Here is a 144179-nt window from a genome sequence, read left to right on the forward strand (position 1 = left end):
ATCTAGTCACATGGGGAGTTAAAGTCCCCACCAAGATTTCTTTCTTTGCTTGGACAACCTCCTTAGAGCGTATTTTTACCATTGATATAATATTCGGAAGCGTAAAAAAATTATTGTTAACTATTGTCAATTGTGTAGGAAAGATGGTGAATCCATGAATCTGTAAATCATGTTTTGTTGGGGTGTCCTTTTTCTTGGAACATTTGGTCTTCTTTCCATTTAGAGTCTTGTTTTTATTGGGTGAGTCTTGGGCGAGTAGTGGATTTGTTGAAGGGTTGGGGTCATGGTCCTTTTACCTCATCAGGCAATCGGCTTTGGAGCTTATTACCATTTGCTATTATGTGGGGTATTTGGATTAAGCGAAATCGTCGACACTTTGAAGGCGTTTTCGCATCTAAGCAAGAGCTTATCATATCTATTAAGGCTTTATTATTTCAGTGGTCTAAGATTTTTAAAGAGTTTAGGAGTATCCCTTTTGAGTATTTTGTGGTGAGATGGGATAGACTTTTGTATTTAGAAGTAGAATAATTTGTAGATCTCGGGTTAGCTTCCTGTGGCTATGTTTTTAGTTTTATTTTGTTTATTTGTAATAGTAGGCTTTCTCGGTTCCTTTAATTATATATATATTCTTCCTTATTTATTTATTTCCTTAATTCCTTTAATTAATGTACTAACTGATGTTTTATCCTATTAGCACGTTGTATACTAGGTATTGCCCGTAGCCACTTATTATGCTATTTGTGATTAATACATCTAACTGATATAAGTATTTTCAAATGTGTGGGAATTTGTAGACATTTTCTTTAAAATTGATACTACATGTTGGTTGACATACTTCCTTGCTAGTGTTTATGGATGCCCAGTGATGCATAATAGTATGGGGGAATAAATGCAATTATTGAAATAGTTTAGATCTTGTTGTATTTTTGACACCTAATTTGAAGTCATGAATTGATGCCAATTATTTATTTTTTGTATAACGGATTAACCTAATATTCAATCCTAGAAAACAATTGAAATGATAAAATTATATTCATCAAAATTTGATCACTTTTAACTCGTATCATTTTCTTTGTTGAGCGTCCAAGTATTCATAAACCGAAACAAATATATACTCCTCTCCCAATATTTTCAACCAACATTAAATCCATTTCAATTTCAATGAAACTATAAATTGTAGTAATTCAATTCTCCTATATTAAAATCCATGAAGGTGTGTTTTATGTAGTCGAGATCCCATTTAAGATGTCGGATATGCGTAAAACTTGGCCTCTTTGTACCGCAGTAATTTTCTAGACATTGGTTTACCACCCTTGATTGTGCAAGGTAAGTGTCCCATATAAGCTTCCACTGCATCTGAGGAATCAAATAACCACAACGCTAAATAAAACAGAAGACTTCAGACTACCAATATCAATATTATTGGAGGTGGCTTTAAGTTTACACCAGATCTCGCACTAATAGTAAAAGAACATCTCCAACGCAAAAAACTTAAAGTGTGTTCTTTCTTCAACAATTTACAACATCCAGCACCTTTCAGATTCAAAAGTGTCAACATACTTGCTGATTAGCCCCCAAGAGATCATAGTGATCGAGTTCCTCATTTCAATAAAAGTCGGCAAAATCAGTTGGTCGTCTTATGAGGTTTCCAAATTGTTGAATGCCAATGCCATTGGCGCTTCCAATTGTCATAAAGTTTTGACACCCACGCAGTGGATTTTTCATTTGATTTTGCACAAATATGACATTGTTGGCTATATTAAATGATTGACATAGCATATGCTAGATATTGTGCCTTTGTGCATGATATAACGAAAAAAAAATATGAATATATATATTATAGCAAAAGTAGAAGTGAAACATGTTTAAAACAACATATGACTAAGAGCTTACTTAACCAAATTGCGATAAACATAAACATGTCAGACTTGTTTAATTAGGTGTAACCAATTCAAGCTGGATCAAGGTATTTATAGTGTTATACATATAGGTTATATGCACCCAAAATAAAAATAAACAGGGAATATGTTGGAGGTTCTAGAGTTCAGTCTAGGGACTTAAGCATGCTACAATCATGTATTTACTGTCATGTTTCAAGGAAAAGAAAAAAGCTACACTGGAAAGTATGTTACAACACACCTAACCACTGAAATACACGTAACATGCAATGCCTTTTGCTCCTGGTAATCATAGGTTGCTCAATCACATCCAAAGAAAAGATCTAATCATTCAATAAGACAAAAGCAAAAATATATGTATATATCGGGATTGTAATAAAAACACCACCAAATCCAAATTTAAACATTAGATCACTTAAGTGTCTGATATATAGTGATAGTTCTTACTATGACTGAGATATTGCTAAATTGATTTAGGTGCTCTTTGAGTTTGTAACCAATGCCTCCTGTCTTAAAATGCTTTGTGAATGCGTTCGAGCTAATAATTGTCAAAACTATGAACATTTACTATATGATTTAAGTGGTAGATTCAAAATTGCTAAAAGGTTAGCTTAACGTGAAAATACAGGATTTAAATAAAACTACGCCAAAGAAAACTATGCCAAAGAATTATAGTCGCTATGCCAATTGCCTTTGAGATCATTCATAATTTTCTAAAACTTCCAATAACGCAACATCTCGACTTCGAATTACCTTCTTGTTAATCGGATCATAAAGTTTGTAGCCAAACTTCTTATCCCCATAACCCAGAAAAATGCACTGCTTAGCTTTTTCATCAAGATTAGATCTCTCATTCTTTGGAATATGAACAAATGCCCTGCACCCAAATACCCTCAAGTATCCATAATCAACATCTTTGCCTCACCATACTCTCTATGGATAATCACTATTCAGAGGCTTCGAAGGCGATAAGTTGATCACATGTACGGCTGTGCGCATTGCTTCTACCCAGTAACTTCTAGGTAACTTAGAGTGATACAACATGCATCTCATCCTCTCTACAATGGTCTGGTTTATCCTCTCAGCTATACCATTATGTTGCGGAGTCTTGGGAATGGTCTACTCATGATGAATCCCATGACTCTTACAATACTCTTCAAATGGCCCAATGTACTCACCCACATTATTTGAGTGAATACACTTCAAAGGCTTCCCTGTCTCTCTTTCCACCATGCTATGGAAAGCCTTGAACACGCCAAGTACTTCATCCTTAGTCTTCAAACTATATGCCCATATCTTTCTTAACGCATCATCAATGAAAGTCAAGAAGTACAAAGCTCCCCCATGGGACTTCACTTTCATAGGACCACATAAATCTGTGTGTATAAGCTCAAGGACATTGTCCTTTCTGTGAGAGGGGAATCTTTGGAAATACACCCTGTGTTGCTTTCCTACCAAACAATGAGTACATCTATTTAAATGCGTACCTTTGATGTTTGGCAAGACCTTTTTCTTGGCAAGAACTTCTATGTTTTTTCTCCCATATGACACAGTCTCTTATGCCATAGTTCAGAGGAAGCTTCTTCTTGTGCCGCATTTAACTCTGTTTTACACAAACTAGCCTGTGTCTTGTAAAGCCAGCAAATTTTCTTCCCTTTGGCTACTACAATAGAACCTTTGCTTAGTTTTCATACTCCATTACCAAACAAGTTTTGAAAGTCATCATCATCTAACTTCCCAGCAGAAATTAGGTTTAGCCGAATGTCAGGGACATGTCATACATCCTTGAGTGTCAAGGTGTAGTCGACATTGGTTTCTACATGAACATCCCCAATGCCTATAATCTTTGAGACTCCACTGTTACCCATCTTTACCTCACCAAATTCACCACAGCTGTAGGTAGTGAATAATCTACCGTGCGGTGTGACGTGATAGGATGCTCTTATATCTATCACCCACTCTGTATCCTGGGATGAGGTACTAACACAACACTCACCATAATTTGACACAATTCCCACTAGTTCATCGTCTACTAGTGCGGTAGTATCTCGGCATGTGTTTCCGTTCTTCTTTACCATGTCTTCATGTACACAATTATTCTTCTCATCCCTCTTCAGTGTTCTGCACTCATACTTGAAGTGACCCTTGATGGCACAATAGTAACATTGTCTCTCTGTCTTAGGAGTTCTAGCTTCACCCCTAGATTTGTTTCTGCCATCACCTCTATAATGAGATGGTTTTCTGCTCTTACCTCTCCCCCGCTTCTCTGTGATAATGATCTCTGAGTGAGAGGAGCTGCTTCGTGAACCCCTTCTTGTCTCCTCATTCAACAATGCCCCTATAACACCCCGTTTATTTTCTTTATTTTCCCCTATTTATTAGGATTTAAAAAGTAATAATAATATTAAAAAGAAAAGAAAAGGATAAAGATAAAATAAGATAAGATAAAAACGTGGGAGAGTAAGAGGGGTTTGGTTACAACCGAACTCTCCCTTTTTGTTGGTATTTTTTCTAGTTTTTGAAATACAAGAGAAAAACAGAGAGAGATGTACAAGAAAAAAAAGAGAAGGAGTGTTTACTGCGGGAGAGTGCTTGAGTGAGAGAGACAGAGGTAAAAGTTGGAGGAAGAATGAATAAGCTAAGGAGTATTGGCGCGACGGTTTTTCCAGTTTTCTCTAGTAGATACAATCTCAAGTTTTGTGATATCGGTGAGTAGTCTAAACCTTTTATATATATATAATTGATTTATTAATTGTTTTCTTTAGTGCATTAAATATTTGCCTCTCAAACTTCTAGAGCCAAGTAAATTTGTCTCGTGTGTGTGGTTGTTTGCTTGGTCGCGGTTAGACAACTTTTGTTCTCAAAATCTTGGATTTTAAAATTTAGAAACAATCCCATTCTTGTTACACAATCTATAAATAGTTGCAGCATATGAATCAGAACATAATGAGTTGAAAGGGATATGAAATTTAAAGTATTATCGAAAGGAACAAAACACATAATCTAGTCATCCTTTTTCCTAGTGAATCTAGCTTTCACTACAGTAGGAGAAAATCATATTTTCTCGGCTATAAGTTCAAATGATTGGAAGCTAAATAGCATTAATTTTTATGCTTCGGTCTTATAAAACAAACAAACGTAGAGTCAAGGTGTAACTCTAAGGTCATTTCAATTTTTGTGTTGTGCCTCCCTTATTGTTTTATAATACTTACTTGTGCCCCAAAAAGTGACATGAAGATTTTGTTCAGCAAAACAATGCTACAGAGTATTATTTAAATTATTTGCTTATCTTAATGAGATGCAACAAGGTATTACCTGACACAAAGCTCCAGAAATAGACGGTGATATGCATCCTTCTTATTACCTTGAACTGTTATGCACTTAGATTAGATAATTGGGTTCTATTATTTTGAATGAGTTTAGCTACTGGTGCAAGTTATCTTTTTGATATATATATATATATATATGTGTGTGTGTGTGTGTGTGTGTGTGTGGATGGGTCGATCTAGATGGTACAGTCGGTATTAAACCCTTATACCAATTGACTTGCAGTACTTTAGATATTCTCTTTTAGATGTCAGAAAGTATAAGCTTAGCTCTGGTCTGATTTCGAGCTCAATTTTGGTTTAGTTAGAGTTTGAACTAGTTTTATTTTAAAACACAAAAAAGTAAGGTCTGGAAGTCTGCTTTCCAACCCAATCGACCTCGTTACATTCCGAGGTTTGTCGATATGGTTACGGTGTTCGGAAGTTGGCACGTCAGAATTTTCTGATTTCAGAAATCCGGTCTGTGCCTGGTTTGGAATCGAGTTTTCACATAGTTAGGGTCAGATTCAAACTCTCACCCAAACATGAAAAAATAATTTTTATGTGTCTGCTTTCCAACCCAATTGGCCTCGTCGCATTCCAAGGTCTGTGGTGATAGATATAAGGTCTGGAAGTTTGGTTGACATAAAATAGTGCGTCAGAAATCAGTTTCTGCGCACTGTGTTCAAGTCCAGTTTTAAAATAGTTAGGGTGAGAGTTAAATTTTTTATAAAACATAAAAAAGTAAGATTTGGAAGTCTGATTTCTATTCCAATTGGCCTTATCGTATTCCGAGATCCGTGGAATTAATTATGGTGTTTGGAAGTTTGACTGGCAGAAAACAGTGCGTCAGAAAATCAGTTTCTGCGCACTGTGTTTGAGCTTAGTTATCGAACATTTAGAATGAGATTAAGTATTGTTGTAAAACATGAGAAAGTAAGTTCTATGTGTCAGCTTTTCAACACAAAAAGCCTCGATGCATTTGGATACCTGTGAAAAGAGTTGTGTCATTCGGAAGATAGTCCGTCAGAAATCTAGTTTGCTGAAAATTAGTTTTTTTACCATTTTCGACCTAAGTTTTCTTCTAGATGGGCTAAGGTTGGGACTTCAAGTTCTACATGAAAAATTATATCTACATACCTTAGTTTCTAAATTTTTAAGTTACATGTCATTTGGATGAATGTAGGAAAAACTATAGCATTGACTATGTGACTGGTAAGAACTACGAAGGTTTGATTCCAATCTTGAAAGATTTGGATACGTAGGCAGCTTTGAGCAAAAGTGCAGCCACTACACTACACTACACTACACTATGTCTATAATATATATATTAGTTTGTGTGATAACTATGTGATTGTGTTAGAAATTACTGTTGTTTTGAGACTACATAAATATATATGTGTGAGATAGAAGTTGTATATGAATATAGACTTTAGTATATGTGAATCTGTTTTGGACATTAGTGTGTGTGGACTTGAATTTGGGCTAATGAACTATTTGTTTACGATATTGTGTATATGAGTGTGGTTATGTAAATTGTATTTGTTTGATTATAAGTCTGTTTACATTCAATGATATTTAAGTGCTTGATTTGCCTTGATGCGTGAAAATGACTCTCTGCATGTGTGGTCTGTTTTGACATGAGTAATGCTAGTATAATTATAAATGATAATAATGTTTTAATGTGTCGCCCACATCTTTAGAACTCTCCACGCCTCAGGATTTGGTAATGAGATATTATGACTTGTGATGTCATGTGATAGATGGGTATTCATTGAATGTGCCATGAATGACCCATGTATTCATTGAATGTGCCATGAATGACCCAATAGTTTGGACTGCCATAGAGAGGAACTAAGGTATTATTCGGTTGGTTGGTCGTATTCTTTGAATGTAAGGGGAATGTAGGTTTGGGTATTCCTTGGTCATATTCTTTGAATGTTATGATGGGTATTCCTTGAATGTGGCGGAATGACCCAAGATATTCATTGAATGAATAGGATTTTTTGGGCTGTGGATTATTCCTTGCGGATATAGTGATATGGGAGAGAGGACACGTGTATGTGTGATTTGGCAAATGTGTGGGTGCAAATCATTAGGAACATGGGTTGATCCGTTTATAAATGATTCAACAAGATGAAAATGACCCGTATTAGTTATTGTTATGATGGGTATTCCTTGAAATATAATGTGGTTTGTGTGAGGAATGAGTGTATTTGGGAATAATAAGATATTCATTGAATGTGCCATGAATGACCTGAGATTTTATGACTATAATGATGTCATGTGAATGACTACCTTTGATATAGGTGGTATGATAAGTAGTGTTCCCCGAATACCGAATATGCGGGACGAACTATGTTGTATTAATTAGACTTCAATGTCTTAAATGAGGTTTGATTATGAATGAAAATTTGACTGGCTGAGATAAATCCTTTTATAGTGCTGTCTAACTCTGTTTTTGCAGGAGGGTAGGATCTGTTAATCTTTTATCCAAGGGCGTAAATATCCTACCCTGAGACGTCGTGCTGGCTTAAAGGTAATGTGTATCAAACCAATATTTAATTAAGTTATCATATGTGTATGTAATAAGTCGTATTTCTATTGTGAGTTATCTTGGAAATGTATATTGGGATTGAAATCTTACTTGGGAAGAAACTACACGCTGTTTTGGAAAACGGAACTATATTGTCTTCCAAGTTGAAATGGTTGGTAATGTTATATTTATTAATTTGAAAGATTATTATATATATTTTGTTGTTAGTCTACTTATACCAGCAAATTCAATTTGATGACCCATGTTTGCTTTGTTTTGCAACGTGGGTGTGTTCTTGGGAACATAGATGGTGGAATGCAGTGGATGAAGACACTTGATTGGGATTCACTCTTGGAGTCTTACTGGTATAAGTTTTATGAAGTATAAAATCTTGATTTGAAACAGATGTAATAGAGTGGTTTAGTAAATTCTTGAATTTGTACATTAAGAGTTGTTCGTTTGGTTTTAATTTGATCTCATATTTTAATATCGTGGTTGTTAATGGGTTATTAGGGTTGTGTTTTATTTTGGATTTTCAGAAGATGGAATAGGGTGTGGATAATTTCCTATTTTAAATTTTCTGAAAATTTGGGGTGTGACAGCCCCGGTAGCCATCTCCATGGAAATGATTCCATTCTTAGCGGCTCCGTTAAGAGAAACTGCTAATGTCTCCCAATTGTCGGGTAAAGAGTTTAATAGGAATAAAGCCTCAACTTCTTCATCCATATTAATCGTCATCAAGTGTAACTGATTGATGGTATTCTGTACTTTATTAAGATGCCCAGACATTGAAGAACATTCTTTGTACTTCGTGTTAGCAAACTTCTTAATGAGTAACACTTTATTTCCGGCCGACTTCCTCTCATAGAGGTCTTCAAGTTTCTTCCACAAGCCAAAAGCGGTAGTCTCTTGGGATACATGGTGGAAGACACTATTGTCAATCCACTGTCGAATGTACCCAATTGTTTTTCTGTCAAGCTTGCTCTACTCAGCCACGACAGTCGCTTCCGATTTTACTCCTCTATTCTCAATGGGTTGTGCCAAGTCATTGAAATAGAGCAAGTCTTCCATCTTGGCTTTCCAAATAGTGTAGTTAGCTCTATTCAGACTAGTCATGCGAGTGTTTACAAAATGATCCATTTCTACAAGCTATTTCAACTCAAACTTTCTCTCAGGGATTTTGTCAAGCACCTTCCGAGCAAAATTTAGATAACAACCTAGATTAATCTAACCTAGCTCTGATACCACTTGTTGGAGAAAATGATACCAATCGATCCCCACTAAGATAACTTGCAATTGGGCAAACTACTACTCCAGACAAAAATCTAAACTTTCACTACAACCAACAACAAACCCAACCTTCCAAGCAATCAACAACTATCACAAACAAGTAATAATAATGCAAATAAAGTAAAGCATACCACAACACAAGATGCTGTTACTTTGAAGTATTCTGAAACGCGGATTTGAACCTGATGTTGTTACTTTGACCACCCTACTCAAAGGGCTGTGTAAAGGGGATAAAGTTGCCGACGCTATAGATCTTTTTACTCAAATGCTGAAAAACGGATATCCATGCAATGAAGTTAGTTATGGGACAGTAATGAATGGGATTTGCAAGTCTGTGAATTCTACTGCTGCTCTTCAATTCATGAGGGAAATGGAAAACAAACAGTTTCCTCCTACTGTTCATATATACACTAAGCTTATCGACACCCTTTGTAAGGAGAATTTGGGGAATGACTCTTTTGATTTGTTACAACTGATGTCTCAGAGAGGTTTAAAACCTGATGTTTTAAACCTTTCAAGAGTGGTAGAAGAACAAGGAGAGTGTAGCCTCATTACTACAGTCCAACCTCAATGGATGACAGAGGTTTCACTAAGCTATGCTCATGATCAAGCTCTACAACATATTATCTCTCAATTGTTGATATCACCAACTAGTATTATCCATTACTCTTATGATGCATGATTGCTTGGCAGCAATACGGACTTAAGGGCCAAGTTATTAGCTACAATTCATTCTTCTTCAGTTGGTGGACACTCAGGCATCTAAGGAACCCACCTCAGAGCAAATACATACTTCTACTGGCCAGGCCTTAAGAAAGATGTACTCAACTTTGTGGCTACCTGTGATGTGTGTCAGAGATGCAAAGGAGAACACACATATCCAACATGACTACTTCAGCCATTACCACTTCTAGACCAAGCTTGGCAACACATCAGCATGGACTTCATTGAAGGTTTGCCAAAATCTGAAGGAAAAGAAGTTATTTTGGTAGTTGTAGACATATTCACTAAATACAGCCATTTCATTGCTCTTAGTCACCCTTTTACTGCTGCCACAGTGGGCAAGGTGTTTATGGATCATATATAAAAACTACACGGGCTGCCTCAGAGTATAGTTTCAGATAGAGACAGGGTATTTATCAGTTCATTTTGGCAAAGTCTTTTCAAATCTTTAGGGACATGACTTCGTCTCAGCATGGCATATCACCCACAAACCGATGGTCAAACAGAACGCACCAATGCTTGTTTGGAATCTTATCTCAGATGCATGACTGGGAATAACCCTCAACAATGGGTGAAATGGCTCTCTCTGGCGGAATGGCGGTTCAACACTAACTTCCACACAAGCCTAAAAATGTCACCCTTCATAGCTCTTTATGGATACACTCCACCCCACTTGGTGATTCCACCTACAGTCAGCACATCCATTGCAGCAGTTGAGGATTATCTGAGACAAAGACAGAGCATGGTTGAGTTGATTAAGGATGGCTTATGCAAGGCTCAAGAGCGCATGAAATACTTTGCTGATAAAAAGACAACTGACAGATCCTTCTTGGTAGGTGACTGGGTATACTTAAAACTACAGCCTTACCGACAAACCACAGTCTCCATTCGCAGAAATCTGAAACTCTTAGCCAAGTTCTATGGCCCATTTCGAGTAGCTGACATAGTGGGTAAGGTGGCGTACAGACTCAACCTCCCAGCAACATCCAGAATACATCTTGTGTTTCATGTCTCTCAACTCAAAAAGAAGTTAGGCTCCACAGTAGTTCCAACGCCTACACTTCCTTTGGTGGCGTGACTCGTGCAACTCTTAATGGAAACATTCGTTTATAACAAATTCGCTCACGAATCATCCCAAGAAACAATCAAGCTGTTACCCAAGTACTCATTCAATGGTCTCACACCTCCCCAGAAGATGCCACTTGGGAAGATTGGTCGAACATTAGCACCCATTTTCCTCAATTCAATCCTTGAGGACAAGGGTTTTTTAAAAGGGGATGGTATTGTCATGACTTAAAACGGGACATACAACAATATTTAAATCAAGTAATTTCTTTTGTTAGTAAGGAGAGTTAAGTAATTGTAATAGCTTAAGTATAGTAGGATGGGAACACGTGTAGGGTTAAGAGTAGAGCAAATCTCTTGGATCCGGTCTTGTTAAAAAGAGAGAAAAGATTGTAAGAGGGCTATGAAGGAAGAACAAGAAAAAGGTGCTCTTGTTTTTTAAGAAAAACAGATTCATTCTCATTAGTTATAATCAATTTTGTGTATTAGTTTGTTAGTTTATAACAAATATCTCAATTCCTATACTAGTTTGTTAGTTTATAACAAATATCTCAATTCCTATACTAGATACGGTTGAGTATACTAATTCGATACAAAATATGGATGGACCTCAAAGACATGAATCAAAACCTTTGGCCCTTTCCCTGAATCTTTTCTCAGTGCATCCAAAGTTGCATTTTCATACTACTTATTGTCTAACTTTGCTAACCCCCTTCTCAACCCCAGATCTTGTTCGATTACGAAACACGCCTATATACATTGGTGTTAACTATCGGTTAACTTCAACTGCGTGAGACCAAGATTCCTTGACAAGTCAGCCCAAACAATGATCCTCGCGATTCATCAAATTCATCGGTTCGTTCAGACTCCACACGGTTCCCCGAAAACAAATAAAACCATCCATCTTTAGAAATAATTCCAACTATTATGATCCACGAAGCAACAACAAATCTAATAACACAAGCAACTAATACTTCCATGATGGTTCATGAAGACAAGTTGTGACATGGTTGTTGCTGCTGGAGGAGGAGATTTAGTGAAGTTACTTCATTTATTATTTTGTTTGGGCCCGGTTTTGTTTTAAGTTGTTGGGCCGAAATGTTTAATTGGGTCAAAGATATAACTCACCATTACTGATAGCAAACACCATCGTTACCCGAACCCAGACCGGTTTTCAACGGGTCGGGTTCAGAGTCGAGTATTTTGTTGAGAAGTGTGACCAAACCCTACTCTAACCCTATATTTCGGGTACTTATTAGGCTTGGGTTCGGGTTTCAGATAATATAAAACCTGATATAAATGAAGAAAGAAGACAATAAGAATTCTTATTTGAAATATATATCTATATTTTATTCCTTCTTCGGCTATCCACCAATCCTTCAAAACAAAATAAAACTTCTAACAAACTTGAAATTAATTATCACCTATACTCGGACATAATTCTTTCATGTAATTTAAAAATAGATGGACTCAGAAGGAACTATAGACATATGATCACGTGCAATTACTGTAAAAATTAGAAATCCCGACATAAATTTTTCCATAATCTAATATATTAAATAACTCATCATTGTAAACATGAATGAGATTATAATCCAAATATTTATCTAACTCATTTTTTTATATGAGATTAGTAATTAGTAGTATGTAATTAAAACCGGATTTGGGGTTCGATTTCGGTCTGGGTTCGGTTTCGGGTTTTTAGCCTTTTAACGGGTTTAGGGCTAAATTATCGGGTCGGGATCGGGTTTAGAGAGTGTGACCAAACCCTACCCTATGTATTTCAGTCTGAGTTCGGGTTCGGGTTTTGTCGGGTTCAGGGCGGGTTTTTTGTTCGGGTTTCGGGCAAGACAGACATCCCTAAAAAAAAACCCCACGAAAACATTTATATCAAAGACCATTAATACTGAGTAGTTGAGAATGCTCACAGTGACCCACCTCAGCCCCCCTTTTTTCTTTGAGACTGACACATCAGATTTTTTTATAAAAAAAGGAATTCTACGCCCTTTTTTGCCGATTTCAATTGTTCGTAACCCAAAATACATAAAAATCTGTTTCCATACTCTCTTTTCAATTCTACAAAACACTCTCGACTCTGCAAAAAAAAAAAAATCATCTCTTCAAACCCTTTCTCTTATTATTTTCTTTTTCCAAACCAAATCTCCAAACAAATCACAATCTCAAGATCATTAAATGCCTCTCGAAACTTAGAAACCCACCCAATACCATTCATGAATAATACACCTGATTCTAATTCTAAGCCTTATTCTTATTTTGTTTACACCCCGTGTCAAATACTTCAACTTTCTAACCCATCTCAACAATGGGGCTGTTTCAATTATTGAAGATGCTGCATTTGTTCATGGGGAACCATCTCAAGATGATAATAAAGGTCCTCCACGGGTTGATTCTGAAGCTATAATCCTTCATGAGAAAGTGACTAAGACAATTATCAAGGAACAGAGACCAATAGAGATGGTTCTTGGAAAAGGTAATTGTGGTTAAAGTAAGACCACTATCCCAGGACATTATGTCATCTACTGGGAGTTGATGATTAAGGATCCAGATAGTCCACCGACTGATGAAGTGCTCAATCAGTGTTGCCTCGCCATAGAAGAATCACTCAATTCCGTGTACAGGCAAGGCCGAGTTGCCGACAACTCAATCGGACCCTTAGAGATTAGGATAGTAAAAGGCGGCACATTTGAGGAGCTAATGGACTACGCAATCTCCAGAGGTGCGTCAATTAACCAATACAAAGTGCCAAGATGTGTTAACTTCACACCCATCATGGAGTTGCTCGACTCCATAGTCATATCCACACATTTTAGTCCAGTTTGTCCCCACTGGACTCCGAATCGTAAGCAGTAAAAACAATATTGTGATTAGTACAAGTCAACAACAACTTGGTTTCGTTTGTTGGTAACTTAGTTGTTTGATTTTGTTGTTATTCGTTTCTCTATCCGTATGTGGTTCATTTAGAATAATTGTATGCATGTTGGATATCAATGGACGTTTTTTTGATTGACTTTCCCTCTGATATATACAGACTACTTATCCTATGAATGTGAAACAACTTCTTCAACTCTAGCTGCAGCTTGATAAATTCTTTGGCGCTAAATGTGAGTATGTGACACAACCACTTCTGAGTCCTGACTCCTGACGTACTGCTCATTGGTCATTTTGTGGTTATTGTGTATACAGCTAACTATGTACACAAAGTCTTGGTCCTTACAGAGTTTTCTTGAAAATTTCTTTTAACATTCAGACAAGCACGCACCCAGTTAAAGCATCCAACCCCGCAATATTATAGTTTGCAGCTTAAAATGTTTAACAGGATAGCTACTATGAAAAATGATGGAACCGTAGAATTTGAAGTTCCTCCAATTCCTGCCCATATATTTGTCATCATGCATATAATTATCCCATCGACTTTTCCCTAACTATCCAAGTTTGAGTGTAATCTGTCTTCAAAATTGTATTCTCCTGAACTTTATTTCTTGCTATAGGTTGCCATTATCTGCATTGGAGGCTGATTTTAGTATTGATTATGTGTTTGTTATGTTTTTTCAGGGTGGGCTACAACAAATTTCTTGGTTTCAATTTCTTCAGTTTCAATCTGAATTAAACACTTTTCTGAAAAGAGGTAATAACGGAATCTTCATAAACTAATAACTGATTTGTTGTAGATAATGGTAAATGAGATTAGATTCTAGGGCATTTAGTTATTGTTACCCGAATGGGTATATGCATGGTACTGATTGAAAAATGTTTACCCTTTATTTATGATTCTTTATATATATTAAAGCTGTTATTATAGGAAGCTAGACCTTCAAAAACAAATATGCTCTTATGGGGATGATACATAGCGAGGCTTAAATTGCTTTTTTTTTTTAAAGAGTTACATTAGAATACCAAATCTGTTTCATAGAAGATATGCAATAGAATTAAGCTCACTAGATCTGAGCTTTCTCATGTGTTAATTCTGTGGAAACACTCAATGCCCATGTAGGATTACAACCTCAATTAGCTCAACACAAAAAGACATGTAGCACCTATATAAGTCGTATGAGGTACAAGAGTGATAGATGATTCATTTTGCGCTGAAACAACTACTCTCGGGGAAGCATAAATACCTGATGCTACTTACAGTATTAATTCAATCCTTTGGGTCTTCCAATCTTATGGTCAATTGGTGAGAATTATTCCTCCTCTCCATGCAGAATCAAACCGTAGTACCTACCTTTATCAGACAGCTTTAGGTAGCTTATCAAACCAATTTGGTTTTTTTAATGATAAGCTTATCAAACCTAAATCATTTTCTTTCGTGCAACAACTTTTTTTTAATGATAAGCTAGGGTTGAGCATCTTCTTTAACAGGTATGATAAGATAATTGCAGTTATCTTCTATCCTCTTTTCATTTTTGTTACATATGAATTGAATTGAATATTATAATATATGAATTTAATCAAGTTTGTGTTGATTGGCTAGACACTTTTGTGCCATCACTCCCTTCGAAGCCCTCCCCTGAGCTAGAACGCCTTTTTGGCAACAATGATGGCATGATCAAAGACTTGACACATAGGGCAGACATAATACTGGAATTAGTTTTTGCACCAAGTCTTGAATCTATTGGTATTGATTATATTGATGAGAGTGAGGTTCTTACTCTTGCTGATGAGGATAATCATATTAATAAACATAATTTTAGGGTCCCATTTGTTTGTGGGTGTCGTAATCTTGGCGAAGTGTTTAGGAGGATTTGCGAAGGGGCTGTTATGATTTGTGCAAAGGGTGAAGCTGGGACTGGGAATATTGTTGAGGCTGTTAGGCATGTGAGGTCTGTTATGGGTGCTATTCGTGTTCTTCGGAACATGGATGATGATGAAGTGTTTTACTTTTGCTAAGAAAATTGCAGCACCTTATGATTTGGTTATGTAGACTAAGCAACTTGGTAGGCTTCCTGTTGTTCAGTTTGCTAGTGGTGGTGTTGCTACACCTGCTGATGCTGCTTTGATGATGCAATTGGGTTGTGATGGGGTTATAAAGAGCAGATTGGACAACACTCTATTTGTAGGTTTCCAAGGATTAATTCAACTTTGAATTTTCTGTAAACATGGAAATTTATAACTTTCTTAAGAGTTCTATTGGATTGGTTCTATTTGATCAACCCAAACGGGATGAAGTGCGGATGGGACAATTGCTTTTGGACTTGGCTTCCACAAATGAAGATGTTAAGTGCTTCGTGGAAAATAGTGGTATATCTTATATGTATGTAGTGATTCCTTCCCATTTTCTATGAATTTTTTATGCTATTCAAAATATTGCTTATGCTTCAAGTTTGGGTAGAGAAACCTAAATGTTTACTTGGTCATAATTGCGCAGCATGGTCTTTGTCGAACCATAAGGTTACAAGTTAAACCCCAGACAAACTTTAGATTTTATAGCAAGAACAAAAAGGAAAATAAATGGCCCATAAATAAAAGTAACTTATAGTAGTTGTATGATCATCTGTTGATCTTATTTTGAAAGCCTTTTTCTTGATGTCAGGCTCTTGCAAAGAGCAAAACTTAGATTTTAATTCAAATGTTCAACTGAGTTGTGATTTCTATTTAGGCTCATCAAACATAAACTTGGATGATAGTGTTCGTTCACAAAATGTTAACTTAAATTAGTAGCAGTGTATCCCCGCAAGTTCTTATTCATCTTAGAATCTGTTGTTTTAGTTGTATATTTTTTGTTTATATATACTGATATAAATTTTTGATACTTCTTTTTTTTTACTATTATAATTATAGGTATCACTATGTTACCACATATGAGTATAAATGACCATTTTCAGTTATCGAGTGATCGAGGGATCGGTTTCCTTAGATTATGTTTGCTCTACCAGTTTTGTATCCAGATTTGATAGACATATTGACATCTAAACTTATTTGCCCAGTTAAATATACATCTTCATTAGTTTTGTCTCAACAGTCCAAAACGGCATCCATATTGGCATCCATAACCATGCACAAGTCTCGACAAAAGTTACCCTTACTAAATATGCCTTCAGTCGGGTAAGTACACTATATTTCTATTTCTATTTAATTGAATTGGATTGATTTATTTGTTGCTCATATCTCAAATTTTTATTATATATTGGTAACTTCAAAGCATTGAAGCTTTGGAACTATTCATTATTAAGCATCGGAAGGATTATGTGCATTCCCATCGCACAACTGAGCAATAAAGGTACAGTATTGCACATTCTTAATTCTATATCTACATCCCGTCTACTACTACACAAAATGTCTCTAAAATTATAAGGATAATTTTTGGCTGAGTGGTTGCAGATTGTAGACTGGAGGGAACAACTTGCTATGCAGCACTTAAAATCCCTTTTTTCAAAGGAGGCAAGTTGATTTAATGAAATATGAAGCTGAGCCTGGTCCAGTGATGAATATTTTCAGAAATATTAGCATGCATTTTGTAGTTGGCTTAATTCCAACTTTGCGACCATCTAACACTTACAATATGCGGATGTGCCATTGATACCATCACCGCAAACGCCGGGGACTTGGGGCCTGGAGCCTTGATTTGATCAGAAAAAACCCTTTATCATTTTCTTGGAAAGTTTTGTGGCATGGAGAATTTCGACCAACACAATACCACTTTAGATGAGGTAAATATGACATCATGTGTATGCTTTTCTTTAACTGTCAGGTTGATTACTATTTTCCCTTTTGCATTTACATTTGAATATAAGTCCTACTTGCACCAGGTGATCCTTATATGCTTTATCTTTGTCTATTAAGCCACTCATAGAACCGGACTACTCGTGCCGTGTTTCCCAACCAAATGTCATGTATGCTGATATTCTAACTGAAAGTTATGCTGATAAACCGACCTTCTTACATCGCATTCCTGTTAAATCATCAGACGATCTCAAGCTAGCGTGCAATTTCATTCGGAAACAGTTCCCAAATCTTCTAGACGTTGGTTTACAAATACACAAATCACAGAGACAGACCATTCCTCATCTAGGAACTTCTTTACCAAACCATGTTTTGGATACTTCACAAGACCACAATGTTGTTCTATGTTGTTCTCTCCCGAGGTGTACCTAAGACCACAATGAAAAAAATTGTTAAAAAACGAATAATAAGAGGCCACTCGGGAACCTTCACAAGGAATGTTGTCTACAAAGAATCTACTCTAGAACCTTCACAAGGAATGTCGCCTACAAAGACGTCCTCGGATTGTGTAACATACTAACAAAGTCCAACTCATGATCTTCTATCACATTGCTCTCTTGCTGGTAAGTCCTTCGTATACACATTTAAAATTATCCATTTAACAGTCACATACTTTCATCCAACTAAACTTATCTGTACATAGTGTTCTTGCTACAGTAACCCACTATAAATTGTCGTGACTGAACTCTATACCGACTGAACTTTTTTCCTGCGGTTCTGTTGTTATGTTTTGTATATAGTGTTATTATTATTATATTTTTTTTTTTGTTTATACAGAGACAACTGATAGAACTTACATATATATATATATATATATATATATATATAATCCAAAGAGATTTCATTGGTTTGCCGATATCAGTATGTACTAAAGGAGTTTGGCTCCTATCAGTCCGTGAAGCTATTAGATCATTTGCCAAATTGCAAATGAACCTATTGTTGTCAAGAAGGGGGAGCATATTGACAAAGTTAATCCACAGGAGTAATAGGTCTTTGAGGGTTTAATTATTTGTGTATTAAAGTGTTGTCCATTTTACATGACATTCAATACTAATGAATATGTTATATTATCTGTCTCAACATAATTAAAAAAAAACAAATATATACTAATATTGATTTACATTGATGCTTTCAAGTCTATTATGATTACAAATAAAGTTAATCCATATCATATATCATACTAACCCACATTCTGATTTATGATCGCGAACTATAAGAAGCCAAATGTAGCTCAAAATAACAGGTTTGCTCGAGGGATTTATTTGCCGCTACAAATTGAAATGTCATGTCCAATGAAAACTACCTTGGTAGCGTCAAGAACAATGACGATCGCTATTACTCTTGGTATATTACCCTTTTTTCTCCATCATTTGTTTTGATTTGCCCAAGAAATTGTGCATGCTAACCTCATATTACTCATACTGTAGATACCAAATAAGGGAACCATCAGATTGTTTGTCTCAGCTCGACAACTATACATGTAGATACATATTCATCTTTAAAACAAAGCCTTGACGTTCTTAGCATAACACAACTGAGCAAGAAATGGACAGTATTGCGTCCGAAGTCACTTCTTATATTGCTCCATTAATTAAGAGAAGGTATTTGTTCTTTATAATCTTCAAATTATTAATAAATGAACAATATAGTACGATACCCAATGGATATTCCTGTTTCAATTTTATTCGTTAATTGTATCCCACTTTAAAGACTTGGCTATATTTTGCAGCATGTAAAGGATCAACATTGACTGATGCTGGGGATGCGCTCTCTGCTATGTACATTCCGTGTAATGAATATGGCTCTAAGTTTCTTAGTCCCCTCCAAGTTGTATGTGGAGCTGCCCATACTATAATTGTTGCTCACAGTGGGTATGGGCTTTGGGCATCGGGAACAGGAAGGAGTGGTGGTCTTGGAAGTGATAATCCAGCTAACAGTTATGCTCCCCGTGACCGTCGGCCGTGGCTAACAGTGGATGAGGATTTCCAGGATGCTTTAGAGTTTGCTGGTCAAGAGACAAGAATACAAGATGAAGAACCATGACGGTTGGCTGAGATAGATAAAAAATTATCTTTGCCCATGGAAGAGATTTAGCATCTTCGATCCAATTTCACTCTAACTGAGCGCTATGCTAGCATACTACATGACTCTATAAAGTTTCTTTGTGACTCATACAAATTTTTATACTACAACAGGAAGTGTGTTCATTGTGTGTTTTTTTTCCGCGTGATACCTAAGAAATTTGTCAAGATATTATTTTCTTTGGCTGTGTTGTGTTTGTTTTTTTTAAATCTTATTCAAACTGTTTTTTATATGGACTGCTTCTGGTTAATTTATTTGGTTAACAGTTGCGTCAATTCGACTTATAGAGAATTTTGAAGGAAAAGACTTCCTTACGTTCTCAAACCCATAGCATCAGCGCTATCTCCACATTTAGCATACCTGTAAATAATCAAACCCATAGCATCAGCGCTATATCAACATTTAGCATACCTGTAAATAATCGAAATGACGTTTTTGAGGGTCTGCTAGCTCTATGACTGGATTCCCTCTCTGAAATGGTACTAAACTTTGTTAATAGTTATGCTTAATTCCAAAACTAAAATGATATGTTGATGTCTGAAGTCTGGATAATGATAGGCTGCTTCATCTCATTTTGATTATTACCAGGTGATAAGTGCTCAAAAAGTGCAATTTAACCCTCGATTATGCCTCTTGTTTAGCCATCTTAGTGGACTAATAGTGTTTGTAAGTTATGTTTTATGATTCTACAGGAGAAAAAGTGAGTTTTGTGGAATATTAGAGAAAATGGGGTAAAATGGAGCAATTCGGAATAGTAAGGATCACATAGAATGCCCGTGGACAATCATGGAGAAGGCCAAGGAATTGAAGCTATTAAAGATGCGACTTGGACCTATTTTAAAGCCTATTTGGAAGCCCAAGGCCAAAGGACTCGTTGCTTGGACCAAAGCATAAAAAAGAGGATAGAAGGATAGAGCGTAAGAGACAAAATAGACTTACGCTGCGTGCGGGGACGATGGATCGAGCGCCCGTGACGCATTGATTAAGTCCGGGACGATGAATAGTCGCGCCCGTGACGCATGAATCGATTAATTGTAGCCAATTCCTTCTCGGTTTTGAAGACGAAGTTGGACTCGAAAGAAGTATATTTGTATTAGGAAACAAATGACGGTTTGGAATGCTTCTAGAGCTCATTGTAACCCCTATAAATAGAGGACCTAAGTGCCTCATGTAATTGGCCAATCCACTTATAATCTTGTCTCTTAACTCGAGGCGCAGAGAGATTAATAATAAAATATCGGTTTTAACTAGTCTGAGTCTTAATAAATTAGTCTTTCTAGTCTTTATGTTCTTCGACTCTTCTTCTTCTCGTTCTTCGTGTTCTTCCTTCTATATGGAAGGCTAATCTTCTCCTTGAGGGAGGAGATGAAGCCCGTACTTAAGGTTTAATGATTCTTCTGGTTCATGGTGTTCTTCAATCAGGTTAGTTCTTTATATTTTTAGTTATTAGTTCCATTTCCCACACCAGAGGATGAAAGAATAGAATAGGGTTTATGTTTTGCAATATTAATATCATGCTAGTGTTTTTTACTTTTCTTCTAGTAGTATAGTTCTTTAGAGTTAGGAAAGTATTCTTTGTGTTGCCTTAAAAGGGGTAGCTCAGGGAGTGGCTGCCTAGGGGAAGTATTCTTTGTGTTTGCCTTAAGTGGTGATTCATTGAATGGTCAGCCCTATTAGGAAGTACTCCTTGATGTTGCTCTTGGTAATACATTGAATGGTCACCGAGCTTACATAAAAGGAAAGAAGATATTAATATCATAAACATAGGAACAACCTTAAGTAGAGTTAATTGTTAACGATGTTTCATCCAAGAGGGCATCGACACTTGCTCGATTGCCTAATTGTAGTCTACTTGTAAGAACAACCATGAAGCAGAAGGTCATAGATTAAAAGTATTAGTGGATTCTAATCTCTTGAATTCCCTCTCTTATAAATTCCCAATAGTTTAGTTAATTTAGTTTAGTTTAGCATTAGAATCTACAATCTCTACAATATTAGTTTTTAATCCCTCAAACCCCCTTTCCAGTCCTGTCCTTCATATAAACATACACTTAAAAGTGGAACGATACCCTACTCATCCTTTACTTATTGAGGGATAATTAGGTTTTGATATGCTTCTATTTGTTCAACGACCATCATCTATCTACATCATCCATACACCATCTACACACAAAAAGGAGTGAGTGTCAAATGGCGCCGCTGCCGGGGATATAATTAAATGTAACCCTGGAGCGAGTGTCAAATGGCGCCACTGCCGTTTTAAATTGTTTATGTTTAACATTTTCTTTCAAGATTAGAAGTTTGGATCTTGAGGTAATTTTTAGCCGCATCATCCATCCTTTTAAAAAAGAGATAAGCTTGAAGGACATCTCGAAGACAAGATCTACCATCCAGGTTAGTCGAATCTTCATTCTTTTTATTGCTTTCTTAGTATAGTTGCATCATAGTTTAGTTTTATTGCTTTATAGTATAATTGCATTTAGGACCTTTTCAACAATTGAAGTTGTAAGCCAACACAGCGAAACATCAAACTCTAGTGTTTCTTGTCTGAATCTTGACAAACGGACTATCGTCTGTGGGCAGTGGTACTTAAGCAATCCAAGTGATTCACCATAACCCTAGAAAGAGGCGACTTTAGACAACGGGCGAGATACTTGCGCAAAGCCCAACCCATTTTTGAAGGAAAGTAGTTTTACATTTTAGTATAATAACTTAGAATAATTGCATACTATTCAAGCATTGTAGGATAGTTTTTCGTTATTTTTAAGATAGCATTTTCTAGTGTATTCCCGTCGTCCCATATTATCGTCGGTAAGAAACAATAAAATGGACAAAGGTTTAACAACCGACTCACAAGAATACTAGACGAGATTGATACAATGGCGAAGCAATGATAGAGGTGTTTTGGACACCAATAATCTGAAGCTATCCCACCCATGCAAAACAATGAGTAAGAAAAGAAGCCGAAAGTGATTTCTATTCACCAATCATTGGAGACCCACCCAAAGAATATTGTTTTTCTAGAGACGAAGCTAACCGGTTTGAACTTAGAGCATCGGTAATCTCTATGCTTCCAAAGTTTAATGGTTCGCATAAATGTTGACCTTATGTTCACATGAACAAATTTCTATCGATCCTTAGAACTTTCAAGAACCGAATATCGGGGATGAGAGTATCAAGTTAATTATTTTTCCACTCTCACTCCGAAGGCAAAGCATCCGAATGGTTAACTGCTGATAGCCGATCAATTCAATCAACAACCTGGGAGAAGTTGAGAACAAAGTTTATGAACAAGTTCTACCCACCCCGTAAGACGGATGCCATGCGCAAGCCATCATCAATTTCAAAGGGAAGGTGGTGAAGAATATCATCAAAGTGGGGAGAAATTCAATAATCTGCTAGTCTCATGTCTACATCATGGTTATGATAAGAGCACACCGCTCATTTTTTTTTTCGAGGACTTTCTACTATGAACAAGCAGATGATACAGTCAATGCATCAAAGTAAGTTTACATCATTGGATGGAGAGGAAGCCTACAACTTTCTCGAGAATTTAGCTGAAGACACTCAACAATGGAGTACTAGCAACGAGGACGTAGCTAGAGTGGAGGGGGTGTCGAAGAAATTTGGCAACCAAATTCAAGAAGAACCAAATCAAGCAATGTTATCAATTATGGCAAGCCTATCAATAGGACTTGAAAATCTGAATAAGAAGTTTGATCAGTTCTCCATGAATCCTCCAAAACCAAACAATTTCCAAGCTAAACCTCAGCCATCCAAGCCTTGTTATGCAATTTGTGAGCTATGTTCTGATGAAGGCCACACCACTGAAGAGTGTTCGTACTATCTAGATACTAATGCAGGCATGTAGTATCAACTCTTTAGGAAGAAATAACCCGGTTCAATCGAGGGGACGTAATTATTGGAAGCCACAAAATACAATTCAGAGGAATTTTCCTCCAGGATTCCAGAATCAGTCAAATCAGTTCTAGAATAACTAGTATCAATTCCAAAACCGCCAGCAACCATACAAAAATCAACAGTCATACCAGAACCAGCAATACCAAGCCAACATAAACGAGAGTTAGTACCGGATCTTATGAGTGGATATATTGCCCCTATGCCTCGGTCGAAAGAAAGCGGTTATCCCACATCCGGAAGAAGCTATCACCACCATTGTCAATGAAAAAAAGACAAAACAAATAACCCGAAGTTGGAGAATAACTTTAGTGTCATTCAAGGCCGATAGGGCAAATCGCCGCCTTGATGGAAAGATCGAATGGAACATTACCAAGCCGGTAGAGCCAAATCCGAAAAGGAAGAGGTGTCCCGCGGTGGATAACCTAGAGATTACTCATGAACAAGTTAATGCTTTCACCACTCGAGGTCGCAAGAAAGTTGATAACAAGATTGTCTATAAACCGAGGGAAAAGATTCTCGTGGAGCCTAAGGTAACTTATGTCCCCACCATCCCACCCTGATTCTAACATTCCGGATATATCTAGTGTTGTGCCACCCAATGAAGTAACTATCGAGAGAGAAGCTAAAGGAACTACCGCGGAAAGTAAGTAAGAAGAAGCCATCACGAGTGACTCCACCGCCACTCCACTATTTGTTACCAATCCAAGTTCTAAAAAGAAGAGAACCGATATTGAAGAATCCGCCAAAGACCGCGTTTCCTTCAAACTAGTGAATACCGAAAGGATGACCCGATTCAAAGGAGATTTGCGATGTATTTCAGAATTTGCATATTAATATCCCATTTCTGACCGCCATCAAGCAAGTTCCCTCGTATGCCAAATTCGTGAAAGATCTAGTGAAAAAGAAGACCAACATTCCGAAAGAAGCTTTTATCGCTCAAAGATGTTCATCGTACCTACAGAATCAAGCGGTTGTGAAACTGAAAGATCCTGGAAGTCCAATTGTTACATGCAGAATTGGAGATTCTTTGGAAGAGCAAGCTTTATTAGATTTGGGTGCCAGTGTGAATATTTTACCATATTTCATCTACGAGAAGTTAGGCTTGAAGGATCTTAAACCAACTGATGTTACTTTATAGTTGGTAGATAGATCAGTGAAGATACCTAAAGGAATCATTGAAGACGTCGTAGTCAAGATCAAAGATTTCTATTATCCGGTTGATTTCATAGTACTCGACACAGCTCTTACATCTGGTAGGCAGATACCAATCATTCTAGGCAGACCATTCTTGGCCACTGCAAATGCACTCATCAACTGTCGAAACGGTAATATGATGTTATCCTTTGGTAATATGAGAGTCGAAACCAATATTTTCCATACGTTATAGCAACCACAGGAGGTGTGTGATGTGAACGAGGATTGTATGATTGAAGCGTTAGCACAGGATTATCTGACTCATTCATATCCTGCTGACGAGTTGTTGAAAGCTCGGCGGATTTCGGTGGTGAGGAACTTAGTGTTGAGGCAATGCCTGATGGACCATATAAAGAGCTTAAGAAGGAGCCGCCTAAGCTAGAATTGAAGCCTTTGCCGTCTACACTCAAGTATGTTTTCTTGGGAGATTTGGGAACCTTCCGGTGAGTCATTGCATCGATTTGATCGGAGCAGAATCCGTGTTAGTAGCACTTTTAAAAAACACAAGTCGGCTATAGGTTGGACAATTGATGATATCAAGGGGATCAGCCCTATGATAGTTCAACATAGGATTCATCTGGAAGAGGATTCCAAGACTTCTAAGCAAGAGGTTGTCAAACTCCTTGACGCCGACATTATCTACCCTATTTCGATAGTCGATGGGTTAGTCGGTTCAAGTTGTGCCGAAGAAGTCCCGGAACCACAAGAACGGAGAATGAGAACAATGAGTTGATTCCAACCGATTGGATTTGGATGGAGAGTTTGCATCGATTACAGGAAGTTGAATAGCGCATCGAGGAAAGATCATTTTCCATTGTCTTTCATCGATCAGATATTAGAAAGATTAGTTGGACAAGCTTACTACTGCTTTCTTGATGGTTACTCAGGATACTTTCAGATCCATATTCACCCTGAGGACCAAGAGAAGACATTCACATGTCCTTTTAAGAATTGTCTACATCATCTCTCCTTAGTCCTTAAACATTGTTGTGATACCAACTTAGTTCTGAACTGGGAAAAGTGTCACTTCATGGTAAAGGAAGGGATACTGCTGGAAGGAATTCTAGTAGATCGAGCGAAAATGTCTACAGGAAGTAAGCATGTTGTCGAAAGATCAGTTTTGAGATGGAAACCTAAGTATTCCCCACCTGTTAGTTTATGGCATTTACTCCCTATTGACCTACAAAGGAAGATTATTTCTATGGCTCGTGTAGGGTTCGGTAAAAGTCCATTTGCACATAAGAGGAGAGTGCGTAAGCTAGGTTGCTGTAAGAATTGCCATTCTGAAACTTGTCCTGGGTTACAGCCATTAAGAGAAAATTGTTGGTACAAGGTATACTTTTGTCAATTACATGTTGAGAGAGATCAGAAGAATTCCTACAAAGTGGAACCTAGTGGGTGGGAGTACTAGTCTTGAGGATCTGACTATAAAGGACTCAAAAGTCTTGAGGATCTAACTATAAAGGACTCAAAAGTCTTGAGGATCTGACTTTAAAAGACTCACATTATGTCTTGGGGATCTGACGTAAAAAGACCTAAAAATTTGTTTCTTGAACTAATTCTGATATTCGGCATCAATGGTAATATCCTACCTTTTTCTCATCCATTTCATTTACTTCTTTATACATTAAGGTCAATGCATGCATAAGTAGGGGGAGGGTGTACTTGAGAAATGAATTTTGAAAATTAGTTTTCAAAAAAACTAAAATATTTTTGGTTTCTATATCAGTAGCATGAGAAAAATGAATTTTAATGATTAGTCTGGGATATATATTCTATACTACTTAGTGTTGAGTTTGATAGATAGTTAATATTATTGATTTCATTACCGCTTAGACTATTTATTATTCTCGGACATAGTTCTTATTGATAGAATTCTTTATCAAGGCACCAACATAGTACTTGGTCAGTTTTGTGTACTTTTGCTAGAAGAGAGATTTAAACCCCTAGTAAACTAGAAGTAGAATTTTTAGACTTAGCCCGTGAGACTTGAGCTTTATACCCATTCTTTGGAGAGTTCTTATGAAAAATCCGAGTTTTAGTGATTCAACATCTTTCAGTTCTTTATGTCATTGTAATATAGTCTCATTATTCATTGATTTGGTTAATCACGAAGTGACATCAACTGGGGAGATAGCCATTAGGTCTTGTAGTCTATTCGAAACAGAGTATCATACTGATAAGTCAAGTAGTGAACCCATTCAGCTTTTATCCCACCTAGTAGGACCATCATGTTAAACCCTTTTGAGCCTTACAATAAGCCATTTTCTTTCATAAAACCCTTTACCCGTCACCTAACTCCAAACAAGGAGTATAACCAAAATCTTTATTAGCTATACCCATATGTTTATGAGAATATGAGGGGCACAAAGAGGAAGAAAGACCACAAAAGGAAGATTACAAGGAAATATCAGAGAGATACAATGAAGTCCATCATTCTGTTCAAAGTGAAAGAAGCTAGTGGAAAACAAGCATATCCAGTACTAATCAAGGATATACCACTAAGCTTTAACTAAAAAAAAAAAAAAAAAAGTTGAACAGAATGGATGGAAAAGCTAAGACAAAGGAAGAATTTTCTCTGCAATACAGAATTTGAAGAAATCTTCCAAAGAAAGAAGCAAAACCCTTAGTGTTTTTCAGAAACAACCTTAGAATCCTTTTTACCTTTCCTTCATAAACCAATACTCAAGCCAAGTTACAACCCATGACTTATCATTACAGTATGGTATGAAGTCTAGAATAGGTGAGAGGATACTAAAGTGAAGGACCCAACACTTCATATGTGATTGACATTCTTTCCATGAGACTACTTTTATTCAGAAGTCTGTTTTTTAAGTTAGTATGTGGGATGTTCGTATGCATTATTCTTTTCCCCACATACATGAGGTAAAATAGTAGACCATCTTCTGAGAGATTCTTTTCTGAGAGTATGACCGGTGATGATTGAAAGTCGAGATTATCTACCTATGGTAAACTAGGGATTCCGTTTCTTGGATAGGAGAGTATAGGAGATTGACTAAGTACACACATAAGCCTTGATTGAGAATTTTGTCAATTTTTACTATCTCCCATCATAATCTATGAGTCTTTGCAGCAATGTAGTTAACAATGGAGATTGTCTATTAGAGTAAGCACTAAGTGGGTAAGGAATTTCTCTCTCTGAAAAATACTATAATTCTTGAACATGTTATTGATTGATTTTGTGGGTATATCACTTGAAAACCCTCACGAGACTATAACTCGTCCTTTTTGGGGAACTTAAAGGTTTAAAGCCTTGTTGCATATGGTAAATGCAATAGCGATGCCTGCAAAAATGAGTTAGGATTTTATTTTTGTTATTAGGATGTGATTTTGATCACTTATCTATTTTTTTTATCTTATTTGCTAAGAGACTAGCAAAAGGCTAGTTGGGAGTTGTGATAAGTGCTCAAAAAGTGTAATTTAACCCTCGATTATGCCTCTTGTGTAGCCATCTTAGTGGACTAATAGTGTTTGTAAGTTATGTTTTATGATTCTACAGGAGAAAAAGTGAGTTTTGTGGAATATTAGAGAAAATGGGGTAAAACGGAGCAATTCAGAGCAGTAAGGATCACATGGGAAGCCCGTGGACAATCATGGAGAAGGCCAAGGAATTGAAGCTATTAAAGATGCGACTTGGACCTATTTTAAAGCCTATTTGAAAGCCCAAGGCCAAAGGACTCGTTGCTTGGACCAAAGCCCGCAAAAGAGGATAGAAGGATAGAGCAAAAGAGACAAAATAGACTTACGCGTCTGGGACGCATGGATCGAGCGTCCAGACGCATTGATTAAGTCTGGGACGCATGAATCGACACTGTAGCCAATTCCTTCTCAATTTTGAAGACGAAGTTGGACTCTGAAAGAAGTCTATTTGTATTAGGAAACAAATGACGGTTTGGAATGCTTCTAGAGCTCATTGTAACCCCTATAAATAAAGGACCTAAGTGCCTCATGTAATTGGCCAATTCACTTATAATTTGTCTCCAGAACTTGAGGCAGAGAGAGATTAATAATAAAAGATCGGTTTTAACTAGCTGAGTCTTAATAAATTAGTCTTTCTAGTCTTATGTTCTTCGACTCTTCTTCTTCTCATTCTTCGTGTTCTTCCTTCTATATGGAAGGCTAATCTTCTCCTTCAAGGGAGGAGATGAAGCCGGTACTTAAGGTTTAATGATTCTTCTGGTTCATGGTGTTCTTCAATCAGGTTAGTTCTTTATGTTTTTAGTTATTAGTTCCATTGCCCACACCAGGGGATGGAAGTATAAAATAAGGTTTATGTTTTGCAATATTAATATCATGCTAGTGTTCTTTACTTTTCTTCTAGTAGTATAGTTCTTTAGAGTTAGGGAAGTATTCTTTGTGTTGCCTTTTAGAAGGGGTAGCTCAGGGAGTGGGCTGCCCAGGGGAAGTATTCTTTGTATTTGCCTTAAGTGGTGATTCATTGAATGGCCTATATTAGGAAGTACTCCTTGATGTTGCTCTTGGTAATACATTGAATGGCTGCCCGAGCTTACATAAAAGGAAAGAAGATATTAATAGCATAAACATAGGAACAACCTTAAGTAGAGTTAATTGTTAACGATGTTTCGTCCAAGAGGAAATCGGCACTTGCTCGATTGCCTAATTGTAGTCTACTTGTAAGAACAACCATGAAGCAGAAGGTCATAGATTAAAAGTATTGGTAGATTCTAATCTCTTGAATTCCCTCTCTTATAAATTCCCAATAGTTTAGTTAATTTAGTTTAGTTTAGCATTAGAATCTACAATCTCTATAATATTAGTTTTTAATCCCTCAAACCCCCTTTCCAGTCCTGTCATTCATATAAACATACACTTAAAAGTGGAATGATACCATACTCATCTTTTACTTATTAAGGGATAATTAGGTTTTGATATGCTTCTATTTGTTCAATGACCATCATCTATCTACATCATCCATACACCATCTACACACAAAAAGGAGCGAGTGTCACCAGGGGAGGAGATTTTTGCCATGCTTTTTAACAATGAGCTCCTTTTATTTTGCAGTGTCCTTTGTGAAGATGAAAAACAAGCGGATACTGTGAAGAGTCAATTGCAACAGCTTGCCAGACCTATGTACAGCAACCCGCCTGTCCATGGTGCTCTTATTGTGTCAACCATCCTTAGTAGTCCGGACTTAAAGAGCCTGTGGCTGAAGGAAGTCAAGGTAACCCCTAAGCGGTTCACAATATTATCTTAAATTCTTAATTGTTAACTATGATATTTTTTCTCAAGTGCAGTGAACATAAGCTGTTCTATTCACCTTTTAAGGATTTAATTTGGAATTTGGTCTAACGTGTCCCTTGACAATGAGCTCCTAGATGTTTTGATATTTGGAAATATAAATTGCTTTTGTCATGTTACTACCTACTTGATATCAAATATAGCAATAGCAAGAGAGTCAAGAACGAATGATCCTCCAACCAAAAAGAGTGATTGAGTCCGCCTAAAGCAAGTGAGTTCGCGTCGAAAGAAAGAATCTAAGGTCCCCTAGGAGCTTCTGATTTTAGAGTCACTAACCAACTCTTATTGAAATTAAAGAAGAATAGTTAGAATCAGTTTATTATCGCATATCTCCGGTTACTATCAATTTGGTTCTTATATCATTATGGTATTTTCTTATTTTTAAAGTTTTTCAGCTTCTCTATCCATTTTTCGTTATTATTCAGGTCTTGAGCTAGGGACAAAAATTAAGACACCAATTTTTGGAATAGCACTGTTAAATCTTGCAGAATATTCATCAAAAGCAGGGAAAGATGAATTTGAAGTTAGCGATCCTCTAACTTGCGAGTGGTGACACTGGACCTCATCCTTCTATATGCGTATGTGGTAGATTCCTCTATTAGGCAGGCTCTTGATATGCCAACTTCAAAAATATGTCCATACTCTTATGCAAAACTTAGATTTTAATTCAAATGTTCAACTGAGTTGTGATTTCTATTTAGGCTCATCAAACATAAACTTGATGATAGTGTTCGTTCACAAAATGTTAACTTAAATTAGTAGCAGTGTATCCCCGCAAGTTTTTATTCATCTTAGAATCTGTTGTTTTAGTTGCTTAATAATGACATTAATAATGATCTAATAATGTCAGAAAGTTGCCTAATAATGATGTTTCACAAGGATCTGATTGTATTCTGGCCTAAATATGCGCAACAAGTTACGTCTGGTATAAGTGCCTCAAAATTCAAAGCAACATGATTTAGTACATGAAGTGTGAAAAAAAAGACTGAATAAAGAGGAAGGTGTCATGTTGGCTGCTCAAAACCCAAGCCAAAAAAAACGGAATCTGCATTTAATTCTGGGAATGAAGCTAGACTCTCAAGTCTCAACCAATATCACATAACTATTACATTAATGGGCATATGCCACAAGCCATCGCCCAGTCTATATTACCGCTACTTACAAAACACTTCTAAATCAAGTAATTAATGGCTCAGCTTCTACAATACACATATGAAGTTGCGCAACATGGTCTTTGTCGAACCATAAGGTTACAAGTTAAACCCCAAACAAACTTTAGATTTTATAATGTCTGGTACAAGGAACTTCTTCAATTATCTTTAATGTAATCATTCATACAAATCTCTTCTTGCTCTTGCTCTGACAACTATGACATTTTGTCACTATCTACAACAAAGAACTTGCCAGACATAAAGAACTTCAGTGGCTCTAACTTTACTTACTCTGTATATGTAAATGATATTAATCTTTTCTTAGGCGATCTTTTGTGCCTTTTGTCTCTGCACACTGTCTCAATAGCTTTGTACACCTAATTTTTTTAGCTTTCTTGTTTAATCTATAATGAACACGATCTAAACTCAGTAATATACATCAACTATTGTACTGACTATACATCAACTATTCACTAAGATTTTCACATGCTTTCACGCGTGCAAAGGAGTGAACAAAGACTCTCACCCCACTCTATATTTGACTCTCACGGTTTATATATCTGTATTTCGTTGCATTGAATTAAAATCTTAAAATGCATTTATCTATGACCCGAATGATTTCAAATGCTATTTTTCATTACTTGAAACTAATTATACACACTGATGTCGAAAATCATGTGAAATGATCGTTTTTTACTGTTAGTCAGTGGTCATGGTTTATACTAGCATTTGTAAACCCTTTGTTGTCTCCATTAAAACCTTAATCGCTCTCACTCTCCGATATTCAATTTATCAGCTAATCTATTGAAAAGCTAAGGATTCATTTACATTGGCTTACGAGGAGGAAGGTCAGTCAATACTCTGCCAATGGTAGGTAATGCAACTAATGGCAGGTAACGGTAGGTAATGTTGTATTGTAGTTGTTAATAGTTTGATAAAAGTAAAAATAGTTAATCGTGAACTATCAATGTAGCAGGTCCGGCCGCAATGTAGCAGGTCCGGCCGCAGGCGGACTAATTGGCGGATATTTAGTTAACGGGTCGCTCTTCAAACATAACATTAGCAAATTTTTTTTTTTACTTGGTTCAAAATCACGTGCTACTGAGTTGTTGGAAATGGCGATGTGGAGAAGAGCAGCATGTGTTGTTGGATTGTTGGGTCGCAAACGTAATAATAAGCTGGTAACAAATTTTCCTTCTCTTTTCCATTCCCAGACTAGTTCTACTACTTCCTCTTTCTCCAATTTTGTACGGGACAGATGTAAATCAGGAACACTTGGACTTGATGAGGCTTTGGGTCTGTTCGATAAGTTGATTAAGATGAAACACTCGCCTTCCATTTTCCCTTTTAACCAATTACTAGGAGCACTTGTCAAGATGAAACACTTTTCCGTCGCTTTATCTATGTCCAAAAGGATGGATGCCGCTGGTATTCAACCTGATATTGTTACACTTTCTACACTAATCAATTGTTACTCCAATATGGGTCGGGTTGATTTCGGTTTTGCTGTCTTCGGGAGTATTCTGAAACGGGGATTTGAACCTGATGCTTTTACTTTGAACACCCTACTTAAGGGGCTGTGTAAAGGTGGTAAAGTAGCAGACGCTATGGATCTTTTTACCCGAATGCTGGAAAACAGGTATCCATGTGATGATGTCAGTTATGGGACAGTAATGAATGGGATTTGCAAGTCTGTGAATTCTACTGCTGCTCTTCAATTCAAGAGGGCAATGGAAAACAAACAGTTTACTCCTCATGTTCATATATACAATATGCTAATCGACACCCTTTGTAAGGAGAATTTGGTGAATGAGGCATGGAATCTATTTCAGGAAATGACCTCCAAAAACCTTACACCTGATGTTATCACCTACAACCCTTTGATTTGCAGGCTATGTGGATCTGGTCGATGGAAAGAGTCCATGCATTTATTGGACAAAATGTTGGCGCAGAATGTGACACTGAATGTCATAACCTTTAACATTTTGGTGGATGCATTTTGTAAAGAAGGCAGGGCAAACAAAGCTTTTGATTTGTTACAACTGATGTCTCATAGAGGTTTAAAACCTGATATTTTCACATTTAACTCTTTAATCAGGCACCTATGCACATCAAATCAGTGGGAAGATGCCAAGAGGGTATTCAGCCAAATGTTATCTGAAAATGTCTCACCGAATGTTGTAACTTTTAACATCTTGGTGGATTCTCTTTGCAAACAAGGATGGATAAAGGAGGCTTTTGAGGTATTTCAAGAAATGTCATCTCAAAGAGGAATAAATCCTGATGTTTTCCGCATACAATGCTTTAATTGATGGTTTATACACTTCAGGGAAAGGGAAGGATGCAATAAGACTGTTCAATGAAATGACAGGTAGGGGAATCTTACCAGATGGACACACGTATGGTATTATAATTGACGCTTGTTGCAAAGATGGGATGGTCGATGAAGCATTTGAACTATTCCAGACAATGATTGAAAGAGGCGAAGAGGCTGACACAGTCAAATACAATAGTTTGATGGATGGATATTGCTTGCAAGGGCGGATAACGGAGGCAAAATGTGTTTTCGATTTGATGGTTGCTAGAGGTCATGGTCCTGATGTGGTTAGCTATAACATTTTGATCAATGGCTATTGCAAGGCTAGGGGGATGGACAAGGCAGATCAAGTTTTCAAGGAGATGCAACTTAAGGGATTCAAACCCAACACTATAACCTATAATACCCTGGTAGATGGATTTTGCAAGAGTGGAGAAGTTTTGGTTGCAAAAGAGCTTCTGAAAGACATGAAAGCTTGTGGGGAAAAACCTGACCAGTTCACATATGGTTCATTAATACATGGCCTCTTCAGAAATGGTTGTTCTGCTGAAGCAATGGAACTGTTCCATGTGATGGAAAATAATGGAATGAAAGCTGATGTTCTGATTTACAACATCATCATTGATGGCATGTGCAAAGATGGTAAAATAAGTGAGGCCAAGGAAATCTTTCGTACCCTCTCAGTTAGGGATTTGCAGCTTATTAACACTAGGACATATTTCGTAATGATTAGTGGATGTTTTAGAGAAGGGAATTCGAAAGAAGCTCAAGATTTGTTTTATGAGATGCAAGAGAAGGGTTTTGCTGCAGATGATTTCACTTTCAATATCATGGTCCAAGGATTCCTAGACCAAAAAAATGATACCCACAAGGCAATGCAACTTCTCAATATCATGCTTGACAAGGGTTTCTCACCAGATGCAAAAACTACTTCTCTTCTAGTGGACTTGCTTGTGGAAGGTGGACCAAATTCTAAAGAAATGGAGATGCTTCTCAAGCGCCTGCCAAAAGGCTGTGCTAAAGGTGATGTCCTCGAATTTACTATGTGGCTAACTAGTTGTTTCTTGAAATAGTGTGGTTATGGTTAACTAGTATTATCTCTTCTTCACTATCAATTTTCATCTTATCATCTCTTGTTTCTGGTTAACTATGTGGGTTGTTTGTTTCCTGTTTCTGTTTGACTACCTCTCTAAATTGAGTACATTCTTCTTGTTTCTCCTAGTTGAATTTGGTGGACTTCATAAATTATTTTACATCCCACTTATTTCCTACTGTGCTTTGGTTGGAACAGGTTGAATGTGATGTTTTGTAATACTGGCGGATCTTGTTTATGATATTATATTAAGACATGTATTATATTAATTGTCCTAAAGAAATAATTTTGAGTTGTTCATGGTTACTTATATGTATAGAAGGTCATTTTGCATTGCATATCATGAGAAACAATACTTGGTTCCTTATCCCTTTTATAGTACTTCCTAAAATGTGCGCGCATTTGAGATTTACTCTATTCTTGTTGAAAGAGCGAACTAGTTTACCAGTCTAAACAACTTTTTACTTGTAAGCTGCTATCTTTTTTACATTCTTCTCTTCATTTGTACTAGCAATAGCAATAGCAATAATTATTATTTATTTTTATTTTTTGAATTATGCATTTATGTATTTTCCTATGTGAAAGTATTTATCATTTTTTTTTTCTTTTCATAAATCGAAGACGCGTATTCACCTTAAGTAGGTACTTGAAGTTATTGGTGTCTCCAAACTCCTTGTCAATCGTGGTAATTGCTAACTTCTATTGGTGTCCCTAAAGAATAAAATCAAAACCAATATGACTAGGGAGCATGTATTTATGGGACTGTGTCATTGTATATGTTGAGTTGTTTGGAAGTCTCACATTGGATGTTTATTAGTTATATCATATCTGCTTATCTCCCGTTCGTTTACCATTCTAAAAGGTGGACATGCCTCTCGGATCTTCTAGTGTGATTTATTGGACTTTCGAAAACTTTTCTATAGCTTATGTACTTTGTCGTGTGCTTTGGTATGGAACAACTTTTTTGTAATGTTCCGTTGTTTTGTAATACTAGCTTGTTTTGTTTATGGTATAATAATAAAAAAATTAGTTAACATAGCATTTGGCTACTAATATGTTTGAAAGTTTATTTGGTTGAGCGCTTCATGCGAAACGATTATTTATTTATTTGTTTATGTATTTTATTTATTTATTTTCTTTTATCAGTAAAATGGAATTTTTTATTAGCTGTTTCGGTGCAGGCTGCGAGAGCGGTACCAAATCGAGGCAAAGGGAGTTTAGGATGAGATCACCTATTACAATGCAAGAAAAAGAAACAAGGAAAGAAAAAACAACAACAACAAAGAGAATACAAGAAAACTGAACTAATTCCAACATGCGAAGCAAAGCCTCCCAACGGAACACAAACATCCCAAAAGGTGTATCCCACTATCCCTCCATTTCTCCCAAACCTTTGATCAGAGAAATATTACACCTTTTATTGAGATATTCCTTTTTGCTATTGCAGTCCTTCTCAAGACAGGTTGGTGCTACCATGTCTAAGTATTTTGTTCAGTGTGGAATCACATAATGATTTCAAATATTCTTCCCTATTGACATGCGACTATGTGAGCTTTGATACTTATACCAGACGTCTATGTCCAATTTCAGGTTCACAAGAGGAAGTTGTTGAATCTCATGACATTTAGTGCAGCTAAGTTTCATGATCAAAAGTCTTCAGCAACTTTAACATAAGAGGATATGATAAGCAACATTTTAGGATCAGTTTTTCTAACTCCTGATCAGGTGAGTTCCTTAAACAGAGCAGATAGCATTGTTGACAATCATTGACATACAGTTTGGAATATCAGGAACTGATATCCAAAGAAACCTTGTTTGTTGTTAGATCTAAACATCGATTTTATCTTAGTTTGTACCGAAATTTTGCAATTTAACTTATTGATAAAGAAGCGGTCATGGTAGTCATTGATAGAGTATTAGAGTTTTAAGTGGACATCTCCGAAGGGTGTATAAGGACTGGGCCGCTGATCTGTTCTCCATCTTTATATTATAAAGTTTGTACCTAGAGCCCTGGAGACTGCAACAATGATTCAGTAAATTTTTCATCAAAGTCCCTCATCAAAAAGATAACTAATGAAAAAGTACCTTCAATTACAAAAGAAATCCTTAAAAACAGATTAGTTACTGAAAAAGACAATATCTACTAAAGTAAGACTCTGTAGAACATGTCAATGCAGGGAAAATTAATACCAATCGAATGAGGCTTCTGGAAAAATGAGTCAAGGAAACAAATTAAAAAAAATTAAGAAACAAAAAGAATATATTACCAAGAAAAATGTAGATTGGCAAGTAATAAAGATTAACAAATACTTGTATGCAAAGTAATATTCGTATAAGTTAACACATGAAATTAGCACACCATTACCTTTTTAGAAGGGAAAAAGGGGGGAAAATATACATTTTATGCAAAGAGTCGAAGTAATTTCTACTAATAAATTTTTTGAAACAATAATACGTTTTATATCATCCATTTTATTCAATGTATACTCTGTTACTTTTAGCTAGAAATTTAAAAAGACACCCAACCTTATCAGGAAGCAATCAATTTGAACTCGTAATCTCGTATACACATTTTTAAATGATTCATACTATTATTGTGCTAGCTAAAGGATCGTTTAAGCACTTGCAACACTCTTGAATTCTCACATTTTGTATCTGTCAGTCTGGTTTTTAGTACCGTTGGCGTTGGGTATTTTCGTGGAATGTTTAGTATGAAAATAATAATTTACAAACTATCACACTTTTTGTTTGTGGGTGGTTAGTGCCTTAAACAAAGAAAGGGACTAAACATGCTTTAAGTGTTTCTAATACTTTAATATGGCTGGTACATATTTTACTTTCCCCCAACCTACACTTCCACAGTCTAGATTTCAACTGATAGAAAGAGAAAAATGGGAGGATCAACAAGGAGGTTAAAGGAATCGAAACCAAAAGTACAAGTAGGACTCCCCAAAAAGAGCCCAAAACTAAAAGAAGAACCTCTACTGAGCAAATCAAATGTCGCAGGTTACGTTTCAGCTACTTTAATCTCAAGAGTTGTGTGGCATTGGTTGAATCCATTGTTGGAAAAATGCTACAAATCCCCTTCAGGCTTGATGAAATTCCGTCACTTGCTCCCGATCATGGAGCAGAGGTTATCTCACAACTCTTTGCATCCAAATGGCCTAAACCATCCGAAAACTCAATGCATCCAGTTCTAACAACACTGTTTCGGTGTTTCTGGAAAGACTTTGTTTCTACTACTTTCTTAGCAGTTATTCGGCTTTGTTTCATGTACATGGGTCCTGTCCTGCTCCAACAATTCGTTGCTTTCTCGTCCGACAAAGGTAATTCACCTTACGGAGGCTTCTATTCTTGTTGGTGCTCTCTTGGTAGCCAAAATCATTGAATTCCTATATTTCTTATATAAAAAAATAAGAAGCTTCTTAAGTCGATCTATGAATTCCTGTTTTTGTTGGACGTGAAAAGACTGATTGGAGTCAACTTGCCCAAGCTACGCAGCATTTCTTTTGGAAGGTCTGGTAACATACAAAGGCCATTTGAAAGCTAGAACAACTAGAACTTAAACCTCATGAGTGTTAGTTTTCTTTGTTACTACCCTTTATTGGTTTTACTTCTTGTTTTGCTAGTTCCCCAGGGTGAATAATGAAATATTCCCCTTGGTGGTTCTGAAGAGTAAGAGATTGTTTTGTGATTGGATTGCAAGCACAGTAGACTTTGGGGTGGTCATCTAATTCATACTTTGTACCCAGTAGGAATCAATTGGAAGAGGCCATGATATGGGCCAGCGTACACCGGGTCTAATCTGGACTGTAGTAGTATAGGTAATGGTGGTGGCAGTAGTAATACTGGCGGAATGGTGGTACTAGCAGTTAGGAAACTAAGATATTTATTGAAAGGGAGCACCACTTAAACTTGGTAACCAGGACTACTTTACTTCTTTTAAAGGTATTGTATCTCCATAGGACCATAGAAGCTTTCCACATGAATCTAACTGTAATACATGTTTGCTTTGTAGGAATGCGTGGTCTGGCTGCTTGTGTTGGTTTTTAATTTTTTGTGAGTTCTGGTCATGTATTAGCCAGCTTGTTGGTCAGCTTGCTAAATAGAGCTTATGCATACATTTCTCCCCAAATGAAAAGACCGAGACTCCAAGAAAGCAAAACTGAGAAAGTTTCAATATTGTTTTTCAAAGCTGAAGGATGCTAGCAAAGTGCCACAGAAAGGTAGGAAGGTTTCCTCTTTGTCATATCAGTTTTGTTATATTTGCAATTAGCATTAGGTTCTGCTGCACAGCTGTTAATATTGATATTATATCTAAACAATGTTATATAGAGCATATGCATGCATTTCTTCCCAAATGTTAGTGGAGGATTAAGACTCATATTGTTTGTTCAGGTTTGTTGCTGTCCGGATTCCAGCAAAGCAAAACTGAGGGGATTTCAATATGTCAGGATGATGCTGGCCATAGAAGATGAATCGAGTGAGAAAACTGAGAGCTATAAAGAAGAGACGGATAATGACTCAAGTGGGGGAGAAGCAGTATAGAGCAATACTAGGACTGCAAAGAGTGCCCCTGCAACTAGGAGGCAGTATGATGGAAGGATAAAAAAAGCACCCACAAGTAAAACTCTCGTCAAAAGAAAGCGAGTCCTAACATCTTTGAATGGTCCTTTTTCCAAATTGGATGGTGTTCGACTTTGAGCATATCTGAAACTTTAATTAACTGCAGTTATAATCTGGATGCAAGTAAAATATTTTCAATGTGTTTGTACGCGACTAGTTGACTGCCACAGTGCCACGTCGAAACTATTTTCAATGTATTTGTACTGTCGGGTCCATCACCCACTGTGGATTCCAAACCACAGTTGGGCCGATCTCAAAACCCCAAAGCCCTATTAGGCTATTAGCCTGTGAGAGCACAACTTACGACATGGCGGGGCGTAAGCGGAGAATTGGAAAGGCATGGAGAGGGAAAGAAAGAGGAAGAGATTGAAATGGCGTGGAGAGTAGAGAGGGAGACAGAGAAGAGATGAGGATAGACAAAAACCAACCAAATAAAATTTTAGCCACATACCCCTCTCGGCCAAACGCACTAGACTATAAAAGAGGTCCAAGCAACACAAGCCCAAAATACACAACGCCGGATCAAATTTGGCTGCTGCTGTCTTTTTTTACGTTTTTTTTTTTGTTGATATTGTCTATTTTACTTGACTGATTTTTAAACCCTAAAAAGCAAAAAGTTTTTAATCCATCCCAAACGGTGGCTCTGCCCATGATTCTCCTTCAAACCCTAATTTGGATTTCATTGCTCTTTTTGAATTCAAATTGTATGAACGTTAGTGACCTGAAAGACCATGGTATGAACCTTTTATGAACGTTGGCGGTTGGTACCAACTGCAAAGTGACGAGCAGCAAAGAGGAAACATCAAACATATATATGAAGTATTCATTGTAGTGGGCGTTTTAATCATATAACTAAAATAGGCTAAAATATCTCAATTCCTATACTAAATACAGTTGGAGTATACTAATTCCGATACAAAAATATGTACAGCCTCAAATACATGAATCAAAACCTTTGGCCCTTTCCCTGAATCTTTTCTCAGTGCATCCAAAGTTGCATTTTCATACTACTTATTGTCTAACTTGCTAACTCCCCCTTCTCAACCCGTATCTTGTTCGTTCTGGAAACACGTCTATATACATTGGTGTTAACTGTCAGTTAACTTCACTGTGAGACCAGTATTCCTTGACAAGCTGCCCAAACAATGATCCCTCGCGATTCATCAAATTCATCGGTTTGTCGTACTCCACCAGTTTCCCTGAAAAGAAATAAAAACCATCCATCTTTAGAAATAATTCCAACTGTTATGATCCACAGGCCACAACCAATCTAATAACACAAGCAACTAATACTTCCATGATGGTTCATGAAGACAAGTTGTGACATGGTTGCTGTGGTGAAGTTACTTCACTAATTCGGTCAAAGATATAACTCACCATCACTAATAGCAAGCACCATTGTGCAGTCCATCACAGTGGGTATTCTGTGAGCCACTGTGATCACAGTGCAATCGGTAAATTCCGTTCTTATGGTTTTTTGGAGGATTGTATCTGTTGCATTGTCAATTGATGCAGTGGCTTCATCAAGCACCAATATACGACTTCTCCTCAACAGAGCACGGCCCAAACAAAACAATTGCCGCTGTCCCATGCTCCAGTTCGATCCATCTTCTACCACTGCAGCACCAAATTTCTTATTATTAAATCATTCCTCGCTCATAATAAAAGAATCCCAAAAGCTTAAACATTTACCGGGAGCATCCAGACCCTCTTCCTTATCTTGCACGGCCTCTTCCAACTGGCATTTTCTAAGTACCTACAGAAGTGCACACAAAAAATCCAATTACTCTAGTTTTCCTTATACGTACTAAAAAGTTTCTAGTGAGGTTGCACTTACGAAAGTTATATCCAAACTATAAACTATCAAAACTGAAAAATTAAGTAGAAAATATGCACTGTTGTGGTAATTAAATGTTATCTAAGATTGTATACAGTACTTAGATTTTAAAATCATCCGAAAATGTCTCTGTATTATTGCATCCATACTATGTGGACCATTAGGAAGAGACAAATTGGTGGTGCAATAGAGATACAAAAGGGCTTTCAGGAGTTATATATGGTATTCACATTTCTAAGTTGTTGTATAACTCTCTTCATACTAAAGGCCAAACAGAAACTGAAGTACCTCCCATATTTCCAGGTCAGTATGTTGATATAATGGGTCCATATTATATCTCACAGTCCCATTGAAAAGAGTAGGATCTTGAGGGATGATCCCGAAACGTGATCTAAGGTCATGAAGCCCAATGGTGGAAATGTCAAGGCCATCTATGACAATTTTCCCCCCTGCCAGCTCCACCAAACGAAACAAGGCACTGATAAGAGTTGTTTTCCCACTGCCAGTACGTCCGACAATCCCGATCTTGTGCCCACCTTCAATTGTGCAGCTGACACCCATTAGAACAAGTGGAGTATCGGGTCTGTATTTGATCTGTGTGATGAAAACTTTTCTTAGTATATTGATCTTCATAAACCATGAAGCCTAAATTCACATTTTAATTCAAAGTTGCATACACTTAAAAGTTTACCTTCAAATCTTGAATTTCTACTTTGCCAACACTGGGCCAATTGGGAGGTGGGCGATTCTCATCAATAACCAGTGGGGCTTCGCTAGGAATGTGCATGTACTGGTTTAGCCTTTCGACAGATATGATGTAGTTTGCTAGTGTGCAATGATTTTGAATTGAGAAAACCAGGGACATATTCAATGAAAGACTGTATGAAAATGCCATTCCAATAAATCCTGCCACCATAAAATTAGCAATAAAATCACCCATTAGCCAGACAATGACTAAGGTCATCATAATCCAATTTCTGTTCAAGTCCATTCAATAAATCTAACAACAATAAATATATAAAAATAAAGATCTCATCCATCAGACCATTATCAATATAAAATGAAATAAATAAATCTAGTATGTTAACATTGAGGATGGGATAATAACACCCGAAAGTAGAAGAAAAGTTTTAGCTCACCAGGGCTAAAAGTTCCAGGGGGTAGTAAAACCATTGCAAGTGCTGAGGAGGAAATAACAGTGGCACTTAAGATCTCCAAACGCCCAATCAACCACTCATTTGCTGCAAAGTTGTGGAAAAATGGACTAGCATTTGTGTCAATGAGGTCCAAATTCTGAGCAAAGAATCGGTCTTCCTTCTGGAAAGCTCTGATTGTGATTGCCCCTGCTATAGATTCAGCAGCTAGATGGTTGGCTAGCATGGACTTAGTTGTGCCATTGATCCCATCACCTCCTTCGCCGAAGCAAAATAGTATCGCTGTGTGTTCAAAAACACAATTGCAAGTTTAGGAAAAGAGAATCAGGATAACACAAACTAGAGTGATAACAACAACATAACAAGAGAAAACAAGAGGGAAATAAAATTCAATCTGCCAGAAGAAATTCACACATTTCAGAAGAATAATAAAGAAAAACATTCTCCTTTTCCTGTCATACATCTGTCAAATTTGTTGGTAGTGAGGAAGTAGGAGTAGGAGTTTAAAGATGGCAGAGGGATAACGAATCCATATGATCCAACAGAGAGAGTAAAACCATTCCAAGATATACATTTCAGTTTTAGTCCTCATCTTTTTCAGGACAATCAGGCATCTATGAAGTGCAGTACAATACATTATGTTCAAAGAAGAGTTTCCGACCTGTGACCAAAACTTCAACCAAAGAAGCAAGATGGTTAAAATCATACTTGCGTACTATAGAGTAAAGATCAACCCCATGTTCAACCAGCTTCTTAGAGTTTCATGTATGACAAAGGTCATGAAAAGTGAATGTTTAACTATTTCATTTCGGTGCTACTCTTTCTATATCGCAAAAGTAAATCTCTGTATCGATTTAATATTTACCTGTAAGCATATTGCCAAGAAAACCATTGGAATGGAAACAAACAAGACTTGCCAAGTAACAACAGCCAATACTCCTAGATTGGCATATGTATTAGTGGCGGCACCTACGGCAAGAATCAAATTGAATGGGATGTCCAGGTCGACTATACTTAAATCAGCAGAGACCTGTATAAGAAGAAAGAATAACAGAGATAAGCCTCAGTGCCTCACACACCCTTACATAACAAACATTAAGTTCTATCTTGGAGACTCTTACCCGAGTAAGTATCCTTCCCAATGGCGTTGAATCATAAAAAGACATTGGTGCGCGGAAAAGAGAGCTCAGTAATTGTGAGAATAAAGACTTTGATGACTGCAGTCCAAGAGCAACGGCAGAAATAGATCTAAGAAGCAAAAACAATGTGGACAAGAATCCGATAATCAAGTATACTATGATCAGTCGCAATTTGCCAACATGAGGGTCCTCAACCTTCGCGGCCATCCAAGAGTTCTGTAATATTTGGCCGGCCACAAACACAAAATGACCTAGACATGCAAAAGAGAAGTATATGTATCCCTTGTTCTGGTTGAGATACTGTAAATAAGGTTTTAAGCCAGCATCTCCTGATTCTCTCTCTTCTAACTTAATCAACTGATCTGCTGATGCTGCCAATTGTTTATCATTATGTGCTTTCTTAATCTCCCTGGTAGGTGCTGCAGTTCTCTGGGAAGATACAACGTTAGCGAGCCTTTCAGGACCAGCAGTTTCTTTATGGGCATTCACAAGGACCTGAAATTCTTGACTAGTGGCCAATAACTGATGATAAGGAGCAGCATGTAGAATTTCTCCATCTGACATCAACTGTAAAAAAGACATAATAATTGTTTAAGTTACCAAGCAGCCACAACTGGAAAAGTACGGATTACTTGAATTTCTAAATCTCTCATGTAAAGGGTGACATATAAGAGAGGAAAGGTTGAGAACCATCAAAGGATAGAGGCTAAGTGCTAAAATTATATGCTTACGATACAATGTGACAATATCCTAACCCGTGTCAAATTAAATTGAGCTTTGAAGCCCAAAATGTGTGGAGGTGGGCATTGACAGGATATGAGGAATGTTTGTTTTTGAAATGTGTTGGTAACTTTGAACAAATATTAGTATCTTCTCACCCGACTTGGGGCTAGCTCGGCTGGTGTCAACATGCAATAGATCAATGGGCGAAAAAACTTAAATGGAGGTAAGATAAACTAAATTTACAACACAAATCGTCTTAAAAAAATTTAAGTACGTAGTAAAAGGTGGTTTGCACACTAACCAAAACTGAGTCAAATGTGGGGAGAAAGTCGACTTGGTGAGTGACAAGTAGGACTGTCTTCCCTGACAGAGCTTCCATCACATATTCCTGTGACAATACAAGTTAGCTTCCACCAAAAGTCAGTATACACAATAGTGTAGTTTAGGAGGACTATAGTAAAATCTTTACATTAAATAAACTTGTTGCAGTATGAGCATCAACAGCGCTAAATGGATCGTCCAACAGATACACATCTGCGTCCTGGTATAAAGCTCGGGCGAGTTGAATACGCTGCTTTTGACCACCACTGAGATTGACTCCTCGTTCGCCTATTTCAGTGAGGTCACCGAATGGTAGCACCTCAAGGTCTGTCACCAGTGAACACTTCTCCAAAGTTTCTTGGTACCTCTCTTTATTGAAGCTAGATCCGAATAGTATATTTTCTTGAATTGTTCCAGTCTGAATCCATGCTGTCTGAGAAACATAAGCCATCTCCCCATATACTTGAATCTGTAAAATGAAGAAAAAGGCACCATGTCAATCATCTATACCTGTTTATGGTTTTTACTTAAAAAGGGATCTGAGCACTGCCCCAACTTATTCTGAATATAAGTATACATGCTTCTCGACCTTTGACAAAGTTACTAAAGATTTGTAATGTAAGATTTGTTATCATAAGATTTGTAAGATTTGCAATGTAAGATCAGAGTGACAATTGAAGATTTAAAATGTACAAAGTTTTTCCACCAGATGGCTAAGGCTAGGAATAGAGTGAACTACTTGGAAAGTTTATGGATTGAAGGCAAAGATGTGAGAGGGGAGGAAAACCTCAGAGATGGTATTGTGGATTTTTATAATAGACTATATTATGAGTCTTCAGATGTTAGACCTTTCGTGGATGCCATACCTCTTGATGGTATCTCTGGATTGGACAAGGAGATGCTAGAAAACCCGTTTGGAGAGGAAGAGATTTGGGAGGCTATCGAGATTTTGGCAGGAGATAGAGCCCTCGGGCTAGATGGGTTTCCCATTGAGTTCTATAAGAGGTGTTGGGAGACTATTCATGTTGATTTCATGAGTATGGTCGAGGATTTTTTTGACACCGGATTCTAAGTGCACCATCTAAATAACACTTTCATTGCGTTAATTCCAAAAGTGACTGATGCCGACGACATAAGTGATTTGAGGCCTATAAGTCTGGTTGGGAGTGCTTACAAGATTATTTCCAAGTCTATGGCTCTAAGGCTCAAGAAGGTTCTGCACAAAGTGATATCTCAAGAACAAGGAGCGTTTATTCATGATAGGCAAATTCTAGACGGTATCCTTATTGCGAATGAGGCAATTGATGATAGACGGAGAGGTGATAGCTCTCGAGTCGTGTGTAAAATAGATTTAACCAAGGCTTATGACCATGTTAACTGAAAGTTTTTGGATTATATTTTGAGGAGGACGGGTTTTGGAGTGAAGTGGAGAAAATGGGTTCGGAAATGTATCTCTACAGTGTCTTTTTATGTACTTGTTAATGGTTTCCCAGCTGGCTTTTTTAAGAGTTCTAAAGGGCCAAGGCAGGGAGATCCGATTTCCATCTTCTTTTATCTTGGTTGTGATGATTTCTAGAGTTTAATTTGGGGATCCTTGATGGCTTTCGTGTTGGGCATGACAGATTCACATCTCTCACCTCCAATTTGTTGATGATACTTTTAGTTTTCTTGGGACCTCGGTGGATCAAATTAGATGGTTGATAGGTATCCTTTGTTGTTTTTGAGGTCGCGGTCGTGGTCGCAGTGAACTTGTCTAAAAGTAAGATTTATGGTGTAGGTAATGTTTCTGGTCTCGGTGATTTAGGTACGGTTTTGGGGTGTCAAGCTGATTCCTTCCCTTGTACTCGGGGTTGCCTCTTGGAGCAAATTCACGGTCTAAATTCATTTGGGACCCGGTCATTGAAAGAGTCCAGAAGAAATTGGCAAGTTGGAAGTGTAGATATTTATCAAAAGGGGGGTGGTCAGTCCTCATTAAAAGCACCCTAGCTAGTCTCCCTGTCTATTTTATGTCTCTTTTCGTCATTCCAAAAAGTGTTACGAATAAGATTGAAGAAATTATGAGGAACTTTCTTTGGGATGATTTGGACGAACAACATCACTATCACTTGGTTAGGTGGGAGTTGTGTTGTTTGGCTAAGAAGAACAGAGGTTTAGGTCTTTGAGACATGAGTAGTTTTAATCAAGCTTTGTTGGGTAAGTGGTTGTGGCAATTTGGAGAGGAACGTCAGAGTTTGTGGAGAAGAGTGATTGTGTCCCATTTCGGGGAAACTCATTTCGGATAGAATAGTGGTTCGGTTCGTATCTCTTATGGTTGTGGGGTTTGGAAAGGAATCCTTAATGTTTTTCCTATGTTTCTGAAAAGGTGTCCGGTATAAGTTAGGGCTTGGTGACAAGATTCTGTTTTGGGAAGATAGTTGGTTAGAGGGAGGTTCACTTGCTAACGGTTATCCCTTGTTGTTTGGCTTGTCTAGCTTCAAATGTAAACCGGTTACAGATTGCATGGTTAGAACTGAGGTTGGCATATCGTTGAATCTAGGTCTTTGCAGAGCTCTGAATGACTGGGAGATCGATACGTTAGCTTCTCTTATGGCTAGGCTTGATGCGTTACCTTTTTTGACGCAAAACTGTGATAAAAGAGTGTGGTACCCGAGCAAGAAAAGTACTTTCTCTCTGTTAAGTCTTTTTATTTTAGCATTCCTACTTGGTCAAATTCTCATAATCTTTGTGCTCCTATTCTCTCTTTTCCCAATCTAGTCACATGGGGAGTTAAAGTCCCTACCAAGATTTCTTTCTTTGCTTGGACAACCTCCTTAGAGCGTATTTTTACCATTGATATAATCTTCGGAAGCGTAAAAAAATTATTGTTAACTATTGTCAATTGTGTAGGAAAGATGGTGAATCCATGAATCTGTAAATCATGTTTTGTTGGAGTGTCCTTTTTCTTGGAACATTTGGTCTTCTTTCCATTTAGAGTCTTGTTTTTATTGGGTGAGTCCTGGGCAAGTAATGGATTTGTTGAAGGGTTGGGGTCATGGTCCTTTTACCTCATCAGGCAATCGCCTTTGGAGCTTATTACCATTTGCTATTCTGTCGGGTATTTGGATTAAGCGAAATCGTCGACACTTTGAAGGCGTTTCCGCATCTAAGCAGGAGCTTATCATATCTATTAAGGATTTATTATTTCAGTGGTCTAAGATTTTTAAAGAGTTTATGAGTATCCCTTTTGAGTATTTTGTAGTGAGATGGGATAGACTTTTGTATTTAGAAGTAGAATAATTTGTAGATCTCGGGTTAGCCTCCTGTGGCTATGTTTTTAGTTTTATTTTGTTTATTTGTAATAGTAGGCTTTCTCGGCCTACTTTCTTTTCACTTTTAATGAGATTTCATCTTTACCGAGCAAAAAAAAAAAAAAAAAAAAAAAAATTGTTATCGTCTTTGCAAACATTTTCATTGTTTGACTCTCAAGACAGTACTATAGAGTTTAAAGTGACAAGAACCAAAATTGTTTCAATCCACACTAGTAACTGAATATAAATTTCTGGTATTGTTATCAGTATATATATTGGTACTATTATCATGACATATATTAATTTCTACTCAGATTCGTGCTATGATGGTATGCTTGCATACTAACTTACTAAGGGGACATTGTGAATTACAAACTAAAACGAGACTTCTTACAACCCTACTATAATTCATTTAAGCTATGGAGAGAGAAATAAAAGATGAAATGTAATAAGAACACACCTTTCCCTTGGCATTTGAGACTTCTCCAAGAATTGCAGCTAAAAGGGTTGATTTGCCTGAGCCAACCTCTCCACAGATAGCCACCTTTTCACCAGGTTTAACCTCTAGGTTTACGTTTCTTAGCGTGGGCTTCAAATGATTTTCTTCCCACGAAAAATCAGCAGAATTTATAAAGACGGAATTTTTGAGTTCCTTCACATTGAGCTTCTGTCTGACAGTTCCATTCTGCAGCTCTGGTGCCTCGAGAAACCTTATGATCCGGACTAGTGCAACGTTTGCTTGAATAACAACTCCAATAACGTCGGGTATGGATCTAATAGGATCCTGAACAAGACGTAAAGTTGCTACAAATGTGAAAACATTACTAGCGTAAAGAGGAATTCCAAGGAAGTAACATGCTCCAAAAGTAGCAGCTGAGACCAGTACTGGCGAAGAATAAAAGAGAAACCCATTGTATGCTTTACGCAGCTGCACTGCAGATAACCACTTGTATTCCTCTTTCCTCAACTTTTCTATAACATTCTTGAAATGAGTCTCCCAAGCATACAGCTTCAACACCTTCATGTTCACAAGGGCCTCTGATGTAGCCTTCAGTCTTTTGTCTTGTGCCTCCATGAGCTTAGTCTGGAACTTGTGTTGTAGTTTTGCCAGGGGAGTATTGCAGAGAACAGTTAGAACAATTACAAACAATGCTGCAATTGTTGCAATCCCAACAGCATGAATAAGAATGCCTAATGCAATACACAACTGGAGGCTTGTTGTCCACGTTTGGTGGAACCAATAGGGAAATTCACCTATTCTATAAGCATCTACTGTGACATAGTTCATTATTTCCCCAGATGAATGCTTCAACTTAGCAGCATTAGAGAGTCTCATTTGCTTCTTGAATATGGCTGCCGAGAGTAAAGACCTTACTTGGAGGCCGACAATTCTACTACGGAAGTACCACTGCCTCTGTGATAAAGATTCTAAGCATTTAGCAAGGAATAGAAATAAAGCCAAAACATAGCCCTCATGCTTAAAAGCTTGTTTTCCTTCAGCAACCTCAATAAAAGCATTAAGAAGGAGAGGACCGCAAGACAGAGTCAGTATTTTAAGCAGTGCAAAGAGCCCAGAAATTAAAATTCCTTTCCACTGGTAGACAATTATTGTCCACAAAATTGAAGGTGGATTGGATGGTCTAATCTGCCTTTGTATGTTCAGTTGCTCCATAAATAATGAATAACATGACTTTGCACAATCAACTTCACGCATCCGAGGAATATCTTCATCCTCAAGAGTTTTCTCCTTACCCATCTTCATCAAAGGGTTCAACCACCAAAATGACATTGTACTAAAAAATCCAGCTTTTGCAAAGGGAGATATGTTCGTATCAGAGTCAGTTATACTACTTCCGTCAGTCTCACCATTCAAGCGTGTATAGACACCATTACCCTTTATAGTCTGTCCAGTTTCCTCATATTCATTCCTAAAAGCACATAATAGCAACATAACTGCACCTGGAAGAGATAAAACATCTAAAACAAGCCTGACGGATACTTCTTTGTTTGAAATGACATTTATAAGAGAGAAAACACACAGAATCCCAGCATACAAGCAAGCTAGTATCGACCATGGTCTCAGAAAGTGTTTAGAGAGTTTTCTTGCTTTGAGGCTCACTGTTAAACTCGCAAACAACCATGTAACACCTTGAAACAATACCACCAACCACCAATGCAGTGGTAAAGCAGTCCCCCATCGTTTCAACTGCTCTCGCAACATCCAAATCCCTAAACCTAAGTAAAGCACTCCTAAACAGCCATTAAAGACTGCAGACGATCCCTCTAAATGGGAAAATCGCTTAAAACGTATAGGAATCTGTATTTTTCTCGACGAAGACTTGCAAAGTAGGCTGAAAAAGAAAATGAATAAGAGTACGATATTGAAGAAAAGGACAGAGACATGGTTGATGCATGAACTTGGATCCGTAATTGACACAAAACTTGAACCACATTCCTTCCCAACACAATTAGGTTCCTTGCAAAACAGAACCCAAAGATCGTCCTTCATGTTTTTATCCTTTAAATAATCCTTCAAGTTCTGCACTCATATTAGCTCAACTGCACAATTAGATCCCCACAAGTCAAATAGTACTTTTTTTTTTCTCTAATACATCATTTAAGAACGGCGGAAAAAGTTGCATAGTAATACACTATAACTGCGTTTAACACATTTTTGCTTGCCAAAAACAGGGAAAGCACTCATTTGCACACATTATAAAAATCTAAACAACAATCCAATCTCCCAACTGCAATAGTTCATACTTCATAGAATATCAAAACAATGGAAATAAATTTTCTTATTTTAAGTTAAACAAACAGCTTTAAATTTGGCTCAGGCCAATAATCAACTTTTCTAAAACATGTATAAATATACATTTTTTTCAATATAGAATATAAAATACATATTAATACAAAAGTAGACTCTGAATGGCCAAATGGGATTGATCTTGTTCCTCAAGTTCTGAAAACAGCATGCTTTTCGTAATTCTGTTCTTCTGAGAATGTAATCTCTTTTCGGGCTAATGTTCTCCTGCAAAACTGGAATAACAGCTAAGCTGAAAGGAATATCGGCCACTGAAAACCAGTAAATAAAACAGATAAACCGGTTTTTGAATATCGGTAATATATAGTGAAAGAAGAAGCAAAGTTCAAATGAAACTCTTCCTCACTCTCTTCGCTGCTGCTGAAACGATCATAAATGAAATACATTTATAAGTGTGCGGTTCTGCAAGGAATTTGGAAGTCGTCACGGCTCACGTAATATAATAAATATCTTGGTCAAGTTCGTCGTTTTCTGCAGAGTTTCGATGATTTTATATCGACGTACACCCAATTAATAACCCATAATGTCAATCTGTTCCCAAGTAGTAACCACTCTTCAATTTTGATTTTTCAACCTCACTTTTAACCACTCTTCAATTTTGATTTTTCAACCTCACTTTTGACACTTTTGCTTTTCTCCTTATTTTCAAACAATGCCCACGTGGACATCGCAACTTCTCTCTCTACTGCAACACTCTCCTTATTTGAAGTGATTTGAAGTGATTTGATGAGTGTGTGGATAGATACCACGTGATTATCTTAGAGATGAAAAGATGCAAATGAGCGGTCCGCTTAACGATCTCAGTGGTTTAAAAGCCTCGAGATTCGTAAATATTAAGATGGACCGGTTATTTACATTAACATCGTTTCATATATACTATTTTTATTATAAAAATTATTTTTAATAAGAAAAATGTATAAATAATAAGATTCTTGTAAAAATAACAAGAATAATGGTAAAAAACATGAATAATGGATAAGATTCTTGTAAAAATAACAAGAATAATGGTAAAAAACATGAATAATGGATAAGATTCTTGTAAAAATAACAAGATAAAAATCATGAATTAAACCAACTCATGTATTAAACCCTTAAAACTAAGCAAAATCTACACAGCATTCACAGGACATGTTCTGGTTCTACAACTATCATCAACAAAAATTACAAAAATACCAGAAACTAAGACAAAACATAAACCCCAACATAAAAACTGAACAGAACATAACAACAGAACATAACAACCCTTAATCTTCATCGTCTTCATCTTTCTCATCGTCTTCATCTTCCTCCTCGTCTTCATCATCGCCATCATCCCGGAACCGAACTATCATCATCATTTGGTCTTCCCACATGTAATCGGTAGGGTCTTCAACAAAATAAGGATCATACATCTCTTCTTCTTCATCGTCTTCTTCTTCATCGGCAGAAGTCATCAATAGAATAACTATCCCACATTTTCTCGCATTTCGTCACTTGAGTAATCGATTGGTTTCACCGCTTGAACATCGGGGAACAGGCATGTTGATAACTTTGGTAGATTTAACTTTGGTAGATTGTTGCTTTGTTGGTAGATTGTTGCTAATGTGAAAAAGAATATTAGAATGTGAGAGAGATCAAATTTTAGATAACTATTTCAAAGATAAATGTTTGCGGGAAACGAGGCGTTGTAATTATGTGGGGTGGTTAGTTTTCTTTTCACCTTACCGTAAATGGTCATCATGACACACAAACAATGAAGGGACAAGCAAGACCAAAATTAATTTAGAAAATGAAGTGAATTTTGACCCTTTGTCAAACCCAATGTAATTCGTTTGTTGCCATATTAGAGGACATGCAAGTATGCAACTTCGACTAAATTACCGAAATTAACCCATAAATGGATAAATGGATGAATGAATAATTTGGGTACCCATAAATAATTATCAATGTACAAGAAAGTTCTTGATAGTCTTAAGGCCACAATATAGTTATTCATTGATGATGATCTAATATGAATATCATTATTTTGGCGGGAAATTTGAGGATTGACATGTGTCCCCAATTTGTAGAAGACCTTTTATTTATTTAAAGGCAATCAAACCATTTTTTTTCTTTTTTCAAATACCCATGTTTATTTCATGATATCTAGTGGCAAGCATGCTTCGCATGTTAAAAAGCTTCATGTAGAATGTTAATCTTTATCTTGAATTTTTGATTTTTTTTTAACCTTATTAGAATTAATTATTTAGACAATGTATAGTAAAGTTTCGATAGTTCTAGGGTAGGAATATGTTTGTTCATTTGATAGAGGAATCAACATGGACATCAGTATTTTGGCGGGAAATGAAGTTGGGTACCCAATGAAGTCTGACACGTGGAGGGAAATGACTTTGGAACGTACGTATCACATTAACCGAAACTTAAAGAAATCAATTGGGAATTAGGGGGAAAAACTGTCCTAGTGAAGCTCAATTAAATTTGGAAACCCTAATTTTTAGTTTCACTTCAATCTCCATATTATAACCCCACCCTCATTTTATCTTTACGGTTCGAATTATTGGTGGAGAAATGAGGAAGCTTAACCTGACATGTAGGATTTTGAGAATTCCTGTTTTCGAAGCTTTTTGCAAATCCAAAAAAATATGCACGCAACAACTACACTAGTTTGTGCCATAGTTAGCTATAAAGTTGGTAGACTTTGCTATCGGATTGGTAACAAAGATTTGGTATTCAAGAAGAGTGATGTTGCATTGATTATGGGTCTTAGTGTAAACTCTGTTGCTAACTCATTCTACACCACTGACATGAAGAACAACACATCAGAATTTCGTGCTAGGTTTTTTAAAGGAAACACTGTTAGTGAGACATAAATATTAGATGCTTTAGTGGTGGCAAAATCCAGTGGTAGTGAAGATAAAAGTGATATATTTAGGCTCAATAGGTTGTATGTGCTGCTCCAAGTTATGCTTCCTGGATCTTCTAGGATTTGTAGATGGAAGGTATGTTGATCTTGCAGAGGACCTAGCTGCTTTTGATCAGTTTCCATAGGGCACACCTTGCTTTGAGATGTTGGAATACTGTTTGGATGATATTTACAAAAATGTGTTAGCTAAGAAGGACTCCTTTGCAGTTTATGGTTGTGTTATTTGTTTTGATATTTGGGCATACCTTCACATCCCCTCTCTTGGGGCTCCTAGGGCATTGAATGGTAAATTCCCAAGAATACTAGATTGGGTTCAGTTGCCTCCCAAGAACTTACATCTCCAGACCTGGAAGAAAAAGCTCGAGCCTCTTAAGGGTAAGGTTGTTGCCTTTGACACTTTGGATATTGAAGAAGAAGAAATGAATGAAGATGTAATGAAGGTGGATTTCAACCAACAGCCACAAAGCCGCTTCGGTTTTGAGAGGAGATGCTTCGAGGCAGCACACCTTACCGAAAGGCCTTGTAAGCATATTATTGAAACTCTGCATTGTTGATTATAAACTCTACATTGTTGATTATAAACTCTGCATTGCATTGTTGATTATAAACTCTGCATTGTTAATTATATTACGCGAATTGGATACATCATGAATGCATTTGACATCCATTGCATTTATAAGAAAGGTTCTTAAACTGAAAATATCGGGGAAGTATATATTACATTTGTGTTGACTCACGGGATAGGTTCTTAAACTTGATATATCGAAACTCTATGGTATTTTTATGTTAACTCATCGATAAGATAGGTTAAGAACCGGATATATCAGGGAACTTTATGTTAGTGCTCATAAGGTAGATAGGACTCATAAGATAGGACTCTATGATACACCGCAATGCTTACTTTAACTAACTTTTGAATACGGTTAGGGTGGCTCGGAATGACATCAAGTCTGAAATTAGGACAGGTTTGGAGACAATACCGCTTAAAAGGGTTTTACTGAGGGTGGGAAGAAAAGTGGATTGGGTGAACCATCATCATCCCGGGGGTTGTGAAGGGACCAAGAACAAAGAAAACAAGGGGAAGAAGGCGCGGTCTACAGACCAATGCCGATCTTTGTTGTCAAAAACCTACTACACGGTTTGTTAAGAATAAGGTTAAAAGTTTGTTAAGGAAGAAGTCGCGTGTCTACCCTACCTTCTAAGAGAAAGTCATCATCCCCACCTTCTAAGAGGAAGTCATCATCCTTTAAGAAAGTTACATTTGATCTTTCACATGAGGTTGAAGAAAATAGAAAAAGAGGAGTGAAACGGGGTTTAAAATGGTAAGGAGGAGGGTGAAGAGAAACATAGTATCAAAGAGAAGTGAGAGTCCACCACCAAGGTTAAGTAAAGTAGAGGCTGTAAAGGCTAGCAAAAGGCAAACAATTTTGAAAAGAAGTCAAGTCAGTGAGAAAAGAAAAGACATGGAGGCTAAGAGCAAGGAAGCTAACAAACCAAAAAGAAGAAGAAATTTGATTGGTTTAGGTGAGGAAGAAGAAGACGGAGAGGGAGAGGGTAGTGAAACCGATCTTGTTCAAGAGTAGGATGATGTATTAAGAGATATTAGTGAAGAGTTACCCAAGACTCCTCATGATGACCAGGTGATGGGGGAAGACCATGTACATGGTTTTTTCCAAGAACCTGAACATGAACATGAAGGCCCTTATGATAATGATGAGGGTGCTCCAGAGTTTTTAGTTGAGGAGGTTGAAGAGGGTTGTAAATACCTACAAATGTCAAGAGAATGTGGTTCAGGAGTCTTTGAGCAATGAAGTCGCGGGGAAGAGGGTGTGAAAGAGCCCGTTGATGAGAATGTGGTTGGCCAAAGTTCCCTAGTGGAAGTCTATAATATGGATGTTGTTGAGCATGTGCCATTTATTAGTCCCTTGGACATTGCTCCCGTGATGGTCCCCCCGCCTACACCTAATGTTGATGTTCCTCCAATGATGATGTTGATATTGATGGGGAAGAAGTCCCGAACTTCGTAAATGGAGAAGGTCACATTTTCTCGCTTTAGTTTCTTGCGATCGACATAACCGACTTACTGTATTGTCACCCACAACCGCCAAACCTTTGAGGTAGATAGTCGACTAAAATCTATTGTTGTTATGAAATCTAAAATGATAATGTGATGTTGGGAGAACGTGATAATGATGTAGATGATGATGATCTTTGTGGAGGGGAAATGGTGGTCCCCGATGTAGTGCGATACAGAGTCAAATGGCAAGTGAAATGGAAAAGAAAACTGAAAAAACACACCAAAGAAGAAAGAAGAGAAGGGAAGGGATGCAAGGTCAGCCATGGGAAGAAAACATCGGACATGAATGTGATGAACCCGATCAAGTTTTGTTCGCCAAAACATTTATCAAGAAAACCACCACCAAAGGTGACCTCCTCATCTTACAATACTATTGGAAGATGTTCACAAGGTTGTACAGTCCACAAAACTGTTTAGATGCTAGAGTGTTTGGATACAACCAGTCTATTTAAGTGCAAAGTTTCCATTCATTGCATGGAAGAGAGTGGGTAGATGGGGAGGTCAATACACAACTAACATATTATCTTACATATTAACTAGCAGCAACTAACATATTAACCATCGAACTAACATATTAACCATAAAGAACCGCATAATAATGTTTAAAATTCTATGACTCAGGTGATCACCATATATGTGAAGCTGTTGATCAGGTGGTACATCCAACATTGTAAGGAAAATGGCATTCCAGAAGAAGAAACATATACTATCATTGAGGATGTATACTTTTCTGTAAGTTGTATCTCATTAGTTGATGGAATTTGTTTTGTATAGTTTACCTTTACTGATGAAGTACTTTTATGATTTTGTTGATGTAGAAATTCATGAAAGCAGAGTATACAAACTTTAAGAAGAAGATGGAAGACCAAACCTTGGTGCAACTCGATGACAAAGAGTAGATAGTGGTGCATTATCATCCACATGAAGTTGTTAAAGAGTACTTAGACCTTATGAAAGGAAGAATTAGAGATCAAGCACACCCATCCAGGGCAATGGGTCTTATCATTCCTCTTCAAGTTGAAGGTAGCCATTGGGTTCTTGAAGTTTACAATTTTGGAAAGAGAAAAATCTACAACTATGATTCTCTTGGTCTCAAGAAAGTTTCACGATGAGCAACTTGCTATAGAGACTTGTCTTACTTATGTCATGAGGTGTCTTTGATCCATCGTCACCTCATGATTTGGGGAGCCCCTTTGGGCTCGTGAGTTTGTGCCTGTTACTCAACAACCAGATACAAATAGTTGTGGCCTATTTTGCCTAGCCTATCTAGGATCGCCTTCCGAGGGGTGTACCGAGGAAGTAAACAAAATAGATATGCAACCCCATCGAATGAGGAAGAGGATTGGAATGGATATAATTAATTGTGGGTTAAATCCAGATAATCGTTTCAAAAAGCGCACAAGAGCAATTGGAGAAGAGTTTGGAGGATGTTAAAGAAGCCCGATGCGTGAGCGGGGAATCACTATGAAACGGCTTGGTGGATGCTACTTCTTCTATTTTGTGTTTAGTGAAACAAATTTCTTCTAATTTTAGTATCTAATTTTAGTATATAATATCATTTCAGGGTTAATATCATCAGCTACTTAATTTGTGATGATGGAATTTGTCATTCATTGCTTCATGCTTTCATGGAGTGATGAGTTAAGTTTTTAGTGAAGCATTTTTATGGAATTAGTTGTCGATAGGTCCCGCGAATGCAATATGGTTATTGGAATATAATGTTTCATCAAACATTTGTGTATAGTTTAGGGGGGAAATGTTTTTGGGGGGAATAGTTTGGCCAACACCACTGGGCGGAAAAATAGTGTGTTTCCTTTATAAGTACAAACTGGGTTGCCTTTTTTGGTCCATCCCATTTCTCTTTTTTTTTCTCGTTCAAAATGGGTGGGGGTGAGGATTCTACCAAGAATAATACAAATGTTAGTTCATCATCAACCAACTATAGCAAATGTTTTGAGTGTGGGGGAAACTGGCACCGGAAGATCAATCGTCCATGGGCAACACTACGACCTTGTCGCTATGCTCCAAGCATCTGAATATGAGGTATGGTGTAAATTACAAAGCCACATAGTCCGGGGAAGAAGGTTTCTCTCATGCAGGGCCGATCCATGCAAGGGTTTTAAATGGATAAATCTAGAAGGTGAAGGGACACATAAGGCTAAAGCACACCGCTAGTGAAGCAAAGGTGACAAAGGAAAACCAGGGTTGCAAATCACCATTGATGGTCCTATTAAAATGAAAATAGAGGGCGTGTTGATGATGTTAGCCTACTTGTAAAGAAACTATCCATTAGAGATATTAATAGTTATCGGTGTTGATGACCATGTCATTGTTATAGTTCTTGATATTAATAGTACAAGAAGATGTCCGTTCAAACCAAATTAATTATGAAACCAAAATTGCCAACTAAAACTATCCAAAATATCAACCCCGGTAAAGCAGTAAACTAACAATTTACCACTAAAATATATGCAACTGCAAGTGCCAATTTCAAACAAACAAACCAAAGCTGCCACTATTGGTGATTGGTTAAAAGAAAGATCATATGTACTCTTCATATGCAAAATCTGGTGGAATCCCAGCTGAAAAATCAATCCATTTAGCATCATCGGGTGGCCGTGCAAGTTGCCTTATCAGGTCCAAGACCACCACAACGCTATACACCTTCTTCTTTGGGACTCCCTCTCCTTTAGAGCTTTCTCTTTTTACGTGGTCTTCGGGCATCACCTCATCAACGGGTGGACGGACGATGTTGCCATCATAAACCCAAACCCACTGTTCTTTTCCTCTTAATGGTGTCCAATTCTCTCTATATGTATCCATCATCGTTTCTTTTGTGTACCAATGCAAGCAAAAGTCATATGCACATAGCTTACAGTGATCGATTGCCTTCATAGCATGGCTACAAGGAAGACCAACTTGTTGAAAGAAACCGCATGTGCAAGTCCTCTCCAAAAGGTCTACGGTGTCGATGACGGTCTAGTGATTGCTGAGTAAACGCGTGCTCACTTGCCTTTGTTGGGCCGCGGAAACGCCTACTCGAATATCTCGACGCCGAGATGAGCACTTCCTCACTGATTTGGTCAGTTTGTCTTGACTTTGACGCCATCACCCGGTAGTCATAAAATGTTTCATTATGTTCAACCCGATACCATTGACAAGAGATGTCAATCGCATAGCTCTCCTCGAAGTATCATCTTGTTCCAGCTCTCTATGTGATTTGTGTAGCAAATGTCATACCTTCTCATTGGAGCAAAAGCACAACACCATGACTCTTTCGAATCTTTTACAATCTTTGTATAACCTTGCTGTTGGCACAATAAATTTGGCTCATAAGTCTTACAAATTCTGCCTGTTCATAAGTTTCAAGGCTCTCTTCACCTTCCTTTTTTCTCTCTTGCTTAGTCATACAATTTGAAATGTTGTGCACAAAAGCAATGGACCGACATTAGGAAGTATTTTAGGCACGGCTTTGAAGAATGCTTACATGCCTATCGAGAGAAGAACAAAGTTTTGTCTCGGTCCCAACAACAAGGTCTCTTAACTTTTCCGTAAACCAATCCCAAAGTGGTCATTATTTTCCTTTGGGACTATGGCAAATGCAATTGGAAACAAGTGGCTATCGCCATCAGCGCGATAGCAGTTAGTATGATTGAGTTGTACCTACCCTCGCCATGAAAGTGCCATCAATCATAATCAATGGACGAAGACATCTTTTGTAAGCTCTGACGGGTTGACGCCAGAAAGCTCACAAACAAACGCTCAAACTTGTGCTTTCGTGGGGTCAATGATGTTTGCAGCTCGGTGAAACAATCAATCCACTCTTTTAAGTTATTTACAATAATTTGGCAACATTTGGTACGAGTGACTAAAGCTTCCCCTTATCTGCCTAAGCAAAAAGCGAAACAAACATAAGTTAGGTTGTTGCTACTATTCAAGCGTTCATTAGTTGTCGATATAACCAAGGCATTACCTTTTGCATTGCAATTTCTTTTGCTTCCAAGCAACTTTATACAACACATTTGTCCGGTGTGCCTTTAACCTCCAACTGCGAACTGTTTTCGAGCCATATCAATATTGTCCCTAAGTTTCAATTTCACAACTTCAAACCCATTTTGCATCACCGGTTTATTAGTTGCAATTGCTTTATCTTGCGAACATGTACGTATTAGCCTCAAGGTTATAATAACCCATATATCAAAACCGGGTGGTCGGCTTTGCAAACAAATGAAATGTGCAAACCAGAGACTTACACTTCATATAAATCCTCTCGTGAGAAGAAGCTCGCGACGACGCAAATCAAACATGTTTGCTATCGTATTTGACTTCATGTCTTTTATAAGATCATCCCGTAGGATAGTGTTGTCCTACTTTAGGAGGAAACAAACTTCAGTTCACATGAGGAGGAGTTACATCCACTTTAGCTGGTGTTTCCGGACTATGGGAAGAGTTTTAAGAGGATCATATCCTTGATGTAAGTCTTCGACCGAGATCTTTCATAATCAATAAGCAGAGCATCAACCATTCCATTTGTTTCAATATCGTGTTCACTTTGGCCTTCCTCATCATTAACAAATATATCAGTTCACTTTGGCCTTCCTTATCATCATTATCATAGGCGCAGTTCTCCCCAAAAACTCTTGACACAAGTTAGAGTAGACCATAGATCACAATCATCATCCAATAATGAACTTCATCATCATCATCTTGATTACCACCATTTACTACTCTAACTTCATCATCATCACCCATCCTTTACTTGTACCTCACTTCTTCTTCTTCAAAATTAACTTCATGTAGTATTTCAACTTCATCATCATCACCCTCATTATTGTCAATATTTTGATTCATGGAAATTTATATTCCTCAGGGACGCCCCTCTGATCACCATATGGATTTGGGAATCAAAGTCATCATAATCAGTGATCAAGATCCGTACACCATCTTGCTCATCACCATCATTAAGGCCATTTGAAAGCTAGAACAACTAGAACTTAAACCTCATGAGTGTTAGTTTTCTTTGTTACTACCCTTTATTGGTTTTACTTCTTGTTTTGCTAGTTCCCCCTGGGTGAATAATGAAATATTCCCCTTGGTGGTTCTGAAGAGTAAGAGATTGTTTTGTGATTGGATTGCAAGCACAGTAGACTTTTGGGTGGTCATCTAATTCATACTTTGTACCCAGTAGGAATCAATTGGAAGAGGGCCATGATATGGGCCAGCGTACACGGGTCTAATCTGGACTGTAGTAGTATAGGTAATGGTGGTGGCAGTAGTAATACTGGCGGAATGGTGGTACTAGCAGTTAGGAAACTAAGATATTTATTGAAAGGGAGCACCACTTAAACTTGGTAACCAGGACTACTTTACTTCTTTTAAAGGTATTGTATCTCCATAGGACCATAGAAGCTTTCCACATGAATCTAACTGTAATACATGTTTGCTTTGTAGGAATGCGTGGTCTGGCTGCTTGTGTTGGTTTTTAATTTTTTGTGAGTTCTGGTCATGTATTAGCCAGCTTGTTGGTCAGCTTGCTAAATAGAGCTTATGCATACATTTCTCCCCAAATGAAAAGACCGAGACTCCAAGAAAGCAAAACTGAGAAAGTTTCAATATTGTTTTTCAAAGCTGAAGGATGCTAGCAAAGTGCCACAGAAGGTAGGAAGGTTTCCTCTTTGTCATATCAGTTTTGTTATATTTTGCAAATTAGCATTAGGTTCTGCTGCACAGCTGTTAATATTGATATTATATCTAAACAATGTTATATAGAGCATATGCATGCATTTCTTCCCAAATGTTAGTGGAGGATTAAGACTCATATTGTTTTGTTCAGGTTTGTTGCTGTCGGATTCCAGCAAAGCAAAACTGGGGATTTCAATATGTCAGGATGATGCTGGCCATAGAAGATGAATCGAGTGAGAAAAACTGAGAGCTATAAAGAAGAGACGGATAATGACTCAAGTGGGGAGAAGCAGTATAGAGCAATACTAGGACTGCAAAGAGTGCCCCCTGCAACTAGGAGGCAGTATGATGGAAGGATAAAAAAGCACCCACAAGTAAAACTCTCGTCAAAAAGAAAGCGAGTCCTAACATCTTTGAATGGTCCTTTTTCCAAATTGGATGGTGTTCGACTTTTGAGCATATCTGAAACTTTAATTAACTGCAGTTATAATCTGGATGCAAGTAAAATATTTTCAATGTGTTTTGTACGCGACTAGTTGACTGCCACAGTGCCACGTCGAAACTATTTTTCAATGTATTTGTACTGTCGGGTCCATCACCCACTGTGGATTCAAACCACAGTTGGGCCGATCTCAAAACCCTAAAGCCCTATTAGGCTATTAGCCTGTGAGGAGCACAACTTACGACATGGGCGTAAGCGGAGAATTGGAAAGGCATGGAGAGGGAAAGAAAGAGGGAAGAGATTGAAATGGCGTGGAGAGTGGAGAGGGAGACAGAGAAGAGATGAGGATAGACAAAAAAAGCAACCAAATAAAATTTTTAGCCACATACCCTCTCGGCCAAACGCACTAGACTATAAAAGAGGTCCAAGCAACACAAGCCCAAAATACACAACGCCGGATCAAATTTGGCTGCTGCTGTCTTTTTTACGTTTTTTTGTTGATATTGTCTATTTTACTTGACTGATTTTTAAACCCTAAAAGCAAAAAGTTTTTAATCCATCCCAAACGGTGGCTCTGCCCATGATTCTCCTTCAAACCCTAATTTGGATTTCATTGCTCTTTTTGAATTCAAATTGTATGAACGTTAGTGACCTGAAAGACCATGGTATGAACCTTTTATGAACGTTGGCGGTTGGTACCAACTGCAAAGTGACGAGCAGCAAAGAGGAAACATCAAACATATATATGAAGTATTCATTGTAGTGGGCGTTTTAATCATATAACTAAAATAGGCTAAAATATCTCAATTCCTATACTAAATACAGTTGGAGTATACTAATTCCGATACAAAAATATGTACAGCCTCAAATACATGAATCAAAACCTTTGGCCCTTTCCCTGAATCTTTTCTCAGTGCATCCAAAGTTGCATTTTCATACTACTTATTGTCTAACTTGCTAACTCCCCCTTCTCAACCCGTATCTTGTTCGTTCTGGAAACACGTCTATATACATTTCTGTTAACTGTCAGTTAACTTCACTGTGAGACCAGTATTCCTTGACAAGCTGCCCAAACAATGATCCCTCGCGATTCATCAAATTCATCGGTTTGTCGTACTCCACCAGTTTCCCTGAAAAGAAATAAAAACCATCCATCTTTAGAAATAATTCCAACTGTTATGATACACAGGCCACAACCAATCTAATAACACAAGCAACTAATACTTCCATGATGGTTCATGAAGACAAGTTGTGACATGGTTGCTGTGGTGAAGTTACTTCACTAATTCGGTCAAAGATATAACTCACCATCACTAATTGCAAGCACCATTGTGCAGTCCATCACAGTGGGTATTCTGTGAGCCACTGTGATCACAGTGCAATCGGTAAATTCCGTTCTTATGGTTTTTTGGAGGATTGTATCTGTTGCATTGTCAATTGATGCAGTGGCTTCATCAAGCACCAATATCGACTTCTCCTCAACAGAGCACGGCCCAAACAAAACAATTGCCGCTGTCCCATGCTCCAGTTCGATCCATCTTCTACCACTGCAGCACCAAATTTCTTATTATTAAATCATTCCTCGCTCATAATAAAAGAATCCCAAAAGCTTAAACATTTACCGGGAGCATCCAGACCCTCTTCCTTATCTTGCACGGCCTCTTCCAACTGGCATTTTCTAAGTACCTACAGAAGTGCACACAAAAAATCCAATTACTCTAGTTTTCCTTATACGTACTAAAAAGTTTCTAGTGAGGTTGCACTTACGAAAGTTATATCCAAACTATAAACTATCAAAACTGAAAAATTAAGTAGAAAATATGCACTGTTGTGGTAATTAAATGTTATCTAAGATTGTATACAGTACTTAGATTTTAAAATCATCCGAAAATGTCTCTGTATTATTGCATCCATACTATGTGGACCATTAGGAAGAGACAAATTGGTGGTGCAATAGAGATACAAAAGGGCTTTCAGGAGTTATATATGGTATTCACATTTCTAAGTTGTTGTATAACTCTCTTCATACTAAAGGCCAAACAGAAACTGAAGTACCTCCCATATTTCCAGGTCAGTATGTTGATATAATGGGTCCATATTATATCTCACAGTCCCATTGAAAAGAGTAGGATCTTGAGGGATGATCCCGAAACGTGATCTAAGGTCATGAAGCCCAATGGTGGAAATGTCAAGGCCATCTATGACAATTTTCCCCTGCCAGCTCCACCAAACGAAACAAGGCACTGATAAGAGTTGTTTTCCACTGCCAGTACGTCCGACAATCCCGATCTTGTGCCCACCTTCAATTGTGCAGCTGACACCCCGTAGAACAAGTGGAGTATCGGGTCTGTATTTGATCTGTGTGATGAAAACTTTTCTTAGTATATTGATCTTCATAAACCATGAAGCCTAAATTCACATTTTAATTCAAAGTTGCATACACTTAAAAGTTTACCTTCAAATCTTGAATTTCTACTTTGCCAACACTGGGCCAATTGGGAGGTGGGCGATTCTCATCAATAACCAGTGGGGCTTCGCTAGGAATGTGCATGTACTGGTTTAGCCTTTCGACAGATATGATGTAGTTTGCTAGTGTGCAATGATTTTGAATTGAGAAAACCAGGGACATATTCAATGAAAGACTGTATGAAAATGCCATTCCAATAAATCCTGCCACCATAAAATTAGCAATAAAATCACCCATTAGCCAGACAATGACTAAGAAGGTCATCATAATCCAATTTCTGTTCAAGTCCATTCAATAAATCTAACAACAATAAATATATAAAAATAAAGATCTCATCCATCAGACCATTATTAATATAAAATGAAATAAATAAATCTAGTATGTTAACATTGAGGATGGGATAATAACACCCGAAAGTAGAAGAAAAGTTTTAGCTCACCAGGGCTAAAAGTTCCAGGGGGTAGTAAAACCATTGCAAGTGCTGAGGAGGAAATAACAGTGGCACTTAAGATCTCCAAACGCCCAATCAACCACTCATTTGCTGCAAAGTTGTGGAAAAATGGACTAGCATTTGTGTCAATGAGGTCCAAATTCTGAGCAAAGAATCGGTCTTCCTTCTGGAAAGCTCTGATTGTGATTGCCCCTGCTATAGATTCAGCTAGATGGTTGGCTAGCATGGACTTAGTTGTGCCATTGATCCGCATCACCTCCTTCGCCGAAGCAAAATAGTATCGCTGTGTGTTCAAAAACACAATTGCAAGTTTAGGAAAAGAGAATCAGGATAACACAAACTAGAGTGATAACAACAACATAACAAGAGAAAACAAGAGGGAAATAAAATTCAATCTGCCAGAAGAAATTCACACATTTCAGAAGAATAATAAAGAAAAACATTCTCCTTTTCCTGTCATACATCTGTCAAATTTGTTGGTAGTGAGGAAGTAGGGAGTAGGAGTTTAAAGATGGCAGAGGGATAACGAATCCATATGATCCAACAGAGAGAGTAAAACCATTCCAAGATATACATTTCAGTTTTAGTCCTCATCTTTTTCAGGACAATCAGGCATCTATGAAGTGCAGTACAATACATTATGTTCAAAGAAGAGTTTCCGACCTGTGACCAAAACTTCAACCAAAGAAGCAAGATGGTTAAAATCATACTTTATGTACTATAGAGTAAAGATCAACCCCATGTTCAACCAGCTTCTTAGAGTTTCATGTATGACAAAGGTCATGAAAAGTGAATGTTTAACTATTTCATTTGATTGCTACTCTTTCTATATCGCAAAAGTAAATCTCTGTATCGATTTAATATTTACCTGTAAGCATATTGCCAAGAAAACCATTGGAATGGAAACAAACAAGACTTGCCAAGTAACAACAGCCAATACTCCTAGATTGGCATATGTATTAGTGGCGGCACCTACGGCAAGAATCAAATTGAATGGGATGTCCAGGTCGACTATACTTAAATCAGCAGAGACCTGTATAAGAAGAAAGAATAACAGAGATAAGCCTCAGTGCCTCACACACCCTTACATAACAAACATTAAGTTCTATCTTGGAGACTCTTACCCGAGTAAGTATCCTTCCCAATGGCGTTGAATCATAAAAAGACATTGGTGCTTGAAAAAAGAGAGCTCAGTAATTGTGAGAATAAAGACTTTGATGACTGCAGTCCAAGAGCAACGGCAGAAATAGATCTAAGAAGCAAAAACAATGTGGACAAGAATCCGATAATCAAGTATACTATGATCAGTCGCAATTTGCCAACATGAGGGTCCTCAACCTTCGCGGCCATCCAAGAGTTCTGTAATATTTGGCCGGCCACAAACACAAAATGACCTAGACATGCAAAAGAGAAGTATATGTATCCCTTGTTCTGGTTGAGATACTGTAAATAAGGTTTTAAGCCAGCATCTCCTGATTCTCTCTCTTCTAACTTAATCAACTGATCTGCTGATGCTGCCAATTGTTTATCATTATGTGCTTTCTTAATCTCCTGGTAGGTGCTGCAGTTCTCTGGGAAGATACAACGCGTTGAGCCCTTTCAGGACCAGCAGTTTCTTTATGGGCATTCACAAGGACCTGAAATTCTTGACTAGTGGCCAATAACTGATGATAAGGAGCAGCATGTAGAATTTCTCCATCTGACATCAACTGTAAAAAAGACATAATAATTGTTTAAGTTACCAAGCAGCCACAACTGGAAAAGTACGGATTACTTGAATTTCTAAATCTCTCATGTAAAGGGTGACATATAAGAGAGGAAAGGTTGAGAACCATCAAAGGATAGAGGCTAAGTGCTAAAATTATATGCTTACGATACAATGTGACAATATCCTAACCCGTGTCAAATTAAATTGAGCTTTGAAGCCCAAAATGTGTGGAGGTGGGCATTGACAGGATATGAGGAATGTTTGTTTTTGAAATGTGTTGGTAACTTTGAACAAATATTAGTATCTTCTCACCCGACTTGGGGCTAGCTCGGCTGGTGTCAACATGCAATAGATCAATGGGCGAAAAAACTAAATGGAGGTAAGATAAACTAAATTTACAACACAAATCGTCTTAAAAAAAGTTAAGTACGTAGTAAAAGGTGGTTTGCACACTAACCAAAACTGAGTCAAATGTGGGGAGAAAGTCGACTTGGTGAGTGACAAGTAGGACTGTCTTCCCTGACAGAGCTTCCATCACATATTCCTGTGACAATACAAGTTAGCTTCCACCAAAAGTCAGTATACACAATAGTGTAGTTTAGGAGGACTATAGTAAAATCTTTACATTAAATAAACTTGTTGCAGTATGAGCATCAACAGCGCTAAATGGATCGTCCAACAGATACACATCTGCGTCCTGGTATAAAGCTCGGGCGAGTTGAATACGCTGCTTTTGACCACCACTGAGATTGACTCCTCGTTCGCCTATTTCAGTGAGGTCACCGAATGGTAGCACCTCAAGGTCTGTCACCAGTGAACACTTCTCCAAAGTTTCTTGGTACCTCTCTTTATTGAAGCTAGATCCGAATAGTATATTTTCTTGAATTGTTCCAGTCTGAATCCATGCTGTCTGAGAAACATAAGCCATCTCCCCATATACTTGAATCTGTAAAATGAAGAAAAAGGCACCATGTCAATCATCTATACCTGTTTATGGTTTTTACTTAAAAAGGGATCTGAGCACTGCCCCAACTTATTCTGAATATAAGTATACATGCTTCTCGACCTTTGACAAAGTTACTAAAGATTTGTAATGTAAGATTTGTTATCGTAAGATTTGTAAGATTTGCAATGTAAGATCAGAGTGACAATTGAAGATTTAAAATGTACAAAGTTTTTCCACCAGATGGCTAAGGCTAGGAATAGAGTGAACTACTTGGAAAGTTTATGGATTGAAGGCAAAGATGTGAGAGGGGAGGAAAACCTCAGAGATGGTATTGTGGATTTTTATAATAGACTATATTATGAGTCTTCAGATGTTAGACCTTTCGTGGATGCCATACCTCTTGATGGTATCTCTGGATTGGACAAGGAGATGCTAGAAAACCCGTTTGGAGAGGAAGAGATTTGGGAGGCTATCGAGATTTTGGCAGGAGATAGAGCCCTCGGGCCTGATGGGTTTCCCATTGAGTTCTATAAGAGGTGTTGGGAGACTATTCATGTTGATTTCATGAGTATGGTCGAGGATTTTTTTGACACCGGATTCTAAGTGCACCATCTAAATAACACTTTCATTGCGTTAATTCCAAAAGTGACTGATGCCGACGACATAAGTGATTTGAGGCCTATAAGTCTGGTTGGGAGTGCTTACAAGATTATTTCCAAGTCTATGGCTCTAAGGCTCAAGAAGGTTCTGCACAAAGTGATATCTCAAGAACAAGGAGCGTTTATTCATGATAGGCAAATTCTAGACGGTATCCTTATTGCGAATGAGGCAATTGATGATAGACGGAGAGGTGATAGCTCTCGAGTCGTGTGTAAAATAGATTTAACCAAGGCTTATGACCATGTTAACTGAAAGTTTTTGGATTATATTTTGAGGAGGACGGGTTTTGGAGTGAAGTGGAGAAAATGGGTTCGGAAATGTATCTCTACAGTGTCTTTTTATGTACTTGTTAATGGTTTCCCAGCTGGCTTTTTTAAGAGTTCTAAAGGGCCAAGGCAGGGAGATCCGATTTCCCATCTTCTTTTTATCTTGGTTGTGATGATTTCTAGAGCGAATTTGGGGATCCTTGATGGCTTTCGTGTTGGGCATGACAGGATTCACATCTCTCACCTCCAATTTGCTGATGATACTTTAGTTTTCTTGGGACCTCAGGTGGATCAAATTAGATGGTTGATAGGTATCCTTTGTTGTTTTGAGGCTGTGTCAGGGCTCCAGGTGAACTTGTCTAAAAGTAAGATTTATGGTGTAGGTAATGTTTCTGGTCTCGGTGATTTAGGTACGGTTTTGGGGTGTCAAGCTGATTCCTTCCCTTGTACTCGGGGTTGCCTCTTGGAGCAAATTCACGGTCTAAATTCATTTGGGACCCGGTCATTGAAAGAGTCCAGAAGAAATTGGCAAGTTGGAAGTGTAGATATTTATCAAAGGGGGTGGTGGAGTCCTCATTAAAAGCACCCTAGCTAGTCTCCCCTGTCTATTTTATGTCTCTTTTTAGTCATTCCAAAAAGTGTTACTTAATAAGATTGAAGAAATTATGAGGAACTTTCTTTGGGATGATTTGGACCGAACAACATCACTATCACTTGGTTAGGTGGGAGTTGTGTTGTTTGGCTAAGAAAACGAGGTTTAGGTCTTTGAGACATGAGTAGTTTTAATCAAGCTTTGTTGGGTAAGTGGTTGTGGCAATTTGGAGAGGAACGTCAGAGTTTGTGGAGAAGAGTGATTGTGTCCCATTTCGGGGAAACTCATTTCGGATAGAATAGTGGTTCGGTTCAGTATCTCCCTTATGGTTGTGGGGTTTGGAAAGGAATCCTTAATGTTTTTCCTATGTTTCTGAAAGGTGTCCGGTATAAGTTAGGGCTTGGTGACAAGATTCTGTTTTGGGAAGATAGTTGGTTAGAGGGAGGTTCACTTGCTAACGGTTATCCCTTGTTGTTTGGCTTGTCTAGCTTCAAATGTAAACCCGGTTCTGTGATTGCATGGTTAGAACCGAGGTTGGCATATCGTTGAATCTAGGTCTTCGCAGCTCTGAATGACCCGGGAGATCGATCGTTAGCTTCTCTTATGGCTAGGCTTGATCGTTACCTTTTTGACGCCTAAAGCTGTGATAAAAAGAGTGTGGTACCGAGCAAGAAAAGTACTTTCTCTCTGTTAAGTCTTTTTATTTTAGCATTCCTACTTGGTCAAATTCTCATAATCTTTGTGCTCCTATTCTCTCTTTTCCCAATCTAGTCACATGGGGAGTTAAAGTCCCTACCAAGATTTCTTTCTTTGCTTGGACAACCTCCTTAGAGCGTATTTTTACCATTGATATAATCTTCGGAAGCGTAAAAAAATTATTGTTAACTATTGTCAATTGTGTAGGAAAGATGGTGAATCCCTGAATCTGTAAATCATGTTTTGTTGGAGTGTCCTTTTTCTTGGAACATTTGGTCTTCTTTCCATTTAGAGTCTTGTTTTTATTGGGTGAGTCCTGGGCAAGTAATGGATTTGTTGAAGGGTTGGGGTCATGGTCCTTTTACCTCATCAGGCAATCGCCTTCGGAGCTTATTACCATTTGCTATTCTGTCGGGTATTTGGATTAAGCAAAATCGTCGACACTTTGAAGGCGTTTCCGCATCTAAGCAGGAGCTTATCATATCTATTAAGGCTTTATTATTTCAGTGGTCTAAGATTTTTAAAGAGTTTATGAGTATCCCTTTTGAGTATTTTGTGGTGAGATGGGATAGACTTTTGTATTTAGAAGTAGAATAATTTGTAGATCTCGGGTTAGCCTCCTGTGGCTATGTTTTTAGTTTTATTTTGTTTATTTGTAATAGTAGGCTTTCTCGGCCTACTTTCTTTTCACTTTTAATGAGATTTCATCTTTACCGAGCAAAAAAAAAAAAAAAAAAATTGTTATCGTCTTTGCAAACATTTTCATTGTTTGACTCTCAAGACAGTACTATAGAGTTTAAAGTGAAAAGAACCAAAATTGTTTCAATCCACACTAGTAACTGAATATAAATTTCTGGTATTGTTATCAGTATATATATTGGTACTATTATCATGACATATATTAATTTCTACTCAGATTCGTGCTATGATGGTATGCTTGCATACTAACTTACTAAGGGGACATTGTGAATTACAAACTAAAACGAGACTTCTTACAACCCTACTATAATTCATTTAAGCTATGGAGAGAGAAATAAAAGATGAAATGTAATAAGAACACACCTTTCCCTTGGCATTTGAGACTTCTCCAAGAATTGCAGCTAAAAGGGTTGATTTGCCTGAGCCAACCTCTCCACAGATAGCCACCTTTTCACCAGGTTTAACCTCTAGGTTTACGTTTCTTAGCGTGGGCTTCAAATGATTTTCTTCCCACGAAAAATCAGCAGAATTTATAAAGACGGAATTTTTGAGTTCCTTCACATTGAGCTTCTGTCTGACAGTTCCATTCTGCAGCTCTGGTGCCTCGAGAAACCTTATGATCCGGACTAGTGCAACGTTTGCTTGAATAACAACTCCAATAACGTCGGGTATGGATCTAATAGGATCCTGAACAAGACGTAAAGTTGCTACAAATGTGAAAACATTACTAGCGTAAAGAGGAATTCCAAAGAAGTAACATGCTCCAAAAGTAGCAGCTGAGACCAGTACTGGCGAAGAATAAAAGAGAAACCCATTGTATGCTTTACGCAGCTGCACTGCAGATAACCACTTGTATTCCTCTTTCCTCAACTTTTCTATAACATTCTTGAAATGAGTCTCCCAAGCATACAGCTTCAACACCTTCATGTTCACAAGGGCCTCTGATGTAGCCTTCAGTCTTTTGTCTTGTGCCTCCATGAGCTTAGTCTGGAACTTGTGTTGTAGTTTTGCCAGGGGAGTATTGCAGAGAACAGTTAGAACAATTACAAACAATGCTGCAATTGTTGCAATCCCAACAGCATGAATAAGAATGCCTAATGCAATACACAACTGGAGGCTTGTTGTCCACGTTTGGTGGAACCAATAGGAAATTCACCTATTCTATAAGCATCTACTGTGACATAGTTCATTATTTCCCCAGATGAATGCTTCAACTTAGCAGCATTAGAGAGTCTCATTTGCTTCTTGAATATGGCTGCCGAGAGTAAAGACCTTACTTGGAGGCCGACAATTCTACTACGGAAGTACCACTGCCTCTGTGATAAAGATTCTAAGCATTTAGCAAGGAATAGAAATAAAGCCAAAACATAGCCCTCATGCTTAAAAGCTTGTTTTCCTTCGGCAACCTCAATAAAAGCATTAAGAAGGAGAGGACCGCAAGACAGAGTCAGTATTTTAAGCAGTGCAAAGAACCCAGAAATTAAAATTCCTTTCCACTGGTAGACAATTATTGTCCACAAAATTGAAGGTGGATTGGATGGTCTAATCTGCCTTTGTATGTTCAGTTGCTCCATAAATAATGAATAACATGACTTTGCACAATCAACTTCACGCATCCGAGGAATATCTTCATCCTCAAGAGTTTTCTCCTTACCCATCTTCATCAAAGGGTTCAACCACCAAAATGACATTGTACTAAAAAATCCAGCTTTTGCAAAGGGAGATATGTTCGTATCAGAGTCAGTTATACTACTTCCGTCAATCTCACCATTCAAGCGTGTATAGACACCATTCCCCTTTATAGTCTGTCCAGTTTCCTCATATTCATTCCTAAAAGCACATAATTGCAACATAACTGCACCTGGAAGAGATAAAACATCTAAAACAAGCCTGACGGACACTTCTTTGTTTGAAATGACATTTATAAGAGAGAAAACACACAGAATCCCAGCATACAAGCAAGCTAGTATCGACCATGGTCTCAGAAAGCGTTTAGAGAGTTTTCTTGCTTTGAGGCTCACTGTTAAACTCGCAAACAACCATGTAACACCTTGAAACAATACCACCAACCACCAATGCAGTGGTAAAGCAGTCCCCCATCGTTTCAACTGCTCTCGCAACATCCAAATCCCTAAACCTAAGTAAAGCACTCCTAAACAGCCATTAAAGACTGCAGACGATCCCTCTAAATGGGAAAATCGCTTAAAACATATAGGAATCTGTATTTTTCTCGACGAAGACTTGCGAAGTAGGCTGAAAAAGAAAATGAATAAGAGTACGATATTGAAGAAAAGGACAGAGACATGGTTGATGCATGAACTTGGATCCGTAATTGACACAAAACTTGAACCACATTCCTTCCCAACACAATTAGGTTCCTTGCAAAACAGAACCCAAAGATCGTCCTTCATGTTTTTATCCTTTAAATAATCCTTCAAGTTCTGCACTCATATTAGCTCAACTGCACAATTAGATCCCCACAAGTCAAATAGTACTTTTTTTTTTCTCTAATACATCATTTAAGAACGGCGGAAAAAGTTGCATAGTAATACACTATAACTGCGTTTAACACATTTTTGCTTGCCAAAAACAGGGAAAGCACTCATTTGCACACATTATAAAAATCTAAACAACAATCCAATCTCCCAAGTGCAATAGTTCATACTTCATAGAATATCAAAACAATGGAAATAAATTTTCTTATTTTAAGTTAAACAAACAGCTTTAAATTTGGCTCAGGCCAATAATCAACTTTTCTAAAACATGTATAAATATACATTTTTTTCAATATAGAATATAAAATACATATTAATACAAAAGTAGACTCTGAATGGCCAAATGGGATTGATCTTGTTCCTCAAGTTCTGAAAACAGCATGCTTTTCGTAATTCTGTTCTTCTGAGAATGTAATCTCTTTTCGGGCTAATGTTCTCCTGCAAAACTGGAATAACAGCTAAGCTGAAAGGAATATCGGCCACTGAAAACCAGTAAATAAAACAGATAAACCGGTTTTTGAATATCGGTAATATATAGTGAAAGAAGAAGCAAAGTTCAAATGAAACTCTTCCTCACTCTCTTCGCTGCTGCTGAAACGATCATAAATGAAATACATTTATTCATAAATGAAATACATTTATAAGTGTGCGGTTCTGCAAGGAATTTGGAAGTCGTCACGGCTCACGTAATATAATAAATATCTTGGTCAAGTTCGTCGTTTTCTGCAGAGTTTCGATGATTTTATATCGACGTACACCGAATGTTTTCAGTAAAACTATGAAAAAGACATGCGTTGAACGGATATTTTAGATAGGGTAATTTCCCAATTTGAGTTTTCATGTCAATCTGTTTTAACCACTCTTCAATTTTGATTTTTCAACCTCACTTTTGACACTTTTTGTTCTTCTCCTTATTTTCAAACAATGCCCGCGTGGACGTGCAACTCTCTCTCTACCGCAACACTCTCCTTATTTGAAGTGATTTGATGGGATTTGATGGATAGTGGATGATTATCTTTATCTTAGAGATGAAAAGATCTGCAAATGAGCGGTCCGCGACGATCCGTGGTTTAAAAAGCCCTCGAGATTAAGTAAATATTAAGATGGGCCGGTTATTTACATTAATATTGTTCATATACTATTTTTATTATAAAAAAATTATTTTTAATAAGAAAAATGTATAAATAATAAGATTCTTGGTAAAAATAACAAGAATAATGGTAAAAAAACATGAATAATGGATAAGATTCTTGTAAAAATAACAAGATAAAAATCATGAATTAAACCAACCCATGTATTAAACCCTTTAAAACTAAGCAAAATCTACACGGCATTCACGGGACGTGTTACGGTTCTACAACTATCATCGACAAAAAATTACAAAAATACTGAAAACTAAGACAAAACATAAACCCCAACATAAAAACTGAGCGAGAACATAACAAATGAACATAACAACCCTTAATCTTCATCGTCTTCATTCATCTTCTTCCTCCTCTTCATCATCGCCATCATCCCTTAACTAACTATCATCATCATGTTGGTCTTCCCACATGTAATCGTGAGGGTCTTCAACAAAATAAGGATCATACATCTCTTCTTCTTCATCGCCTTCTTCTTCATCGGTGTAGTCATCAATAGAATAACTATCCCACATTTTCATTACTTCGTCACTTGAGTAATCGATGGGTTTCACGCTTGAACATCCGGGAAGAGGCATGTTGATAACTTTGGTAGATTTAACTTTGGTAGATTGTTGCTTTGGTAGATTGTTGCTACTTGAAATAATATTAGAATGTGAGAGAGATCAAATTTTAGATAACTATTTCAAAGATAAATGTTTGCGGGGAACGAGGCGTTGTAATTATGTGGGGTGGTTAGTTTTCTTTTCACCTTACCGTAAATGGTCATCATGACACACAAACAATGAAGGGACAAAAGCAAGACCAAAATTAATTTAGAAAATGAAGTGAATTTTGACCCTTTGTCAAACCCAATGTAATTTGTTTGTTGCCATATTAGAGGACATGCAAGTATGCAACTTCGACTAAATTACCCCGAATTAACCCATAAATGGACCAAAATGGATTGAATGAATAATTTGGGTACCCATAAATAATTATCAATGTACAAGAAAGTTCTTGATAGTCTTAAGGCCACAATATAGTTATTCATTGAATGATTTAATATGAATATCATTATTTTGGCGGAAATTTGAGGATTGACATGTGTCCCCAATTTGTAGAAGACCTTTTATTTATTTAAAGGCAATCAAACCATTTTTTTCTTTTTCAAATACCCATGTTTATTTTATGATATCTAGTGGCAAGCATGCTTGGCATGTTAAAAAGCTTCATGTAGAATGTTAATCTTTATCTTGAATTTTATGAATTTTTTAACCTTATTAGAATTAATTATTTAGACAATGTATAGTAAAGTTCTTTCATAGTTCTAGGGTAGGAATATGTTTGTTCATTTGATAGAGGAATCAACATGGACATTAGTATTTTGGAAATGAAGTTGGGTACCCAATGAAGTCGACACGTGGAGGGAAATGACTTTGGAACGTCGTTATCACATTAACCTAAACTTAAAGAAATCAATTGGGAATTAGGGGAAAAACTGTCTAGTGAAGCTCAATTAAATTTGGAAACCCTAATTTTTAGTTTCACTTCAATCTCCATATTATAACCCCACCCTCATTTTATCTTTTACTGGTTCAATTATTGGTGGAGAAATGAGGAAGCTTAACGACATGTAGGATTTTGAGAATTCTGTTTTTGAAGCTTTTGCAAATCCAAAAATATATGCACGCAACAACTACACTAGTTTGTGCCATAGTTAGCCATAAAGTTGGTAGACTTTGCTATCGGATTAGTAACAAAGATTTGGTATTCAAGAAGAGTGATGTTGCATTGATTATGGGTCTTAGTGTAAACTCGCTTTGCTAACTCATTCTACACCACCGACATGAAGAACAACACATCGTAATTTAGTGCTAGGTTTTTAAAGGAAACATCATTAGTGAGACATAAATATTAGATGCTTTAGTGGTGGCAAAATCCGGTGGTAGTGAAGATAAAAGTGATATATTTAGGCTCAATAGGTTGTATGTCTTTGCTCCAAGTTATGCTTCCTGGATCTTCTAGGACTGTAGATGGAAGGTATGTTGATCTTCGCGAGAGGACCTAGCTGCTTTTGATCGGTTTCCATAGGGCACACCTTTGCTTTGAGATGTTGGAATACTGTTTGGATGATATTTACAAAAATGTGTTAGCTAAGAAGGACTCCTTTGCAGTTTATGGTTGTGTTATTTGTTTTGATATTTGGGCATACCTTCACATCCCCTCTCTTGGGGCTCCTAGGGCATTGAATGGTAAATTCCCAAGAATACTAGATTGGGTTCAGTTGCCTCCCAAGAACTTACATCTCCAGACCTGGAAGAAAAAGCTCGAGCCTCTTAAGGGTAAGGTTGTTGCCTTTGACACTTTGGATATTGAAGAAGAAGAAATGAATGAAGATGTAATGAAGGTGGCTTTCAACCAACAGGCCACACAAAGCCGCCGGTTTGAGAGGAGATGCTTGAGGCGAGCACACCCCTACCGAAAGGCCTTGTAAGCATATTATTGAAACTCTGCATTGTTGATTATAAACTCTATATTGTTGATTATAAACTCTGCATTGCATTGTTGATTATAAACTCTGCATTGTTAATTATATTACTGCGAACCGGATACATCAAGAATGCATTTGACATCCGTTGCATTTATAAGAAAAGGTTCTTAAACTGAAAATATCGGGAAGTATATATTACATTTGTGTTGACTCCACGGGATAGGTTCTTAAACTTGATATATCGAAACTCTATGGTAGTTTTATGTTAACTACGATAAGATAGGTTAAATGAAACCGGATATATCGGGAACTTTATGTTAGTGCTCATAAGGTAGATAGGACTCATAAGATAGGACTCTATGATACACCGCAATGCTTACTTTAACTAACTTTTGAATACTGGTTAGGGTGGCTTTCGGAATGACATCAAGTCTGAAATTAGGACAGTTTGGAGACAATACCGCAAAGGGGTTTTCTGAGGTGGGAAGAAAAGTGGATTGGGTGAACCATCATCATCCCGGGGGTTGTGAAGGGACCAAGAACAAAGAAAACAAGGGGAAGAAGTCGTGTCTAAATCTTTGATCTTTGTTGTCAAAAACCTACTACACGGTTTGTTAAGAATAAGGTTAAAATTTGTTAAGGAAGAAGGCATGTCTACCCCACCTTCTAAGAGAAAGTCATCATCCCCACCTTCTAAGAGGAAGTCATCATCCTTTAAGAAAGTTACATTTGATCTTTCACATGAGGTTGAAGAAAATAGAAAAAAGAGGAGTGAATCACGGGGGTTTAAAATGGTAAGGAGGAGGGTGAAGAGAAACATAGTATCGCAAAAGTGAGAGTCCAACCACCAAAGGTTAAGTAAAGTAGAGGCTGTAAAGGCTAGCAAAAGGCAAACAATTTTGAAAAGAAGTCAAGTCGTGAGAAAAGAAAAGACATGGAGGCTAAGAGCAAGGAAGCTAACAAACCAAAAGAAGAAGAAATTTGATTGGTTTAGGTGAGGAAGAAGAAGATGGAGAGGGAGGGTAGTGAAACCCGATCTTGTTCTGCGAAGGTGATGTATTGAGAGATATTAGTGAAGAGTTACCCAAGACTCCTCATGATGACCAGGTGATGGGGAAGACCATGTACATGGTTTTTCCAAGAACCTGAACATGAACATGAAGGCCCTTATGATAATGATGAGGGTGCTCCGAGTTTTTAGTTGAGGAGGTTGAAGAGGGTTGTAAATACCTACAAATGTCAAGAGAATGTGGTTCAGAGTCTTTGAGCAATGAAGTGCGAGGAAAGAGGGTGTGAAAGAGCACTGTTGATGAGAATGTGGTTGGCCAAAGTTCCCTAGTGGAAGTCTATAATATGGATGTTGTTGAGCATGTGCCATTTATTAGTCCCTTGGACATTGCTCCCAGTGATGGTCCCCGGCCTACACCTAATGTTGATGTTCCCTCCAATGATGATGTTGATATTGATGGGGAAGAAGTCCGAACTTCGAAATGGAGAAGGTCACATTTTCGCTTTAGTTTCTTGCGATCTTGACATAACCGACTTTGCTTGTATTGTCACCCACAACCGCTCAAACCTTTGAGGTAGATAGTCACTAAAATCTATTGTTGTTATGAAATCTAAAAAATGATAATGTGATATTGGGAGAACGTGATAATGATGTAGATGATGATGATGATCTTTGTGGAGGAAATGGTGGTCCCCGATGTGAAAGTGCGCATCTGAGTCAAATGGCAAGTGAAATGAAAAAGAAAACCGAAAACACACACCAAAGAAGAAAGAAGAGAAGGGAAGGGATGCAAGGTCAGCCATGGGAAGAAAACATCGGACATGAATGTGATGAACTGATCAAGTTTGCTCTGGCCAAAACATTTATCAAGAAAACCACCACCAAAGGTGACCTCCTCATACTACAATACTATTGGAAGATGTTCACAAGGTTGTACAGTCCACAAAACTGTTTAGATGCTAGAGTGTTTGGATACAACCAGTCTATTTAAGTGCAAAGTTTCCATTCATTGCATGGAAGAGAGTGGGTAGATGGGGAGGTCAGTACACAACTAACATATTATCTTACATATTAACTAGCGCAAAGAAACATACATAAACCATCGGAAACTAACATATTAACCATCAAAGAACTTCGCATAATAATGTTTAAAATTCTATGACTCGGTGATCACCATATATGTGAAGTTGTTGATCGGTGGTACATCCAACATTGTAAGGAAAATGGCATTCCGGAAGAATAAACATATACTATCATTGAGGATGTATACTTTTACGTAAGTTGTATCTCATTGGTTGATGGAATTTGTTTTGTATAGTTTACACCTTCGATGAAGTACTTTATGATTTTGTTGATGTAGAAATTCATGAACAGAGAGTATACAAACTTTAAGAAGAAGATGGAAGACCAAACCTTCGTGGTGCAACTCGATGACAGCCAGTAGATAGTGGTGCGTATCATCCACATGAAGTTGTTAAAGAGTACTTAGACCCTTATGAAAGAAGAATTAGAGATCAAGCACACCCATCCAGGGGCAATGGGTCTTATCATTCCTCTTCAAGTTGAAGGTAGCCATTGGGTTCTTGAAGTTTACAATTTTGGAAAGATGAAAATCTACAACTATGATTCTCTTGGTCTCAAGAAAGTTTCGATGAGCAACTTGCTATAGAGACTTGTCTTACTTATGTCATGAGGTGTCTTTGATCCATCGTCACCTCATGATTTAGAGCCCCTTGGGGCTTGTGAGTTTGTGCCCTGTTACTCAACAACCGGATACAAATAGTTGTGGCCTATTTTGCCTAGCCTATCTAGACCGCCTTCCCGGGGTGTACACGAGGAAGTAAACAAAATAGATATGCAACCCCATCGAATGAGGAAGAGGATTGGAATGGATATAATTAATTGTGGGTTGAATCCAGATCTTTTCAAAAAGCGCGACAAAGAGCAATTGGAGAAGAGTTTGGAGGATGTTAAAGAAGTCGGCATGCGTGGCGGGGAATCACTATGAAACGAAGTGGATGCTTTTTGGTGGATACTACTTCTTCTATTTTGTGTTTAGTTGTCTAATTTTAGTATGGTAATATCATTTTGTGGTGCCGTTAATATCATCACTCTGAATTTGTGATGATGGAATTTGTCATTCATTGCTTCATGCTTTCATGGAGTGATGAGTTAAGTTTTAGTGAAGCATTTTTATGGAATTAGTTCTTTGATAGGTCCTATGATGCAATATGGTTATTGGAATATAATGTTTCATCAAACATTTGTGTATAGTTTAGGGCGGAAATGTTTTGGGCGGGAATAGTTTAGCCAACACCACTTGGGCGGGAAAATAGTGTGTTTCCTTTATAAGTACAAACCTGGGTTGCCTTTTTTGGTCCATCCCATTTCTCTTTTTTTTTTTTCTCGTTCAAAATGGGTGGGGGTGAGGATTCTACCAAGAATAATACAAATGTTGGTTCATCATCAACCAACTATAGCAAATGTTTTGAGTGTGAAATGGTAATCGGAAGATCAACCGTCCATGGGCAACTTCGCGATCCCGCTATGCTCCGATCACGAATATGAGGTATGGTGTAAGTACAAAGCCACATAGTCCGGAAGAAGGTTTCTCTCATGCGGGGCCGATCCATGCAAGGGTTTTAAATGGATAAATCTAGAAGGTGAAGGGACACATAAGGCTAAAGCACCTGCTAGTGAAGCAAAGGTGACAAAGGAAAACCGGGTTGCAAATCACCATTGATGGTCCTATTAAAATGAAAATAGAGGCGGTGTTGATGATGTTAGCCTACTTGTAAAGAAACTATCCATTAGAGACCATATTAATAGTTATCCATGTCATTGTTATAGTTACTGATATTAATAGTACAAGAAGATGTCCGTTCAAACCAAATTAATTATGAAACCAAAATTGCCAACTAAAACTATCCAAAATATCAACCCCGGGTAAAGCCCCGGGGTAACAATTTACCACTAAAATATATGCAACTGCAAGTGCCAATTTCAAACAAACAAACCAAAGCTGCCACTATTGGTGATTGGTTAAAAGAAAGATCATATGTACTCTTCATATGCAAAATCTGGTGGAATCCCACTGAAAAATCAATCCATTTAGCATCATCATCGGCAACCGTTGCAAGTTGCCTTATTGTGTCCAAGACCACCACAACGCTGTTACACCTTCTTCTTTGCTGGGACTCCCTCTCCTTTAGAAGCTTTTCTCTTTTCTGTGGTCTTCCGGGCATCACCTCATCAACGGTGGGCCGGACGATGTTGCCATCATAAACCCAAACCACTTGTTCTTTTCCTCTTAATGGTGTCCGATTCTCTCTATATGTATCCATCATCGTTTCTTTTGTGTACCAATGCAAGCAAAAGTCATATGCACATAGCTTACGGTGATCGATTGCCTTCATAGCATGGCTACAAGGAAGACCAACTTGTTGAAAGAAACCGCGTGTGCAAGTCCTCCAAAAGGTCTACGGTGTCGATGACGGTCTAGTGATTGCCGCGAGTAAACGCGTGCTCACTTGCCTTTGTTGCTGTGGAAACGTCTACTCGAATATCTCGACGAGATGAGCACTTCCTCGGTGATTTGGTCGGTTTTGTCTTCACTTTGACGCCATCACCCGGTAGTCATAAAAATGTTTCATTATGTTCAACCCGATACCATTGACAAGAGATGTCACCGGCATAGCTCTCTCGGAAGTATCATCTTGTTCCAAATCTCTATGTGATTTGTGTAGCAAATGTCATACCTTCTCATTGGAGCAAAAGCACAACACCATGACTCTTTCGAATCTTTACAATCTTTGTATAACCTTTCTTTGTTGGCACAATAAATTTGGCTCATAAGTCTTACAAATTCTGCCTGCTTCATAAGTTTCAAAGACTCTCTTCACCTTCCCTTTTGTCTCTTGCTTAGTCATACAATTTGAAATGTGTTGTGCACAAAAGCAATGGACCGCGTTAGGAAGTATTTTTTAGCACGGCTTGAAGAATGCTTACATGCCTATCAGAGAGAAGAACAAAGTTTTGCTCCGTCCCAACAACAAGGTCTCTTAACTTTTCCAGAAACCAATCCCAGTGGTCATTATTTTCCTTTGGGACTATGGCAAATGCAATTGGAAACAAGTGGCTATCGCCATCAGCCGCGATAGCAGTTAGTATGATTGAGTTGTACCTACCTGTCATGAAAGTGCCATCAATCATAATCAATGGACGAAGACATCTTTTGTAAGCTCGGGCAGTGACGCTGTAGCTCACAAACAAACGTTCAAACTTGTGCTCAGGGGCCGATGATGTTTGCAGCTCGGTGAAACAATCTGAATCCACTCTTTTAAGTTATTTACAATAATTTGGCAACATTTGGTACGAGTGACTAAAGCTTCCCCTTATCTGCAAGCAAAAAAGCGAAACAAACATAAGTTAGTTGTTGCTACTATTGCGTTCATTAGTTGCTGATATAACCAAGGCAGTTACCTTTTGCATTGCAATTTCTTTTGCTTTCCAAGCAACTTTATACAACACATTTGTCTGGTGTGCGCCCTTAACCTCCAACTGCAACTGTTTCGGAGCCATATCAATATTGTCCCTAAGTTTCAATTTCACAACTTCTGAAACCCATTTTGCATCAGCTGGTTTATTAGTTGCAATTGCTTTATCTTGCGAACATGTATGTGCTTCTCTGAAGGTTATAATAACCCATATATCAAAACCGATTGGTCGGCTTTGCAAACAAATGAAATGTGCAACCGGAGACTTACACTTCATATAAATCCTCTCGGGGAGAAGTGCTTTCGCCTGCAAATCAAACATGTTTGCTATTGCGTATGACTTCATGTCTTTTATAAGATCATCCCGAGTAGGATATAGTGTGTTGTCCTACTTTAGGAGGAACAAACTTCAGTTTCACATGAGGAGGAGTTACATCCACTTTAGGCGGTGTTTCGGACTATGGGAAGAGCGAAGAGGATCATATCCTTGATGTAAGTCTTCACGAATTGAGATCTTTTTGTACACGAATAAGCGTAGCATCAACCATTCCATTTGTTTCAATATCGGGGTTCACTTTGGCCTTCCTCATCATTAACGATTCATATCGGGTTCACTTTGGCCTTCCTCATCATTACCATCATAGGCGTGCCTCCCCAAAAACTCTTGACTACGGTTAGGAGTAGACCATAGATCACAATCATCATCCAATAATTGAACTTCATCATCATCATCTTGATTACCACCATTTACTACTCTAACTTCATCATCATCACCCATCCTTTACTTGTACTACTTCTTCTTCTTCAAAATTAACTTCATGTAGTATTTCAACTTCATCATCATCACCCTCATTATTGTCAATATTTTGATTCATGGAAATTCTATATTCCTCGGGGGACGCCTCAGTATCACCATATGGATTTTGGGAATCAAAGTCATCATAATCGGTGATCAAGATCTGGTACACCATCTTGCTCATCACCATCATTGACCGTCCCCTCAGATTATATCGATAATTAGCTCCCCACTATCGAGAATTTGGAACTATATGTTACCTTGCAAGGCTATAGAGTGTACCTTCCACAAACAGAGAAGGCGGTGTGACCGTTTCTCTTTTACTCATCTTGAAGGTTCAGTGTAACCGGAGGAAACACCCTCCGGACAAATATCTATATTTGAATGAACACTCGATGTAAAGTTCCACACCACTATCGGCCACGGGTAAGCTATCATCTATCAACATATCCCATTGATATCGAAGACTTACCTGCCATCACCTTTTCAAACGTTGACAAGCTGTGAGGTTGAATGTGTTCTTCGACGTCGTGAATCTCCACATCTTCCCATTGATGAGTCCCCACTCTCCCACTCCAGGGTTGGTCAAGGGGACTTTCTGGAAAACCAAAGATTCATAACTATCAGGAAATAAAGCATGTACCCACCCTCACTAATAATGACCTAACCAAATGGAACTGCATTACTTACCAATTGCTTCATCGACAAGTTTAAATTGGTTAATAGGACACTTCTGACGAGCTAGCTCCTTCTGTTTCAGAAAAGAGTGTTTCACAGGAGAAACAATGCTTGGAGTCGCGTCTTTCTTAAACAACTCAATAGCAACTTCTTTCTTCTTAACATTAGGTTGTCCATTGCTTACCACTTCTACTTTGTTGATAACCCAAACCATCATTGTTTTTCTTGGAGACTTTCTTTGTTTCATAATCATGTTCAAATAATCTGTTTCTTCATCAATTCGACACGGGGACTTCTTCGTCAAGTATCTTATAGAAAAAGTAGATCTCTTTCTCGACAACACACCTTCCACGGTACTCATGAATCCTTCAAATGAAATACCCCCATCACAAACTCTCAATTTCACCTCGCCACCAACATACTTCATCCGGCCATACTTGTCCGCTTTCATCTCCCCATTGTAGTAAATAAGAACATCTAAAGAAGTACCTAACTAGTAAGTATAAAAAAAACAACCAAAAAGCAATGGTTACAAAGAAGTACCTAACCATAAACCATAAAAACTGAAAAGTAAATTCAAACATTTAAGCACAAACTAGTTAAACTAACACTTTTAGGACATTTATGACAGAATCTATCTTAAATGCCTTAATATTAAACCCAACATTAAATATAGAATCAACATGGAAACCACCAACATTCTACCACAACTATATAATCAACAAGCATTTATGCATGGAGACGTCATAGTAGTGTTTCAAAACCCTCTTCCTTGAAAGATGAAACATCAAACAAACAAAACACTAAACTACGTGGAACAAAACCGTAGACCCAAGGCCCTAGATAGCTTAAAAAACAACAAACTATACCTTTATCATGTGAATGTGTCATGTTTTCCATGTCAAACCTTAAAAAATACAAAAAGCAGAGGGACAATGACGAGGAAGAAGAAGAAACAACCAAGAAAAAAACAGAAACTTTGAGCTTTTGTCCTTATTTTTTAGGTTGGCTCAAAATACGAGGTAAAAGTTGTAAAGGTACTGACAACCAAAATCACTGAGAGTTGCTGATAGTTTATTAGTCAGTTGCTTCTTCATTATAGCAAACACAGATACTACAACATGTTTTGATTAACGTGTTTTCTTGATCAAGATCCAACGGTTGTCCATCATTGTAAAGTCAAACTCATCAGGTACAATATGACAGAGTTATGCGCAGTAGGTAAAGAGGGGAGAGAGAGTGTTGCATGTCCATGTGGGCATTGTTTGAAAATAAGGAGAAGGGCAAAAGTGTCAAAAGTGAGGTTGAAAAATTGAATAGTGGTTACTACTTGGGAACAGATTGACATTATGGGTTACTAATTGGGAAATTACCCTTTTAGATATTTAGAAAATTAGAAGGGTAATTTTCCAATTAGTAACCCATAATGTCAATGTATTCCCAAGTAGTAACTACTCTCCAATTTTGACTTTTTAACCTCACTTTTGACACTTTTGCCCTTCTCCTTATTTTCAAACAATGCCCACGTGGACCTACAACACTCTCTCTCTCTACAGCAACACTCTCTCCTTATTTGAAGTGATTTGATGGGTGTGTGGATAGATACCACAGATTATCTTAGAGATGAAGAGATGCAAATGAACGGTCACGAACGCATCTATGGTTTAAAAGCCTCGAGATTCGTAAATATTAAGATGGACGGTTATTTACATTAACACTGTTCATATACTATTTTTATTATAAAAAAATTATTTTTAATAAGAAAAATGTAGAGATATTACAAGAACCAACAAAAACATGAATAATGGTAAAAAATAATATGATTCTTGTAAAAATAACAAGATAAAAATCATAAATTAAACCAACCCATATATTAAACCCTTAATATTAAACCCTTAAACCATCAACAAAGGATTAAAACTAAGCAAAATCTACACAGCATTCACAGGACATGTTATGGTTCTACAACTATCATCAACAAAAATTGCAAAAGCACCAGAAACTAAGACAAAACATAAACCCCAACATAAATACAGAACATAACAACCCTTAATCTTCATCGTCTTCATCTTCCTCGTCTTCATCATCGCCATCATCCCCAGAACTGGAACTATCATCATCATGTTGGTCTTCTCACATGTAATCAGTAGGGTCTTCAACAAAATAAGGGTCATACATCTCTTCATCGTCTTCTTCTTCAGTGTAGTCATCAGTAGAATAACTATCCCACATTTTCTCGTACTCGTCACTTGAGTAATCAGTGGTTTCACCGCTTGAACATCCAGGAAGAGGCATGTTGATAAAAAACGATGGAGAGAAAAGTTTTAACTTTGGTAGATTGTTGCTAACAGAAAGAATATTAGAATGTGAGAGAGATCAAATTTTAGATGACTATTTCCACTGTTATTTCGAAGTGATTTCAAAGATAAATGTTTGCGGGAAACGAGGCGTTGTAATTATGTGGGGTGGTTAGTTTTCTTTTCACCCTTCTTAATGTACCGTAAATGGTCATCATGACACACAAACAATGAAGGGGACGAGCAAGACCAAATTAATTTAGAAAATGAAGTGAATTTTGACCCTTTGTCAAACCCAATGTAATTCGTTTGTTGCCATATTAGAGGACATGCAAGTATGCAACTTCGACTAAATTACCCCTCGAAATTAACCCATAAATGGACCCTAAATGGATTGAATGAATAATTTGGGTACCCATAAATAATTATCAATGTACAAGAAAGTTACTGATAGTCTTAAGGCCACAATATAGTTATTAATTGGATAGACGAATATGAATATCATTATTTTGGCGGGAAATTTGAGGATTGACATGTGTCCCCAATTTGTAGAAGACCTTTTATTTATTTAAAGGCAATCAAACCCTTTTTCTCTTTTTTCAAATACCCATGTTTATTTCATGATATCTTGTGGCAAGCATGCTTCGGCATGTTAAAAAGCTTCATGTAGAATGTTAATCTTTATACTGAATTTACTGAATTTTTTTTTAACCTTATTAGAATTAATTATTTAGACAATGTATAGTAAAGTTGCTGATAGTTCTAGGGTAGGAATATGTTTATTCATTTGATAGAGGAATCAACATGGACATCAGTATTTTGGCGGGAAATGAAGTTGGGTACCCAATGAAGTCTGACACGTGGAAAATGACCTTGAACGCACGCGTGTCACAAGAACCAAAACTTAAAGAAATCAATTGGGAATTAGAGGAAAAACTGTCATCTTGAAGCTCAATTAAATTTGGAAACCCTAATTTTTAGTTTCACTTCAATCTCCATATTATAACCCTCATTTTATCTTTTTTTCGGGTTCAATTATTGGTGGAGAAATGAGGAAGCTTAACCTGACATGTAGAATGTCATTAGATAAAATGCAGAAATTATTTGGTGGATTTAGTAAGGAAGAAAGGGAGGATTTTGAGAATTCCTGTTTTCGAAGCTTTTTGCAAATCCAAAAAAATATGCACGCAACAACTACACTAGTTTGTGCCATAGTTAGCCATAAAGTTGGTAGACTTTGCTATCGGATTGGTAACAAAGATTTGGTATTCAAGAAGAGTGATGTTGCATTGATTATGGGTCTTAGTGTAAACTCTGTTGCTAACTCATTCTACACCACTGACGTGAAGAACAACACATCAAAATTTAGGTGCTAGGTTTTTAAAGGAAGCAATCATTAGTGAGACGAAAATATTAGATGCTTTAGTGGTGGCAAAATCCAAAGTAGTGAAGATAAAAGTGATATATTTAGGCTCAATAGGTTGTATGTGCTGCTCCAAGTTGTGCTTCCTAGATCTTCTAGGACTGTAGATGGAAGGTATGTTGATCTTCTGAGAGGACCTAGCTGCTTTTGATCAGTTTCCATGGGGCACACCTTGCTTTGAGATGTTGGAATACTGTTTGGATGATATTTACAAAAATGTGTTAGCTGAGAAGGACTCCTTTGCAGTTTATGGTTGTTTTATTTGTTTTGATATTTGGGCATACCTTCACATCCCCTCTCTTGGGGCTCCTAGGGCATTGAATGGTAAATTCCCAAGAATACTAGATTGGGTTCAGTTGCCTCCCAAGAACTTACATCTCCAGACCTGGAAGAAGAAGCTCGAGCCTCTTAAGGGTAAGGTTGTTGCCTTTGACACTTTGGATATTGAAGAAGAAGAAATGAATGAAGATGTAATGAAGGTGGCTTTCAACCAACAAAGCACAAACAAAGCCGCTTCGGTTTTAGAGGATGCTTCGTGAGACAGCACACCCACTGAAAGGCCTTGTAAGCATATTATTGAAACTTTGCATTGTTGATTATAAACTCTACATTGTTGATTATAAACTCTGCATTGCATTGTTGATTATAAACTCTGCATTGTTAATTATATTCTGCAACTGGATACATCAGCATTGCATTTTTAATTATTTGACATCTATTGCATTTATAAGAAAGGTTCTTAAACTGAAAATATCAGGAAGTATATATTACATTTGTGTTGACTCACAGGATAGGTTCTTCAACTTGATATATCAGAAACTCTATGGTAGTTTTATGTTAACTGATAAGATAGGTTCGTAAACTGGATATATCAGGAACTTTATGTTAGTGCTCATAAGATAGGACTCTATGATACACCGGCAATGCTTACTTCAACTAACTTTTGAATACAAAAGTTAGGGTGGCTCCTGGAATGACATCAAGTCTGAAATTAGGATAGGTATGGAGACAATACTGCAAGGGGGTTTTGCTGTGGGTGGGAAGAAAAAGTGGATTGGGTGAACCATCATCATCCCGGGGGTTGTGAAGGGACCAAGAACAAAGAAAACAAGGGGAAGAAGTCGCGGTCTACACCAATGCCGATGTCTTTGTTGTCAAAAACCTACTACACGGTTTATTAAGAATAAGGTTAAAGCTGTTGTGGAAGAAGCTGTGTCTACCCCACCTTCTAAGAGGAAGTCATCATCCCCACCTCCTAAGAGGAAGTCGTCATCCCCACCTTCTAAGAGGAGGTCTCCTAAGAGGAAGTCATCATCCTCTAAGAAAGTTACATTTGATCTTTCACATGAGGTTGAAGAAAATAGAAAAAGAGGAGTGAATGCGGGGTTTAAAATGGTAAGGAGGAGGGGTGAAGAGAAACATAGTATGCAGCAAGTGAGAGTCCAGCCACCAAGGTTAAGTAAAGTAGAGGCTGCAAAGGCTTGCAAAAGGCAAACAATTTTGAAAAGAAGTCAAGTCAGTGAGAAAAGAAAAGACATGGAGGCTAAGAGCAAGGAAGCTAACAAACCAAAAAGAAGAAGAAATTTGATTGGTTTAGGTGAGGAAAAAGAAGATGGAGAGGGAGATGGTAGTGAAATTGATCTTGTTGCAAAGAAATGATGTTTTGAGAGATATTAGTGAAGAGTTACCCAAGACTCCTCATGATGACCAGTGATGGGGAAGACCATGTACATGGTTTTTCCAAGAACCTGAACATGAACATGAAGGCCCTTATGATAATGATGAGGGTGCTCCAGAGTTTTTTGTTGAGGAGGTTGAAGAGAGGGTTGTAAATACCTACAAATGTCAAGAGAATATGGTTTAGGAGTCTTTGAGCAATGAAGTCTTGAGGGAAGAGGGTGTGAAAGAGCCCATTGATGAGAATGTGGTTGGCTAAAGTCCCCAGTGGAAGTCTATAATATGGATGTTCTTGAGCATGTGCCATTTATTAGTCCCTTGGACATTGCTCCCCGGTGATGGTCCCTTGCCTACACCTAATGTTGATGTTCCCTCCAATGATGATGTTGATATTGATGGGAAGAAGTCCCGAACTTCGAAATGGAGAAGGTCACATTTTCTCGCTTTACTTTCTTGCGCAAAGATCGACATAACCGACTTGCTCAGTATTGTCACCCACAACCGCTCAAACCTTTGAGGTAGATAGTCACCAAATCTATTGTTGTTATAAAATCTAAAAATGATAATGTGATGTTGGGAGAACGTGATAATGATGTAGATGATGATGATGTCTTTGTGGGGAAATGGTGGTCCCCGATGTGGTGCGCATCTGAGTCAAATGGCAAGTGAAATGGAAAAGAAAACCGAAGAAACACACCAAAGAAGAAAGAAGAGAAGGGAAGGGATGCAAGGTCAGGTCATGGGAAGAAAACATTGGACAAGAATGTGATGAAATGATCAAGTCCGCTCTGCCAAAACATTTATCAAGAAAACCACCACCAAAGGTGACCTCCCTCGCATCTTCTGATCTATTGGAAGATGTTCACAAGGTTATACAGTCAAAACTGTTTAGATGCTAGAGTGTTTGGATACAACTAGTCTATTTCAGATTACGCTTTCCATTCATTGCATGGAAGAGAGTGGGTAGATGGGGAGATCAAGACAACTAACTAACATATTATCTTACATATTAACCAAAGAAACAACTAACATATTAACCATCAAAGAACTAACATATTAACCATCGAACTTCTGCATAATAATGTTTAAAATTCTATGACTTCGGTGGTCACCATATATGTGAAGCTATTGATCGTGGGTACATCCAACATTGTAAGGAAAATGACATTCCAGAAGAAGAAACATATACTATCATTGAGGATGTATACTTTTATGTAAGTTGTATTTCATTGGTTGATGGAATTTGTTTTGTATAGTTCACCTTACTGATGAAGTACTTTATGATTTTGTTGATGTAGAAATTCATGAACAGAGAGTATACAAACTTTAAGAAGAAGATGGAAGACCAAACCTTCAGTGGTGCAACTCCTGATGACAGAGTTGATAGTGGTGCGTATCATCCACATGAAGTTGTTAAAGAGTACTTAGACCCTTATGAAAGAAGAATTAGAGATCAAGCACACCCATCCAGGGCAATGGGTCTTATCATTCCTCTTCAAGTTGAAGGTAGCCACTGGGTTCTTGAAGTCTACGATTTTGGAAAGAGAAAAATCTACAACTATGATTCTCTTGGTCTCAAGAAAGTTTCTGATGAGCAACTTGCTATAGAGACTTGTCTTACTTATGTCATGAGGTGTGCTGATCCACCGTCACCTCATGATTTGGGAGCCCCTCGGGCTCGTGAGTTTGTGCCTTATACTCAACAACCCGGATACAAATAGTTTGGCCTATTTTGCCTAGCCTATCTAGATCGCCCGAGGGGTGTACATGAGAAAGTAAACAAAATAGATATGCAACCCCATCGAATGAGGAAGAGGATTGGAATGGATATAATTAATTATGGGTTGAATCCAGATATTCGTTTCAAAAAGCGCACAAGAGCAATTGGAGAAGAGTTTGGAGGATGTTAAAGAAGTCGATGCGTGAAGCGGGGAATCACTATGAAACGACTTGGTGGATGCTACTTCTTCTATTTTGTGTTTAGTGAAACAAATAACTTCTTCTATTTTGTGTTTTAGTTGTCTAATTTTAGTATGGTAATATCATTTTGTGGTGCCATTAATATCATCGACTACTTAATTTGTGATGATGGAATTTGTCATTCATTGCTTCATGCTTTCATGGAGTGATGAGTTAAGTTTTTAGTGAAGCATTTTTTATGGAATTAGTTGCTGATAGGTCCTGCAATGCAATATGGTTATTGGAATATTTTGTTTCATCAAACATTTGTGTATAGTTTAGGCGGGAAATGTTTTGGGCGGGAATAGTTTGGCGCCAACACCACTTGGGCGGGAAAATAGTGTGTTTCCTTTATAAGTACAAACCGGGTTGCCTTTCTTGGTCCATCCCATTTCTTTTTTTTTTTTTTCTCGCTCAAAATGGGTGGGGTGAGGATTCTACCAAGAATAATACAAATGTTGGTTCATCATCAACCAACTATAGCAAATGTTTTGAGTGTGGGAAACCGGGCCTTTGGAAGATCAATCATCCATGGGCAACTACGCGATCATCCGCTATGCTCAAGTACTGAATATGAGGTATGGTGTAAGTACAAAGCCACATAGTCCAGGAAGAAGGTTTCTCTCATGCGGGGCCGATCCATGCAAGGGTTTTAAATGGATAGATCTAGAAGGTGAAGGGACACATAAGGCTAAAGCACTGCTAGTGAAGCAAAAGGTGACAAAGGAAAACCAAATTTGCAAATCACCATTGATGGTCCTATTAAAATGAAAATAGAGGCGGTGTTTGATGATGTTAGCCTACTTGTAAAGAAACTATCCATTAGAGACCCAACCATGTCATTGTTATAGTTACCGATATTAATAGTACAAGAAGATGTCCGCTCAAACCAAATTAATTATGAAACCAAAATTGCCAACTAAAACTATCCAAAATATCAACCCCGGTAAAGCCACGGGGTAACAATTTACCACTAACATATATGCAACTGCAAGTGCCAATTTCAAACAAACAAACCAAAGCTGCCACTATTGGTGATTGGTTAAAAAAAGATCATATGTACTCTTCATATTCAAAATCTGGTGGAATCCCAAATTGAAAAATCAATCCACTCAAGCATCATCATCGGGTAACCGCATAAGTTGCCTTATTAGGTCCAAGACCACCACAACGCTGCATTACACCTTCTTCTTTGCACGGGACTCCCTCTCCTTTAGAGCTTTCTCTTTTTACGTGGTCTTACGGGCATCACCTCATCAACGGGTGGACGGATGATGATGCCATCATAAACCCAATCCCAATCGTTCTTTTCCTCTTAATGGTGTCCAGCCTCTATATGTATCCATCATCGCTTTCTTTTGTGTACCAATGCAAGCAAAAGTCATATGCACATAGCTTACAGGTGATCGATTGCCTTCATAGCATGGCTACTGAAGAAGACCAACCTGTTGAAAAACCGCCGCATGTGCAAGTCCTCTCCAAAAGGTCTATGGTGTCGATCGGTCTAGTGATTGCAAAAGAGTAAACGCGTGCTCACTTGCTTTTGTTGCTTTGTGAACGTCTACTCGAATATCTCGACGAGATGAGCACTTCCTCACCGATTTGGTCGGGGTTTGTCTTCAGCTTTGACGCCATCACCCGGTAGTCATAAAAATGTTTCATTATGTTCAACATGATACCATTGACAAGAGATATCAATCGGCATAGCTCTCTCGAAGTATCATCTTGTTCCAAAATTCTATGTGATTTGTGTAGCAAATGTCATACCTTCTCATTGAGCAAAAGCACAACACCACGACTCTTTCGAATCTTTACAATCTTTGCATAACCTTTGTTTTGTCGGCCTGATAAATTTGGCTCATAAGTCTTAAAAATTCTGCCTGTTCATAAGTTTCAAAGAACTCTTCACCTTCCCTTTGTCTCTTGCTTAGTCATACAATTTGAAATGTGTTGTGCACAAAAAGCAATGGATCGCATTAGAAGTATTTTAGGCACGGCTTGAAGAATGCTTACATGCCTATCGAGAGAAAGAACAAAGTTTTGCTCCGTCCAATAACAAGGTCTCTTAACTTTTCCGAAAACCAATCCCAGTGGTCATTATTTTCCTTTGGGACTATGGCAAATGCAATTGGAAACACGTGGCTATCGCCATCAGCCGCGATAGCAGTTAGTATGATTGACTTGTACCTACCTGTCATGAAAGTGCGATCAATCATAATCAATGGACGAAGACATCTTTTGTAAGCTCGGACAGTGACACCGTAGCTCACAAACAAACGTTCAAACTTGTGCTCAGGGGCCGATGACGTTTGCAGCTCGGTGAAACAATCTGAATCCACTCTTTTAAGTTCTTTACAATAATTTGGCAACATTTGGTACGACTAATTAAAGCTTCCCCTTATCTGCAAGCAAAAAAGCCAAACAAACATAAGTTAGTTGTTGCTACTATTGCGTTCATTAGTTGCTGATATAACCAAGGCAGTTACCTTTTGCATTGCAATTTCTTTTGCTTTCCAAGCAACTTTATACGACACATTTGTCTGGTGTGCGCCCTTAACCTCCAACTGCAACTGTTTCGGAGCCATATCAATATTGTCCCTAAGTTTCGATTTCACAACTTCTGAAACCCATTTTGCATCAGCTTGTTTATTAGTTGCAATTGCTTTATCTTGCGAACATGTATGTGCTTCTCCTCAAGGTTATAATAACCCATATATCGTAACCGGTGGTCGGCTTTGCAAACAAATGAAATGTGCAACCGTGAGACTTACACTTCATATAAATCCTCTCGGGAGAAGAAGTTCTGCATACGACGAAAATCAAACATGTTTGCTATTATTAAATTTGACTTCATGTCTTTTATAAGATCATCCCGAGTAGGATAGTGTTGTCCTACTTTAGGAGGAACAAACTTCGGTTCACATGAGGAGGAGTTACATCCACTTTAGCCGGTGTTTTACGGACTATGGGAAGAGCCGAAGAGGATCATATCCTTGATGTAAGTCTTCCTCGAATTGAGATATTCTCGCACCCGAATAAGCGTAGCATCAACCATTCCATTTGTTTCAATATCGGTTTCACTTTCGCCTTCCTCATAATTAACAAATCATATCGGGTTCACTTTGGCTTTCCTCATCATTAAATATATCATAGGCGTGCCTCCCCAAAAAAAACTTGACTACGGTTAGGAGTAGACCATACATCACAATCATCATCCAATAATTGAACTTCATCATCATCATCTTGATTACCACCATTTACTACTCTAACTTCATCATCATCACCCATCCTTTACTTGTACTACTTCTTCTTCTTCAAAATTAACTTCATGTAGTATTTCAACTTCATCATCATCACCCCCTCATTATTGTCAATATTTTGATTCATGGAAATTCTATATTCCTCGTGGACGCCCTTTGTATCACCATATGGATTTTGGGAATCAAAGTCATCATAATCGTTGATCAAGATCCGTACACCATCTTGCTCATCACCATCATTGACCGTCCTTGTATTATATCGAATTAGCTCCCCACTATCGGCAAGAATCGAACTATATGGTACCTTGCAAGGCTATAGTGTGTACCTTCCACAAACAAATGAAGCGCGGTGTGACCGTTTCTCTTTTCATCTGCTGGTTCAGTGTAACCGGAGGAAACACCCTCGGCCAAATATCTATATTTCAATGAACACTCAGTAAGTTCCACACCACTATCAGCGACAGGTAAGCTATCATCTATCAACATATCCCATTGATATCGAAGACTTACCTGCCATCACCTTTTCGAATGTTGACAAGCTGTGAGGTTGAATGTGTTATTCGACGTCATGAATCTCCACATCTTCCCATTGATGAGTCCCCACTCTCCCACTCCAGGGTTAGTCAAGGGGACTTTCTGGAAAACCAAAGATTCATAACTATCAGGAAATAAAGCATGTACCCACCCTCACTAATAATGACCTAACCAAATGGAACTGCATTACTTACCAATCGCTTCATCGACAAGTTTAAATTGGTTAATAGGACGCTTCTGATGAGCTAGCTCCTTCTGTTTCAGAAAAGAGTGTTTCACAGGAGAAACAATGCTTGGAGTCGCGTCTTTCTTAAACAACTTCGAGTAACTTCTTTCTTCTTAACATTAGAACGTCCCATTGCTTACCACTTCTACTTCGTTGATAACCCAAACCATCATTGTTTTTCTTGGAGACTTTCTTTGTTTCATAATCATGTTCAAATAATCTGTTTCTTCATCAATTCGACACGGGGACTTCTTCGTCAAGTATCTTATAGAAAAAGTAGATCTCTTTCTCGACAACACACCTTCCACGGTACTCATGAATCCTTCAAATGAAATACCCCCATCACAAACTCTCAATTTCACCTCGCCACCAACATACTTCATCCGGCCATACTTGTCCGCTTTCATCTCCCCATTGTAGTGAATAAGAGCATCCAAAGAAGTACCTAACCAGTAAGTATAAAAAAAAACAACCAAAAAGCGATGGTTACAAAGAAGTACCAAACCATAAACCATAAAAACTGAAAAGTAAATTCAAACATTGAAGCATAAACTAGTTAAACTAACACTTTTAGGACATTTATGATAGAATCTATCTTAAATGCCTTAATATTAAACCCAACATTAAATATAGAATCAACATGGAAACCACCAACATTCTACCACAACTATATAATCAACATGCATTTATGCATGGAGACGTCATAGCTGTCTTCAAAACCCTCTTCCTTGAAAGATGAAACATCAAACAAACAAAACACTAAACTACGTGGAACAAAACCGTAGACCCAAGGCCCTAGATAGCTTAAAAAACAACAAACTATACCTTTATCATGTGAATGTGTCATGTTTTCCATGTCAAACCTTAAAAAATACAAAAAGCAGAGGGACAATGACGAGGAAGAAGAAGAAACAACCAAGAAAAAAACAGAAACTTTGAGCTTTTGTCCTTATTTTTTAGGTTGGCTAAAATACGAGGTAAAAGTTGTAAAGGTACTTACAACTAAAATCACTGAGAGTTGCTGATAGTTTATTAGTCAGTTGCTTCTTCATTATAGCAACCACAGATACTACAACATGTTTTGATTAAAGTGTTTTCTTGATCAAGATCCAACGGTTGTCCATCACTGCAAAGTCAGACTCATCAGGTACAATATGACAGAGTTATGCGCAGTAGGTAAAGAGGGGAGAGAGAGTGTTGCAGGTCCACGTGGGCATTGTTTGAAAATAAGGAGAAGGGCAAAAGTGTCAAAAGTGAGGTTGAAAAGTCAAAATTGAAGAGTGGTTACTACTTGGGAACAGATTGACATTATGGGTTACTAATTGGGAAATTACTTAAATTAGAACCTCTCTCTGTCTCTTGCTCGTTCCGGTTTTAACTCTCCTAGGTCGATTGCATTGACTTCAATGTCGGGCGTTAATTAAGAAATGCAGTTATGCACAGCTCAACAATGAGGAGAAATCGGTTACCAAAAAAAAAACAATGAGGAGAAATCTCTTTAAAATATATGAGGCCATATCCCATACAATGGCCACACATAGGGCCCTCGATTCGTTTTTGTTTCATTGTTGTGACAAACGAACTTTCAAAATTTATGAGCCAAACATACTTTTAGTCTATGATACAGCATCCTACAAATTGTATATGTGACTGTTAGAAGATCGTTCATTCTCTAATCTTTAGGAATGTGTATGAGTATCATTCCATAGGAGAACAGTTAACTTATTTATTCCTATTCTTAGCAATAGACATCTCTATAGGGCATCAACTTGTCTTGTTTCATATGAAACTAGTCTATTCTCTCATTTTATGGTAAATTTTTTACCCAATGCAAGCATTATTAGAATATTAGTTCGCTTTTATTTTCTTGATAGGAAAACAAACGCATCACTCATTGAGTGATCGAGTGGTGAAATTTTTGCAGATGCAGTCATGAATTCATGATTTATGAGTGCACCAACCAAAAGGAGTAAAGGAACCAATATGAATTCAAAGACCCTATTAAACTATAATTACTGCATAGCAGTGGGGAAGTGAGCGTAGCAAGGGTAGGAGATAAGAGGAGGAAGATGAAGAGAAGGGTGGAGAACAAAGAGAGTGAGAGGGAGGAAGATGAAAAGAGAATAGAGAAACTATAAAGGGGGGGCGGGGCACAGACAATTTTTCATGTTTTTAACAAGGTCCAAAACTCCAAATAAACCTCGAGCAACACACAAGATTAGCTCAAAGTCAAGGAAAAATCAGGCATGAACATAAGCGATAGTAATGCATATCACAAATAGCTATAACCGAACCCTTAATGAAAATAATCCAAACTCTGACATATACTTCAATTCAATCACTAACTAATTGTTTACCCGACCACTTCTATAAATATATTTCCATGAAGATACATATACCAATAAAGAACCTTGGCACCACTAGCTATCCCATGCTTAACAATCCAAACAATATTATTTAGTTAAAATTGTAATCTGCAAGTTTTTTAACCCATAGCTATAAACAACTTTTCCCAAAATCCAAAGGTTCTAACATGAAACACTTCAATCAAATAAAGCCTTGCCGATACTGGACCATATAAACACCTATATGAAAACCAAATCATGTAAATTTTTCATCGAAGTCCCTCATCAAAAAGATAACTAATGAAAAAGTACCTTCAATTACAAAAGAAATCCTTAAAAACAGATTAGTTACTGAAAAAGACAATATCTACTAAAGTAGGACTATGTAGAACATGTCAATCCAGGGAAAATTAATACCAATCGAATGAGGCTTCTGGAAAAATGAGTCAAGGAAACAAATAAAAAAAAATTAAGAAACAAAAAGAATATATTACCAAGAAAAATGTAGATTGGCAAGTAATAAAGATTAACAAATACTTGTATGCAAAGTAATATTCGTATAAGTTAACACATGAAATCAGCACACCATTACCTTTCTAGAAGGGAAAAACGGGAGAAAATATACATTTTATGCAAAGAGTCGAAGTAATTTCTACTAATAAATTTTTTGAAACAATAATACGTTTTATATCATGCATTTTATTCAATGTGTACTCTGTTACTTTTAGCTAGAAATTTAAAAAGGCACCCAACCTTATCAGGAAGCAATCAATTTGAACTCTTATACACATTTTTAAATGATTCATACTATTATTGTGCTAGCTAAAGGATCGTTTAAGCACTTGCAACACTCTTAAATTCTCACATTTTGTATCTGTCGGTCACGGTTTTAGTACCGTTGGCGTTGGGTATTTTAAATGGGAATGTTTAGTACGAAAATAATAATTTACAAACTATCACACTTTTTGTTTGTGGGTGGTTAGTGCCTTAAACAAAGAAAGGGACTAAACATGCTTTAAGTGTTTGTAATGCTTTAATATGGCTGGTACATATTTTACTTTCCCCCCACCTACACTTCCACAGTCTAGACTTCAACCCATAGAAAGAGAAATATGGGAGGATCAAGAAGGAGGTTAAAGGAATCAAAACCAAAAGTACAAGTAGGACTCCCCAAAAAGAGCCCAAAACTAAAAAGAAGAACCTCTCTTGAGCAAATCAAATGTCGCGAGTTACGTTTCAGCTACTTTAATCTCAAGAGTTGTGTGGCATTGGTCGAATCCATTGTTGGAAAAATGCTACAAATCCCTTCAGCTTGATGAAATTCCGTAACTTGCTCCCGATCATGGAGCAGAGGTTATCGCACAACTCTTTGCATCCAAATGGCCTAAACCATCCGAAAACCCAATGCATCCAGTTCTAACAACACTGTTTCGGTGTTTCTGGAAAGACTTTGTTTCTACTACTTTCTTAGCAGTTATTCGGTAGAAGCCACTTTGTATCTTATTTTGTCAATAAATACCAAATAGCGCCAAGCAAGTTGATAACCTTCCTTTAATCGATATATGGTTTGTTTAGAACTGTAATTTCTTTAAAACATTAAGCTTCTTCTTTGCATATTAAATTGCCCAGAACCTTCTTTTCTTTTAAAATCGTCAAAACCTTCTTTTTGTTTAAAATGGTCGTAACCTTCTTCTATGCATTTCTCCCTATAATGGTAGCTAAGTGCACTCACCCATAAGGTGAGGTTAAAGTTTAGCAAGGTTTCACGATCAAAGCAATAGACGTTTGTAAGTCTATTTTCCTTTGTATATATGAGATGATGTCCTCTGATGATTTATAGCCAATGTGTCTTCCTATAATCTTGGATATGATTGTGTTTAGTTTTGTAGCATATTGGAACTCCAATTTCATTCACTTGCACACCTTCATGTTTGGGTCTACGATGGGAGGCGACAAATATGGAAATTGAAACGTGGCGGCAAAGGTGAGGCATTTGTAAAACATAAACATTTTACTCATTATATAAGCCATTTCCTGAATTGGTTTGATTAAACTATAGCTTTCTTGCTTCGTTTGTCTTTGTGTGTGTTTTCTCGATTTCTACTATTCTGCATTCTACACTTCTATCTATACTTTATAATTTTTCATTATTTGGTACCTGAAAAGGTCTCATGTTAGGTCATTAAGCAATGTATCACTTGAATAGATTCACATCACAATATTTGAAGCTATATATTGTTTCATCCCCTTCTTCATACATCCCATACTCTCCGGTATCACAAAAATACATGTTATCCTGGATATTAAGCATTGCATAAGTACTCCTTTACCAGCATTCTCATCTATCCAAATTCTTCTTCTACCTCTTCTTCTAACCTTTGATATATAGGGTTCACATGCTAACTTATTCAAACATCATACCATGAACTTGGTTTTGAATTTTAGTTGTCTACACTAAGAAGACTGTCATGAAGGTACTTCATTACACCATGCTGTCAAAAAAAGACTTGATTAAACTGTTCAGTTTCTTCACTCTCATAGCGTTATGCGTTATTGATATCATGTGGATTGAAGACGGCGATGAAGCTTTCATTTTACTATATCTTGAATTATTTTAGCAAATTAAGGAAAATGAAGAATCTTGCATTTTATGTAATATAGCAGTAATGTTAATGACAAAACAATGTTTTTTTTTTCTTTTTCTTTTTGGTTTCTGCAATTGCTTTGACAGTGCACGATAGTTGTTACAAAGTTATCCGCACAACTGAGCTACTTTAATATCTACATAAATTCGAATTACATTTTAAAAAATTGAATGATTTTTCTTTTTCTTTTTTGTTTGGATTTTTTTTCTATAGCCTAATCTATTTTTCCTTTGATGGTTTAGGAGCGTCGTGGACCACATAAGAGTTGAAGCATTTCTTACGACAAGTGCAACATTTTACAGTGACTACCAAGGCAGAGAGTCCTCTTTAATTTCCCTTTGTCCTATTAAATTTGTGGGTTTGTACATTCCAAGGCAGAGAGTTCTGTTATTTCCTTTTGTCCCATTAAATTTACGGATTTGTACATTCCAATCAAGAATTGCATGCAGAGCAGAGTGACATCAAAATCAAAATGTGTTGATCAATGTATAAGCATTATTAACTTATAAATTTTGCTTCAAACAATGCACAGCAGGGCTGCGCACATGTTACGTTACTATGATAGGATCAGGCCTGTTTTTACTCTTATATATGAAGGTGCAATTAGTTATGTTGAACAACGCCTTTTTCAGTTGGTGGGTGGAGCTCTATTTACTGTGTGTTTGCTTGAGTACCACAGTAGCGCTGGTTGTAGCTTCGTTTCTAATTATCTAACCTTCATCATAAAGTGTTTCATTGGTTGTTTCATTTTGTTGAAGAATTTGCAAAATTGCTTGAGTTTAGAATGTAAACATTGCACATTAAAATGTTTTCTTCCCTATTTTTATTGAAATGTTCAAAACTTTTTATGTAGATGTTAACTGTTAAGTGTGGCAAAACTGAAAGTTGCAGACTTGCAGTTGATCTTTTCATCTTATATGCCTTTGTTGAAAGTAAAACAAGGGAATTCATTGATAACATTTTGATTTGTAATCAATTACGTACAAAGTACGTGTACCGTACATATAATTAACTCTATAAGCAACATACCTTTGTGAAACCAAAATTTAGATAAATGTGTCTTCTTTTCTCTTTTCTTTTTTGGTATTCTTTTTTGGTATTCTTTTTTGTAACCAAACACATACGACTGCTAAACCACAGGGTTAAAAGTAGGGTCTCAGAAAATTTCCATTCAATATAACTATACTAAACTTTAAAAAAGACCCAAAAAAAGAGTTAAGTACCTTCATCCATCCATTTTGCTTCTCAATCCAATATTGAAATAGCTTCTTTAATCAACAACTCAAATTCATTGTGCTAACCACTGCAATATAAATTCATAGCTTCCCATGACTACTTTGCTCATTTGACTCCAAGTTCAATAGCTTGCTACATTCATGAGAATATGGACTTATGGAGCCCCTATATCCGAAGACTTTAGTTAGCTCCTTACCTATGAATTACTAAATCTAAGACAGCTCATTAAAACTATCGGGAGGGTTTTCTTTTGTAAAATTTCGATAAGATACTTAATTGATAACAATATACCAACAAACAAACACACCATTCAACAATTGCTTCCAAGTATTATAATCAAACCAATATTTGAACACCAATATATACCTATTATTTATTATTTCTAAAAAAATAGGAGAAGAAATTGTAGTGATCAAGTGTGTTGTTGTAAGTGAACAGGTTGATGTATTAAGATCGAAGATGAATTTGATATGAACTGAGTAAAATATTATTGATCTCTAATGGCAGTTACAAATTCTCTCTAGTTTCTCTCTTTCTCTCTCCAGTTTACAATATTTTTGTGGGAATGTGCGAATGAATCTTTATTTCTCTTTCTAGTCTTTATATAGTGTTCCAATTGTAGTCTTGTTCAATCAAATCCTGACACGTGTCCATTCTCTTTTTCATCCTCTTCTTCCTGCTCAAACATGTAACATATGAAACTAACCAGAGACATTTTGAGTTAGTTATGGTATTACGGGTTGAAATATCGGTTTGACGATATTTGCCCACGACATCGCCCCCTCTTGAAACTTTCAAGTTTCAAACCTCAAAAATTTGAATGTTTCGAGAATCGACCGCAAAAAATCAAATTTAGAAAATTGAAATTCAAAAACTCAAGTGGTTACGGTTTGGAAAAGAAAAGTCGGGCCTAAATCACAACTATAAAAATTCGATGTCCCTTTCTCTCTCTTAAATTATTCGCAAAACTTAAATATCCAAACCCTACTGCCATTAACAAAATCTTCAAAAAGCTTTGGTTTGTTCTTACTCGCTGATAGATTCTTAAAGTACCTGAAAACTGTTGCAAATTTAACAGGTTAGTCATTCATAATTATTATTTATACACTACTTTTTATTCTATCAGTTCATACCCAACTTCGCGTCTATTCCTCTTTTCAAATTAAGAGGTATAGGGTTAGGGTTAGGGTTTGAACTTGAACATTTTATTTGTACAACCACTATACTAACTAGATTTTTGAATTATATATTTTGATCTGTTTCAGTATGGTTAGGAGAAAATTTTGTGTTAATTTTAGGTGAACCATTTAAAAACGATCCTGGCTTCGACGTCAAGAACGTATGCTTTTGAGACAAACACTATCACCTCGAACCCCGTCACTGTCACCACAAAATCTCGATACGTGTATAATAAATAATATAATATACAATTGTACTAAGTATATCGATAGTAGTATCGATGAAGAATATAATTCTAATAAAAAATTTACTGTTTCTAGTGATACCGATATCTCAAGTGAAGGTATCGAGTCTGAAGATAGAACCAATTCTTCTTCCTCAGCCTCGACATCACGAAGGACTGATACTGATGAACCAGCATGGCGCCCAACGTATCTTGTTGATGGCCTAGCATGCCACCCTTTCGAGACTGTGACCTCGGAATCGGAGAGTGAAATTATGGAAGATAACAACATATGGAGTGGTGGTTTGAATCCTCACTTCCCAAAAAGACACAACTTAGAAGTAGTTAGAGTTGCATACCAGATACCAGATACTGTCACTCTTCGACACTATGCTGGATGTAGGAAAGAGACCAGATGCCAAAGTGGTGATGCACAGTCAATCATCATCACTGTTGGGCAACTAGCTGCTGGTTTGTGACTCCCCTTGACTGACCTCGATTGAGAGGTACTAAACTATTTGAACATCTCTCCTGGCCAAGGCACGGGCAATTTTTGGAGATTGATGTACATTTGTAACTACTATAATGCGCATCTTGAACCCGATATGCGGAGATCCCAAAAAATCCGGCTTGTCGATATTCATACCCATTATACCTTTATCGAACGTACTGAAAAACCCAAAAACGGTCTAGCTAAGCCTAGTGGCTATTTTTATCCCAAGAAACGGAGTAATCGACAGGACATCATAAGAGTGAATCGAGATAGTGACTTTAGATGGCCACTCTATCCTCTCATCATATCTGGTCAATGGGAGTCATCCACACCTATTGTCGTTCCTTCCTTGGTGCATCATGTGTTTAATCTTGGAGGTACGTTAACTATGATACCATCTCTAAAAAAATTCGACACTCCATCTCAGACCTTTTATCTGATTGGCCTATACTTGTGCCATTGTTTCAGTGCTAAGACCTGCCACTTTGAGAGGTCGTGGAGATTCTACTAGAGTAATAGAGCTTGTGAAAGGCACTGACGAAGAAATAACTACTAGAACTGGTGCTGATAAATATGGAAATCCACTCTCGAATGTGGTCTTACAAGATGTCGACAATTATATTGCTCTTTTATATATCTTAAAGAGTAATGTGCTTAGAGGTCAAGATCCTTCACCTCCCCAAACTATTGCACCTTCCCAAGCTATTCCATGTTCATTACGGCATTGTTTTTATGAAAAAGGATTTAGAAAAACTTTTGATTCTTCTGAATTACCTGATAACACTCCTATATGTTATTTTGATTATATAATTATTGGCTTTATTATGACTGAAGATCTTTTTCCCAAAATCAAACAAAAAGTTCCAGACTTCTATAATTATCCCCTTTTGCAAGATGTGTTTGATCACCACTACTTATTGTAAACAGATATGACATCTTGCATCCCTCGTGGACAAGATAAATCAACTAGCAAGTTTCTGACCTCGAAAAAATCAACAGGAGGTAGTTCCTCTCAGGCTCCCACTCCTTCCAAACAAAAGTATACCGATACTCACCATCATCAAAAGAATAGAAAACAACCTTGTATCACTGAAGTGTTACATACTGCGGAGGTGTCCAAGACTGCGAAAACTACCACCTCTACTGCACCTGCTTCTATGCAATTTAAATCTTCAATTGTTCCAGCCACTGTTCATGCCCCTGCTCCATCAACTGTGCATGCTTCTTCTTCTTCAGCTGAAGTTTTTGTGCCCGATCTTATCCTCCGCAATAATAAGAGGGTTCTAAAATCTTCTTCTTTATTTTCTGATCCTCCGATACCTGGACTCGGAGAAGCTCTCGTTCTGAACACGATTCTTCCTTGAGATCAAGCAGCGATGGCTAAAATTCCAATCACTGAACGATTTCAAATTCTGTGTTCTTCGCTCAAAAAAGTATGTATATATCTTTTGCCTTGCTCTTATAACTATTTGACTATTATTTATAATGCCTCCATCTGTTGACCTCCAACACTCTTTTGAACAGAAAAAAAGAAGCAACGCTCTCACCATCACAAAACTTGACTCTTCAGAAACAGCTCGACAAATTGCTATTGCCGATCTGAAGAAATTTGTTGATTAGAATACCCTATTGATTGATGGACTGAACCGCGCTTATGCAGAGATGGAAGCGAAACTTGAGAAAGAAAGAACTGATTTTGAGAAAGAGAAAACTGAGCTCGTGGCCCAAATAGCCAAGGCCTATGCTGAACTAGTTGAAGCTGATGAAAATATGAGTTATTATGTTTCTACCATGAAGAGTTTCAAGCAATAACTTCCTCAAGATGTTATTGATCAATATCACCTTAATTATGATGATGAGAATGCTATTCCTTCTGAAGCTGCCATTAATATTGACAAGCAAGCTATTAAGGCTGATACCGAGGCTATCGAGACTGACAAAGAAAGTAGTGATGATGACGTGGAGACAATTAGTCCCACCAATATCACGACTACCCCATCTTTCAACCCTGACTCCTTCATTCTTTCACCCAACTGCTTGGAGGGAGTCGATATGCGTGCCGATCTCGCTACTATTCTTGATGCCATATCTAATGATCTAAACCAGACCAATAACTCATCCCATATCTAATCTTTTCTCCATGATTTGTTCCATTTTGTAATATTGATACAAAGACTTATCTGTTTTACATTATTCTCTTAAACTTCCTTTCAAATATGAAATGGATTTCTTTTGCTCCTTTTGGTTTGTTTATATTTACAATATATCTTTTAGTAGCCTTTGACACTTAAAAATATATCTGAAAAAAAATTAGAATTTCGATACCACTTCGCTGAAAGGTAGTATCAATTGATACTTATCAAAATTTAAAAAGACATCTGGAATTTCGATACTACTCCACTTAAAAACAGTATCAATTGGTACTTAGTTTACTTTTGAAAAGAAATTTAGACTTTATTAAAAGCAGTATCGATTGATACTTAGTAAGATTTTAATTTGAAAAGAAATTTAGACTTTCGATACCACTCCATTTAAAAGTAATATCAATTGATACTTAGTTTACTTTTGAAAAGAAATTTAGACTTTCGATACCACTCCAATTAAAAACAATATCGATTGATACTTAGTAAGATTTTGAAAAGAAATTTAGACTTTTGATACCACTCCAATTAAAAGCAGTATCAATTGATACTTAGTTTACTTTTGAAAAGAAATTTAGACTTTCGATGCCACTCCAATTAAAAACAGTATCAATTAGTACTTAGTAAGATTTTGAAAAGAAATTTAGACTTCCGATACCACTCCAATTAAAAGCAGTATCGCTTGATACTTATTAAGATTTTGAAAAGGAATTTAGACTTTCGATACCACTCCAATTAAAAGCAGTATTGATTGATACTTAGTAAGATTTTGAAAAGAAATTTAAACTTTTCATACCACTCCAATTAAAAGCAGTATCAATTGATATCATATCTTGGATATCGATATAACTCTATAGATACCGTTGTCTTTGAACCATAATTTTTGACATGGTATCGAGGTGAGGATCTACAGATCACCAGGATTTTTCTTTGACCTGGTACCGATACCAGGATTCAAACTAGTAGCCTTACTCTTGAAGACAAATTTGGTTATGAAACTTGTAACATTTACTCAATATAAAAACTCATATTACCAATAATAAATAAATTCAACCAACTGGCTCAAAACCCAACATGTACTGAATTAACCAAGCTATTAAAATTTATTGAATTATCATTTAATCCTTAAACTGTCCCGCGCACAAATAACCAAGAATTAATTTTTCATTAAGTTTCCTCATTTTTTTGCTAATCACCATTAACTTTTCTCGTTTTTATAATTTTTTACTTCTATAAAAAGACCCTTAATCTTCATGAATCTAAATTATATTTGTAATCCTCTTACTAAAAACAACAAACTTTTTTTTAAAAAAATGTCTCATCTTTCATACTTCCTTACTGCTTTTGCTGTTTTCATGGTTTTCCGTAAGTGGTCCCATTGGTCAGATTGCCCTACCACTGAGTATTCAGACGATGGAGAAGAAGAAGAAGAAAATGAATGGCTTCGAGACCCATATTGTTATAAAAAAGGTGATGACAGGCATTCATCTGATGGCGATGATGAGGATGAAGATAGAGATGAAGATGAAGATGATGATTGATGTTTTCTTTATGTTATTTACTTTTCAACTCTCTTTGTACCAGGTTTGTTTTGCTTATGTTATCTCTTTTCAATGAATTATTATCGCACTACTTTTGCTAAAAAATATTCAATTTTTCCCAATTGCAATAACTAAAAACCAAAAAAATCGATGCTACTCCATCTACAAATATTATCAAATGGAATTTGTAATTATTTGGAAATCAAGTTGGAAATTCGATACTATTCCCCTAACATATTTGGAGCTGAAAATTAAGAAAAAAAAATATCCCTTATCATACCTTAGGTGTTTGCCTCCTTGTTCTTTGACCTGGTATCGAGCATACGATACCGCATATACCAGGATTTTCATCAAGATCTTGACCTGATATCGACATTTCTATCAATACTAGGATTTTCATCATGATCTTGACCTGATATCAACATTTCAGTAAATACCAGGATTTTCATCACAATCTTGACCTGAACTTGACATTGCTGCCAAGAACTGGATTATTTTACCTGAACTCGACATTGCTACCAAGAATTGGATTTTTTTTATCCGAACTCGACATTGCTGCCAAGAACTAGATTTTTTTACCCAAACTCGACATTGCTGCCAAAAACTGGATTTTTTTACCCGAACTCGAAATTGCTACCAAGAACTGATTTTTTTACCCAAACTCGACATTGATGTTAAGAACTAGATTTTTTTACTAGTATCAAGATGAGGATCTACAGATCACCAGAGTTTTTTCTTTGACCTGTTATCAATATGTGATTCTAGCAATAGCAGGATTTACGATATTTGTGTAGATATTACATTTGGAAATATAATTCTCTTTATTGAATGCATAGCTTCAAAATTACATCATATTATAATATTCTTAATTGATAAAATGCTTTCAAATTGCTTACATTTTGAGGCTTCGGTAATATTACACCTTCAGCCATTTTTAAGTAATAAGCTCCATTGATTCTCACTTTGTGAATGATATAAGGCCCATCCCAACTTGCTGCTAGTTTGTCAGCCCCTTTCTCTTTAGTTGCTTGAGTGACCATTTTCAAGACCAAATCACCTTTCTGAAAACATCTTTCTCTCACTTTCTTGTTGAAAGCTTTTCTAAGCTGCCGATGGTATATGTCGAGCCTTAATCTTGGTTGATTTCTTATTTCCTCGATATTGAGGACTTCTGCTGCCATTACTTCATTATTTTGGCCATTCATTAAGACTTTGGTTCTGGAAGTCGATACCACCATTTCTGATGGAGTTACTGCTTCCATGCCATGAGCTAATGTAAAAAGAGATTCACCCATGGCAGTTCGAGGTGTCGTTCTATAAGCCCATAGAACGCTGTTTAATTCATCCACCCAGATACCTTTCTTGTCCTCCAGCTTTTTCTTGATATTATCCATAATGGTTTTATTTGTTGCTTCTGCTTGCCCGTTACCTTGAGCATAATATGGTGCAGATGTGAAATGCTTTACCTTGTATGATTCCAAGAAGGCTTTTACTTTTTCTCCCTCGAACTATGGCCCGTTGTCTGATATAATGGCATATGGCAACCCGTATCGATATATTACTCTTTCGAAAAGAAAATTTATCACATCTTGCTCTTTTATGTGTTGTAACGCTATGGCTTCTACCTACTACTTGGTGAAATAGTCTGTGACTGTGAGCATGAATTGTCTTTTGCCTCTTCCAGGTGTTAGAGGACCAACAATATCCATGCCCCATAGCACAAAGGGTCATGGATTCGATACACAGTGCAACTCCTTAGCTGGAACATGTATAGCCATTTCATGTATTTTGCATTGCATATACTTTTTAGCATAACGAAGACAATCTCTTTGCATCTGAGGCTAAAAATATCCTTGCCTCGTTATTTTATTTGCCAATGATCTTCCAGTTGAGTGGTTTCCACATTCTCCTTCGTGGAGCTCTGCAATGATTAGATGTGCATCCTTAGGTGATATACATTTCAAATGTGGACCTCTAGGATTCTTTCGATATAGCTCATTATCAAGCAATACACATCTTTGCGCTCCAGACTTAATCCTTTTGGCCTTATTTTTGTCTTAAGGTACTTTATTATCGGATAAGTATGATATATATGCTTCCATCTATGACGCCCCCAGTGTGTCGATTTCCATAACCTCTGATTCGTCGACATTGATGCTTGGCCTCTGTTGGATATCGATGTGCAAAGTGCGACCCTCCGTGTTTTCTAACATCGCTGCAACATACGCTAGGGCATCTGCATGCCTGTTTTCATTTCTATTGAGGTGTTGAAGCCTTATTTTATTAAAATTTCTCAACTTAGTTTTTATAAAACTCAAGTAATCCACCATGTTTTCATATTTTGATGAATATCCTCTATTAATCTAACTAACTACCAGCATTGAGTTGCTAAAAATTGATAATTCTTTCATTTTGAGAGATTTGGCCATCTCGAGTCTAGCGATTAAAGCTTCATACTCAGCCTCGTTGTTCGATGCATGGAATCATATTGTCACTGCTGTTTCGAGCCTTTGATTTTTGGGTGTAACCAACACAATCTCGATGCCACATCCCTTACTCCTAGATGATCCATTGACAAATAGTCTCCAACCATTTGTTCCAGCCCATGGATCATCTTTATCGATAATATCCTCGGGCCCTTGCAGCATTGAGAACTCCTCCTCTTCCATGCCTCAACTAGCATCGTCACATGGAAAATCAACCAAAAAGTCGGCCAGTACCTGACTTTTTTCCGATACCCAATTTAGATATTTGACTCCAAATTCGTTTATTAGTACCGACCATTTCAACATCCTTCTTGACTTAGCAGTTTTCACTAGAGTCTGCTTTAATGAGAGATTCGTCATAACGATCACAGAGTGTGATTGAAAATACGGCTTCAACCTCTGAGATGAGAATAAAAGTGCGAAGGCGTATTTCTCCAGTGTCGAATACCGTGTCTCTGCCTCGAGCAATGTTTTGCTTTGAAAATACACTGGCCTTTCAACACCATTTTCAACTTTTAGTAACACCGAACTTATAGCAAATTCTGAAACGGCCAAATAGAAAAGCAAACTTTCTCTTTCATCTGGCTTTGTAAGTGTTGGCATTTCTTGCAGATATTTCTTTAACTCTAAAAATGCTTATTCACATTCTTCATTCCAACAGAATTTGGTATTCTTTTTAAGCAACTTGAAAAGAGGCTTACATCGATCAGAAGTTCTGGAGATGAATCTGTTGAGAGCAGCTATTCTCCCAGCCAACCTTTGTATTTGCTTTCTAGTTGTTGGTGATGGCATCTACTAAAGCTCTCGTATCTGATCTGGATTAGCATCTATACCTCGCTTGGAAACAATGTACCCCAAGAATTTCCCAGAACTGACCCCGAAAGTACACTTCTCTGGGTTAAGTTTCATGTTAAATTCTCTCAGTATTCGAAATATAGTATCGAGATCCTTCACATGGTCTTCAGCTCTCATGGATTTTATCACCATGTCATCGATATACACCTCGATGATTTGCTTAATGAGCTTTTTAAACATTTTCTCCACTAACCTTTGATAAGTAGCTCCTGTGTTTTTCAATCCAAATGGCATTTTAATGAAGCAATATATGCCTCCATTTACAACGAACGCAGTTTTGAGTTGATTTATAATAGCCATTAGAATATGAAAATATCATGAATATCCATCGCAGAAACTGATTAACTTGAACCCAGCTGTTCGATTCACCAACTCATCTATCCTTGGCATCGAATAATAATCTTTGGGACATTTCTTATTTACATCGGTAAAGTCGACGTAGATTCGAACTCTACCATCCTTCTTGGGCACTACGACGACTATGTTCACTGAAACTTTAGATAGTAGTGGTAACTTCAAAAGAGTTTGTTTTAGAAGTGAGGTTCATCCTAAATTGTTTAGAGTTTGAGTATGGGAGATGTGAAGAAGAAAGGTAGACTTTTATATGGATTAGAATGGTTTTAAGCTAATAAAAACATTGAAAGCTTTAGTTGTTGGAATTAAAATGACTTGAAAACATTGAAAGAAAGATTGATTAAAATTTGAAATAAGAACAACAAGACAAGATTGAAGATTGAATATTGAAATAAGAACAAGTAAATAACAAGTTTTGATTGAAAGGAAATAAAACAAACAATAAAGTAAAAACTTGAATTGAAAAACTAGACAAGAAATTAAACAAACCAAATAGTTTGGATCCTAAGACAACGGATGGTTTCTCTCTCCCTTACTTTTGGGTTATATACCCCTACTTTTGCCTTTTACAAATTTGCCCTTCTCCATTCCAAATTAGACACCTCACACTTCATTTTTGCTTTTGCTTTTGCTTTCGCTTTTTGGTTTCTTCTTGACCAATGTAGGTTTTGGGATAATGTCATATTTTCAGATAAGGGCCTCCATTTCTAGTCTTCTGAGTTGAGGACTTTGACTGTTTTAGCACTTTTCCATAGCAGCTTATGGTATTCATAATAAGCGTGATTAAGGCTCCTTTTGGTACTAAGACTCAGCTTTTATGATAAGTGGTCTGAAATACTCCTTAACCTGAAAAAGGCAATAAAAGCTATGAGTTTTCTTTTTGTTAAGCGTAAGAAGGATTGTAAAGCAGCAATATACGGGTAATAAAACACACATTTGGGAGCTGATCATTCGCCACCCATTTAGAATGATCCACTTATCTAATTATGCCATTATTTAACATCTTTTGTATTTCCGCTTGTACCATTTCTTCGTACATTGGTCTAACCTTTCGATGCTTTTGATGGACATAAGTTGCATTTTCTTCCATATTCAGCTTGTGTGAACAAATAGCTGGGTCGATACCGGTGAGGTCCGACATCGACCATGCAAAAACATCCTAATTCTCTTTCAGGAAAACCATCAACTCATTTCTTATAATCGCAAACATTTTTGTACCAATGAACGTATGACGCTCACTTTTGCCTGTGCCAATGTCAATTTTTTCCACCACCTCGATTGTTTTTCTTTCCCAGGGTTCTTCATTTTGCTTTAGCTACTTGATAAGTGCTCAAAAAGTGCTATTTAACCCTCGATTATGCCTCTTGTTTAGCCATCTTAGTGGACTAATAGTGTTTATAAGTTGTGTTTTAAGATTCTAATTGAAAAAGAGAGTTTTGTAGAATATTAGAGAAAATGGGGTAAAACGGCTAATTGAGCATTAATGATCACATGGGAGGTCCGTGGACAATCATGGAGAAGGCCAAGGAATTGGAGCTATTAAATATGCGACTTGGACCTATTTTAAAGTCTATTTGGAAGCCCAAGGCCAAAGGATTCGTTGCTTGGACCAAAGCCCGCAAAAGGATAAAAGGATAGAAGCGAAGAGAGAAAATCGGCTTATCGCCTGGGGACGACGATGGATCGAAGGCCGAGACGATTGATCGCGTCACGGGGACGATAGATCGAAAGTCCAAACGCATTGATTAAGTCTGGGACGATGGATAATGCGTCCGGGCGCATGAATCGATTAATCGTAGCCAATTCCTTCTCAATTTTGAAGACGGTCGGACTCGAAAGAAACCTATTTGTATTAGGAAACAAATGACGGTTTGGAATGCTTCTAGAACTCATTGTAACCCCTATAAATAGAGGGACCTAAGTGCCTCATGTAATTGGCCAATTCACTTATATTCTTGTCTCGAACTTGAGGCGAGAGAGATTAATAATAAAAGATCGGTTTTAACTAGTCGAGTCTTAATAAATTAGTCTTTCTAGTCTTATGTTCTTCAACTCTTCTTCTTCTCGCTCTTCGTGTTCTTCCTTCTATATGGAAGGCTAATCTTCTCCTTCAAGGGAGGAGATGAAGCCGATGCTTAAGGTTTAATGATTCTTCCGGTTCATGGTGTTCTTCAATCGGGTTAGTTCTTTATGTTTGTAGTTATTAGTTCCATTGCCCACACCGGGGGATGGAAGTATAGAATAGGGTTTATGTTTTGCAATATTAATATCATGCTAGTGTTCTTTACTTTTCTTCTAGTAGTGTAATTCTTTAGAGTTAGGGAAGTATTCTTTGTGTTGCCTTAGAAGGGGTAGCTCGGGGAGTGGGCCCAGGGAAGTATTCTTTGTGTTTGCCTTAAGTGGTGATTCATTGAATGGCTGCCCTATTAGGAAGTACTCCTTGATGTTGCTCTTGGTAATACATTGAATGGCTGCCCGAGCTTACATAAAAAGAAAGAAGATATTAATAGCATAAACATAAGAACAACCTTAAGTAGAGTTAATTGTTAACGATGTTTCATCCAAAAGGGCATCGGCACTCGCTCGATTGCCTAATTGTAGTCTACTTGTAAGAACAACCATGAAGCAAAAGGTCATAGATTAAAAGTATTGGTGGATTCTAATCTCTTGAAATCTCTCTCTTATAAATTCTCAATAGTTTAGTTAGTTTAGCTTAGTTTAGTATTAGAATCTACAATCTCTACAACATTAGTTTTAATCCCTCAAACCCCTTTCCAAATCCCTCGTTCTTCACATAACATACACTTAAAAAGTGGAACGATACCCTACTCATCCTTTACTTAGTGAGGGATAATTAGGTTTTGATACGCTTCTCTTTTGTTCAACGATCATCATCTATCTACATCATCCATACACCATCTAAACACACAAAAAGAGGTAGTGTCACTACTGTGTGAACTTTACCTGCTCATGTATCTGCATATCGGTATCGATAGGTAACGCTTGCTGTAACTGCTAACTAGAGATTTTCCAAGACGCCCCCAGTGTCTTGGCTTTTTCCCTTCATCATCCCCTTTACAGTAATGAAATTACACTTTTCTGACTCTGATTGGTCTCCCCTGATTTCGTGCAACCCATACGCTATGGGAAATCTGATTACCTGGTAGAATGTACTTGGGACAGCACGCATATCGTGTATCCACTTTCTACTGAGTATTGCATTGTGATATGAGTGATGTTTTATGACCACGAATTTCTTTATCACTATCTGAGGTCCAGCTCGAATCAGCAATTTTATCTCTCCAGCGGGCTTGGTAGAGCTTCCATTAAACCCATACAGACTGAATTGTGGTACCTTTAGATAAGTCTCATCGAGACTGATGCATGTGAACGCTTTTGTCACACCCCGAATTTCGATAGAATTCGAAAAAACAGTATTTGTTCCCGACTCTTTGATCTTCGGTGTGGCGACGACTCAACTCCCAAAACCCATAAACAGGTTTAAATATCGCGGATAATTAAAAACCAATAAAAATTTCAATTAAACCAAAGTCCTCTTCATTACAAAAATTTACAAATAAGATTAGGTTACAAATCTCTTTTCAATAACTCTTTATTTAAAATTACAACTGAAAATACAAATAACATTGTCTCAACTGAAAATCTATATCACCTCAAAGGAAAACAAATCCTATCTTGAAATCGCGACGTTAACGCAAACCACAAGCGGCAACCAACCTTTCTTCAACACTAAACTCACAAGACTTATCAACTATGTTCATTTAATGAACACACCCGATAAACAAACATGCAAATCGGGTTGACATTATAAAATGCCGATGTAAGTAGCTCTAAAATACAACATATATTTATACATATATATACATAATCCATAAGGCGCTTAGTTCCTCCACCGGCTCTTTAACTCCCAACAACTAATCTTACATTCTTAACTACAATAGGTAAGGCGTAATTCCTACACCGAGACTTTAACTTCCCACTAACCACACAACAAACCATACGATAATAAAAGGCATTTAGTTCCTCCACGAGGCCTTTAGGTTCTAACTAAACTAATAACCCCAATCATATTCTATACTTACCGCATTTCATGCTCAATTCAGAGTGGGTCGCCTCTCGCCAGTAATTAGTTTGACCCACACTTCGCAAAAACCATATACAATCATCTATCTAAAGATACATTATTAACCAACACATTACCATAATTATATTAATTAAGGCTTTCTTTGCGTGTCCCTAAAATCCACGTCGATCTATGTCTTACTTAGTTTCCACGCTACCACAATCGCTTCCCAACGCCGAACATGTACATCCACATGCCTCCCCTTACATAATGAACCACTCGATGCGTAACTACCTCGGTAATGGATGCCGCGACACCGTAACCCTCACACGAAAAGCCATTATGTAAAGTACTATCATTATTCGCATAAAATATCGCATCTCGCTCTAATTTTGCGGAATAATAATCAAGCCACTATTCGACTCGCGGAAGGCCATTCAGATTTATGAAACGCCGGAAGGGCCAATCCATTACTTTCGCCCAAAGGGTCATTCAGATTCAAGAAGCGCCGGAAATCCAAAATCACATGAGTTGTGGTAGCTGGGTTACAGGATTTTCGATTCGTAATTTATTCAAGTGTCGGACATATATATCTTAGAGTAATTCTTATTCTATCCCATGCCAAGATACTTTAATTGTCTTTGAACTAAACGCGTTTCTCGTTATAATACAATCCACATTATCACGTCCCAATACTATTTATTGCACGATATCCAAATATCTCTACATCAAATCTCGAAACTTATTATTTCACGTGCCAATATATTATTGCACTACGCCACACTCCCGTGGGAAATATCCACAAATACTCTACTACCTCCTAGTAGCATCTCACAGATAAAATAATGGAGCGTTTATACATTTATTTCTCCAAAACTATTACATTTAATATATATATCCCAACATATTATATAACGTCACAATTGCTTCAAACGTATCGCATAACATTTTTATAGCGTTTTAGGAATATTATATCTCCTAAAGTTTCTATCTCATCACGTGTCAAAATATACACAATATCAACGTCAAATCTTTCTTAGATAATGACAACCAAAGTTATACAATCTCGACAATATTTTATTACTACATTTGTCCATATTCTTAAATATGTGAAAATCCTAAAAGTCAACATTCCATCCAATGATCAACGGTCAAAGTCAAAGTCAACACGCCATTGTCAAAGTCAAACTGCTTGCTTTCCATGCTCATGATTCGAGGTCATAGCTACTGGTTAGGTAATTTGGAAGGCAATGTCGCAACTCATGGGCTCATGACCAAGGTAATGGTTCGGACCCAAACCTTATAACCCGAAAGTCTAAATGTTGAAAGACTCATTTGGATCTCTATTTTAAGTCCTATGGACTGACCCCAAACAATATTAGAAATTGGCCCAAAAACTTTAAATTGAACTGGCCCAAAACTAAAACTAAAACTGGTCCAAAACTTAAACAAAACCGGGCCCAAGCAAAACAAATGAAACTGGCCCATAGAACTTAATCTGGAACTGGCCCAAAACTAAAACAAAACCGGGCCCAAACAAAACAAATGAAACTGGCCCATAGAACTAAAACTAAAACTGGTCCAAAACTTAATTAAACTGGTCCGGCCCAACAACTAATATCAAAACCGGCCCAAAACTAAAATAGATTATTGGGCCCCAAACAAAACCGACCCATTTGGTTCCGACCCAACTAACTAACTTAGTTTTCGGCCCAACACATAAAATTAGATTTCGGCCCAACCAACTAAACAAGATAAGCCCAACCAACAAAGGTTTAGGCCCAAGTAGCAAATGGGTTCGGCCCAAGGCCCAACCACAGCTACAGTCGTCTTCTCCATCAGCTCACCAGCAGCTCCTCTCCACCGCCAGCCACCACTAATCCCCACTCGTCCAAACCACATCGAAAATGCTCAGGGGAAAAACCCCCAGTACTTTAACAAAAGCGAAATCCCTAACTCCTTCAATCAATACTCTTCCTCAAATCTAGATCTGAACCGTCCGCCATTAATGGCTTCTACCACCTCCGACAGCCCCCACCCAAATCCAACATTTAATCAGACATCACTAAACAACAACATAACCCACCAAAATAAAACAACATAATAAAAGTAATTAAAAGTTCCAGCAGTGAATACGATCCGACATCAAAACCATATTCCTCCCCCATTGATGTGTTCAATAATATCCGCTTGGTGCTCTAGGTGGTGCTCTTGGCTGCACAAACCAAGACAGAGCGCGGGGTGAGGTTTTTTTTTCTGGAATTACTGAATCAGTAGCCTCTCATTGCTGTCAATGAGTCGTGACACAGGAAGGTTCGAGAGAGAGAGAGCCATCGAATATCATGGTATTCGTGGTATCTAAGGTACTTCATTTTCTAGTATACAGGGACGATTTATATGGGGCTGACGCCATTAACAGCTTCCAATAGCCACCCTATCCCACCGACTAACAACCCATATCAAACACTTAACCCAATACCACAGTTCCAATAAAAATAGCCACACCACCACACATTATCACAGTTCGACAGTTCAATATCATAGTTCAGAGTTTTAAGTTTTAACAACACGACAGATTTCAACAGAAAAGAAATCGATGGTAACAAGGATTTTATAAAATAAAAATCTATTAAAAAAAATATCTACTCACTTTAATTAATAGCTCGACAAATTCCTCCTAGTCCGAGTCGTCGCGCTCCAACGCTCGAGCAAACAAGCCGCCTCCATTTTTATTATTTTTTTATTCTCTAAGAACCCTATTCTCTATAACAATGTGATTATATACTTGGGTTTGAAACCCAAGCCCAACACAGACTCGGGCCCACAAACCAGGCCCACATATCCAAAATCCAATTCAGCGAATTTTAAATAAATAAATTAATTAATTAATAAATAGAAAAATACGTATTTTTAAATACGGGCGTTACAGCTTTCCTGAATAAAATGTTAACAGAACTACCACAATCCACCAATATCTTTTGCAAATCATACATACCCCAGAGATACGCAAAGTGATAATAATGCATTATCATCCGACAACATCACCTTAGACAAGTCATCCGGTACGAACATAATTGCTCCCGGAATGCTAGCCAATACCAGACTCTAATTTACTGGAATAGACTTGACATTGACCTCGAGCACTTCTTTTACCGTTGAAATCTTTCTTATTTTATCTCTAATGATTTTCTTATGTGGTATCTCTACTTTGTAGATCATATTTATTACTCCAAGGGGTTTCTCATGTATGGTTGCAATTTCTGCGGGTCTGACATCAGCCCTGAACTCTCACGCAACTTACCATCTTTCATCAGCCTATCAATTTCTTTCAATAACTACAAACATCTATTTGTCTCATGGTTCTCAACCTTGTGGAATTGACAATAAGGCCTGCCCTTTATCTCCCTAAGAGTGTGTTTTGGCCATATCACGAAATCTTCTTTTGCCATCCTCCTTAATATATCTTCAGGTGTGGTATTGATGGCAATAAATATTTTTGGATCAAACTCTTCTTTCAATGTCTTTTCATACCTCCTCCTTTGCTGCGACTGATTATCTTGATTTGTATAATTTTCTTGAGGCCTTTTGTGATCTGATCTAGAGGAATCTCGACTCTCATGTTGATCTCCATTTTCCCTCTCTTTCTTTTATGATACTTGCAGCACATTTTGCATCGTTGCTGCTTATATACCTTCTTCTACTTGAATATCTCTGTCAACTTTGTCATACAACTCTTGTAGACTTTTAACTTCCTTTCGTAAGAGACATTTGTGTATATATGATCCAGGTATCACACCTATTTGGAAAGCCATGACAGGTGTCATTTCAGACTCGTCAAGCCTCTCGACTAATTGAGTTTCGGCCTTGAATCTGGACAAGTGAAGCCTCTCGACTAATTGGGTGCCTGAACTCGAGTCAGCCCCATCTTTGTCGTACAACACTTCCACTGCACGCTTCTCATTCTCTTCCCTCACAGCCTTGTTTCTGCCATTAAAACTTTGTTCTACTTCCAATTCATTAAACTTCCTTAATAACACTTGTATAGAAGTCTCCTCCTCACGCACTTCTTCTACTTCCTCAACTAATCTGCTTACTAAACACCTCGTTCTTCTTTCCTCATTCTTTGATGTACTTGCTTCATTTACTACACTCTTACTGGCTGGCGCACACTTACTAGGAGCCATTGATTCAACAACTCACAACAACTCACCAAATAGATCAACAAACTGTTACTACTAAAGGGAGAAAAAATCGAAATTTGAGCTTTTCAAGCTGAAGTAACACAGATGATTATCCTTTACCACCAACTCACTCGAGAAACTAGATTCGAACTCAAAGAAGAAGAAAAGAAAAGATCTCTTCTTGTCTTTGACCCACGGATGACACCAATGTAGTGATCAAGCATGTTGTTGTAAGTGAACAGGTTGATGTATTAAGATCGAAGATGAATTTGATATGAACTGAGTAAAATATTATTTATCTCTAATGGCAGTTACAAATTCTCTCTGGTTTGTCTCTTTCCCTCTCCAATTTTCAATATTTTTGTGGGAATGTGTGAATGAATCTTTCTTTCTCTTTCCAGTCTTTATATAGTGTTCCAGTTATAGTCTTGTCCAATCAAGTCGTGACACATGTCCATTCACTTTTTCCTCCTATTCTTCCCGCTCAAACCTGCAACATATGAAACTAACCAGAGACATTTCAAGTTAGTTCTGGCATTACGGGCTGAAATATCGGCTTGACGATATTTGCCCACGACAAAAATGAACACTTGAAACAATTCCCTCCCATCAAATTTATTTTTCCATTTAATAAACACAGACATACCAATATGAAGTACCAATATCCGAAGTTTAAAAATAAAATATCGCAATCAATATTATCATAGTGTAAACCCTGTGAATAGTTCTGATCATATATAATTATTTGTTTTAAGGAATTATGATTATTTAAAAAATAAGATAAAATGAAATAGTATATTTCTACACACATGCAAGTTTAAACCCGTAATTCACAAATATACATAAGAAGGCAAAGCCCATATATATTGTTCCTATTATCAAACTATAATACTATATAGTCTTCATACAGTTCACAATATAATTGCAACCAACAACGGATATTAGAACTAAAACGCATGTTTATAAGTAACGTTTAAGAGAAACAAAAAGGAAGAGAACCAAGATCATTCACAAAATATATAAGATTCAAATAGAAGCAAAATCCTGACTAAGATTAAAGTGGTTGATATGCATAATAACAAACAATGGATAATATAAGTTCACATTCTCCTAGGAGAAGATCATTATTTGAAAAGGAAAATAATGTATGGGTATTATTGTGGTAGAGAGGATCAATTTAAAAATGGCTAGAAAACAAACTTATTGCAAAGAGCTCCAGTCTCAGTGTTATTTTGGCAAGTGTCTTTCCACCTTGATGGAATTGATCAAATTCCGTTAATGCTTGCCAATTTTGGACATGCTCCAACGCATTACACATCAGTTAAAAGTGGAAAAAAATGTCAAACATGATAATAACATTGACAAAGAGACTAAATACTAAAAGATCAGAGGATAAAACATAAAACGGATTTCCTTGATACCAATGAGAATCAAACCCTCATTTTTGGGCTCTTATAGATACCATATATCTTCATTGTCAAAGATGACTACATATCATTCCATGATGATCAATAAAGACATGCATGCGTACAATTATAACACAAAAGAAGCAGTCATTTTGTTTGGAAAACACAATGTGATACTCATACGTAGATAAAAATAAAAACTTAAATATGATTGGGCGTTTTCCTATGTTACTCAGAAGTGTCATCATATATTCAAATGACATTACACAAAAAATAGTGATCAGTCACTACCAAAAAATATATAACAAAAGAATAAAAAAGTAAAAGTAAATCACCAGTGTCAAGGTTTCCAATGATTGTATCTTCATTGAATATCGTCTTCTTCCAGAGTGCATGAGCAGGCACTTACAATCCATAAGTGCTTGAGTTATCTTTTACCCAACAAAAGAGAAAAAAAGAAAAGTAATTGAAGAAGAAAACCATGTTTGTTTTAGTTCTTAGAAAAAATGGACGTTTTGTACCATGAACTTTGCTGCTTTTATCACTTTGGGCCAAGAACTTTTTTTTTAGCAAATTGGGCCATGACCTTTCTTTTTTGTATCATTTTGGGCCACCGGTGTAGTTTCGTTAGAAGATTTGCATGTGTACAAATGGCTACCTATGTGTACAAACGTCTGCCTATGTGTGCTAACAGAAGATGGCGTGTCGGTATTCAAATGGACATCTAACAAAATCTGATGTGGTGCTTATGTGACAAGCACGTGAAATTTCAAGGAAGACTGCTCGTGAAATTTCAAGAAAGAGTGCTCGTGACAAGCTCATGAAATTTGAAGGAAGACTGCTCGTGAAAATTTCTTGACTTCATTTCTTTCTTTTTAAATCGCCATCTAAACAAACCCCATCTCCTTCATTATAATTTAGGGTTTTGATTTAGGGTTTTGATTTTGTTCAATTTCAAAAATGTCAACTATTGGAAATCTCTGTAATAGGTGTGGTGAGTCAAATCATTCATCTAACAATTGTTGTTGGTTACCGACACCGTGTTGTTTTCGAAAATGTGGCGGAAGTAGGATCCTGAAACAGTCTAGCCAAAGCCATTCTCTTGGGCAATTTTTTTTGACATGCCGCGTTTGCAGATACTTCCAGTGGTTGGAAGATGTGAGAGCATCGTCAATGGTATCTTTGGAGTTTCTAAGATGCAGAAAGGTGAATTGCGTAGGGGTTAGAAAGGTTAACACATCAAAAAAGAAAAATAAAAATGAAGGCAAGAAATTCGTGAATTGCACTGAGTGTGGGAATGATTTCCAATGGTATGAGGAACTGTTAAGGAACTACATTGAGTCGACAGAAGTTCAAGCTCTTCCCTAGCTAGCTCTTCATCATCTTCCAAAAGAGATGAAATCAAAAGAGATAAAAAAGTCAAGATTACATTTGAAATTGACGACGATGGTTTGGCGAAGGAGTTTTAGTTTCATTGTAAAATTAGATGAGTGCACTGTCATTTCTAGTGGTATTGTAGTGGAAGGAGTTTGAGTTTCACTGTTTGTTTAATGAGTGCACTGTCCGTTGTTTGTTTGATGAGTGCACTGTCTGTTTAAATTTAGATGAGTGCACTGTCTGTTTGAGTTTCATTGTAAATTTAGTTTGAGTTGTTTGTATTAGTGCTTATTTCTTAGTGCTTGGTGCTTGATCGGGCATCAGGTCTGACAACAAAGATTAGTTGTTTCTTAGTACTTGATGCTTGTTTCTTAGTGCTTAGTGCTTGTTCCTTAGTACTTGATTGGGCATCAGGTCTGACAACAAAGATTTCGACAACAGAAGAAATCACAACAAAACACTGAAAATACAAGCCCAAGTGTTTACATAATAGCATAACATGACACTGAACCACAAAAAAACCTAAATATAAGCACTGAATCACTGAACAACATACACTGCATACAATAATTGAAAGACAGTTAGAAAATCAATGTAGCACATAACATGACATTGAACCACAAAAAAACCTAAATATAAGCACCAACCTAAATATCAGTGTTTACACATGACAACATAAACCAACAAAAGGAAAAATATAATCCACCAACTGTTAACATGACACTGAACCACAAAAAATCTAAAATATAAGAACCCAGTCTTCAAACATGAACTATTTCCAAACTTTAGTTTTGGCTTTGGCAGCTGCGGATCTAGTTTTAGGTTTGGAATTTGCTCTTGTTCTCCACAAAAAAGCAAAATGTTTTACGCTTAGTCTTGGATGGAGAGTTTCTAGGCTTGCTGCTTGATGCCACTGCATCAGTTGTCAATGATTGTGAGTTTCTTGATGCCACTGCTTGATGGTGAGTTTCTAGGCTTGCTGCAGATCTAGTTTTAGGCTTGTTGCTTGATGCCACTGCTTTATGGTGAGTTTCTAGGCTTGCTGCAGACCTAGGTTTAGGCTTGCTGCTTGATGGTGAGTTTCTAGGCTTGCTGCAGATATAGTTTTAGGCTTGCTGCTTGATGCCACTACATCAGTTGTTGAAGCTTGTGCAGAAGCAGTAGTTGAATTTTTGAAACTTGTTTAGATGCAGTTATTGAACCTTGACCGGTAGGTACTGTTTCACTTGAAACTTGATTTGACTGTAAACCAATAACTGGAGCTTTACTAGATCGTCTAGGAAGTGGAGGTCTACCTTTTCTTTTGTTGTTTGCTTCAGAAATCTTTGCTTCATTTATAAGAATAGGTGCTCCAGTGGATGACATCTATCACAAGAAGGACAAAAGATTAGGTTATGTTTATACAGTATTTAAATTTCTATGTAAAACAACTACCTCATTTCAAATGGAAATCTTTCAAATGCAAATTAGTTTCTAAAATAACATTACCTTCAAGTAAGAGTTCCCACTTTTAGTTGTAAAAACTCCCACTCCCTCAGGTACATGATCCTTTCTTCCTTTTACTCTTGTCTTCCTCTTTGAAGCTCCAACTCCCTGGGGTACATCATCAGTAGTCCCACTCTTAACTGTCTCTTTACCTTTCTTTGAAGACCCAGGTTTCTCAACAGTTGTTGAAGCTGCCCTTTTACCTCTCTTTGACACAGTTGGCGTGCCCTCACCTACATTAGATGAGGGAGCCTTATTCTCCCTCTTCCTCACCTATATCAAAATTCAAACTTATTTATACAACTTATTTCTAAAACTTATTTCATATTTCATAAACTTACAGTGGTGGATTGTGGTACTTGGTTGGCTTCCTGGTTGGCTTCATTGTTGACTTCAGTAGTCCCACTCTTAACTGTCTCTTTACCCTTCTTTGTTGTCTCAGGTACTTCCTTACCTTTCTTTGAAGACCTAGGTTTCTCAATAGCTACCTCCTTACCTCTCTTCCTCACCTATATCAAAATTATAAAATGCTTAGTTTCAAATGCTTAATAGTTAATTATTAAAACTAATTTCAAATGCTTAGTTTCAAATGCTTAATACTTAAAACTAAAAATTTATTAGTTTCAAACTGATTTCTAAAACTTATCTATCTTAAAAGTAATAATATATATATATATGATTATAAACTTACACTGGTGGATTATGGTACTTCCTAGGCTACTTCCTAAGCTACTTCTTGGTTGGCTTCATTGTTGACTTCTTTGCATGTTCTCTTATTATGACCATACAGAAGGCAGTTTGAACACCTCATTTGAACTCCTTTTCTACTTAAGTTTTTTGACTTCCTTGGCTCTTCGTGCATTTCTTTCCTTCTAAGCTTGCTTGGCCTCCCATGCATCCTTCTATAAGGTGGAGGCAGGAATACCTCTCCAGGAGCCTTTGGCCATAGCTTTTCACCATTAAGTGGCTACAAATAGTGATCATAAGTCTTTCTAAATGTTTCCACCTTTTACCAATGATCTACATAATCCTCTGGATTGTGCTTACATATATAAATGACAACTATTGCATGGGCACACGGGATACCACAGAGCTGTCACACACACACACACACACACACACACACACACACACACACACACACACATATATATATATATATATATGCTGGCTACGTCGACATACAGAAATGACATATGGAATTGACATACACAATCCAAAAGTGGATTTGCACATTGCTCTAAGGGATAATTTTTGGTAGGATTAGACATGTTCAAAGGAGCTGATTTTTTGTGGAGATGATCTCCATGTTGTGGAGATCGCATCCCCATAAAATTAGCTTTTAGTTCATAGGTAGGATTGCGTATGTCAATTCCGTATGTCATTTAGACATGGCAATATTCGAAAAAATATGGGTGCTGACGTGTTTCACTGGGAGCATTTTACACTAAATATTAATGGTCTTTGTATGTAGTTATATGGATGATTTATCTTTATGAAATCCTTGGTCTTTGTATGTAGTTATATGGATGATTTATCTTTATGAAATCCTTGGCGGAGCAACTACTTACAATTTTTCGGAGGAGCAATTACTTATCTAATTATTCTTTCAGGAAATCAAACTAATAAAATCAGTAGTCCTCCCTGTGCGGAAATATTTCAATCCTTGTTTAACTAGGGGGACCACATACGGTATTCAGAAGTTATATATATATATATATATGTATATGTATAATGTTAAAATCGAGCTTCAGTATGTACGTCCGAACACTCATACTGCATAGCGACCAATCCAGAAAGCAGTTGACCGGCCAGTCTTTAAAAGTTATATAAAATAATATTAAACTTGCAGTTCAATAACAAGGGTCCATAGCTCAGTGGTAGAGCATTTGACTGCAGATCAAGAGGTCACCGGTTCGAACCCGGTTGGGCCCTTATTTTTGGGGCCGGGGCGTATGGCTATAAGTAGAATTGAATTTTTAATTTTTAATTATAATAAATTTGGAAAGAGAAACTGCCAAAAAAAAATTAAAAATAAAATAAGACAACTCAAAAGGGAAGCTCCACCTTCTATTTCTCATTTTTTAAGCTAGTTTTTCTTTGTTTATGTGTTAATGAACTATCTGAGATAATGGTTTCTAAATATTTTTACCAAATGAATATTTTCACATACAAAATGAATTACAAATACCATAATAGATTATTTTCAGTCTATTTGTAATTTAGAGTTACAGGTATATATGGTACTTAGATGATGGGACTGTGATTGGTGACTCAGAGCAGGTCACGAAAGTGTTACACATTATCCGAGAAGTAGGGCCATTATTAGGGCTCGTTTTTAATGAAACCAAGATAGAGATCTTTTGGCCATCAGTGGACCCACGACGCTCTAACCCCGCTCTTTTCCCTGTTAGTATATCTCGGCCATAGCTTGGGGTCAGATTACTTGGTAGAGTAGTCAGCATGGACACATCCTTTATCTCTAGGTCTTGTTCGTAAGCGTGTTGAGAAAAGTCTTAAGTTGATGGATACACTACCGCAACTGAAAGACCCATAGTGTGAACTGACACTCTTACGTGCATGTGTAGAGTTACCTAATTAAGTTGATATTTGCTCTACGTACTTGTCCACCTATTCATTTTAGGGAAGCAGCAAACATGTTTGACTATGGTTTCCGGTCAGCTATTCAGGGCATTGTTGTTTCTGATAGACCTGGTTTTAGTGATCTCCAATGGCGTTTGTCGACCCTTCCACTCTGTCTTGGTATCTGTTGTGCAGAGGATGTCATCATATTTTCTTTTTTAGCTCACGGATTCAGACCGAGGAGCTCCAAAACCACATTCTCTACACCAAAACAGTTTTTTTGTGACACTGGGTTTTTTTCATTAGTGACACCAAATTGTTGTCAGGAACGTTGTGACACCATTTTGGCGTTACTAAATTGCTAAAGCCATCACCATTTTGACAAAATAATTTTGTCAATTAAATTTTGAAGAGTTTTAAGAATTATAGTGACGGCAAGAGAGCGTCAAGGTGTCTAAGATGCAAAAAATTACAACTTAAGGGACCGTGTCTTCTCTCGAATAAATTATAACTCAAAATCAATTCCCAATTAATACTTCATATCTTCTTCAGTCTTGGCGGAAGCCTACTACAGTAAGATTATTATAGGACTTGAGAAGGAATTTAACTTGCCAGATCGTTAGAAAGCTGTTATTAGTTATATAGAATCTGGACATGCCTAAGGACTTTCTCCTTGTTATTCCTATAGATGATCTTGGACAACGTATATCACCGATTGAGTATCGGGCTATCAGTCGTTACCGTTTCATGATCCCTTTGTATATTGATGGTGATCGATGTCCTGTCTGTATGAAAAGTTGCCTTGACACTTTTGGAGATCATGCAACACAATGCAAGCACTTTTCAGGGATTAAATACATGCATGATCATGTACGTGACATTTTATATGATGCGGTTTGGCGTGCTGGTATACAAGTGAAGGAGGAGGATCCTATCAATTTCCTCACTGACCTTAAAGAAGGTAGATCGACATATATATATATATATATATATATATATATATATATATATATATATATATATATATATATAACCCGGCTCCTAAAAAGACCTTAAATAAGTACCAAATCTAAAACACCCACAACTTCACCTACAAAATGATTTAAACCCTAATCTTTTGTGCATATGATCTGCTAACTATAAAGAACATCTCTACAAAAATTCAACTCGTTTGACAATTTCTAACACTGGCAAAAGATGAATGCAAAAACTAGATATTTCTGGACCTTTATATATATATATATTCAAAAGTGGAAAACAATTTTATCTATGTTAGAGGATATCAAACGAGTTGAATTTTTGTAGAGATGTTCTTTATGGTTAGTAAATCATATGCACAAAAGATTAGGGTTTAAATCATTTTGTAGGTGAAATTGTGGGTGTTTTAGATTTGGTACTTATTTAAGATCTTTTTAGGAGCCGGACTGTATAATTGGTGTGATGGGAACAATTAATTGGTGTGATGGGAAACATGCATGTGTGGATGTCATAGGTTTTATTAGTTGGTTTTGGTAATAGAGTTATTAGAGTAAGGCAAGCAACTATTAGTGCAGCTACAGCGAAGGTAGAGTAACATGAAGGAGAGTACTTCGTCCTATTTGCATTTGATACTATACATTTGGTTTTTTGGCTCCAGATGTGGTTGCATTGCTTAGGAGGGTGCAGAAAGTGTTAGACAGCAATGTGATGACATGTGGTTCTCATGAATATGTGTTTAAGAGGATTATTGGGTTTGATATTCAGAAGGGGATAGCAGCGCAATTTGTAGCGCGTTTGACATCTAAATCATTTGTTTGATTTATTTTTCATATCAATAAATATATTATTTGAAGCGGACAGATGGACGCGCAGGTTTTGGCTTCCCTTGACCAAGACCTCACTTCGTTCGGAATTGTTGTCTTACTACATTAGGCCTTTTTTGTGAACTTTTAGCTGATTCATCTTACTCGTCCATATTTATTTATTGGATCATGTTAGTCAAACCTTTTGGGTTGGGCTATCAACAATTCAATAGAACCAAGTGGAAAACAATTTTGGTTTGATTGAGAACTTGTAAAAATAGCTCAACTTTCTTTGCTGCTTAGAGCATTACCAATAATGTCTTGTGTAAATTTACACAGTCACATAGGAGCCACATGTGTTTTTAATAGAGATTTACACAATATGTCTAATGGGTAAAAATACACATTCAAGAGTGAGCCAATGGAAGCTTTTTGCAAAATGTGCAAAAACAAATTATGTTGGCTTCCCATTAGTTTAAATAAAGAGAATATAAAATTTGTGGATCGGAGTCCCATTTTTTTAAGTAGTGGGTAGTTAGAACTAATTTAGATAAAAAAATGTGTAAAACTATTTTCATTTTTAAACAATCCATTTAAACACTTCTAAGTTTAAAATCATTTTACACAATTCCATTGTTAGAGATTTTTTAGTGAGAATTGTGTAAATATACACTAAAAGAATTTTATACAATCCCATTGGTGATGCTCTTATATATGAGTTATGACTTATAGCCATGTAAGTTAAATGTCTTAACCATAAACCTTGATCAATTTTGTATGAAAGAATTATCTTCCTCCTTATTATAGGAATTTATACTGGCTAAGATGTAAATAATTGTGATTTTTATGTGGAAAAACGCGTGCAATATATAGATATACTGTGTTAAGTTGGCTAACGTTGTTATATTGTGATACGTACAATCTAACTAGATTGTTTGTATGTATATTTGGGTTAATTCGAGGAATATAGTTTATGGAGGAACCAATGACCTCGTAATTCACACAATTGTGCAAACTACAATATATTCTTCTCTGGCTTTCAATAGATGAGTTATGGACTTATGGGGATGGTTATATGAACTCCACTTAAAGTTACTCCAAACAAACTCCACCACTAAATACAATGAATTAGAAGCTAATTTTTGGTGGAGATGTTCTCTACATAATAGAGATTATCCTTGCAAAAAATCAATTCATTTGAAGATGTACAACCTCGTCAAATATCATTTATAATGTTTTGAAATTATCCAACGGCCCATATTTGTTTAATTTCGGTATAACTTTTGACAAGGTTAAACATATTCAATTAAGTTGATTTTTTGTGGGGGCGTTCTTCATCATATTATGTATATCTCCACAAAAAATTAGCTCTCAATTCATCTTATAAGTCCACTATTAGAAGTGGAGTAACTTTTGAGTCACTATAAGGTGGAGTTAGTATAACCATCCCCATGAGTTATATGACAATTTATAAGGACTCTTACAAATTACTGCTAGTGGTGTCAAATGGGCTGGGCCGGGATGGCCCGACCCTCAACAATGAAGTCCTCATGCTTTGAAGGCCGGGCCAGTCCTACTCTCATTTACCTCGAGGGCCGGGTCGGATCGGGCTAATGCTTAAATCTCGAAGCCTTTACCCGCCCCTCAACCCTCTCGAGAGGGCTTGAAGGACCAGGCTTGAGGGCCAAACGTGAGGGCCGGATACTGTGTTATACATTTGATTTACAAAATAAATTTAGAAACATTAGTTAAAAATAATAAAATCGAATGCACTTCACAATTAAACTTTCAAACTACTAAAAAACTTGTTAAAGTTGTATTAGTTAATTAAGATCAGTTAAATTCATTTCATAAAATATTATAATGAAATTTTAAGGTTGGCAAACTTAATAGATAAACGTTCTTTTAAGTGATTTTTAGCATATTAATGCTAAAATGAAATATATTGTAAAAAAAATTTAATAAAATATATGTAATAAATGTTGAGGGACTAATGAGGGTCGGGCTTAAGAGAGGGCTTAAGTTTCAAAGTCTAGGCCCTTACCCTCCCCTCAAAGGCTTGAGGGCCGGGTAGGCCCAGCCCACGAATGTGTGAGGGCCTCATTTTGAGGGCTTTTTAGGCCCATGGGCTAGGTCGGGGCAGGTGGGCTGAGGATTTGAGGGCCATTTTGACACCCCTAATTTACAGCAACACTACTCTAACAATTGATACCTAGCAGGGGCGGCCCCGGGCCTATGCAATCTAGGGCCTTGCATAGGCCCCCAAACAAAAACCAAAGCCGAGGGCCCATTCAACTTTAAAAAGTCTACTACATTATTCAAAAAGTCAAAAACTAACAAAAAAACCCAATCCAGTGCGAAAAGCCCATATCCTAAAACAGAAAAAGAAACCAATAAGGCCCAATTTTGAAGAGTTTGCATTGGGCCTTATAAAAATTAGGATCATACCTAGTGACCCACTAGTTTACGTATATAACATATTGATGAATGATGATACAGAACTAAACTATATCAACTTTACTAGTACAATATTCTTTGTAATTAATCTCATACGTACAGGTTAATGGATATATACATATTACATGTATAGTACGTGCTTGAGTAGGCAAGGCCAACATCTAAAGCTAAACCCGATTCAAATGGGCTCATTTATTATCTATATCTAAAAAAAAGAGTCCTTTAATGGAGGATTTTCTCTCTTACAAGACTCTAATATAAGAGTTAGTTTTTCCCCCCATGACACTATAATATAAGAGTTAGTTTTTTCTCCTCCCATAAGACTTTAATACGAAAAGATAGTCTTTTTCTAAATAAATTTCACGTACGTTATAGGGGCATTTTGGTCTTTTTATTATCTATAGTGGGGGATATTTTAGTCTTTTCACTTTTTAACAGCAACTACAACTGAATTAGAAAATTCTAGAAAACCAAAAGACCAGAAACCTTCGTTCCCCATTCTCTTCTCTCTTTCTCAATTTTCATTCTCGCTCTTCCAAATTCTCGACAAAGAAGAAAGAAAACCGTGCAAAAATCAAAACCCACTCACCGAGGGGTATCTTTCCATATTTTTAAAGTCAAACACAATAAGAGCAAAACATCATCTCTATCGAACACCATTAAAGAAGAGCTTGGATAAGAAAACGCCATGGAGGATCGGAAGAACTCTTCACCTCCTTCGCCCTATCAAAGAATCAAATAATAAATTTGATTTATTTGAGCTTTGTTTTGTAGAATTTATATTTAGGTTGTGTGGTGCATGTAGCATTTCAATGGCTATTGTTTGTCCTTTGATTTGTAGTGCTGTTACAAAATGTCACGTTTATAAACTACCCCAATTGCCTTAAGCTATTTTCACCATTTTTGTTATATCAATTCTATATCCTCAATTTTTGGTTACCACAAAAATAATGTATTGTGTTTGGTGGTTATTTGTCCTCAATTACTGTGTGTTTTCTGTTGTATACACTGAAAGGAAGTTAGGTTATGAGTTTGCTAATAAAGGTTAAGTTCAGAAAAATGTAAGTCATTTTTTTGTAGATATGATTATAGTCATCATCTTGGATTTGATATACTTGACGTTCTACTTTACAATAATTTTGACTCTTAGGCTACTCCATTTGTTGCAATGGGTTTAGTTGGAGATGTTGTTCCAATGATTGTTATAATACACAAAAAATTTATTGATATTTCAACTAGAAAGTTTTGCAAGCTCCATTGAAATGAACAAAGGTTGAGAATGAGATGCTGAAAGAATGCTTATAATTAGCCGAGTGAGGAAAGGCTACAACACTCTACAGATGTAATTGGTGGCCAATGTGAGTTACATCATTAGGTAAATTCCATTAATTGTATATATTTTATATGTCCAATACATCTTAGTAGGAAGAACATAGATAAGTAGTTTACACTTTCACATAAAAAAAACACGAAGTTGGTGGAAGTTTAATTGTAGATACCTTAGGCAGTTCGTAGATTTAGACCCTGCTGCAGTCATAAGAGATGAAAGTGATATGCCACCACTGGCATCAGAGTGATAAAACTGTGATAACTTAACATCACCACTTAACAATGTAAAAGTTATGTCAATTGAATATTGACACCATCCTTATGGTAGCAACAATGTTGTCGCAGTGTTTTAACAAGATGACATAAAATTTAGCCGGGAAGAGAACTTGGGCCATGGATCAAGTTGGGGTTCCAAGATTAAATGGTGAAAAGGGTGTCAAGTTAGCCACCAAATCACTTTGCGAGTCTCTGTTGGAGATGGATTTGAAGCTCAAATGGTAAGTAATACATGGATTTTGCTTTTATTTGAATACTTTTATTCCGATCTACTTTTGATGTTGTCTAATTAGTCTGTGTATTGGATTACAGAATTCAAATGACTGATTGATGGATGTCAGTGGACGAAGTATGGGTGAAAGATGGCAAAAGGGAACTCATGCCCTTGAGCTTATTCTTGGGCTACCATGGTGACCAAATACCTTGTTCACAAACAAGTGCAAATAATGAAAGTGGATGAATAAGTTCAAGAAAATCTAGTATGGTATCAATCTAAATTTTTGTAGATGATTGTACAAGATTGATAGCAACCTATGAAAGCAATCACAATCATCTACTCACTCCAGCAGCCATGTCTATGACATTGATATCTTCTATTATTTGTTTTCTTCTCCTTCAATATGTAAATTGTAAACTTCAGTGCAGAACTAATAAGTGCATCAATGTTATCCTCACTTAAAATATTTTGTTACTTTAGTATAACTTGAGTTGGATTGATTTCCCCAATTTTGTCTTCAGATGTTTATGACAACATCCAATATATTAGGTCAAGAACAAGGTCTTCCCTATATATACTCGGACCTCGAGCCATGTTGTTCAAGTTGCGTAGAGTTAAGTTTGAGACATGTTGTTCATGGTAGCGTAGGCTTTTTAAATTTTCATAATGGCCTTCGTTTGTGGTGCGTGTGCTGATGCCCAGAGGCATAGCTTTGAGGTGGCATCGAAGGCACGTTGAGTTAATGAATCCAATCTGAAAAATGAACCTTGAAATTCTTTTTAAATAACCAGAGTCTCACGTGAATGTAAATTGTTATTTGGTGAAGAGCCTATGGTCACTGAACTGCGAGGGGAAATTGTGGTTTCTTGATATCAGTACATCTCTTACTATTGTGTGAGTTAGTGACATATTGAGAGATCAAATGCAAGCTCTATTTACTATCCATCTTAAATTGCAATTTGATCTCGCATCTCTCACTTTCGCATTAATCTCTGATCTCGCATCTCTCACTTTCGCATTAATCTCTGATCTTACTAATATTGGACATGTAAAGAGGCCACAGTGAATTTAGAGAAGTATAACCATAGTTCGGGATTTTGGAATTATCGGAATTCCGACAAATCCAAAAACCGAAAATCATCAAATTTCGACCCCTATTATATTCGGAATTTCAATTGATTTCGGAATTATTAATATTTCGACTCTATATTTGGAATTCGTTTTTTGAAAAACCAAAATATTGAACGGAATTCCGAAATTTCTGCACTTATTGTTAGTGTCAAAAATTAGAAGATTGTGTTTAATTGCCTAATATTCTATTGCATGACCTTAGACAATTAAAAACTTTTGTTTAATCCAAAATTAACTATATTGGTTATTGAAATCGAGAAAATAACCCATATAATTTCATGCAACAAATAAAAATCATCCCATGTCTGACGCACAAAGCGCGTGCACAATTGCTAGTTTATAATAGAACCACAGACTTTAGCCGTCATTTATGGGAGAGATTTTTCGTCATTTATGGGAGAGATTTTTCAGTGGTTCTCACTGTCATTTATTCATTTAGTATCCTTTTTTTTCCTGCTGTACCTGATAGAAAAACATGTATTCATATAACTGTAAGGCTGTAACTAAACTGTACATTCATTGAATCAAATCAAAATATTTCCATTAAATACTTGAAACTTCAACAAAACAAATCCCATCCAACAACTTTGTACACAACCAAGTTTTTAAGATAACTTAAGAAAATAATTTAGATTACATTAGTAAAAACTTTAGGCCATGTAATAGTAGATCCCACGTCAATGTTACCAAAAGTCTGTCCTCTAGCACCAAACAACTCAGTGTTAAATTCCAAGATCTTGTCCACTATGAACCGATATGCATTCTCATGTACATCCTCTCGATCACCAAGCATTCTTCCAATGGCAACCACTCTACCCCCGATGCTTGCAGCTCACATGTTTGTACAGAATGTGATACCATTGGTTATCTAGACAATGAATGACCTGTTGTCTGCGACGAACAAGATATGAAGTAATAAGAAAATCTCAATAAGGCAAACATGCCAACTAGCAGATTCATATGTAAAATCAAGAGTTGTATAACAAATATATAGCAATATTACATATTTATAGTTGAAAACTTCTTGCAGACTCAACAAGGAAAATATAAACTTGGCAGCTTTATTTATATATAAGCAAGAGGGAATTAAAGCAAAAAAACCAAGTCATTTACAACAACCCAAACACTGAAAGAAAAAGGGAAAAATCCAATGTACTAGACAAATAATCTACCCCTCACCAGCTACTTACCTCTACTTTCTTAAACTCCTAAGATCAAGCGTACACTAGTACAAGAAAAAGACTCACAGACAAAAAAGTGAAACTTTCAAAGCATAAAGGTTTGAATGTGACTTGATGCAACATGGAGATGAATGTTGTGACTTGATCAAACAAAGAGGATCATAAATTGAGGGCTAAGGGGTGGAGTCACTCACACTTTCCTCCCTTAGGGGCCTCATGCTACTTTTATTTAAGGTGCTTCTTAATCTAGTAGTACAGTAAGCATATGCATCATGGACTGAGGCTTAAGAAACAAATAAGGTAAAGGCATTTGAATTCAAACCAGGCGCCAGTAGTTGTTGACCCAGTGCCAGGCGCGACTTTAGTCAATAATAAGTGTATGCGGCCGCAGCATATCGAGATCAGGGCCTACCTACAATAGGAGAGAAGGTAACAAAGGCATAGGTTAGAACAGGGGCTGATCCTGCCCTAGTTAGACTTCCTAAGTAATACATTCTAAAGCGCTTGGCATTCCTTCCAGTTCAAAAGTCAGCACCCCGCCTAGATCGAAAGCCAGTACCAGAGGCAAAGGTTAAGGCAGAGAGAGCTAAAGCATAGCCATCTAGAGTGGAAGGGAAGGCACCATAGGCAGGGGTTAAGAAAGCAGTCAAAGCAAATCCTAAAACATAGCCGGTAGGAGAGCCAGAGACAAGGAAAGCTAGAGTAATAGTCAGTATATGAAGCACCCCTTCTAGTTCCTGTTAGGGATCGAGACTGAGTTTACCTTATTTATTGGTAAATAAGGTAGGCACATTTTGGATAACAAATTTTTATAGTCATAGCTTATTCTAGGTCCCATTGAAGTTGACCCAAAGAGGCGAGAGAAGCTATACAACATATACAAGGGAAAGCGTTAGCTTGGGTTTCACTCCCGGGAGTTCCAAAACCAATAGCGGGGACAAGTGTTGGATCTGGGGGACAATTCCTCTCTTAGAGCAAATCCAATGGGAGGCTATATGGGCTGCTAAAGGCAAATATAGCACCCCAACCACAAAAATGTCATTCCAATGGGGCTGCTAAAAGGGTCTTAAATTTGGAATGAGTCAAAAACTCAACCAAAGTTAAGACCTTCGCTAGCAACTGCTATAATAAGTTCGGGAGACGGACGACATAGTTTCTGTCGTCCGTGTGTTAAATTTCGACAAACGGCTTTAACTGTGCCATCTGTCCAAAAAAATTTCAAAAAATAATGGACGGATGGCAGAAACTATGTCATCCGTATCATTTAGCACTTCAAAATAGACAACGCAATTGGATTGGTTTTTTTTATTTTGGGGAGCCAAATTTGGCTAGGCAAGCTAAAAGGCCTATGTGGCACTTTTAGCAACCCAATTTAGCAGCTCTCCATTGGACTTGCTCTTAACTGCGCAGAAATATGAACATAACACGTGCATTCAAACACTCGCGCCTATAGGATGGTGCTACCCCAGTAAGAAGTTTGTGAGGTAGGTAAGGACAGAAAGAGATGAAAACAACAATCAAGATTTCAGAATGAACCTCACTATCTATTTTTCCCTCACACTCTATTTAAGAATGAGCCGGAAAAGAAGTAGTCACTATTTGTTTTGTTTTGACAAGGTGTATTCTCTCTCTCTCCCTACTATATTTTAGGGTTCTCAAAATAATGATTTTGTTATTTTCCCAACTGAAATTTAGCGCGAAGTCTAATTTTTCAAGAAATAGTAGAGCGGGAATGAGCCTGTGGAAGCTCCAAATTCTAATAGAAAAGTATGACAACTATTGAGTTAGACAATGACAGCTATTGGCTTCTGTTTTATTACAAAGGCTATTAACCATCCTGTTTATTCCCGATTGCAGCTGTCGTTTTTTGGCCAATTTGGTGTAGTGACGGTAGGTTTTCTAACCAAATTGTCATTGCTAAAGCTTTTCCTTCATTCATCAAAATGGCACACCACTTGATTATTTGAAAACTACGATATGTACACTTTCTTTTTCATGTACAACCCAAAGTCCCAATCTCAGCCTAACTAGGAGTAATTATAGCGCGAACTTGGTAAAAATCCTAATTTTCAGCAAACTAGAATTCCGATGCGCTATCTTCCGAATGACACAACTTTTTATATAGGTATCCAAAAACAACGAGGCTTTTTGTGTTGAAAAGCTAACACCCAGAACTTAATTTCTTATATTTTACAAAAAAAAAAATCAATCTCTTTCTAAATATGCGAAAACTAGGCTTGAACAAAGTGCGCAGAAACTTATTTCTGACGCACTATTTTCTGACAGCCTAACTTCCAAACACCGTAACCATATTCACAAACCTCGGAATGTGATGAGGTCAATTGGATTGGAAAGCAGACTTCCAAACCTTACGTGTTTAAAGGAAAACCTAACTTAAACTCGAAATATAAGAAAATCAGTTCCAAAACAAGACATAAGTATAAGTGTTCCAATTTTTAGTTTCATGAATGGTTCAAATTGTTCAACACATAAAAGTGAATACAAGTCACAAATTCTAAAATTAAAAGTTCTGACATTTCAAAATTTAAGTCTAACATTGCCCACATAAGAATATAATGATCCAGGCCCTCCTACATCATTTGCTAATCCATGACCAAAGTATATACACATGGTGACAACCACCTTGACAGCAAGGTATACGAACCAAAACTGATATATAGAACAGAATGCATTGAAGAATCAACAAGTATACCTCAATTACTTAGCAAACCATACAACCAGTAGACTTTCATTACCTTTATACAAGAGGATTTAAGAGATCACTCATCATCTTCGGTCAAAGCTCGAAGCAAACAATTAGCAAAGACATCATTTAAGTGTAAACACCATCAATATATATATGAACTCAAACAATTAAACCAACTAAGCAATATTCATTGATTCAAATATCATCTCCACCTCAGTCTATATTTCAATACGACAATAACCATATATAGATAAAAGCAAATGATATATGTAAACCCAAAATTTCAATTTCAAAATCCACAAGAAAATTGGTAGAATGATTACTCACCTGTTGGCAAAATTTCTAACTCCTACCATCGACGCCAAACTCCCGAGACCTTTAGTTCAATATCGTCGAAAATCTTCATTTTCATTTTCTTCTCTTTCTTCTTTTCTTCTTCTTTTCTTCTTCTCTCCATTATGTCTCTTCCTCCCTATTCTATTTCTCTCCCTTTCTGTTTTATTCAAAACCACCGACACCTACTCCTCCATTTGTATAAGTGAACTTATACAAATCAAGTGTCAAATAAATATGACAATGTGATCAGATACCAAGTATAAGAGTCCAACCAACAAGCCATATAATCCATATCAAACAATTGAACAAAGTTACACACAAGTTGGACAATATTATCCTATTAATCTCCCAACACTAGACTCAAAAACAAACTTATTAACTTTAGACCCACTTCTTACAATCAAAGCATCACACAGTGAAATCTTTGTACATAATTCTTCTGGTGTTAAGTTATACGAACAATCCGCGTCGTTGCCAAAATCCAAACGACACACTAAACTAAACCTCAAACAAATTATTTTCATCACATATACGATACGATATATTAAACACATTATTTCCATATTGCCAAACATTCACTACATATAGCCATAACCACTTAAACAGTTAACTACACACAAAAAAATACACTCGAACCTACTTTAGCCAGCACAAATTAAACTTCAAATTAACTAAACCAAGTAAAGATTAAAACTTTCTTCATGAAAAACTAAATCAATACTTTACTAAGTTCCATTTTCTCCGTATTGTAGTGTCATTGGTCCCTAACAATAGACTAACAAGGAACTGTCATTAGGTTCTGATTTCAACAATCATGAAGAACATACACAGAGATAAGATCAAAATTACAGACAAAACATTCCTTTAAATCATGAAGAACATATAATCTATATTAACAATCGTTAAGAACATACGCAATTGCTCTACAAAATCGACATCTGCGTGGAAAAGCTAAGGGAAACAAAGGAGTACCTGCTAATTGGATAACCAAAACCCCAAATTCAAAACCGAATAACTAATAGCAAAAAAAACTAAAGAATTGAAAACTGAAGATCGAATTGGAAGTGTTAATTGTAGAAAAAGAGAGTATATGATTACCTGAACCAAGCTTTGAAATTTCTCTCTCTCTATTATGTTTTAGGGTTCTCAAAAAAAGTTTTGGTTATTTGCCCACCGAATTTAAAACAAAAACTCAATTTTTTTTAAAGCAGCAGGTAAAACGATTTTGTATAATAGATAAGGAGTTTGATTTTCTATAAAAGGAAAAAAACCGAAATTTAATACAAACGAAAAGCGCGAGCTCAATTTTTTTAATTAAGTACTTTAATAACTTTAAAATTTTTAATTAATTATTTTGCGAAATATTAGAGCGGGTAAAACGGGTTTAAAACGAGTTTGTAAAAAATCTCTGTTTTAAACGCGTCGAAATTATAATTTATGAGTACTAGCCTTGCTGCCCGACCTGTGGTTGGGCCTACTATTTTTAAACTTACAGTGTCTGGGCTGTTAGTTTTCAGGCTAAAGTATTTTGGTTAATGTACTTCATACAAAAGCGCATGAAGTATAATGAACATGTGGTAACAATTTCGTCAGCCACTTTGAGAGTTCGAGTTATTCAGAATTTCAGACAGAAAGTGGGGCCAAATGCATCTTTTCATTAGAGGAGGGCTATTTTTTATGTGCTTAATGCAGGAGGGAAAAAGAATAGAAGAATAGCACCTCGATTTTCTTGCAAGCCTCCTTGGTTTGCAAACCAATTTGGGTATACTTCTTAATCATCAATATGTGATTTTCAAGTTGTGAGTGGGCCAAAGTAAGTTCTTCCTTAATCTATAGCTTCGAGGAAACTTCATGTAAAAGCGGCAAACTCTCCATTGCCTTCTTACTTTTCTCTTCTTAATTTCTAGATGATTCCAGCTCATTCAGGAGCTTGTTGAACACTTGAAGCTGCAAGTATTTCATTGTTCAAAGCTTGCACCATCTCCACTTTGACAATCTCAAGCTCAATAGTCAGTGATTCAACCATTCTTGGTTTCTCTAATGCCTCTTGTTTGGCAGTATCAAAATCCCCCATCTAGTCTTCAAGATCCCTTCTCTGTCTCTCTACTGATATCTCTAAGGATTCCACCTTTCCTCTAAGAGATGCAACTTCAGCTTGTGTCCTACAATAAGCCACTCTATCCTTCTAACTACTCCATCAAAGTAGTCAAAGACTGATGCAAATCTCTCTAACTGATTAGCTTCATGAACGTGACTCTCAAAGCGGTTATGATATGCTTTGTGTGAACCAAATGTTTTGTGTGGAACTGCTAACGGAATGTTTTGAACACAGTTTACAATTTACACATACGCAGTGCGTCAAGGTCCAGTATATCTGGTAATTTTCATAGACCTGGCTGGATAGCTAATATGTGCTAAAAAACTAAAATTTGTGGGCGCTGTCCTAGTGTCCTGCTTGTCAACAAATTTAAAACCACAACTCTTCAAAGAGACACACGTGAGCTTCTATTCGACGGGCTAAAACTCTTAACGTTTCCTATATATATTTGTTACTGAAGTGAATAATATATTTGAAGAAGCACTCTGTAGTACATGTATATAGTATGCATTCCTACAATGCACATATAATTCGAATCTAACTATTTATTTTCACTCTGCAGTATGATAACTTGATAAGCAAACTACTTATTAAACATCTTGTACCAGTACCAACTTCACTGAACATATTGCCATGTGGGGATATTCTAACAGCGTGCAATATGATTTCTTTAATAGAACGTCGATCTAATTAATCAGTGGTTCCATCTTCCATTCCTCAATTACCAACTTAAATGCATATGATTCGGCTTTCTTAGCATTAATTACCTCAACTATAAGTTGTTTCTCAAGTTCTTGTTTTAGTTTGTATATGTTGGAGTCGGACAGCATTGATCTCATTCTTCCATTCCTCTTCAATTCCCTCTTTTGTGTTGCCTCTATTCCTGCCAATTCCAATTCATCAGCCCGGAATTTCTCAATCTCAGTAGTCTCCTCCGCTCACTTTTGAGAAACTAAAGCTTCTCCAATCTTTTCAGTACCTCAGCCAATTTCTTCATGGCCTTCAACTCCTCAAGAGCCAGAGCCTTCTCTTTCTCCACAGATGCTAACTGATCTTTTGAGTTCTCAAGTTCCTCTTGAACCTGACTCAGCTATGCCGGCATATATGATCCTTAATTAAATGAAAGTTGTTTTGAACTATATCTTGATTTTGTAAGTCACCCATTCAAGCAATAAATAACCATAACTCAACATACATATCCTATATCGGCTTAAAGATAAATAAACTTAATGGCAGCTAAGTCGCCCATAATCTTGATATTTAAACCTAAAAATTGAAAAATAATATAGTATAAAGATAAAAACTAACAATGGTTTTAGATCCAACATTGTCGTCCCACAAATTGAGAGTGAATTCGCAGAGATTGTTGTTTCCCGCAACCATGTAGTTCATCTGGAAAGAGTCACCAGTATAGTCAATTATGGAAAGAGTCACCAGTGTTACTACATGTATATTTCTTGTTAAACTATGTAGAAGAACCACTAACAGATTTAACTTTGTGAATTTTTACTTTTTTTCCCCTACTTATATACTACACATGTTAGCTGGAAACTCATTAACCAAAATAAATGTGAAATATGGATGCAAAATGTGAAATCAATACGACTTGATTTGATTATTCTTCGTGTTTTTAATTCAAGCTAGCAACTGTTGAGATCATACTCTAGTTGTATTTTTTTTTTCCAGTTTATATATGCTGAATAAAGCATTAGTTTAATATATAGGTGAAACATAATGGTATAAAAATGAATGATGAGAAACTTTAACATCTTGTACAGGTTCTCCAACATTACAATGGATTATACATAAGCAACTTAAAATAGGTAAAGTGTGGGCACCATTGATTCCCTCTCTATGCTTGATTCAAGTGATCGTACTACTACATCACATCATTCGTTTACATAAGAGAGACATTGCCTATAATTCCATTAAACAAAAAATCGTGAGTGTTATGATCATTGGCGCTATGTAATCACATATATTCCTTTCATCAACTCCTCATCGTGATTCTATAAAGTGCTTTATAGCATGTTGCCCTAGATTTAGAGTCATATTGCACACCGCCTTCAAAATTCAAAACAGAAGCTCTTCATCAATTGTTACATATGCAACATACATGATGGGAACACATTGCAGAAATATATGTTCCTCTTGCAACCTACAAGGAAAGAAACATTGTGAATTACGTATACCCATCCTGAAATCTAGAACTCAAGTCCTGGTCAGAGAACGTGTACATATTAGCACTTGAGATTCCAGAAATTCTAGAAAGGAAAGTAAAAGAGAGTGAAAATTAACCTACTTGTAGATAATAAGACAAAGGCAGTAGAAACTGCATAGCATTCTACTTTAACCAAGACTCTTTTACTAATGGATGAGAGCAATTTTAAGAATTAGAATCTCGTGATTTTTTTCAAAGGGATTACCAATTGAATCCAATCAATGATCATGGAGATATACATTGCTAATGCAATATTTGCGAACTACTTCCAAGTGTTGAAAAAGTTAATAACGTTGTTCACATCAGGTTAGCTAGAAAACAAAGGTTTCAGGAAACTTGGAAATCTACACACCTTTAACTCGTGAGTAACATTCAGACTGACCTTGAACGCCTATTGTTGACCTGAAGCTCCTAATTGCTCTTTTGTGATCTTTAAGTACTCTTCAGTGGAATACAACTTCTTCATACGTATCATCTAAATACATTGCTAAAAAGATTAAAAAGAAAAAGACATGTTATGGTGGAAAATACATTAACCCAAATTAACACATTAACCTTAATAAGCACCAAAAACTTATGCTTAAGTTATAAATATGGCAAAGTAAATACAAAAGACAGATAAAGAGATGGTGCATCTAGGCATTGGCAAAATAACCTAATTAAATGATGGAAGACAGATTCTTCACCTTCCCAGCTTTACCTATAGCCTTAAAAAAAATCCAAATCACCTACTTGTTAGTGATTCAAAGGAAAGACCAACAAACAAAGTGCAGCAACATTCAATTTTCATCATTATCAGCAACGTAACATCATCCGATCACAACCATCATAAAGGGTCGACTCTACAACTTGCTCTAAGGTACTCACCCATATCATTCTAAAACTTAGGTGGCAAAGACCACCCCCTTTTTTTCGTAAAACGTGGTGATGATTACAACATAACACTACAACAAATAGTGCTTCTCGACCAAACATACTACATACTACATAGACATGCAACAACCAACTTCTACTTGTATAAACTAAGATGACTAATAATATCTTAAAAAAGCAATATACAACGACAATCATTGCATTTCCTATACAAAGGACAAACATTGTTTCTATCGCTACCATTATTACTGGAAAAAATGATATCAAAATTGTAAATTCATATAAGTAACACAAAAACTAACTCAAATTATTTTGAGGAAATTTACCTTCAATAAACTTCCATGACCAAATGTAAAAGATCATAAACAACTACACCCCAAACCAAACAGATGCAAAAAAGTTCGTAACTCCAAGTAATTTGCAAACAAAGTCATAAGTTCAAATAATGAACTTCATTATTTTAATAAAAAATCTCTTGTGCTATGTTAAGCCCAATGGATTTCTACATCCAATGCGACAATGCTGAACCAAATTTAGATAACACCGCTGAAAGATTACAAACCCGTTTGCTATACTAATTGTGAACCAAATTACAACACAATGGAAGTAGGAGAAGAGAAGAGACCATTTATCCCTATTCCAGCAACAAAACCATAAAACATGAACCCATTTTATGCAAATTATAAACCAACTCTAAGATCAAGAAAACCAAATCAACAAAAGAATATGAATAAAAAACAAAAGTCTACATTCAAAAGGAAGACATAAAATAAATGAAGTATACCTTCAAACGCTCGAGACCTCAACACTAGCAATTTCGTGAGAAAAAATTTATTTGTTCCCGACTCTTTTTCTCCGGGTGTGGCCGACTCTCAACTTCCAAAACCCATAAACAGTTTAAATATATAGATAATTAAAACCAATAAAATTTTTAACTTAAACAAAAGTCATCTTCATTACAAAATTTACAAATGAAAATACAAAAAACTTTGTCTCAACGGAAACTCTATATCACCTCAAGGGAAAACAAAACATATCCTCGAAAAGTGACGCTTAACGCCAACCACAAGCACCAATCTTCTTCAACACTAAACCCTGTCAAGACTTATCAAACATTCATTTATCGAACACACCCGATAAACAAACATGCAATCGGTCGAACAAAAAATCTTTGGTGTGAGTAGCTAAAAATACAACCTATTCTTATACAAAATATATACACAAACCATACGGCTGTTAGTTCCTCTATCGAGGCGCCTTAACTTTTAACGACTAATAAAACATCTTTAAGTACAATAAGTAAGGCAAGTAGTTCTTCCAATGAGGCGTCTTAACTTCCCACTAACCACACAAACAAATCATACATGCGATAATAAAAGGCATTTAGTTCCTCCACGAGGTTTTAGGTTCTAACTAAACTATAACCATATGTTCCTACAATCATCTATCTAAAGATACATCATTAACAAACACATTACCATAATTATATTATTTAAGGCTTTCTTTCTGCGTGTCCCTAATATCAATCGTACATCTATGTCTTACCTAGTTTCTCGCTACCACAATCGCTACCCAAAACATGTACATCCACATGCCTCCCTTTACATAATGTACCACTCCTTTTAGTGAACTACCTCGAATAAGCCGCGACACCGTAACCCTCACACGAAAAAGCCATTATGTAAGTAATGTCACTATTCGCATAAAATATCGATCGCGTCTCGTTCTATTTTTTAACGGAATAATCAAGCCACTATTCGCCACGATTGCCCAACACATGGGTCAATCAACATCTTATATATACACCCTACACAAGGGCCAATCATATCACATACCAAGTGTTGAAAATCACATGAGTTGTGGTAGTCAGGTTCTAAGATTTTCGTTACGTAATTTATTCAGGTGTCATTCATTTATGACTCATAATCATTCCACTATATCACGTGTAGGTAAATTACCTTATTGCACTACGCCACAATATTTAGAAATATCTTAATTATATCTCATAACCATTTTCATTCTTTCACGTGCCAATATATTATTGCACTACGCCATAATCTCGTGGGAAAATATCCACACGTACTATACTATCTCATAGTAGTATCTCACATATAAAATAATGTAGTGTTTATACCTTTATTTCTCCAAAACTATTGCATTTAATATATATATCCCAACATATTATATAATGTCACAATATCAACGTCAAATCTTAATTAGATAATGACCACCAAATTTATATACAAGCTTCCACAAAGATTTTAGCATTTGATTTGTCCATACCCTTTTACAACATAAAATGTAAGCACAATTAAAATGATCCACAATCCTTGAAAGCCCAATATATATATCTTTCATACCATTTCACGCCAAATCTTAATTAGATAATGACAAA

General features: G+C 37.0%; 7 protein-coding genes, 5 long non-coding RNA genes and 1 other non-coding gene across 31 annotated transcripts; 8 read left to right on the plus strand and 5 right to left on the minus strand.

Moving 5' to 3' along the window:
- Positions 1-10383: 10383 nt before the first annotated feature.
- LOC147501232 (uncharacterized) lies at positions 10384-10830 on the plus strand. The gene has a single exon (XM_086603777.1). The coding sequence runs from the start codon at positions 10384-10386 to the stop codon at positions 10828-10830; it is 447 nt and encodes a 148-aa protein (XP_086459903.1).
- A 2002-nt stretch (positions 10831-12832) lies between these two features.
- On the plus strand, positions 12833-17222 carry LOC147501233 (uncharacterized). Of its 6 annotated transcripts, XR_015221266.1 has the most exons (6): positions 12834-13554; positions 13867-13939; positions 14391-14463; positions 15310-16880; positions 16978-17055; positions 17157-17219. It is a non-coding gene; the product is annotated as an uncharacterized LOC147501233 (long non-coding RNA). The 6 variants fall into 6 exon arrangements; XR_015221270.1 differs by having other exon boundaries at positions 12833-13677; positions 13867-13943; positions 15310-17055; positions 17157-17222; XR_015221269.1 differs by having other exon boundaries at positions 12833-13677; positions 15310-17055; positions 17157-17222.
- A 167-nt stretch (positions 17223-17389) lies between these two features.
- Positions 17390-18658, plus strand: LOC147501234 (uncharacterized). The gene is made up of 2 exons (XR_015221271.1): positions 17390-17485; positions 17743-18658. It is a non-coding gene; the product is annotated as an uncharacterized LOC147501234 (long non-coding RNA).
- A 283-nt stretch (positions 18659-18941) lies between these two features.
- Positions 18942-30739, plus strand: LOC147501235 (uncharacterized). 3 transcript variants are annotated; one of them, XR_015221272.1, is made up of 4 exons: positions 18951-19159; positions 19288-20228; positions 29750-29961; positions 30464-30739. It is a non-coding gene; the product is annotated as an uncharacterized LOC147501235 (long non-coding RNA). The 3 variants fall into 3 exon arrangements; XR_015221273.1 differs by lacking the exon at positions 30464-30739 and adding an exon at positions 30035-30194; XR_015221274.1 differs by lacking the exons at positions 29750-29961; positions 30464-30739 and having other exon boundaries at positions 18942-19159; positions 19288-19872.
- A 1190-nt stretch (positions 30740-31929) lies between these two features.
- LOC147501236 (uncharacterized) lies at positions 31930-33501 on the plus strand. The gene has a single exon (XM_086606252.1). It carries the CDS (start codon positions 32305-32307, stop codon positions 33499-33501), a length of 1197 nt encoding a protein of 398 aa, XP_086462378.1. The 5' UTR covers positions 31930-32304.
- LOC147501237 (uncharacterized) lies at positions 33483-39422 on the plus strand. Of its 9 annotated transcripts, XM_086606259.1 has the most exons (6): positions 33483-34529; positions 35781-35957; positions 36047-36061; positions 36190-36324; positions 38618-38658; positions 38998-39422. In XM_086606259.1, exons 1-2 carry the CDS (start codon positions 33554-33556, stop codon positions 35900-35902), a joined length of 1098 nt encoding a protein of 365 aa, XP_086462385.1. In that variant the 5' UTR covers positions 33483-33553; the 3' UTR covers positions 35903-35957; positions 36047-36061; positions 36190-36324; positions 38618-38658; positions 38998-39422. The 9 variants fall into 9 exon arrangements, with proteins under 9 accessions (XP_086462385.1, XP_086462384.1, XP_086462381.1 ...); XM_086606258.1 differs by having other exon boundaries at positions 35781-36061; positions 36170-36324; XM_086606255.1 differs by having other exon boundaries at positions 35781-36061.
- A 596-nt stretch (positions 39423-40018) lies between these two features.
- On the minus strand, positions 40019-50930 carry LOC147501238 (ABC transporter C family member 10-like). Its single transcript, XM_086606248.1, is given in 12 exon segments — positions 40019-40424; positions 40603-40842; positions 40918-40981; positions 41351-41656; positions 41754-41968; positions 42202-42465; positions 42468-42498; positions 43082-43246; positions 43338-43922; positions 44380-44466; positions 44548-44868; positions 48147-50930. Coding segments are annotated over 12 exon segments (4431 nt in total). The 5' UTR covers positions 50196-50930; the 3' UTR covers positions 40019-40320.
- Positions 50931-62337: 11407 nt separating this feature from the next.
- On the minus strand, positions 62338-73249 carry LOC147501239 (ABC transporter C family member 10-like). The gene is given in 17 exon segments (XM_086606263.1): positions 62338-62743; positions 62922-63083; positions 63086-63160; positions 63236-63299; positions 63669-63828; positions 63830-63869; positions 63872-63971; positions 64069-64283; positions 64520-64814; positions 65400-65564; positions 65656-65712; positions 65714-66106; positions 66109-66240; positions 66697-66783; positions 66865-67185; positions 70462-71243; positions 71246-73249. Coding segments are annotated over 17 exon segments (4416 nt in total). The 5' UTR covers positions 72510-73249; the 3' UTR covers positions 62338-62639.
- Positions 73250-81020: 7771 nt separating this feature from the next.
- On the minus strand, positions 81021-82059 carry LOC147501240 (uncharacterized). Its single transcript, XM_086603783.1, has 4 exons — positions 81700-82059; positions 81570-81615; positions 81226-81404; positions 81021-81137 (listed from the first exon to the last, which is right to left on the minus strand). Exons 1-4 carry the CDS (start codon positions 82057-82059, stop codon positions 81021-81023), a joined length of 702 nt encoding a protein of 233 aa, XP_086459909.1.
- Positions 82060-106519: 24460 nt separating this feature from the next.
- On the minus strand, positions 106520-107760 carry LOC147501241 (uncharacterized). The gene is made up of 3 exons (XM_086604288.1): positions 107263-107760; positions 106647-106778; positions 106520-106528 (listed from the first exon to the last, which is right to left on the minus strand). Exons 1-3 carry the CDS (start codon positions 107758-107760, stop codon positions 106520-106522), a joined length of 639 nt encoding a protein of 212 aa, XP_086460414.1.
- Positions 107761-124457: 16697 nt separating this feature from the next.
- On the plus strand, positions 124458-124529 carry TRNAC-GCA (transfer RNA cysteine (anticodon GCA)). The gene has a single exon. It is a non-coding gene; the product is annotated as a tRNA-Cys (tRNA).
- Positions 124530-129868: 5339 nt separating this feature from the next.
- On the plus strand, positions 129869-131701 carry LOC147501243 (uncharacterized). Of its 4 annotated transcripts, none has more exons than XR_015221290.1 (3): positions 129869-130790; positions 131073-131241; positions 131333-131701. It is a non-coding gene; the product is annotated as an uncharacterized LOC147501243 (long non-coding RNA). The 4 variants fall into 4 exon arrangements; XR_015221288.1 differs by having other exon boundaries at positions 131090-131241; XR_015221291.1 differs by having other exon boundaries at positions 129869-130773.
- Positions 131702-132887: 1186 nt separating this feature from the next.
- LOC147501244 (uncharacterized) lies at positions 132888-137774 on the minus strand. The gene is made up of 3 exons (XR_015221292.1): positions 137691-137774; positions 136584-136799; positions 132888-133259 (listed from the first exon to the last, which is right to left on the minus strand). It is a non-coding gene; the product is annotated as an uncharacterized LOC147501244 (long non-coding RNA).
- Positions 137775-144179: the final 6405 nt, after the last annotated feature.

The sequence above is a fragment of the Coptis chinensis genome, chromosome 4 (assembly GCF_015680905.1).
Source record: "Coptis chinensis isolate HL-2020 chromosome 4, ASM1568090v1, whole genome shotgun sequence".
Lineage (NCBI taxonomy): Eukaryota > Viridiplantae > Streptophyta > Magnoliopsida > Ranunculales > Ranunculaceae > Coptis > Coptis chinensis.

Excerpts from the sequence above, each read along its gene's own strand:
- LOC147501241 (XM_086604288.1), bottom strand. The coding sequence starts at position 107,760 with ATGGATAATATCAAGAAAAAGCTGGAGGACAAGAAAGGTATCTGGGTG. Across the intron at positions 106,779-107,262 it reads TATTACCGAAGCCTCAAAAT|GTCAAGATCATGATGAAAAT; the intron begins GTAAGCAATTTG and ends TGTTGATATCAG.
- LOC147501237 (XM_086606258.1), top strand. The coding sequence starts at position 33,554 with ATGACAGGTAGGGGAATCTTACCAGATGGACACACGTATGGTATTATA. Across the intron at positions 34,530-35,780 it reads GCCAAAAGGCTGTGCTAAAG|GCTGCGAGAGCGGTACCAAA; the intron begins GTGATGTCCTCG and ends GTTTCGGTGCAG.
- LOC147501232 (XM_086603777.1), top strand. The coding sequence starts at position 10,384 with ATGTCACCCTTCATAGCTCTTTATGGATACACTCCACCCCACTTGGTG.
- LOC147501236 (XM_086606252.1), top strand. The coding sequence starts at position 32,305 with ATGGCGATGTGGAGAAGAGCAGCATGTGTTGTTGGATTGTTGGGTCGC.
- LOC147501240 (XM_086603783.1), bottom strand. The coding sequence starts at position 82,059 with ATGAAGTCATACGCAATAGCAAACATGTTTGATTTGCAGGCGAAAGCA. Across the intron at positions 81,405-81,569 it reads CCAAATGTTGCCAAATTATT|GTAGGTACAACTCAATCATA; the intron begins GTAAATAACTTA and ends CTTTCATGACAG. Across the intron at positions 81,138-81,225 it reads TTCTTCTCTCTGATAGGCAT|CAAGAGACAAAAGGGAAGGT; the intron begins GTAAGCATTCTT and ends TGTATGACTAAG.